The 141,261-nt window shown below is 31.9% G+C and overlaps 17 protein-coding genes and 1 pseudogene across 30 annotated transcripts in view; 5 read left to right on the forward strand and 13 right to left on the reverse strand.

Annotated features, from left to right (window-relative positions):
• The window catches only part of LOC108320118 (two-component response regulator ORR21), a 3,642-nt gene extending 1,415 nt beyond the window's left edge, over window positions 1-2,227 (forward strand). Inside the window, exons 2-4 of the mRNA XM_017551462.2 lie at window positions 1,256-1,401; window positions 1,491-1,646; window positions 1,712-2,227. Coding sequence (XP_017406951.1) covers window positions 1,272-1,401; window positions 1,491-1,646; window positions 1,712-1,989 — 564 coding nt within the window. The 5' untranslated portion in view covers window positions 1,256-1,271 and the 3' untranslated portion in view covers window positions 1,990-2,227. The remainder of the gene's footprint in view (window positions 1-1,255; window positions 1,402-1,490; window positions 1,647-1,711) is intronic.
• Window positions 2,228-5,063: 2,836 nt separating this feature from the next.
• LOC108320113 (general transcription and DNA repair factor IIH subunit TFB5) lies at window positions 5,064-6,342 on the forward strand. Of its 4 annotated transcripts, none has more exons than XM_017551453.2 (3): window positions 5,064-5,209; window positions 5,612-5,662; window positions 5,999-6,342. In XM_017551453.2, the coding sequence occupies exons 2-3, from the start codon at window positions 5,628-5,630 to the stop codon at window positions 6,174-6,176; spliced, it is 213 nt and encodes a 70-aa protein (XP_017406942.1). In that variant the 5' UTR covers window positions 5,064-5,209; window positions 5,612-5,627; the 3' UTR covers window positions 6,177-6,342. The 4 variants fall into 4 exon arrangements, with proteins under 4 accessions (XP_017406942.1, XP_017406943.1, XP_017406944.1 ...); XM_017551454.2 differs by having other exon boundaries at window positions 5,125-5,209; window positions 5,616-5,662; XM_017551455.2 differs by having other exon boundaries at window positions 5,147-5,209; window positions 5,600-5,662.
• Window positions 6,343-8,157: 1,815 nt separating this feature from the next.
• Window positions 8,158-13,203, reverse strand: LOC108320139 (glutamyl-tRNA(Gln) amidotransferase subunit B, chloroplastic/mitochondrial). 2 transcript variants are annotated; one of them, XM_017551486.2, is made up of 8 exons: window positions 12,365-13,198; window positions 11,681-11,890; window positions 10,924-11,064; window positions 10,600-10,803; window positions 9,941-10,138; window positions 9,275-9,343; window positions 8,827-8,943; window positions 8,158-8,743 (listed from the first exon to the last, which is right to left on the reverse strand). In XM_017551486.2, exons 1-8 carry the CDS (start codon window positions 12,989-12,991, stop codon window positions 8,663-8,665), a joined length of 1,647 nt encoding a protein of 548 aa, XP_017406975.1. In that variant the 5' UTR covers window positions 12,992-13,198; the 3' UTR covers window positions 8,158-8,662. The 2 variants fall into 2 exon arrangements, 1 of the variants encoding a protein (XP_017406975.1); XR_008246370.1 differs by having other exon boundaries at window positions 8,726-8,743; window positions 9,162-9,343; window positions 12,365-13,203.
• Window positions 13,204-14,497: 1,294 nt separating this feature from the next.
• Window positions 14,498-18,038, reverse strand: LOC108320102 (probable phospholipid hydroperoxide glutathione peroxidase). The gene is made up of 7 exons (XM_017551439.2): window positions 17,635-18,038; window positions 16,941-17,017; window positions 15,989-16,050; window positions 15,771-15,889; window positions 15,410-15,577; window positions 15,088-15,159; window positions 14,498-14,708 (listed from the first exon to the last, which is right to left on the reverse strand). The coding sequence occupies exons 1-6, from the start codon at window positions 17,773-17,775 to the stop codon at window positions 15,130-15,132; spliced, it is 597 nt and encodes a 198-aa protein (XP_017406928.1). The 5' UTR covers window positions 17,776-18,038; the 3' UTR covers window positions 14,498-14,708; window positions 15,088-15,129.
• Window positions 18,039-18,895: 857 nt separating this feature from the next.
• LOC108320092 (MACPF domain-containing protein At1g14780) lies at window positions 18,896-25,025 on the reverse strand. 3 transcript variants are annotated; one of them, XM_052873840.1, is made up of 9 exons: window positions 24,758-25,024; window positions 24,423-24,664; window positions 22,039-22,231; window positions 21,856-21,930; window positions 21,525-21,708; window positions 20,088-20,257; window positions 19,945-20,009; window positions 19,446-19,703; window positions 19,191-19,329 (listed from the first exon to the last, which is right to left on the reverse strand). In XM_052873840.1, the coding sequence occupies exons 1-9, from the start codon at window positions 24,992-24,994 to the stop codon at window positions 19,326-19,328; spliced, it is 1,428 nt and encodes a 475-aa protein (XP_052729800.1). In that variant the 5' UTR covers window positions 24,995-25,024; the 3' UTR covers window positions 19,191-19,325. The 3 variants fall into 3 exon arrangements, with proteins under 3 accessions (XP_017406918.1, XP_017406919.1, XP_052729800.1); XM_017551429.2 differs by having other exon boundaries at window positions 18,896-19,703; window positions 24,758-25,025; XM_017551430.2 differs by having other exon boundaries at window positions 18,896-19,703; window positions 22,039-22,247; window positions 24,758-25,021.
• Window positions 25,026-32,653: 7,628 nt separating this feature from the next.
• LOC108320112 (putative pentatricopeptide repeat-containing protein At3g23330) lies at window positions 32,654-36,718 on the forward strand. 3 transcript variants are annotated; one of them, XM_017551452.2, is made up of 3 exons: window positions 32,654-35,035; window positions 36,098-36,180; window positions 36,306-36,718. In XM_017551452.2, the coding sequence occupies exon 1, from the start codon at window positions 32,666-32,668 to the stop codon at window positions 34,721-34,723; it is 2,058 nt and encodes a 685-aa protein (XP_017406941.1). In that variant the 5' UTR covers window positions 32,654-32,665; the 3' UTR covers window positions 34,724-35,035; window positions 36,098-36,180; window positions 36,306-36,718. The 3 variants fall into 3 exon arrangements, with proteins under 3 accessions (XP_017406941.1, XP_017406939.1, XP_017406940.1); XM_017551450.2 differs by having other exon boundaries at window positions 36,098-36,718; XM_017551451.2 differs by lacking the exons at window positions 36,098-36,180; window positions 36,306-36,718 and adding an exon at window positions 35,538-35,601.
• A 1,633-nt stretch (window positions 36,719-38,351) lies between these two features.
• Window positions 38,352-41,406, forward strand: LOC108320137 (heat stress transcription factor A-8). Of its 2 annotated transcripts, XR_001831359.2 has the most exons (3): window positions 38,352-38,756; window positions 39,813-40,901; window positions 41,085-41,406. XR_001831359.2 is itself a non-coding variant. In XM_017551484.2 (2 exons), exons 1-2 carry the CDS (start codon window positions 38,532-38,534, stop codon window positions 40,680-40,682), a joined length of 1,095 nt encoding a protein of 364 aa, XP_017406973.1. In that variant the 5' UTR covers window positions 38,372-38,531; the 3' UTR covers window positions 40,683-41,406. The 2 variants fall into 2 exon arrangements, 1 of the variants encoding a protein (XP_017406973.1); XM_017551484.2 differs by having other exon boundaries at window positions 38,372-38,756; window positions 39,813-41,406.
• A 2,109-nt stretch (window positions 41,407-43,515) lies between these two features.
• Window positions 43,516-47,771, forward strand: LOC108320138 (vacuolar iron transporter 1). Its single transcript, XM_017551485.2, has 4 exons — window positions 43,516-43,776; window positions 43,861-43,946; window positions 44,332-44,446; window positions 47,344-47,771. Exons 1-4 carry the CDS (start codon window positions 43,547-43,549, stop codon window positions 47,639-47,641), a joined length of 729 nt encoding a protein of 242 aa, XP_017406974.1. The 5' UTR covers window positions 43,516-43,546; the 3' UTR covers window positions 47,642-47,771.
• A 1,639-nt stretch (window positions 47,772-49,410) lies between these two features.
• LOC108320109 (vacuolar iron transporter 1) lies at window positions 49,411-51,766 on the reverse strand. Its single transcript, XM_017551446.2, has 4 exons — window positions 51,430-51,766; window positions 51,237-51,322; window positions 50,848-50,962; window positions 49,411-49,897 (listed from the first exon to the last, which is right to left on the reverse strand). The coding sequence occupies exons 1-4, from the start codon at window positions 51,672-51,674 to the stop codon at window positions 49,600-49,602; spliced, it is 744 nt and encodes a 247-aa protein (XP_017406935.1). The 5' UTR covers window positions 51,675-51,766; the 3' UTR covers window positions 49,411-49,599.
• A 2,930-nt stretch (window positions 51,767-54,696) lies between these two features.
• Window positions 54,697-57,834, reverse strand: LOC108320101 (disease resistance protein RPV1). Its single transcript, XM_052873085.1, is given in 3 exon segments — window positions 54,697-56,596; window positions 57,067-57,746; window positions 57,748-57,834. Coding segments are annotated over 3 exon segments (2,667 nt in total).
• A 4,585-nt stretch (window positions 57,835-62,419) lies between these two features.
• On the reverse strand, window positions 62,420-69,061 carry LOC108318722 (disease resistance protein RPV1). Its single transcript, XM_052880525.1, has 5 exons — window positions 68,311-69,061; window positions 66,637-67,714; window positions 66,207-66,494; window positions 62,877-64,952; window positions 62,420-62,756 (listed from the first exon to the last, which is right to left on the reverse strand). The coding sequence occupies exons 1-4, from the start codon at window positions 68,799-68,801 to the stop codon at window positions 62,910-62,912; spliced, it is 3,900 nt and encodes a 1,299-aa protein (XP_052736485.1). The 5' UTR covers window positions 68,802-69,061; the 3' UTR covers window positions 62,420-62,756; window positions 62,877-62,909.
• Window positions 69,062-71,914: 2,853 nt separating this feature from the next.
• On the reverse strand, window positions 71,915-78,745 carry LOC128197776 (disease resistance protein RPV1-like). 2 transcript variants are annotated; one of them, XM_052880533.1, is made up of 4 exons: window positions 78,161-78,744; window positions 76,716-77,793; window positions 76,273-76,578; window positions 71,915-72,159 (listed from the first exon to the last, which is right to left on the reverse strand). In XM_052880533.1, exons 1-4 carry the CDS (start codon window positions 78,649-78,651, stop codon window positions 72,121-72,123), a joined length of 1,914 nt encoding a protein of 637 aa, XP_052736493.1. In that variant the 5' UTR covers window positions 78,652-78,744; the 3' UTR covers window positions 71,915-72,120. The 2 variants fall into 2 exon arrangements, with proteins under 2 accessions (XP_052736493.1, XP_052736496.1); XM_052880536.1 differs by lacking the exons at window positions 71,915-72,159; window positions 76,273-76,578 and adding an exon at window positions 72,447-74,021 and having other exon boundaries at window positions 76,717-77,793; window positions 78,161-78,745.
• A 3,035-nt stretch (window positions 78,746-81,780) lies between these two features.
• LOC108318828 (disease resistance protein RPV1) lies at window positions 81,781-89,939 on the reverse strand. The gene is made up of 5 exons (XM_052880532.1): window positions 89,307-89,939; window positions 87,894-88,941; window positions 87,450-87,758; window positions 82,082-84,181; window positions 81,781-81,961 (listed from the first exon to the last, which is right to left on the reverse strand). The coding sequence occupies exons 1-4, from the start codon at window positions 89,795-89,797 to the stop codon at window positions 82,163-82,165; spliced, it is 3,867 nt and encodes a 1,288-aa protein (XP_052736492.1). The 5' UTR covers window positions 89,798-89,939; the 3' UTR covers window positions 81,781-81,961; window positions 82,082-82,162.
• Window positions 89,940-95,367: 5,428 nt separating this feature from the next.
• Window positions 95,368-102,321, reverse strand: LOC108318834 (disease resistance protein RPV1). Of its 4 annotated transcripts, XR_008250604.1 has the most exons (6): window positions 101,671-102,321; window positions 100,231-101,305; window positions 99,783-100,100; window positions 95,990-98,115; window positions 95,845-95,867; window positions 95,368-95,692 (listed from the first exon to the last, which is right to left on the reverse strand). XR_008250604.1 is itself a non-coding variant. In XM_052880517.1 (4 exons), exons 1-4 carry the CDS (start codon window positions 102,159-102,161, stop codon window positions 96,061-96,063), a joined length of 3,939 nt encoding a protein of 1,312 aa, XP_052736477.1. In that variant the 5' UTR covers window positions 102,162-102,321; the 3' UTR covers window positions 95,368-96,060. The 4 variants fall into 4 exon arrangements, 1 of the variants encoding a protein (XP_052736477.1); XR_008250608.1 differs by lacking the exon at window positions 95,845-95,867; XR_008250606.1 differs by having other exon boundaries at window positions 95,368-95,867.
• A 263-nt stretch (window positions 102,322-102,584) lies between these two features.
• LOC128195452 (disease resistance protein RUN1-like) lies at window positions 102,585-106,312 on the reverse strand (annotated as a pseudogene).
• Window positions 106,313-110,885: 4,573 nt separating this feature from the next.
• On the reverse strand, window positions 110,886-117,533 carry LOC108318709 (disease resistance protein RPV1). Its single transcript, XM_052880522.1, has 5 exons — window positions 116,789-117,533; window positions 115,115-116,192; window positions 114,685-114,972; window positions 111,355-113,430; window positions 110,886-111,234 (listed from the first exon to the last, which is right to left on the reverse strand). The coding sequence occupies exons 1-4, from the start codon at window positions 117,277-117,279 to the stop codon at window positions 111,388-111,390; spliced, it is 3,900 nt and encodes a 1,299-aa protein (XP_052736482.1). The 5' UTR covers window positions 117,280-117,533; the 3' UTR covers window positions 110,886-111,234; window positions 111,355-111,387.
• A 2,870-nt stretch (window positions 117,534-120,403) lies between these two features.
• Window positions 120,404-138,426, reverse strand: LOC108318692 (disease resistance protein RPV1). Its single transcript, XM_052873097.1, has 9 exons — window positions 137,794-138,426; window positions 136,381-137,428; window positions 135,937-136,245; window positions 130,654-132,668; window positions 127,234-127,322; window positions 126,647-127,169; window positions 125,201-126,278; window positions 124,758-125,063; window positions 120,404-120,643 (listed from the first exon to the last, which is right to left on the reverse strand). Exons 1-9 carry the CDS (start codon window positions 138,282-138,284, stop codon window positions 120,605-120,607), a joined length of 5,898 nt encoding a protein of 1,965 aa, XP_052729057.1. The 5' UTR covers window positions 138,285-138,426; the 3' UTR covers window positions 120,404-120,604.
• LOC128197778 (protein SUPPRESSOR OF npr1-1, CONSTITUTIVE 1-like) lies at window positions 120,931-123,095 on the reverse strand. Its single transcript, XM_052880546.1, has one exon. The coding sequence runs from the start codon at window positions 122,766-122,768 to the stop codon at window positions 120,975-120,977; it is 1,794 nt and encodes a 597-aa protein (XP_052736506.1). The 5' UTR covers window positions 122,769-123,095; the 3' UTR covers window positions 120,931-120,974.
• Window positions 138,427-141,261: the final 2,835 nt, after the last annotated feature.

Below are 141,261 nucleotides of genomic sequence, written 5' to 3' on the forward strand. Positions count from 1 at the left end.
TTTTAAAGAAAAAAATATGATTTTGTGACAATAATGATAATAAATATTTTGAATATTATTTCTTTCTCTATTTTGTTTTATTGTCAATTAAGGCAAGATTTTCATAATATTACAATGTGTGTACATAAGGGTTCTGAAAGGTAAAAAGGTATATCATCTCTACATCATTCTTTTTCTCTTTTTATTGTACTCTGAAGTTTTTTTTTAAAGATATTTTTTTTCCTACACACAAATAATGTTTTTTTTAAATCATAATTTTTTTTATAAGTATCTGTTTTAAATAATATTTTATAAGTAAATAAAAAATACAAAATCTTCAAAACCAAAATAGACGTCAATATTGTTAAACCAAATCTTTTTTCGGATTCATTATTCAAAAATCTAAATCAATTAATAATAATTTTCAAACAAACTCACAAATATTTTTCTACATAAAGAACTACGTGATCCCTGATTGTGCATTATAAATGAATGTAAGTAGGACCAAGGTCAATTCTTATCGGGTTCATAAAACAAAAAATATTTGTTTGTCTCTTAATAGTTTTTTTATTTATTTATTTTTTAGAGAAATTTAAACATTTCGAAAAACCACGTCAACTTTATACGTTTAATCTAATATATTTTTAAGTTAAAGTTAGAGGTGGATATTATACCTTTAAAATTTTGGACCTTTTGTTGTATATTTCAGAAATTACAATTTAATATAAAATGTACAAGTTTTAAATGAATATTTTATTACTAATTTTTAATATTTAATATTGTAAATTTATTATTTTAATTTTAAAACTATTCATATTTTATATTTTTATCCAATTAGTTGAGAATTTGTTAATGTGTGATGATGTGATCTCTTAGATGCTTTTAATGTGTAAATGGAATACGCATTTTAGTTTATAACATGAATCCAACAAAGCTTGTATTATTAATTAAAATATTATTATATATTAAGTATATATAAAAAATAATATTAATTGTTATATATTATAAATAATTATTTAATATTATAATTAATATGTATTATTTATTGTTAGTTTTAATAATAAATAAATAAAATATTATTGACTCATTATAAAATTATTCTTAATTGATTATATACAAAAAGGAGTTTTAAAAGCATTAATTCTATATATTTATTTGATGGGTTGGGTGAAATCTTTTTAATTATCCATATATTTGGTTTTTGCTGTTTGGATTTTGTTATACCATGCCATATGTATTTATTTCTTTTCCTTGCTTTCTCCATTCCTGATATAAGGTGATAGTGGAGAGTGATGGCCGGAAGTTCTTCTTCTTCAATTGACATGCCTGAATTTCCATCAAATTTTAATGTTCTTGCCATTGATACTGACCTTAGAGTTCTTGAATTCATCGACAAATCATGCAACGAGAATTCTCATAAAGGTTAGATATATACAATATTTTATTCGTTATCATTCTTTAATTAAGAGAAATATTTGTGTTTTTTTCTTATGCTTTTGAGTTTTGTACAGTTAAGATATGCTCTGAATCTTCAAGTGCGGTCGACTTTTTGTTGGAAAAAGAAATAGACTTTCATTTGATTATCATGGAACTCCATATGCCAATGATGGATGGTTATGAATTTCTGCATTTTCTCGATAAAGAAGTAATTGATGTTCCTTTCATCAGTAAGTAACTAATCTTTTACCTTTTTACTTAAGTTTTCAACTTTTGACTGTTTAACCATCTGCAGTGATGTCTGAGGATCGTACTGTGCTTTCCCAAGAGAAGGCTTTTAAACTTGGAGCTTGCGATTATTGGGTTAAACCCTTATTTGAGTATAAGTTTTTGTTCGAGAATAAGCATTTGTGGTCACCTATGTTCCGACATCATTTCCACTACAGGCGCATAAGGAAAAATATTGATAGCTTGGAAGATGATGAAATAAGTGAGACAAGTTATAATAGTTCTGAATTCTCTTCTGATGGAGAAGTCGAAGCCGATGATGATAGTCCCCATAAGAAAGAATAGCCTAGTATGATTAACAGACTACTGCAAAATACATAGTTAAGAAGTCAAAAAGCTGCCGCAGCTGTGAAGAATATAAAATTACTATTACTATTAAAATAGTTCATTTCCTTCATTAATTCATTGCTATTCTTAGTGTGAATAGTTTCTTGAATTTATAGAACGAAGAGTTAAAATATTTTTCTATCGTACATGTTTTAATGGAGATTTAAATCAATAATTCAAATTATTATATTCTCAATGTAGTCCTTATTCTGTTTGTGAATTTGATACATACGAAGATCATGGATCATAATATATTAAACATGAGTTCAAATACACTGACCAATAATTTTGAGTTTCATTAAAATAATAATGTGAATATAGTCAAGAACAAAAAATAAGTGTTTGTCAGTCAAATGTTGAAAAGTACATAAGCAACATTTCCTACTAATAATATTTTACATACTAGTATTAAGTTTGTTTCCTAATATGTAATTTGTTCCTTCTCATTGGTTGACTAAATTGTTGTGTGGATTTCTGAATTGGTTGTGGTGGTCCATGTGATGCTTGAAAGGATTGGTGAGTTGGTTGTGATGACTATGATGATAGAGAAGATTGGAGAGTTAGTTGTTGTGGTTGTGATGGTAATGAGGATAGAGAGTTGGTGGCGGTGATGGTAGAGAATATTGGGGAGTTGGCTGTGGTGACTTTGTTGGTAATGGGAATTAAGGAGTTGAAGTTGTTGGTGGCTGTGATGGTAGAGGGGATTGGGGAGTTGGTTGTGATAGTAATGGAGAGTGGGGATTAGTTGGTGTTGTTGGTGGTTGTGATGATAGAGGGGATTAGAGAGTTGGTTGTGGTGATTGTGATGGTAATGGAGATTGACGAGTTGGTGTTGGTTTTATTACCTGAGGATATAAGGGTTAATTATTTTTGTTGTGTCCAACTATATAATAGATGCTACATTTTTTTTTTATGGCCACCTTTAGTTAATTAGGTCTCATCTCTCCTTAGTTACGCTAACTTCCCATTTTTTTTATGTGAAATAATTCTTTTAACCATCAATCTATCTCACATTCATTTAAGTTACCACGTATATCTCTAGGGGTGGGTAAACTGCACCACAATTCACTGCATTATGGAAGTTTATAGTTAATTATAAACCAGTTTGGAAAAACTACACTGAACTAAAATATGATTTAGAGTAACTAAATTATTACACTGCAGTTCAGTTCAATAAACTGTTTTTTAATTCACAGTTTAGTTAACTATTTATTGTGCAGTTCAGTGAATAAACATTGTTCCAAATGGCACTACTCCAGACCATTTTTGTCCCCTTATTAGAGCATTTAATACAAAGAAAATGGAAATTATTCTAGGGAACATGGCAGAAAATGGCAATAGTGAGTTTCAAGCTCCCTTCATAATACAAAGAAAATGGTAGAAACTATTCCATAAGTATACTGCACTTAAAATTGGTTGAGACATAATATACTAATTGATTTCAAGCTCCCTTCACACTAAAACATACAGTGAAGTACAAATCCTAAAATTCACTAATTGATTTCACAGGAACCTGCAAATGAAAACATGACACAAAATCTCGTATAACTTGTTGAGCACCTTCGGAAGCAATGTTCGAATGGAAAAGGTGTTCCAATTGGAAATCTAGCATTCGCAACAATGCTGAACCTGGTATCGAACACGGTGTTTTCGGAGGATTGGTAGATCCGGAGTTCGAGAGTGCAGGGGAGTTTAAGGAGCTGGTGTGGAGGATCATAGAGGATGCAGGGAGGGTTAACCTCTCAGACTACTTTCCTTTGCTGAAGCCATTTGATTTGCAGGGTGTCAAGGGATATGTGGCGGTTTCATACGTCAGGTTGTATGATATTTTGGACCGCATGATTTGGAAACGTGTCACGAAGGGGGATTTCTTGGATGTGTTGGCAGGGAGGAAGAGGGCAGCGATGGTGGCAGAAAATCTTTGACCTTGAAAGAAAACAAATCTAATGGAGAAAGACATACAGTTCACATAGTTAACCCTAGTTAACTATACTAAAATTATTAAAGTTCAGTTTGTTTAACTTGAACTATAAAAAAAGTTAATTAGTTTTTAGTAAAAACCACTTCAGTTTTATTAAGTATAATATAGTACAATAAACTGTAGTTTAGTTCAGTTTAGTAAATTATGTCTAGCCCTATATATCCCAAATGTATACATCATTTACTAATAGCTAATCTGGACACTTAGCCATTAAAAATTTAAACAGTATCATTGAAAATGATCAAATTAAATAAAATGTATTTGAAACTATTTTGAATACAAAAAAAAAATCAATAATCACTTTAAACAAAACTTACATAAATATGGATCAAAATATATATTAAACTAAATAACATAAGAAGAGTTTGGTAGCGTTTTGTGTTTGTATATTGTTAGTTATAATCAAAGTGTGTGCAATTATATAGAAATTAACTATTTCCAGCATAGGTTGGAAAATTGTATTGAAATAAAAAGGTAAGGTTAAAAATAAGAATTAAATGTAAGCAGAGTAGGTGTCCAAATATATATAAAAGAAAACAGTGTAAATATAAAAAATTATATTTCACATTGGTCAGACGGTAATATCTTAATATTAATCGATAAAATTCTAGTTAATTTAAAACATGAAATAATAACGATTTATAATAATAAAAATTTAAGTATATATATATATATATATATATATTAAAAAAAGGTTCTAGTTGACATTAATTGAAAAATTGTTATCTCCACAGTACTTGTATTTTACTTATGTTGACAAATATGTAATTAAAGTCAAATTAAAAAGAATAGGTAAAAGTATATGAATTTGAATATGTGAAAATTTTCAAACTTTTACTTTTTAGGTGAAATTTAAAATTATCTACTTTTTAAGTAATGTAATTTCTTTCATGAAAATTTTAAATTTTAATTCCTCTTAAAATTATTTATCTAGATAACCTAATTTATTGTAAAACAATTGTATTACTCTCTTAAAGATAAATTCCAGAAATATTATTCTAAAAAAAATGGAGTGATGCAAAGAAATATGTGGAGTGCAAAATGAAACTCCTATTTGTCACGTGGGCCTGGAAGGCCCGATAGCTTGCGTGGTTTTCTTCTCTGAAATTCCCTTTCATGTAAAACCTACCACAATTTTCGCCATTGCAGATTGGAGCTTTAGCTGTTGTGCCAACTCTATAGACAATTATAATTGAGGTAGCGAAGTTCGTGCGATGATGTCAAGCTTTTGCATCCTTTTTCCATTTTTTTCTCGATAAGATCACATCGTTTCATTCCTAATGTTAAGTTACTTAGTTCAATTCATTTAATTCTTTTTTATTTCATCTTAGCAAGATTAGATTAATTTGTGATCATAGTAGTTCATTGGACTTGTGATGTATGGAGGAAAGAATAATTAATGTTCGATTTGATAACCATGAATTTTGTTGTAAGAAAATCACAGGGTGCAGACTATGGCTTGTTTGGATAAGTATGTTTTAAGAGAAGCTTTGTAAAGCATTTTTAGCTCTGTATCAAATAAGCTAGTTATTATTTACTATCTACAATGATGACGAATGTTATGGTGTCTGTTGTAACTTGTCTTAGTTTTCTTTCCAGGAAGGTTATATACACCATGGTCAATGCCACCAAAGGAGTCTTCATTTCCTGGTATCACCTCTTGGAAAGTTGTATAATTATGACTGTTGTTAGCCAAATATTCAAATGATTATATTTACAACTAGCTATTGTTGGAACTTCTACATACTAAAACTATAAGGACTGTTTTTTCCTTCTTACATGGGTAAAAAACCTCTTGCCATAAGTTTTGGTTTATTAATGTTAACAACAGTCATAATTGTGTATTTCTCTTTTCCACATGAAAACAACCAGTCACTAATGGGATATCAAATTACCATAGTTGGAGTAAACATGGTTTACTTTTAATTAATTTTTGCTTTCACTTCTGTAATCTGCATCAATGATTGGCTAAATTGTCTTGTGCAGTGACATTCCCATGGCACAATATATCATCAATATGAATGCTTCATTTCCTGCATCTGATAAGTTCATAATACATGTCTTGGATAGCACCCACATGTTTGTCCAACCTCATGTTGAGGGAATGATACGGAGTCAAATCGCCAAGTTTAGAGAGGACAACACATATGTCAAACCTAATTGATTATGCATAGCTTTTATGGCCTTCTCAATTTCTATCTCCCAGCAACGGTTGCAGTGCTATGTAAGAGCATTTAGTGTTCTTTATATTTTTTTTTATAGTACGCAGGGAAAAACGATATGTAATAAGTATAATTTTCCCTTTCTAAAAGTAATTCTGTTGCTCCCTCTCCCACAACTCCATTTTCCAAACTAGATTAGATTTACCAGTTTTATATTCCATTTTCCAAACTAGATTAGATTTACCAGTTTTATATGCCGTTTGTTTTTCACTTTCTGAAAATTACCTTCTTTTAGTGGCTTGTTTACAGAAATAGGGATTTTACTTAACACATTTTCCCAAATGCTAAACAGTATTTTAAGGACTAAATTCGAACTTTGCATATTAGCATGATATAAAACCATCTATTTCTTTTATAAATTGATATTAAGTTACATTTAACTTCAAGAGAAAATAGATAGGAAATACTATAACATGCATTGATTTTTTTGACTTATTTACTTTCTTCTCCTATTAATGATTGTTGAAAACTTTATGCAAAGTTCCATTTGGAATAAAAAACAGACAAATCAGTTTTGTTTATTCAAATTAGTTATGTGGAAGTAAATACAAATGGCTAAAGAAGCTGGTTAGTGGTTATATCAGAGTATGTTTAAAATGTTGCTAAGAAATAAAATAATATTTGTTTTCAGTTGTTCACCAATCTGAGGGAGAATTTTACTCCATATTGTGTTGTTTTGCTGTTACTTTCTAGTAGATTTTCAGTTTTTAAAATTATGTGGAGTTTCTTGGGGCTGTTATGAAATGTGGTCAGTAATGTAGTGACCTATTTTTGGGACACAGTTAATTCTTTTAAATGATTAGAGGAACACATTTTTCTCTACAACGTTGTATCGCCCCTTTGACATTTATCTGTGGTATTGGAAATTAAAAACCAGTGAAACGTGTGACTCAAAACACAACTACTGAGACCTCATTGCAACTGTTGGATTTTTCTTATGGAGAATTTCTTGCGATTAAAAAATATTGGATAGTTGTTGAATCTTGGATTCAAGAACCATCACCAGATGTTGATAGATGCACGAAAAACAGAATTTGAGAAAAGAAAATCCAGAGACTTGAAAGCAACAGATTATCTTTTCCTAGCTATTGTTTGTCTAATTTTGGAAACCATTCCTTGCAAATATACTTAAGAGGATATTTGGGATTCAATGAAGAAAAATGTCAAGGTTTTGCTAGAGTGAAGCGCGCAACTTTAAACCTTGAGAGATTTTGAAGTTTTACCGATGAAAGATGTAAATAAAACATCCAAAGCTTATAAATTGTTTAATCCTTGCATAAAAATGTTGTCATTGGCAGGGATATTCTCTTTGATAAAGAGAACACTTGGTATTGGAGTTGGTAGCAACTTATCCAAGTGTTACTAGATGAAAATGATGAGAAAGAATACACTACATTCGTTTGTGCATTTGAAAGAATTTCTCCAACATTCACATGCAACATACGATAGTGTTATCAAGGAAGAAAAATGGTGAAAAGCAATGGATAATGAAATTGATGTCATTGAAAGAAATGACACATGTCAACTATGTGATATTCCTAAAGCTCACAACACCATTTATGTAAAATGGGTGTTTAAGATAAAGTTAAAAGAAAACAGTGAAGTAGACATTTACAAGGCACAGTTGGTGATAAAAGGATAAAAGTAACAACATGAAATCAGCTACATTTAAGTTTTTCCCTTAGTTGCAATGCATGACACGATAAGATCAATGGTTGCTTTAGCAGCTATAAATGCTTGGCCTATTTACCAATTAGATATTAAAGCAACATTTTTTTCATATAAATTAAAGACGTTTTGTACATGCTAAAATAATCTCCACGAGCATTAACGTTAACACCATTTACAGAGTTTTCTTTCTTCATCACACAGTCTAACCAAACATACGAACCTGTTTTGCCTTGGGACACACATCTATGGATGTTACAGTATAACAGACATGAAACCAAATACATTTATGCTCTTGATATTGTTTTGACAAGGGAATAATACCAAAATATACTTGTTACATGCCAAATACATGAGATATGCAAAGAGACTTTTAAGCCATAAATTTATTGGAAATGTAAATATAAATCACGTGCTTTTGGAAATATTGTACCTATAAAGCACACCATATAATGCTTGTGTTTGCTGCCGAAGAAATAGATAGGATGGAGCACTTCTATCTCAACAGTTGAAGCAGAAATCCTATACCACTTTTAGAACTCAAAATATACACTGTTTATTTCAAAAATCAGCTGACATATGTATTCAATAGAACCAATTAGTTTGGCAAGAAATGAGCACACAAGAACGTTTCATCATCACTTGTCATTTCCAATTTGTCTATTGGCTGCATAACAGTTTTATCAAGGATCACCACTTAACAAGTTGGAAATAATGCTAAGCACAGAGTAATGAGTGTAGATATAACAATCTATTATCATCAGCTCTTAGAATTCAATTTTTCCAGGAGGATCCTGTTTAGGAGACCTGGATTTGCCTTGCCTTTAGATAATTTCATTACCTGCATTTGGACAAGCAAAAGTTAGTGAGATATGAAAAGGAAAAAAAAACATGAAAAATCTTTCCACTCCTACATGTTCATACCTGGCCGGCAAAAAAACCTTGTAGTTTAGTTTTGCCTCCTTGATATTGTTCCACTTGTTTTGGATTCTCAGCAATCACTTTCTCCACCATTTTTTCAATTTCATTGGGATCTACTATCTGTCATTTCCAAATGCAAAAGCCGGTTACAATATTTTCGTTCTTTCTCAGCATCAACAACCAATGTCAAAGATGCAGCCTCAGAGGAGAGGTTTCCCATGGAATGCTCAAAACAATTCAAGTTTTTCTTTTGAAATAAAAAAATTAAAACTCGATAAACTCCCAAACGCCACGAAATCTAAACCCAGTATAGTTGCTAAATTTGTATTTGAACTCACAAGCTAGCAACTTTGTGCTTCAGTATCAAAGCATTAATGTTGACTCTTGTTGAATTCTGTCAAAAATACAATACACAGTAAAAACTTCAGTAATGGTTAATTTTACAACTTACCTGAACCAAGTCCTTTTTCTCTATGAGGTCCTTAACAGTTCCACCTTTAGCTAATAGCTCAAATAATACCTGCAAACAAATGAACACAATGAAAAAAATACAGAATGCAACATAAGCCCAAATTTAAATAATTCAGCCACAACTGCTCAATTGTCTTTCCTTGTTTTCCACTTCATTGAGATAGTCTTATTCAAAGTCAAACCAGACATGTAGAAATAAGTAGAAAAGGAAGGAACCGCGGCAAGATCAAAGGGAAGCATATACTGAAAACTGTATCATAACTATATTTCAAACTTGATGGTAACAAAATGAGTGTGATAAATCAAAGATCCAAGTTTCCTAATTACCATATTTACATGGCACATTATACATTGGCATAATAATAGGACATGTTTTGTACAGGAACAAAATATTAAAGTTCAGTGATGATTAAGGCTCTAATGATTAAAGCCCAAATTTAGAGATCAACATATTTATAAACGAATTCCCACACTCGGTTTGGTCCATAGTTAGAATACACTAACATGACTGACTTTCACCTGTAGTAAAGCATATGAACAAATCAGTGCAAAAACTATAAAGTAGAGCAACTTAATGTTTTAAAATTGTGTGAGAATCAGGGATGCTTAGGGTACTGCACCCTCATTAGTGCCAAAGCAAACATACCTCCTTCCCAATCTTGCCACTAATGGTTCCACCTTTGATGGAAGCTATCAACTCAGACAACTCTTCAGGTGTAAGCTTTATTTCATTTATGGTTAACTTTTCATTTTTCATGAAAGCAGCAATATCACTCATTATCCAATTGGCGACTAGCTTTGGATCAGCACCTTTTGCAAGAGTTGCATCAAAAAATTCTGCAATCTAATACATCAATTCAGAAGAAAAAAACCATATTAGACCATTTGTGGTAATAACTGGCATCTACTATTTAGCTTCTAACGTGTAATGTACTTGATTGAGGGGGCATTTTATTAGACCATATTAGACCATATAGGACCATTTTATTTAGTAGCAATGGCAGTTTTATATTCTTCATAGTCTCTTAGTAGTTTACATTAGTTGCAGTATTTTAGCTTCCTTACATTAACTAACATTATTTTCCTATTTATATCTACATAACATTATCACTTTTAGATTTTTTTTCTTGGGTATTGTCAAATCTTAAGTACATTTCCTAACAATAATTATACAATACTGGGATGAAGGACATCTAGTAGATAGTTTACTTATTATTTCTTTCAAACATTTATATCTAAATCTTTAGTACATTGTTTTATTAAATTCGCCTATTTTCAGACAGTACATAACCACAGAGAACTCACATTTTTATCATTAGCCAGGAAAAGAACATCTTGCATGCTTAAGCCCATCTGCTCATATCTTCTCCGCTTAATTTCTGGGAGCTCTGGTAAAGATTCTATTATATCATCAACATATTCCTGAGAAAGAATTACTGCTGGAAGGTCTGGTTCTGGAAAATATCGATAATCGGCAAGCCCTTCCTTTTTCCTCATTGTAATTGTTCTCTAAAAGAAAAACAAGTTACTTAAGAATCCTAGTCTGAAGAGAGAAAAATGAAAACACAATCTTGCACTTGCTACACTACACTATAAACAAAAAATATAAGAACACATTGTAGCACTAGCCTGAGAGCCTTCTTCCCATAACCGAGTTTCTTGTACTATCTGATCTTCCTGGCCTTGACTATGAAGTTCCACCTGCCTTGAAATTTCAAAATCAATTGCTCTACTCACTGAAGAAAATGAGTTCAAATTTTTTATTTCAACCTGCCAGTAACAATTGACCATATTAGCTGCTAATCTGTAATATATAGTGTGTTCATACTGCACTGCAACAAAACATAATAGACTTGGTGGCACTTCGTTCCTGTAAGGCAGTGAAAAGTCACTTTTTTAATAGAAATTTGCAATATGACAATACTCTATTTTCTCATCCACAAGAGAACTGCTTGAAGCAATTACTTTTTATTTCATTCTTTGAGGTTAATTTATAGAAACCCAAAATTCTGTGCAAGTAATTGTTTTCTTAGAGAACAGAAAACCACGTTGATAATTTCGGATTATAATCTACTAGCCAAGAATTGACACACAAAAACTCATTCTGAGTTTTTGTTGAAAATAATATTTTCAATGTCTGGTAGTACAAGATTATCTGTAAACTATATTCTTAATATCTTCCATTCTTATGATTGCAGGTAGAAAACTCAACTTGAACGAAGATTCACTGGTAACAATGACTAATTACAGTAGGGATGACATTGACGAGCATAAACAAACTCCATGAGATTTTAACAAGCTTCCTAACAATTTCACAAAGTGCCAATTCCAGAAGTCCAATAATTGGTGTGTAAAACACCTTTAATTATTTATATAGAAGAAATACCTTAGTCCCAAACTTTGATTGCCCGATAGGTCGTATTGATACATTTACATCACAACGAAGAGAACCTTCTTGCATATTGCCATTGCTCACTCCCAAATACCTCACCAACCTCTGTAGTTCTGCAGCATATTCTGCTGCTTCAATACCATTTCTCATATCAGGCTCAGAAACTATCTCAAGCAAAGGTACCCCTGCCCTATTAAGATCAACCTGTCATGAAACACCACTAACTTTAACATGCTTGTATCATAGATAAAAACTTGTTGGGTCTTTGGTATTCACGTCAATGAATGGAACTGACCAATAAATGTGTTCCAAAATAAGAATTATTCATCAAACAAATGTGTGAAAACTGATCCAGTACAAAGATTTGCTCAAATAAACATAAATGCACTATTGAACAAATGCAGTCTGTCAATGGTACACAATGAAGGGTCCATTAAACTTGGATATAAAACAAATAAAAAAAGCATATTAAGGTTATGTTTGAATAAACTTCTCAACAAATGTTTGCAAGAGAAGAAAATAAGAAGTAATATAGCTTAAATTTTTTCTTATGTTAAAATTGATTTATAAAAAGGTTATTATAGAAATACTCTCGTTTGTTTCATCACAAGTTGATTTCAAACAGAAGCTAAATAAGATTGCAACTTGCAAACTGAAGTAATGGTAAAGAAGCAAAACCTGTGAGTAATTTCCATTCTCTGCGTGTAGGAGCTTTCCTGCATCCTCTTCCATGTGAACCCTTGTAATGCCAAACCTCTTGTGGCCCCCGCCAAACTCAACTGGAATATCCACATCAAGAAAACCAGCTGATGCTATTGGCACATCAAACTGAGAAATCTGGTACCCTTTTGGAAGGTCAGGGTAGAAATACTGCTTCCTATCAAACTTGGAGTTGAAAGCCAAGTTGCAGTTAAGAGCAAGGCCCAATTTGACAGCAAACTCAATGATCTTGGAGTTCAAAACAGGTAAAGCACCCGGCAAGCCCATGCAAATGGGGCAAATGCTGCTGTTGGGTGGAGAACCGTAATGGTAAGGGCAACCACAAAAGGCTTTGGTCTGAGTGGAGAGCTGAACATGTGTTTCAATGCCAATGATGGCTTCATAGTTTTTTGGGATTTTGTCAAGCTTTTTGGACTGGGTGCTGCTTGTTGAAACCTTTGTCTGAGGTTGCCGCTGTTGGGTGTCCGTTTGAGATTGTGTGGCTTTCGTCGTCAAATGATAAACCCCATTTCTTTGTCTGAGTAACGTTGTTGGATAAAGCAGAAAAGGGTGAACTTGAAAGCTTCTGAATATTGCAGACGCCATTTTGGGAGTTATTAGAAAAGATGACGTAACAAAATAACCTTAGAAATCAAAATTCGCAGACCCAATTGTTGTCCTGTTCTCAACAACGAAGAAATTTTGTGCCCAAAATTTGCATTTTCTTTTTCCAACTTGCTGCGTTCTTGGCCAACGATGACTGAGGAAGACAACAATGGTGATAACCCACTGACAGCCTTAAACCCTTAAACGCATCGTTTAGAATTAAAGAGTTGATGTAAAAAAAAAGTAAATACTAAAAATAACAAATTTTAAGGAAAAAAAAATAGAATACAAGTATTTTGTAATTAAATATAACCATCCAAAATTAAAATATAAAATAAGATATTAATTTTTCAAAACAATTTTTTTAAATAAATGCTTATGTTCCAAGTTTATATAATTAATTAATTTTTTTAACTTGCTTGCTACTTATAATGAAGGCTTTTTCTAATTAAAATTCATAATTAATAAATATTTATGAATATATAATTCGTATTGCATTTACAGTATGTAACTTAACTTATTATATAAGATAATTTTAAATGTTTCTTAAAATTTGCACATATATAATGAAAGAACTATAATATTAAAAATGTTATCAATAATACAATTATTACTATAGGCTAACATACAATTTTCATAATCATTTTATCATGTAAAACTCTCAATTTCATCCTTTTTTCTAAAAGAATCTTTAAATTAACCAGTTAAATCGTCTTGAATACCATTTCACCAAAAAATATCAATCAAAATAATATATCTGAGCTAAAATTGAAAAATATTAATTTTGTCATCTTCGAAATCTTAACTTCACACATTACAATTTTAAAAATTGCATCAAAGAAGAAAAACTATTCCATCTATTAGTCTAAAAGTGAGTCAGAACTTATGCCCATCGCTAATTCAAATCATGTGGTACACTTGGAACTTTTATCATGAAATATTTCAAAATATTCATAAGTTGCCTGAAACTTTGGTTAACAGATTATTAAATAGTTGTCGTAAATCTCAGTCAGGTTAACAAGAAACATAACACATGAATTTGAAGAATTTCTTACACCATCATAAAAAATTATTAAATAGTTGTGACGTTAGATGTTATAGCACTTAATATAAGTTATAAGTTACATTAAACCAATAAAAAAAACAATAATATAAGATGCTTATGTCATTGGTCTTATACTTCTACGACATCCAATGACTCTACAATCTAATAACGCATGAATTCTGAAAGTGAAAACACCTTCACCAAATAACTCAAATGTTTGAAATAAAAGGGAAAACATTAAATTGAAATATTTGATTTTTTTACAGAAGTTTTAGTCGTTTAACTTCTCCAAAATCCAAGGTATATTACAAATTCATATTGATTCATGAGAAAAGCACAGTACATTTTATCTTCTTATTTCTTTCTTCTATAAATATTATGGAGACTAAACAAAGTCCAAAACTAAGAAGATAATTGCATAATCTGAAGCTATGTAATATATATCAATGGAGTATGGATCATGCAGAATAATAGCATAAACATGCATACAAATATATTATCTCATGGTTTTGATAACAGAGTGATAACTCCAATTCATACTTATTGAATAATCCAAATACACGATATAGATATTTTAAAACTTTTCCAGGATATATAATGATTGATGATATACATATATAGTTGCATAGTTGTTACTTGTCCTTGGAAAGCACCGGACAAATTACCTATTTCCTGCACAAAAAGAACAAAGGACAAACTTGAGGTATTGTAGTTTTCTTATCAGTAGTAATCTGAAATAGATATGATCGTTTCAATCTTACAAGGGGGACAAAAGTTTGAAATACATACACAATTAAAGGGAAGGGTTAAGGGCAAGCATGACCTTCTTAAAAGGTACACTAACTAGGTGAGTAAGCAAATTTTCTACACTAAACCTAATTAGAGAATCCACTTTGAGATGAACATCTGTGGACTATTTAACAAATGAATGTGTTTATAGCATATGCAAGATTGAGAATTTACAAGACAATTTGTATAGGTTAAGCTCCCACAACACAATACTCATCAAGAAGAAATGTAGTGTTGAAAAGTAAATGATAGTAAAACTAACCTGTGCAACATTATATGTTCTATAAAATCAAATCTTTGGCACTCAAGATTGCAAGAGCTTCTCAATGTCTTTCTGCAAGAGGAAAAATATAACTTAACCGGCATACAATCTTAATCTTATTACATGACACTGGACAAATTCGGTTGTAGTTAAATGTGTTGGGTTTCAGTTTAGACTAGCTTAGAGGACAAGTAGCATTTATGCCAGTAACCCAAATATCAATGCAACATTTACTGAAGTTAAAATCGACCCTTTTTGTTTGCATCATTATTATACATAGAAATCAAACTTAAAATATATAAGCACTTATAGCATGTCTAACCTCGATTTTCAAGGGTGAGGTGGTAGGTGCATATCTCTCCACAACCTTCCCTTCTTTGTTTACTAAGAACTTTGTGAAGTTCCACTTGATACCATCTCCAAATATTCCTCCTTTCTGCTCTTTCAAAAACTTGTAAAGGGGAGCTGCATTCTTCCCATTGACTTCAACCTGCAATGAACTATTTTAGGATCATCATGTAAAATAACACATGGAGCAGTATTCAAACAAATATTCCACATGCATAAACAGTGTCAATGCAGGAAAATATATGTCATGTCAGGCCAAGATAGAGTAGTACACATAAAAGGGAACAGAATAGAGCAAATAAAATATAGGTTGGTTGTCACTTATCAGAAATCACCTTATCAAAGATAGGAAATTCAGCTTTGAACCTAGTGCAAACAACTTCCTGAATTTCTTCATTGTTTCCTGGCTCCTGTCCCGCAAACTGGTTGCATGGAAATGCCAAGATTTCAAATCCTGGAGATGGAGACCACTCGGAAGTCTCAGTTTTAGAAATTCACATCATGATAAATATAGTTGAAAATTTTCTTTCTTTTCCTTTTTTATAGTGTTTACCTTGATTCTTGTACTTCTCGTACAATACATTCAACTCTTTGTAATTTGTCTGTGTCAAACCACTACACCAGTGAACTAAATATTATTGGTTACATACGAATAAAATTGGAGGGGGAAGGATAGTATCCAGTAATCAGCTAATTCTAAACAAACAATAACACCAAGCCTTATCCGACTAGGTGGTGTTAGATAAATGGATCCAACCATGCCGGTGAACTCTATCAGAAACCAAAATTTCATGAAAACCATTTAAACCAAATTTTCTTTAAGCAGGTTTTCTAATATTCTCTTTGCTCATCCTCTACCTATTTTAATTGGACAAATTTTTATCATCTTTTCTAAGTGAATCCTTGGTCTTAAAAACCTTAGTCAAATAACCCACCCTGAGTAAGTTGTTCCATTTTCAGGCTAATCAATCCTATTCCAACTTTCTCCTGAACTGGATACAACGGTTGCTGACAATTGAGCTTATATTTTCTAATTTAATAACATTAAAAAAATCATAGCAGATATCATACATGAAGCACATAATACAGATCTTGATAATATCAATGTCATATATTGTATCTTCTTAAGCATGACTGTTACTCAGAAACAAAATGTTGTGTAGTATCATTCAACCTAGAAACCTATGTTTTAGTCCAAAAATCTATGGCTTTTGAATATCTGTATATCCTGTAAGGATTATTTCACATTAAATTCACTAGCAAATGTCTAATCTGTTTATCTCTCACACATATATAACCACATACAATATTTTCCTACCGTTCATATAACACATGTGAATTTTTACAGCTGAAAGAAAGTGAATTTGTGGACACTGAAGAAAGAAGAACAATATAAAGTACGTGGATTAACAGTAACAGATAAATAAGGTCAAACAGAGATGCATAAAAAACTTACATAGGTAAAATTAGTATAATTTATCAGTAAATCAATCAAATTATGTTACCATTGTGAGGCAACATTCACTATCAGTATAACCTTCCCACTGTAATCATTCAGACTCACATCATTTCCACGGATGTCCTGTAAATATAGTTCACACCAGAAACAAAAATAAATTATCAAAAAAAAAACTTCATCCAAGCAGTTAAGTACTATTGGCGGATGAGCAATAACAATAAAATCAGCAACTCAAAAATTAACCAGGCTTGTCCCAAAAATTTTGGTAGGACAGAACAAACACGCTGTACAGAATTGGACACAATACACAAATCAAAAATCTGCATAAAACAATCTGAACTCAAACTCCATTAATTTTCAGTTAATATTATAATAAACATTAAGAAAAACAAATCTAAATTTTACAATCTTGGTGAAACAGATATGCAGCTAGGTCATGAATTGAAAAGAAAATTTGATCAGCAAGCTCCTTTATCATTAAAATACACAAATATATAATCAGAAGCTACAAAATTATAATTAAATCTTCTTAGTGTGCACTTTTATTAATCTATTCCATATTAGTGTGCACTTTTGTTAATTTATTCCATCTTTAACAGGGTACACCCATCCACCAAGCAACTAGAGTGCGAAAGCAATTGGGCAGGAGAAAGGCACAGGCTTTCAAGTAATCAGTGAGAAACAACAAATGGGTATGAGCAGACAACAATTTCTAAGCAGATGCAATAAAAAGAACGAACCTTGACAGTGAAGTCGTAAATGGATTTGGAAGATTGTTCAGCCATGAGAGAAGAAGTTGAAGGATATGTGTGAGAATAGAAGAAGAAAGCAAAAACCAAAAAGAGGATTGATATGCAGTTCCAGAAAGTCAACAAATTCATGCCAACTAATGAATGCAATGTTCTCAAACGATTTTATACCATAAATTGTTAATGTGTCTCAGTTGCTAACCAGAAAAATGCACGTCACCATGTGCACATGTGAACGCAAATTAAATAATCAGAATCAGAATCACGCTGTCACAAAACGGGGTTTGAACAGAATAAAACTCTGCTTTTCTCTTGAAAAAAAAGTAAGATTGTTTTTATTAAAATAATCAATCACTACTCTATTTATTATGAATTTAATTTCCATACACAAGCTTTTATATTGTTTATCTTAATGTTAAAATAATTATTATAAAAGTTATAAACTTTTCATATAAGATATTAGGTGATTAAATGACAATTAAAAATTAAATTATTAATCTATTTTTAGAAAAGTATTTTAATAAATATATTTTTTATAAATGTAAATTTAAATAAAAATAATGTTTTAGAAAAATATCATCAAGTTTAAAAGTCAGGAAAAAGGAAAAATAAGGTTTATATTGATTGATGATGTATATATATTAACAATTAAAGATTAATAGTAAGCATGACCTTCTCAAATAATTCAAGATGATGTACAGACGAGAATTACTTAATAAGAGGTATAAATAAAAGGATTCAGTAAATGTGATTTATATCCAATTGTATTTTATCAAGCAATTTTTCTATAAAAAAATTGCAAATACCTTTTATAACTTTTCAGATAAAATTTATAAACTATTTTATATAATTTTTTTGCCAAAAATTATAAATCTTTCATATAAATTTAAAAAAAAAATGTAAACTTTTTTACACAAAATCACAACTTTTTTCAATTACACAATTACCTTGCAAACTATCATCAACATACTTCTTATAATAAGATCCCCTCATGTCTGATTTCATAAAATATTTAAGCTTTACATCCTGACAGTGAGTAAATACAATACAACAACTAAAAAACATAAAATATTTGAACTGTGACTTTAGATGTTAACAATATTTTTAAGTTATAATATTATTTTTATGAAATAATAAAAGTTACTTTTAAATTCTAAACAAAGTACTGATTCAAAATGTGGAGAAAGTGTGATAGTGAATAAGAAAAAATTGGGAGATTTCATTCACCTAATTAGAATTTAGAAGAACAAAATTGTACTCTCATTCATTTATTTTGTTAGAAGCTACTTACAATACAAATGAAAGAAATCATTGTTCCTATAACTACCTCAGCTAAAAGTATTGACCAAACAAGGACACATCCATACTTTAAGGATATATATGCAGGTCATCATTTACAGGAGAAATATATAACATAAAAAATTTCCTTGCTTTTTCCATTTTTCAATTGGACATGTCATGAACCAATATTCAACAAAGAGAACTTAGCCCATAAGCATATCTTACCCTTGTCCAAGACCAACCTTGCACCTGTGACCAACCAATGGCCAGGACTATCTTGTGGACCTTTACACAATTGTGAGGTGTCTACAAATTTCAACAGCTTTTGCGTTTGCACAGGCACTGGGGGTCCTGTTGGAAACACACTTGAGTCCAAAACCACTACTGGTTTTTTCTCATCTTTACCTGAAATTGAAGTGCTTATTAATGAGAAAATGCCAGACCTCTGTGATAACCCAGAGGAGCCCTGTGTCCAACTTGATTTTACAACTACGCAATTAGACACCTGAGAGAACAACAACCTCAGATGAAGGACACTCCTTGATTCATGTTTCTTCACATGAAGTTGTGCACCTGTGACTATAAAGGCCACATCCTTATCAGAGCTCCATCTAGGATCATACTTTACTGGAGCTGTACATACATGGGAAAATTTCTTCCCATTGATTGCTTCAAAGAAACCGTCATCACTGATTTCTTCTGACCATATTGGGGTGTCCTGTATTTTGTCCTTAAGCATTATTGGAGTGTTCAATAGATGTTGCACGTGTATGGCTAATCTGTGTCACCAAACATCCTTGTGAGCACCACTAATTGACTAAACATTCTTAGCTAGAAATGGTGGTTAGACAGAACTAAGATTTGATTGTACTTTTAGTTTATCATGCATCAATTTTATGACTTTTACCACCTTAATTGCGTCAATTGGTCCTCTAACATATCTGGGTTAAATTAGAAGACAAACTGTGATAGATAAACATGTAAGTAAGCCAAAATAAACAGTAATAGTGTGAAAGCAACCTGTTGCATTTCATTCCCTCAAGAAACAAGCGCATCCCTGTGATTGGCCTTTTACCAACTGTTACCTGTTATGATTAAGATAGTTACTAAGGCAGAAGTTGACAAGAAAGTGTAATTTTTTATAGGGAATCATTTGAATGTACCTTTGAAGTGTTTACATAAAGCTTGGGACCTATCAAGTTGAAACTGAGAGAAGGTGAAGAGGTGGTTCTGTTGGTGGCTGTACACAGTGGAAGATCATTGTGAACAGGAGCCCAAAGCTTGTGTGCTTGATAGTCAAGAAAGTAGGGTAAATCTGACATGGGAGGCTTATCTGCATTCCAAATGAATTTAATTCATTTTATTAGTTCAACAACCAAAAATTGACAGCCATGTGAGGAGTGAATGGCTAAACATTGTCAAAGGGACCTCAAATCTTGTGCCTTTGGAACAAGTCAATAAAATATGGCAAATCTGACATTGTAGGCTTATCTGCATTTTGTATGAACTTACTTCGTTCTCATTTGCCTAAAATTGTTAAAATCAAAAACTGCTGTCCCAATTTTGAAGACAAATAAGCTTTCCCTAAGATTATATATTATTTTATTGTATCCGGTTGAATTGATTGAGTTATATTCTATGAGCGTTGAGTTGAGATATCTTATCGACATGATACATCCTTTACCAAATCTGGTCAATCCGAAGAAAATATCACTTTAATTTATCCACAACTTTTTCTACGCGTTGCGAATTACATGTGATATGGCGGCATTTTGAGAAATAAAAAGATAAGAAAACTCATATCTTGCCAATCACATTTCATAAATACTTTTGTCATTACGTCTCATTCTTTATTCAATTCATCAACCAGAAGTAAGGTATCTTAATACAATAATAAAATATTAATTAATTGTTTATGATATTGACTTTTGGGATCAACCATTTAGGGAACTCCTATACTGAGAGACATGATTTCAAATGGCAACAGATGGAGTTATCAACCCCCAGACAATTGTTTAGTTAAAAGATAAAATCATGCCATTAATACAGAATTGCGAAAAGAAAATTTCCTTATAGTTTAGCATTTATGTTGGTTTGTTGTGTGTGCGTGATGGAGTTTGATGTTAAATCGTGGTGAACGTATTCAAAGTCAAAATATTTACAGAAATACTTTACATTTATGTTTTTCATTGGTTTGGAATTCAAGTGGGGTTCAATTTATTATCATAAGCATGTTTGGTTTAGTTTTAAGGATAAATAGTCAATCTGATCCTTCAACAAAGTATTACTAATTTAATTTTTAAAAAGAGTAAAAATTCTTATTTAACATGAAAAAAAATCAAATTATTCTATAATATCGTCGTTGTATGATAATATTATAGTTTAGTGTCAAATCAGTCTTCAGATTATATTTTAATAATAAAAGAGTTTCATAACAAATATATTATTCTTTTCAAGAACTAAATTGATAATGCCTCACATGTTTATGGATCAAATTTTTCAAAAATTTTCTAAGTTATTTTTTTTATTGTGTATATACTATTTTCTATTATAACAAAAGCTTCAATTTTCAGATGAGGAGAAAATGAAAGAAAACTTACATCGAAGGTAGAGGTTGATGGCATGGGATAGGAAGCCTTTGCCTGGAAGACCTTTAAGAAGAGAAGTGATGGGAATGAAGCTAAAATCAACAGCATCTGGTTTCTTTGGAACTGTGTGAAGCCATTCACTATGGTCGCTCACTTGGGTGTCCCCTCCCCTCTTTGCACATATCACACTAATTCCCTACATGTTCCATTATCTAAAATATTATTCCTGAATAAGAAGCATTTTTTTTTTCAGGGTCTTTCATTTCACAAATTTTCAATCTTACAAATTCTCAGACAGTAAAATATTGAGTTATTCATGAAGAATGGGGTAAGTGGAACCTACATCTTTTGCACAAACTGATGTAGAGCTACTGAAGGCAACGATTTGTGGACCAAAGACATCAAAAGCCTGTGGGACCTGTATGTTCATCATAATACATTGTCATATCAAATCATGGTTGCTTATATTTATGGGTTATTGTTTGAAGAATATGTTGATATTAGTTATTATAAACAGGAAGGAAACCTTGTATTTTTGGTCTTTAGACCTTGGAAGGAAGCTGCATGTCCCAGTGAATAATTGATTTCCAAGCTCATCCAAGTGCCTCTTCAGCTCTGATGGCTCCAAGCTGGAAGACACGTCTTGCTTCACCAACACTAAATCTTTGCCACCAATGCTAAGCCCCACAAGGATGTGTGTCCCGAACTTCTCAATGAATCTGACCAATTTTTCACCTTTAATCAACGTCAATCAAGGAACTGTATAGCTAGTTTAGTATCTATAATTTCAATCCTAATGTTTTCAAATACAATATAGAAAAGGCTGAGTGCCATATCTGGCTTTTCGTAAAACATTAGATGTGAATTCATTAATTTTATTCGGCGACGCGCAATTTCCCCGGTGGGAAATGGAAGGTGAAACAGCTAAACAAAAAGACTTGAGAATTTTCAATTTGAGAAGAGTTAATTGAATTTGGAGCCAACTTTTCATACAAAGCTCTTTCAGAGTCCGCCATTTTATTGGGTACGAAGAACAAAATTTAGTCAAAGCCAACTCAAAATATTTGAAACTTCAATTAATTTTTTAAGCCTACAAATTTGCTAGAATTTTCCAGGCAACTGCCGAATTTTTTTGGCAGATTAAAATAAAACCCAACATTTTTTCTGAGAGGAAAGAGACCTTTTAAATTCTAACAGTTAATATATAGTGCTATCGTAAAGCTTTGAGAAAATAGGAAGATAAGTGAAAATAAAAAGAAGTGGATGATAATCATCAAGTATCCGTGATGATTTATCGTTAGCCTCGATCCTACGTTTTCCATTAGAAAATGTCCAAAATCATTGCTGTGTCGTTATCATAAACATTTTTTAAATATATGGGTAAACGATTGACTTGTACTGAATACTGATCCACTGTATGAAAAGGAAATAACAATACGTGATTAGGCTTTGTTAATAATGGAAGAGATAGAATGAGGATAAAAATAATAATTAAGATTGTCCAGCTGCCCACCTAGCAGCCTCCGAATATCAGTTGACGAATAATGTATATTCTAATTTAGTCAAATCTTAAAATTATGATTGCTTCTAATTTTCTAGTCTTCTAATTTTTATATATATAACAAAAAAGAAAACAGTTTTAATCATCCGAAAAGGATTTGCATTATAAGTTTGATCCAGTAATTTTATGATGCGTAATTTTGAAATGTTCATGGAAGCAAGAGAGAGACTTGAGCAACGAAAGTGGAAAAGGAAATTCAGAGACAACGTTTTGCAATTTTCCTTTTACTTTCCAGCAAGCAGCCTAGAAATTCAGTTCACTTTTGACTATATCAAAGTTATTAGTACACTAATCGTTAATGAAATTTCTAACTTGGTCCCTATAATAAAAAATCCAATTTGGTGAAGACTTTAGATTATTTTTCTGTAGACGCTCTTGATGAGTATCACTGACTTGGGGCATATGTAACTATTTACATTAAATTTTCAGTCTTCTGTACAGTTAAAAAATTCTCAAGTTTCGATCATTGGAAAAGAATAATGAGCATTAGTGATAACTTCGAAGTTCAATGAAATAATGACAAATTCTTACATAGTTGAAATTATAAACCACTTTTGAAAGATGAGTTAATATTTTGATGCAAAAATACTTAAAGTCTTCATATATATATATATATATATATATATACATATACATATATGTAAGTATGTATAGAGGTATCTAATAAAATTATCAAAGGCTCCAAGGCAATGATGACGGAGTTGACTATAAGAATTAAGCAATGAAAAATAGAGCAGGGACCATTTCAACTTAGCTAACGCACAGGTGCAGCAATATAAGCATACGTGTGCCATGGAAGTGTAAAATTACATTAATAAATTAGTGGTTTTGTCTTTTGTACCTAATTTTCTATTTCTCGTGAAAAACTGTATTTCAAAGTAAAACTGTAAAACTTGACTGAATAATAACTTCTGTAATACTGTATTTGAGTGGTCTTGTAGATTTTTTAAACTGTCATCAAACTATAAACTGATGTATATTATAAATTTGAGTAACGTACATTGAATTCTCTTAATTTGTTTATCATACTTTCGAAATCTCGATGATAATCTTTAGCTTCTTTTTTTTTTATGATTTTTACAGCGATATACTATGTAAAAGTAAAACACATGAATTGCCTAATCCACTAGAGGGTGGTAAAAGCAGGTTTACACAAAGTGGTCAACCACTACATGAAAGGCAGTTCTGGATGTGCGATGATGACCACATAAACCAGAGGCCATTTCAAAGTGGGGCAGATTATAATAACATTGCTTTTAATCTTTGTGGATAATTTATTTGCATTAATATGTAAAATAAAAAGTGATTTTTTAAGAAGAAGATGAATAGGTAGAAGAAATTATTATTACCTTGCAAGTGCAGGGGGATCCCAGGAAGAAGGAACAGCTTCAAGGACTTGATGAGACAGAACAAGTGGGTACCGATTAATATGAACACTGAAGAGTTTGATAAAATAACCATCAATACCCAAACACTTGGTGTTAGCAGCATCAGTTGCCCACGAACTTTCATCAAACCCAAACACGGTGTTGAAGTACCCAGATGGGATTCTCCCAGGGATCGCACTCTTCTGGTTGAAGAGCTCTGACATCTACAAACCCAGAAGCCAAATTTCGACATTTTCATTTTCAATTTCGTTTTTCACCGATTGACCACAAAGTGTTTGAAGAAATGAATGTCTTACTTGATTGAAGGTGAGGATGTCGGATTGGTAGCGGGTGCAATCGCCCTTGTCGCATTTGATGTCACCGGAGACATCCCTGATGGGTCCGAAACCCGGCACCGTGAGCTCTCGTTTCTCTGTTTCGTTGAGAAGAACCAAACGTTCATCGCCTTTGCAGAATTTCAGCCTGAAATCTGAGGTCAAGTCGAAGCCTTTTCCTAAACTGTTCAACGCCCTCTCAGCTATGCCTTCGCCCATCTTTTCTATTGTTTTACTCAATCAATTGAAGTGTCGCACATAATATATATACATACCAAGTTTTCTCCACATGGACTAGAATGGAAATTGGAAAAAGGTTAATATAGGAACATAATTTTTTTTTTCATAGGAATAATTATTCTTACGAATTCCACGTTGTTTTAAGAAATGATTAAGTATAATTCGGTGGGTCAAAAATAATATATAAGTTCTCTTAAAAATTAAAGATTAATGTGCTGTTTTTATTAAAAATTTAAATTTATCATTATATTATTAAATTGTTTAATAAGAACGATGTGGTATTTTACTATACATTTTTTTATTTTAAATTGGTAAAAACATTAAAAATAACATGAGAGTAAAAATATTTTTTCTTAAATTATGAATGTGTCGTTAAATATCATCACTTCTTAAATTATTTAATTTTATAGAATAGATGGTATCACGATATTTGTATTGATTAATCAATTATTTGTTTTTAATATAAAACATTATACAGTGAGACATGCCAATTAAAATAGAAAACTATAGTAAGACATAAACTAAGAAAAAAGAAAACTTGAAAGACTTACGAAATTGTTAGTTCTCTCGTGTTCATATCATTGAAGTCATAATTTATTCTAAGTTTTAGGTTTGACTATCATTACTTCAGCCTCTGATTCACGACACGGTCTTGGCTCTGCTGTTTTAATTGCTTCTTTGGGGTTGGATCCTAGACACGGAACAGATCGAATACCATTCACACAACAAGGGCATGTTTTAGAATCTGGTTTTTCGGATTTTGTCTGACAACTTCAGTTTTTTTGTCTTGTTCGCTTCTAAACAGCCAATACAGACTGCAAGATCTTAATTCCTTGTCATGTCACCTTTACATCAGCTGCTATATTCAAATATCAAAGAGTAAATGACTAATTGAGTTCTTAATTAGCTTTTCGATGGAAAACTTTATTTGGTAAAGAAAGATATAATATAAGGTATAAGTGGAGGTTTAGAGTCCAATGTTTTGTAAATTTGTTTAAGGACCTAAATATTGTTTTCAATTCAACGTCTTCTCGTAGTCATTCATTTAAATTGTTAAGAGATATTTATTAAAAGAAATTGATATTAGAATCAGTTCAACATTTAATAATACAGTAAATATAAATTATTTATCTTTTATATCAAATTTATATTTATAGATTTTGAAATGAATTTTTTATTAATAACAATTTAATTACTGGTAATTACTTTAACTTTAAGTTGTTAGACATTAAAATTAATCGTTTTGATAGTTGATCGATTGATCTAACATTTTGATAGTTTCATTTTAATAATAATTTATTTGTGTATTATGATGAATACTAATCGTCCAATTTATAACTGATCCGATGATACAGTATATAATTCAAATATATAATATTGATCTATTAATTATTAAATTGTTAACAAAAGTTTGGTACATCAACGCAGTGACGTGGATGGTTAAATTTCGTTGTCGTTGGAAACCGAATTTGTCAAGTTGATAGCCAAATCGGTGACTTTAAGATTGTGGTATTTCTATGTGTGGTTTGCAGCATCGTAAGCCATTTATATGGCTACCTGATTTCTCAGGCAACTTTTCATCGTCACAAACCATGTGTGTGCACATGAATGCCTCTTACGGTCAAATTTTGGTATTCAATTTTAGTTTTTATGATAGATTCTAGATTATATTATGTTTGATTTTTGTTAGAAGTAAAAGTTGAAACTTATAATATGGAAATTATGTATCAAACGAATGTTAATGACAAACATGTTACCCTATTAAACTCACCATTGACTAATTTAGCAAGGTATGCTAAGGTTTTGAGATTCAAATCTGAATTTTAGACTAAAATGAATCATCTATGGAAAAAAAAATCATATGATATGAAAAATATCACTTATTACATAATCCATACGTTGCATTACATCAATCCAGGCCTTTTGTTAATAATTGATATCTATTTGGTTGTAAGAGAATAAAAGCTTATACCAAACTAATTCTTGGATTATGTATTAACTCAAAAAATCTGTCATTAATAACTTTGAGAAAAATGATAATAAGTAGTATCATGATCATATATTAATTAAGTGCATGTTTTATTTGCTTGTATTCTCGCGAAGACGACGAGAAAATTTTTGCTTTAGAGTTTGATTTTTATGTATTGATTAGATATTTTAAACTCATCATAAATTATATTAAAACTTATATTTAAAATGAAACGTATATAATAATTTATGTTTGATTGGCAACGTCTTCGCATTGTTTGGTATATATGTACTATTTATTTAATTTTTCAAATTATTCAGATTTTTTTAAAATTTTCCTTTTAAATAAATTATTTTTTATTGAGAATTTTATTAAAACTAATTCATTTGAGGAATTACTTAAGTAAACGCTATTTTTTATTTTCATATTGATAATTTTAACATGCATTTTTCTTATTTATAGAGAAAGTAGAAGACAAAAAAGAACAGAGAACAATAAATGAATGTATTATTTCAAAAAAGGATAATATAGTATTATTAGGTGCGAATTGTACCTCAACAGTTAAAATATTATTAAAAGACATTAAATGTTAATAACCAATAATTAAATATTCATAACTTTCTTTCACCTTCCATTATTTAGAGAACACGTGTCATAAATATTAGGCGAGACAGAAACGCAGAGAATTAAAAATATTATCATCTCCGAGTAAAAACACGATAAAAAAATATTATGATAATTAAAACTAACTAATAAATAAAATTTAAACTAAACAACAACAGATAAACAAACTTTCTAAAAGTATTTTCTCTACATTAAATAAAGAATAACTGAAAAAGAAGTATTTAAGAATATAAATTTTTTTAATGATTATAAGACAAATAAAATAATAATAATTGGAACAAATCATAACTAGTCTATGAAAAAATAGATTAAACATAAACAGTGAAAAAAATACGAATTGGGCTGTATATACGAAGTTTGAGTTTATAAATTAAAAAATATATATTTTAACACACATAAATTTTTTATGTTTATTTGATATTATTTTTCTTTCATTTTTTATTTTCTTATTTTTTTTAAAAATACAAAAATTTAATTTTTATGACCAATTTACCTAAATAAATATAAAAGTATATCATTCTATTATTACTCTTACAAATTTACTAGAAGATAATGAAAAAAAAAGAGAAAGAAGAGTAAAAGTAGATAAAGTCATAAAGCCTATATATTGAGTGTGTGTGAACTAGAGAAAAAAATGTTAATATGTTTCATACTGAATATGTATCGGGTCATCCTTAGACTAAAGTTTATTCATAGGGAGAAAATCAGTATTATCGTGTTTAATCAAAATTCCTCGTATATATTTAATTCTTACATATACATAAAATAAACTGAAAGATAGAAAGTATGTCGAAAAAAAAATCAGTTTTTTATCTTGTTTTGTTCTAAAATCTCATTGGTCAGTGATAATAAGCATATTAAATTGTAGAAACCTTATAGCAAAAAGAAACATTCAAAGGATAAAAAATAATAATTATTTTATTATGTTTGTAACTTTGTCAAACTTTTTTCTTTTCACTTTTACATTTTCCCAATTCAAGAGAAGAATGCATTTGACCTCTTATTTTATTTTATTTTTGGGAAAGGTCATACCTTTATTCTACCTTTTTCTTTTTGTCTTTTTGTTATCTGGGATGGAAAAGATCTTACATTTTTCGTCCAAAAAATTTATATTTAAATTATTTTCTTTGACGGAATTTTGTTAAACTTGATTAAATAGATAGTTTAAGACATTGTTTAGTACATTAAAGAATCATAGGTAATTGAATTTTTATATTTATTTAAAAAATAATATTAAATGAATATAAAAAATTTATGTCTCAAAGTATTATTTTTAATGTTCCAAAATTTATAATAATTTTTTTTTTGAATATTTGGATTTGAGACATGTCTGTTACGTTTACGAAGCTTCAGATACACATAAAAAAAATGGTGTTGGAACATTTGAAAAGGAATATATCACAAGCAACAAAAGTTGTGTTGTTTTCATAATATAGTACAAGAAACCAGGGTGGACCACCATGCATGACTTCAGGTTGACCTATTACAGCGTCCCAGAATTAGCAATAAGTTGGACTCCGTAAACTACTAATGTGAATCACAGAAAATTCTAACAAATTCTTTTACCATTGAAATTCTTCCTTTTCTTTTTTTCTTTTTTAGGATTCTTTCTCTTTACTATTGTCTTTTATTTCACACCTCTTGTCCTTTTAAGAAACTTAAGTTAATTTGATGTGCATGCTTTAGGGGTTTAATGACACCAATATTACGTGTTCATACATGAAATATGTAAAATCACATTTTGTCTTCTTATTAATTTTATATTACGTACGCAAGAGAGTCCACTTTTAAGTCAATATTTAAGATCATAATTAATATTAAATAACTAAAAAATATGATTTACTTATTGATTAGAGATCTAATGAAAGTTAAACTCTGGCTTATCTTTTTGCAATGGGGCTGCAGCAGTACAAGTAATGGACATATATATAATATTTTTGTGCATACTATATAAAAGTATATTTAATATTAATGGGACAAATTTTATTAAGGAAGATAATTCTATTCCTTTTTAATTTCTTTCTACATTTAAGGTGGGAAGAAAAACTTTGCCAAGATTAAGAGTGAAGCAAAGTCATTTATATGTGCTTTGATGTCAAGAAGTAGCCCTTGCCATGTTAGAACAATTAGATATTATGTTGATGGTTGGATTGTATAGTATTTGGATTTCTCACAAAACAATTGTTCTTAGATATTATGTTTATGGTTGGATTTTTTTTATTAAGATATTTAGATTATATATTATTTAGATTTCTTGTTAAACTTACATATGAATATTGTAATAACAATTATTTGCTTTAATGATACTTTTAATTATTTATTTTAAATTCTCTGTATTTGTTATTATAATAAGTATTTTAAACTTTTATGATGATTTTCAATGTGTTTCATATTAGATAGGTATGTAAAAAAAACTAATTTTTCCGCACTCCTTCAACAAACTTTATCTTCTTCACTTGTGCATATTTTTCGGTAGAGAACGTCTCTTCGTCTCACTCTCATTCTTCTCACTCTCACTTGAACACAATTGTTTAATTGTTTGTCATCTTTCCGCCAACTAGACACCGCACGTCTCTCTGTCTCACTTGAATACAATTGTTCGCCATGTTTCCGTCAAGGTTGACGATAGTGCTACACTCAACTACACACTCTTTATCAAATTCTAAATATTAATGAAATACTAAATATTAATGAAATATTAATGGAATATTAATAGAAGAAGTCCATGTGATAATACCTCATCAACTAAAAATACACCAACTAAATCAAGATAAAACTAATTTATAATATATAAAACTAATTTATAATATATAATAATTTATAATATATAACATCAACTAAAAATAAGATTAATTTAAATAAGATTAATTTATACTATATAAATAGATCAACTTAATCAACTAAGATAAAATTAATTTATAATATAAAACTAATTTATAATATATAACATCAACTAAAAATAAGATTAATTTAAATAAGATTAATTTATACTATATAAATAGATGGTACTAGAAATAAAACTAATTTATAATATATAATATAAAATCATAACTTTCAATTAAAACTAATTAATAATATATAGTGTAAGATCATGACTTTCAACTAAAAATAAAATTAATTTATAATATATAAGACTAATTTATAATAAATTAATTTATAATATATAATATATAATATATAAGACTAATATAATATATAAGTAAGACTAATATAATATATAGCACTAAAAGTAAGATTAATATAATATATAAGTATCTCTTTAATATAAGAAGATACAAAAAAAAAAATTTGGTAAATTTTACGCCTTCCCTTACATTTATATATATGGAAGGAGGAAGCCTCTGTCCACTTTTAGAAGTGGGACTTCTAACATTTAATTCATAATTCAGATGAAATTATTGTCTGCATTGACTGATCTCTCTGCTTGTTCTGGGTTTGTGGCAACTATTAATCTTGTTTGTTGATCATCCTAGCAGCATGACGAGTGATGAGAATTCGTCTATGAACCAATCTGGTTTGTCTCTGAAAGAAACATGGAGCAGGGACCCCTACTTCACCACATCTTTGGATCAGGAATAAATTGAAGGAAGCAGTTGACAGTATTAGCCTTCTTATGTTTGTTGTCGCTGACGCAGATAGAAAAGAGGTAAATAGTGCATTTTTCTCTTCATTATTTTTTTTGTCATTTATATTCTCTTTTTCTATTATATAACATTAGAATTCTCAAGTGAGAAATGTGTGAAAAATTTTCTTTCATGATGCAAAATAATAATTTTTCTTTCATTTATAACATTAATAATAGTTTTGATGGAACTATTTTTGTTTATTCGAATATCATAGTAATTATTTTATATATTGAACTAAAAGTTTGTCAAATTCAATGATGGAATATTTAGTTTTGATGGAAAATAACTATTATATGTTAAGTGTAAGTAATGCGTCTGGTAATTATTTTAAAGAAGAAATTAAAGTGATAATGTCTTTCTACTTAATATAGGTTAAAGTGTGAAAGATTCATTAACTATTTAGAAAGATTTGAAACTAAGCAATTATGATATATGGAGTGAAGAATATAAAGAGAAAAAAAAAAGAAAATCAAATGTATAAAGTGGAAAGAACAAAAGAATGTCAAAGGATAAAAAGATATTTGCATTATCGGTTCATCACTCAGAAAACTCCATAAAAATAGAACCTTAATACAACATAACCAATTTCTCAAGGTATTCAAAGTTACAATATATCTAGTTTCTTATATTTCAAACATGTAGGATAGAGTGAAGTATTTTTATCTATAAGCAAGGTGATTAAGTTTATTAATTACCTTTATGTCTTGACCATTTCATTCTACAATATGCTCCGTGTTTTAAGTTTTTTAGAATTTTTTCTTTAATAGAATTTTAGGGATATACTAAGAATATTAGGAATATTATGATGGAATGTTTTTTCTTGGATATTCTTACAATATTCTAAAAATTTCTTTTAAATAAAAGTTATATTTTCAGCAAAATTAAAATAAAAAATTTCTTGTTTACAAAAGATATTTTGATTTATATTATGTATTATATAATCAAACTCGTTCTTTACCTTTTTAAGTTTTTGTTTTTGTCATTTTTCTTCCATAAGCTTTCTTAATTTTTCTCTTTTTCCTTGGTCGTTTTCTTCCATGAAATGTTTCTAATTCTTTAAGCGAGAGAGTTCAACATAACATAAGATTTTGTTGAACTTAATAATTTAGGAGAAATTAAACAACTACAATTATTCCTTAATGAACATGTACTCAAGGTTATATAGGATTAATGATTTATAATTTTTCTCTTAAAAAAGATTTAGTGGACAATTTGATCACCAAGGAAAATTGTTTAATGACTTATTTTATTTTAGAATTTATCTATCTCAAAAGTGATTAAGAGTATACACAAGTGATTAAGAATAACATAAAAGTATTAAAATGTATAATGATAATGATTATGTTCTTTCAAATAATTATTAGAATCGTAGTAGACTATAAATAGGTTCTTAGACGTTGAGGAAATTCCCCGGCAAAACCCAACCCTTCAATGAGTTCCACCCAAAGTGCGACAAGAAGAATCCTCCGCAACCCGAACACGGTGGTTTCCGCCTTCCACGCGAAACAGCTCCACGCGCAAATCGTGAAAGCCAGAGCAACTTCGAAGTCTCACTCCCTCGCCTGGGTCTGCATTATAAAATGTTACACCGCTTACGGCCTCCTCCGCCACTCCCTCACCACCTTCAACCTCATGCGCGCTTCCGGCGTCTCCCCCGACCGTCACGTGTTCCCTTCGCTCCTCAAAGCGTCCACGCTTCTCAAACACTTTCCTCTAGCTCAGTCGCTCCACGCCTCCGCCATTCGCCTCGGCTTCCACTTCGATTTGTACACCGCCAACGCGTTGATGAACGTCTACTCCAAATTCCACCCTCACCTTTCCGCCAACCACGTGCTCGACCAATTTCCCCAAACGCACCACTACCGTAATAATTATAATAACAGTAACAATGATAATAATAATTTTACTGTGAAAATAGACTCTGTTAGAAAGGTGTTTGACAGAATGCCTGTTAGGGATGTTGTTTCGTGGAACACTGTTATTGCCGGGAATGCACAGAATGGTATGTATGAAGAGGCGTTGGACTTGGTTAGGGAAATGGGTAGGCAAAACTTGAGGCCTGATTCCTTTACTTTGTCTAGCGTTCTTCCTATTTTTGCGGAGCATGTTGATGTTATCAAAGGAAAGGAAATTCATGGCTATGCCGTTAGACACGGGTTTGACAAGGATGTTTTCATTGGAAGTAGCTTGATTGATATGTATGCGAAGTGTAATCATGTGGAGCTCTCCGTTCGTGCCTTTTACCTCTTGTCTAATCGAGACGCCATTTCGTGGAATTCCATCATTGCTGGCTGTGTGCAGAATGGGAGATTTGATCAGGGGCTCGGGTTCTTTCGTCTAATGCTGAAGGAGAAGGAGAAGCCAATGCAGGTTTCATTCTCGAGTGTTGTACCGGCCTGTGCTCACTTGACAGCCTTGAACTTGGGGAAGCAACTTCATGGATATATAATTAGACTTGGGTTTGATGGTAACAAGTTTATAGCTAGCTCTTTGGTGGACATGTATGCCAAATGTGGTAATATTAAGATGGCTAGGTATATTTTTGACAGAATACGTGAGCGTGACATGGTTTCTTGGACCGCCATCATTATGGGATGTGCGATGCACGGGCATGCCCTTGATGCAGTTTCCTTGTTTGAGATGATGCTACTTGATGGAGTGAAGCCCTGTTACGTGTCATTTATTGGTGTTTTAACTGCCTGTAATCATTCTGGGTTGGTGGATGAAGGATGGAAGTATTTTAACAGTATGCAATCGGATTTTGGTATTGCTCCTGGCCTGGAGCACTATGCTGCTGTTGCGGACCTTCTTGGTAGAGCTGGAAGGTTGGAGGAAGCCTATGACTTTATTTCTAACATGGCTGTGGAACCAACAGGAAGTGTGTGGTCAGCATTGTTAGCTGCTTGTAGGGCTCATAAGAATATTGAATTGGCTGAAAAGGTTGTTGACAAAATCCTTTTGGTTGACCCTGAGAACATGGGGGCGTATGTTATGATGTCCAACATCTATTCAGCCGCCCAAAGATGGAGAGATGCTGCGAAATTGAGAGTCCACGTGAGGAAAAAGGGCTTGAAGAAGACTCCAGGATGCAGCTGGATTGAGGTTGGGAACAAAGTACACACTTTTCTGGCTGGAGACGAATCACATCCATATTATGACAAAATAAACGAGGCATTGAATATTTTGTTAGAACAAATGGAGAAAGAAGGTTACGTCCTTGACACAAAGGAGGTGCTACATGATGTTGATGAGGAGCATAAACGCGACCTGTTGCGCACCCACAGTGAAAGACTTGCGATAGCATTTGGCATCATTAGCACTACTGCTGGTACAACCATCCGTGTAATAAAGAACATCCGGGTGTGCGTGGATTGCCACACCGCAATTAAATTTATGGCAAAGATTGTTGGCAGGGAAATCATTGTAAGAGATAATAGCCGATTTCACCATTTTAGAAATGGATCTTGTTCGTGTGGAGACTACTGGTGAAATAGCAACTATGACTAGAAAGGGGAAACCAAGCATGACATTATAACTGCATAAGCAGTACTAAACTGAGAGGTGGAGTAAAAATGCTACGAAATCAGTGTAAAAAGGACAGACTATAATCAAGGCAAAAAATTGGTTGAGAAGTTGCCATGCCATAGGAAAGTCATGCCCTAAAAAATGTATTTGAGATAAGGCCTGTGTGCTCTCAGCTTTTTGAAGAGATAGCTTCGGAGTGGGGATTGGGATAACACATTGTCCAATTTCTTGGAAGCGTTTTGAATTGAGTACAGATTGCCTACCTTTAGCAGCATTGTGAGTGTTCAATTACTTTTACAAATTTTTGTTGGGGGCAGAAGGTCCTGTTTTTATGTTTTTCATTACCTATTTGACTTCCTACACAATCAATTCAACCAAAAATGTTAATAAACAGATATAAAAGACACGCATTTGAGTTGTGAATGTCATTGATGAGTCTTGACAGCGCCACTTGTCTTTCTCTGTGCTCTTATACTGCCATTTCAGGGAAAGTACTAGGATTCAAGAAAATGAATTTTTTAAGCTAGGGCTTTTTTGAGTTACAATTTAGTAAGGAGTTCTTAGAGATTATGTCTTCTGTTTCTCCTCCATATTTTTCTTCAAAGAGCACTAAGGCTTATGAACAGGGAAAAAATGCATTCAACCTCTTTTGTATCTCATATGGAAGTACATGGGTAGTCTTATTGAGTGTCTGATTTTTATTGACTTCTTAATTATCCTGTCTTGGTGTCTATAAACGTGATCAAGAATTTTCTGGTTTTTCCATTTTTGTTCCCAGACGCAGATTGCTGAACGACACCAATATTTTCTGCCTGACACAAGTTAACATTCTTCAAATATCCTTTTTTATGTATTTTACAATTATTTTTTTATGAATTATTTGTGCTTTTCCTTTATTAGTTTACGTTACATGAATATCACATATTCCATGTATATAACATGAAAATTATGGAAAACAGAATAATTAGATTATGCAATTGCTTGCTAGTTCTTCTGAATTACTTGGCAAAATAAGAATAATGAATTTTCTCTGGAAATCTACAAGAGATAGAAGGATTTTTGCTGGAGGAAATTAGCATTCTACCGATTTGCTAGCTTATGGATTTGGGTTTTTCCAGCTTGAGTTGAGATTAACAAACTTTGAGCATTTACCGGGCTTCCTATCTGTTTATACCTTTCAAGGATTGTTCTGTATTGTCAAAAAAAAAACGAAAAATGAAGGGATTTTAACTCTTTCATCATTGTCTTCAGTTCTTGAGTGCATAATTTAAACATTATCTCATCCTTTTTTGATTCCAGAGCATTTTCCCTAATCTTTAGTCCTTAACGTTAAACCAGATCAGATATCATTGGTAGATAAGAACCCCTCATTTCTCTGGTGAACTTGGAGCTTGCAGATTTAAGGGTCGGCGACTCAGAAGGTAAATCTTGGTGTTTAGATTCCATGAATAGCTTCTCACTCATAGTTCTTGGGTCAATACAATCTTATGAAAAAAATTTCCTAGTCATTTCTAAGAATAAATGGGTTACTCTAATAATGCACAAGGTTGTACCATTTGATGCCCATGGAAGGTCAAATATTTCACTTCATTCCAGCACGCAGAGAGGTTGTTTCTGTAAGATCAAATTCAGTTTAAAGGGAATGTATAGGACATATAATCAGCCAAGATTTGTTATAGGTTGTCAATCCGTTCTATAGAACCACATAAACTTTACGTGCATATAAGGGGGTGTTGAATTTGGATCCTTCCTATTCATGAGAAAATCCAATTTCTCCTTTTACTCTGTCTGAGGGCATCCGTTAATGCTTTTCCAAAACGCTCATGGTTTAGCTAGTTCTTCCATATATTCCGCTGTCAGCATTTTGCTTACTCCTTCTGTATCAAGCTGTTTGTGGAATGGTATCTCGATGGAGATGTATTGGTCGCTCTGGGTAATAATCTAAATCCCTTTTTTTTTACATGTATGGTACCCATTTGTGGTTACAACTGCTACAAATCTTTGCCAGAAGAAACTCTTCGAAGGATGGTTCAATCTCCAAATCTTTACTATTGTTACTAGTGAAACCCAGCTCATCACACAGTAAAACATGTCTACGGTACCTATGTTTTCTTAACTTTTTCCTTGTCTCTGTAGATGTAAAAACAAACATAACAACAAACAGAATAATGTCTGTCAGAAAAATAAAGAAACTTAAATAATGATGGCTTGACTTGCCTGTTGACCTGAATACTTCACAATTTGCCAGATCAATAAAATATTTTTGGCACATTCCTTTTAAAATATTTTTTATCAATAAATTGTGTGTGTTTTTATTAAAATAGCGGAAACTCGAGATTTTTAAAAATATCAGTATGGAACTTAACTTATCTAATATTATAGAAGATGTAATGTGAAATAGTAAGTTGTAAACATTTTTATTTACAAATTAGTACAATTAATTATTTATAGATTCAATCATTCTTAAAAAAGAAAATTATTATGCCTTTGATTATTTCTATTGATTAAACAAATGGTAAGGTATAACAAAATAAATAGTTAAAGTAAACAAAAATAAAATAGGAAATAACATTTCATGATTAAAATGGTTGAACTTTTTATAATGAATTAAATTAAACAGTTCAAGGGTCATCAATGAATTCACCAACAAATGCCATATTTTATGACCTAAAATTAAATTTGATGTTTGGGTGAACAAATTTATTATGTCATTAAGTCGCTCTTGCTCCCACTTCTTTCTTTTAATGTATTTTTTCTCCAATATCAAATAACTGGCTAACTTTTTTCTTAGGAAGCAAAGGAAATTAATTTATTATTCAGCTAAACCATAATTCATTAACAAAATAAGTTAGATTTTTGTTCACAAAATTTACATGCTTCAGTATAATTTAACCAAAAATATAAGTAGAAATCAAAATTGTTGAAATGATAGCTTGAAATACTGTAGGACTGATCAAATTTAACATATCGCACGTTTAGTATTAAATAATTTTGAAGCTAAACATATTAGAAAAATCTTCATTTGTCAGTCATAAAAAAATGAAATCATGCTTGAAGAAAGGCTTGACCTAACATAAAAATTTATAAATAATGTTCCGAACAAACCCTATTGAAAAATAACTTTATTTTGACATAATAACAATACTTACATATTGTATCATAAGTAGGTTTTTAATACAAAATTATTCACACTGGAAGCATGTAGAGTATTTAATAAAATGTAAACTTTAAAACTAAAACTTCAACTAACTATATCTGTAATACAATTATACAATATGTAAATTTTTTTAGCAAGGTTAGTCTGTAATGCATTTCCAAATTCAATTTTAAAATTTCAGTGAATGACACATTAAAATATTTTTATATATTTAAAAAAAATTTAATTTATGTAATTGGACCGTTTCAGTTGGAACGAGAAGGATGACTCCTCCCGCAAGTAATACAGAAACGACATACTTGCATTCCGAGTAGGGAGAGTTGAACCGAACCGCATTAAAATATTGGAATAGTAAATTAAAATATAATAAAAAAAGACCAAACATAGTGAAAAAGATATACCAATATTAATTTTTAATTTATATTTAAATAAAATATCTGAGGTGTGGGTCTGATTCGAAAACCCCCAAAAAAGAAAAAGGTTGGAAAGTGCTGTGACGGTACATAAGGAGCCGCATGGAAATTTCATTTCATTTCGTTTGGAGTTTACAACTTTGAACTCATCTCTTCAGTTCCCTTTTCTCGCTCTTCTCTTCTCTTGTTTGTTGTATTAGCGATGGTGAAATCGAACGAAAATGGTTCTGGTTCAGGTGCGGTGCCTCCGTTCTTGAAAAAGTGTTACGATATGGTGGAAGACCGGAACACGGACTCCGTTATCCGTTGGAGCGACGGCGGCGACAGTTTCGTCATATCTGACACCACGCAATTCTCCGTCACGCTACTTCCTACCTATTTCAAACACAACAACTTCTCCAGTTTTATTAGACAACTCAATATTTATGTTTGTCTCTTTCACTCTTTTCTTCAGCTCAATTCTGTATTAGTTGCTTGTTTCTCTTAGTTATCTGAAGATGAATACATAAATAAAGAAATAAATTATTATTTGGTATGTTTATAATTCGTTTTTGTCTGATTGTGTGATTCGTAAATTGGCTGCAATTTCCATGTTCTTACAGAGTGCCTGAAATTGTTGGTGGTGTTAAAAAAATTAGGTTATGGTTGTGATGCAGAAACTCGCTGTTTGATGTATATAACTCTTGCATGCACTTGAAAACCCTTTCTGTAGGGTGAGCCTTTGAAATTGTGTCGGCAACTAGATGGAAAATAAATTGGTGTTTGTTCGGATGAGTTTTACCCGCTTGACAAATCGTTCTGTGCTCTTAAGATATTATTTGAGTACTGTTCGTTTATTTGATTATTCATTCTTTTTTACCTTACATTTTAGAATAGTGTTCATATTTCTCATACAAGTTACTTTTGTCCAGTTAACACAATTTGGATATGGTTGCCTATTCACACTTAATTTTAACTTGAACCAGTGTTTTTGAAAGCGATATCAAGTTTGCTTATTCGAATTCAAAACCATTTTTGGATATCTATTAGCGAAGACGAGAAACATAAATTTCTATCTTTTAGGTTGAATTTGGATTTAGATCATTGCAGTTGATAGCCAAACACACTATCAATTTGGAGAATTAGATTGCTTTAAACTTAAGTTTACAAACTTTAATTCAATGCACAGTCTTAGAAGAAATGTTCTGATCCATTCCCTTATTACTGGCTTTATAACTAATTAGTTGTTAATTTCTGAATTGGCCTCGATATTTCATAACAACCTAGTCACTGGGGCGGGCTCCTTGTTGACTGATAAATTAAAAGCATTTTAAATAACACCTGACTTTGTGAAATGGTACAACATCTCAAGAGTATCGGCTTGTTTATATTGATGTGCATGTTTGTTGCCTCTATAGGTTTGTTCCTTTATCTCTATGTCATTTGTTATGGTTGAGGAGAGAGTCTTTTACTGTAACTAATTGGTAACTGAAATATCTAACAGGGTTTTAGGAAAATTGATACGGATTGCTGGGAATTTGCCAATGAAAATTTTGTTAGGGGTCAAAAGCAATTGTTGAAAAATATACGCAGAAGAAAACATCCGCACGTTGCAGACCAACAAAAAGCATTGCCGCAGAATGACAATAGTGATGAACCATCCCAAGAGGTACCCCATCATGGCCTCTGGAAAGAAGTTGAGAATCTCAAATCTGATAAAAATTCGCTGACCCAGGAGTTGGTCAAACTCAGGCAACACCAGGAATCTGCTGAGAACAAGTTGCTGCTCCTGAGCGATCGCCTTCAAGGAATGGAAAAGCATCAGCAACAGATGTTATCATTCTTAGTCATGGTCGTGCAAAGCCCTGGGTTCCTGGTTCAATTGCTTCATCCAAAGGAAAATAATTGGCGTTTGTCTGAATCATGGAATGTATTAGATGAAGATAAACAAGATGACAAGCCAATTGCTTCTGATGGGATGATAATAAAGTATAAGCCACCTGTAGGTGAAAAACTCAAGCCTGTAGTTCCCCTACCTCCTGCTTTCGAAAAACAATCAGAACCTGAGCTGGCTGCCGATGGGTTCAAAGACTTGTGCATTAGTTCCGAGTTCATGAAAGTGCTTATGGATGAAAAATTGAGTCCACTAGAAAACCATTCTCCCTTTCTCCTACCAGATTTACCTGATGACGGTTCATGGGAACAGCTTTTCCTAGGCAGTCCTTTCCTGGGAAACATTGAAGATTCTAATAAAGAAAGTGAGGAGCGCACGGATAGTGGAATGGAAATGGAACCGATAATATCAGAGACTCCAAATGAAAATTCTCGAACTTTTGAATCGATGATTGTAGAGATGGAGAAAACTCGAGAATGAGTTGGAATTTGGAGGGGCCAGAGTTTGGAATCTCATACTGAGCTAATGGAGCTTTTGTTTCTGAAACTAACAATATATAGGGAAGGAAGTATTAATGTCCATTATTTTTCAGCTGGGCTGTCTTCACAAATTGCTTGGCGCTATAATTATATTATAGTATTAAGTCGCAATTATTATCTCTCCTATCTTTCATGGTAGAGATCCTCATCTCGAATCCGTGTAAGCCTGCTCTCATTTATCTGTTGAGATGCTAGATATGCATGTTATTTTTGTGTGTGTGTGTGTGTGTTTTTGGATAGATGATTAAACATACTTTAAGAGTTTGAAGGTTCTGTCGATATTGTGCTGTCAGTAAGGTTCAGTTTGTATCTGAAAACTAATCCTGATTTTCCTCGTGGACAGGTTTTACCATCTTGATAGATGTGAGAATGGGAGATGTCTGGTAGTGTGGCTGCCTATTTATGATGGATCGAATGTTTCTTACTTGGAGAATTATAAGGGAGAACGGCACCTTTATTTTTTGCATGTTATTGGACATGCCTTCATATATAAAATTTCATATGATGCATGCATACTACTTTTGCATATTATTGCAGAAGCCAGTGCTTCTGACATGCTGTTTGCTACCTACCTGTATAGTTCTCATGCCTCTGAACCATGTTTGTGTTTGATATGGCGGCCAAGAGATTCTGTTGCCCCCACAAAAAGTGACATCATAGTATGACATCTTTTTTTTTTCTTTGTTAAATTAAGGATCAGGGCTAACTTCAAAACATTTTGGGATGTTTAACGGGTACATGTAAATTCATTAGGAGTCTGGGAACACTGATTAGTGACATGAGAAATTCTCGAGAAGATCATTACTCCATAAGCTATTGCCTCTTATCCAAAATTATTGCTTGATTAAAATAATAAATATATTATTTCCTAAAACAATTTTACTCTATAACCATATTATTTTTATAAGTTTCAATTTTTTTTAATATTAAAACTGTAGTTATTTTTTGACAAGGCGAAAAAATAAATAAGTTGTATATCTTTATTTTTGCATAAATTACTATTTAACACGTTAATTAACATAACGAAAGCAATAATAATTCAAAAAATATTTAATAGTTGGGGACGTAACGCGCATCTATGTAGGAAAACAAATAAATGGATATCTATTTTACAATATTATGTAAAAAACAATAGTTATCTAGTGAGTTCTTAATTTTTTTAATAATTTTACTGTAATATTTTTTTAATAATTTTAATAACTTTTGTTGATGCAGGATGTTATTAGACTTACATATTAACAATTATGCATTTACTTGTTGATAGAAATAGGTATTTTTAAGATAGATAATTTTGAGATAGTAAAACAATATTGTGATTCATTATTTTATTTAAAATCTTAAATTGCATATCATATTAACATATTTTAATAAGGCCTCATAATGCTTAAATCTTAAATTTATAACATGTACTGTAGTTAAAGTACTCTGAATAAAATACGCTTTGAGTGTGAAGTGATTCTTTCTTTATTTATAAATACGAAAGAGGAAGAGGAAGCACATTGTCGAGATATCAAAGTAAATTAGTATTTTGGGTTTGTCATTTTATCCGAGCCAACATTATAACTTTTAAATAAAACAGCAGTACAACTAAAAAAATAAAGTCATCTTAAAAATTTAAATGGATGAATAAATAACATAAAACATATTTTACTAAGTAAACATTACAAAATATAAAGCCAGCATCGTGGACTATGGAGCATTATTAAACCACAACACGATTATTTAAATACGTTCTTCATTTCAAAATTAAGGTCTTATATTAATACATAAGTCTAAGAATTCTACATTAAAGGTCGCTATAATATTAAGATGGCTAAGATCCAAGGACAAAAATATATCTAACTTTAAATTAAATAATATTGCTTAGTAAAATTTACTATTGGAACATAGTGCATAAATTTTTTATATACATACAATTATTACTTTAATTTTTTTTACAGTGTAAAGGAAAAATATTAGTGAAAATAATATTTTAGTTAATTGATAAAACTAAATTAAGTGTCACATTAATAGTTTTTATTAATAAAGTGATTTTGTTTTATAAAATACTTAAATGTATATCACATTATAGGACTTACAAAAGTAAGATAATATTGTGATACTAATGTAATAGTGATTCTTTAAAACGTGATACGAATAACAATTTAATATTTCTCAGTATAAACGTTTAAACATGTTACTAATATATCTTTAATTTCTATAACGTAATTTATAGAAATTTAAAGTAATTTAAACCATTAATTAAACATTTTCCGTTTCATATTTCACAGTAAACTATATAAAAGTTCATTATTATTATTAACTGTAAATAACGTTTGAATTGTTATTATTAACTGTAAATAACGTTTGAATTGACCAAATGATGTATTAAGTTTATATTTTATATGTAAACGTAAATAGGGATAAAATTTAGTTAAATCATGATACAATAAAAATAGCCAAGATTATATAAAAATACTTAAAATTATTAAACATTTAACTTTTATAATTTAAAAAGTACCTTATAAAATTTTGTATAAGACAAAAAAATCAAATTGAACTCAAATTATGTTTTTATGTTTATTTACTTTAGCTGATTCTCTAAATAAATAGAAAAATATATAGTCTCCCCGAATATCAATCCTCACACTAATAATATTATTTTTAAGAAACATAAATATTTGATATGACATTTAATCTGACAGTAAAAAATGTCCAAAAACAGCATGTAAAAAAAATAAAAAATAAGAACATTTTAAAATTTTCGACTAAAAAAGGGGTGGAGGCTATATTTATGAATTTCAATTGCATTTCAGACTCGCACCAATGGCTGTCACCTTGGAAGCTGAGAAACAGGGCCTTCTCAATCTCCACACTGAGAAGCACTTCACCGCCGGCAAAGTCGTCCGCGACATCATCATTGGCGTTTCCGACGGCCTCACTGTTCCATTCGCTCTCGCCGCCGGCCTCTCCGGCACCAATGCCACCTCCGCCATCGTTCTCACTGCCGGCATAGCCGAAGTCGTCGCCGGCGCCATCTCCATGGGTCTCGGCGGGTACGTGTTACGAAACTACTCTTTGCACTCACAACTTAATAGTATCGTTTGAGATTCCGAAAATTTGTTGGTTGCATTGTGCAGTTATTTGGCAGCGAAAAGTGAAGCGGATCACTACGACAGAGAAGTGAAAAGGGAGCAAGAAGAAATAATAGCCGTGCCAGAAACTGGTTTCTTCTGTTATTTAATTATTTATATATAATTTTAATTCATTTTACTGTTGAATTTTATACTCGAAATTTCATAAAATTTGAAAAGTATTTAAAATTTCTCATGACTTTAATGTTATTAACATGGACTAAGAAATCATTCAAAATTTCTTTGTATGTTTTGACGTTTATTCTATTTTAAAAAATAAAATATTTTTTTTATTTTCGTAGAAAGAGTACGTAGAAGCATGATTGGATAAAATTGAGAGTTCAAAATGTTTTAATTTTAGAAATTTCAGAATTTAAGGATTGGAACACAGAATTAGGGATTAAATGGCTATGTAACTTTAAAATGTAAATGGTAATGCACATGCTCATAAATATGGGGGGTTTTGTGAAAAAACAGAAGCAGAAGAGGTAGGAGAAATACTAGCTGAGTATGGAATAGAGGCACACGAATATGCACCTGTGGTCAATGCTCTCAGAAAGAACCCTCAAGCATGGCTTGATTTCATGATGAAGTAAGTTCTTACGTTCTCACTTTTCATAACATAGTTTATTTTTTCTCTCTCTTGGATTTCATGCAAATAGAAAATTTTCAAATTTTTGACGTTATTATATGCAGAATATGGTATGAGTTGAAAGGTGATTATTGACCACGTTCATAAGTGTTAGACACACCATAGATTGAATTAAGTCATGTTTATATTATGTCAATTGGTTGAGTTTCAATCAGACTTGAGTTGAGTGTAGTCAAAATCAAAATGAACTTCGATCAGATTGATAAAATTGATTAGAGTCAGTTGAGTTTGAGCAGGTTTGAGTCGAACACAGTTAAGTCAGATTCATATTGAGTCAAGTTATGTTGATTTGAGTGCGATCAACTCCACATTGAGGTAAAGAGAGTCATATTAAGTTGAGACGTGTCTATGTTAGGTCAAGTAGAGTCTAAGTCAAGTTTAATAGACCTACGTAAGGTTGAGTCAAGTCAAACTCACTTTATACTAAGTCTAGTTACCTCAAGCAGAAGTCAAACCCACCTTGAACAGAGTTAAGTCAGACCCACCTTAGATTGAGTGAAGTTGAATTGACCTCATGTCAATTCAAGTCAATCCCACATTAGATTGAATCAAGTTGGATTTTGGTTGAGATGAGTCAAGTCAAACCCATGTGAGGTTGAATCAAGTCATAATAACATTTAGTCAAGTCATTTCTAGTATACTCCATGTTGAGTATGATGAAAATATGAATCTTATAAAGTCTCACATCTTCTAAGATAAACAAAAAAACGAGTCTTGGTGACTATACAATAGTCTTAAGTCTATGAATTTTTTTTCCTAACTCTAAGATACTTTGAACTAATGTTTGACTTTTCTTATTTTGTTGTATTAGAGTGTTGTGAGTTACACTTAAATTTTTATTATCAAAAATGTCGGTATAGTTTAAAAACTTTGAAAATGATATGTATATTGTGTAAATTTTTACATAATATTATTTTTTAGATTATGTGTATTTTCTAACATTTTGAATGTAGTAGTTAGTTATACATTAAGCTAAGAATAAAACCAATTCAAGTCAAATCCACTAAACCCATAATAAATTTAATTTAAATCAAACCATGCTAATTTATACTTAAATAGAATCAAACAAAAATCATCAACGTGTAACCGTTACATGAATTGAACCAATTGGGCAATCCTAACATTCTAATTATATTGTAAATAAATAAAATTTACTTAAAGATAATTTTATAATTAATTTAAAATATTAAATAATTAATTTACAACTTAAAACATTTTAAGAATTCGTGTAATTTAAAAAAAATATATTTAAAAGTTAGGCAAACCCACCTTCACGTCAACTCTGTCCCAGTTTAAGTCTAGACTCTGAGAATTGAGATTCTTTTAATTACTATTTATGAGCAATATAAATAAAGGTTATTTTCAGGACTTGAATGCAGGAATGTTATTGGGTGAAAAGTTTGTTGAATGCATGTTTTAATAGGATTTGAGGTGAAAACGGGAAAATATCAAATCAGAGGGGACACCGTCACACACTTAGCACATAATAAGTTTCAGTCGAGGTCCAATTGTTTAATAAAATTATATATATATATATATATATTAATGAAAAAAAAATTATGTTTAAAATACAAATTAAATGACAAGTACTTTATGTTATTTTTGTACGAAAAATGAAAATTAACATTGTATTAAATATTTTTGTGACAATTCTTCAATTTTTGTTGGTCTTTTATTTTTTGTTCACTTTTTCAGTTTAGCTCTATGGACTAATTAAATTAGACAACACTCAAGTGACCTGACCAGCTTGATAGATCTCATTTTCAAAATCACTTCTAATGGTACAAGTAGATAATTTCTGTAATGTTAGCCAATATCATGCTACAAATTATTTCTTCGCAAAAATGTTAAAATATATTCTTCCAAAGCAAGTTGCAGTTATTACTTTTTATAGACAAAGACAATATGGCACAATCACCCTTTAAAATCATTAGAAGATAATTAATTTATCACGATTTTGAAGTAAAAAACTTTAGATATCTACATACAAAATTAAAAAACTTGACTCCACATATAATTAAAATTATCCTTTCGGTGCTTAATGGAAGGATGAACACAAAACGTAGAAAAAGTTTAGATTTCTTCTCGGCCTAATGAGGTCCATGAAGTTGAGTTGAGTTTTTGGTTATGAAGTTTAAGCAATAATTGAAGCTTTATTTAAAGATTTTTGAAGCCCAGTTAGTGAAATTTTAGAATAATAGAAAAATTCTCCACACATTCTTTTATTTTATTGTATTGTATATTTACAAGTTTGTGAACCTCTAATAATGAAATTAAATAATAGAATATAAGTACTATTTGCGTTATTAAACTGTCAAATATTACTTAGATTTTGATTCTACATTCAGTACTTAACTCACAGAGTTGTTGGATATTAAACTATTTTAACCGATTTATAAGAATTATAACATATTCCATATTCGAGTATATCAGAAGCAGATCCTTTCACTTAAAAAAAAGTTATGTTTATGTAATTTGCAATTACAAAATATTAGTGTTTTTTCTAATTACAACTTAAAAGAAATCCCATAATAAAAAATAAATAACATATTCATATTCTAATATAAGTACTTAGAAAAAAATAATAATAGAACGATTCATTTGATATTTATTATAAGAGTAAAATAATTATAAAAAAAATTGTAATTTTTAGAAAAAATAAAGTAACAAGTAAAAAAAAAATAGTATTAAATAAATGTAAAAAAAAAATGTGACAAAAGAACAAGTCTCTTAAATATGTATGAGTTCATATGCATCACTTTGTTTTAAAATGTATGATTATAATTAATGGTGAAGCATGAGTTTAGAAATCTTAATGTTGAACAATATAAGTACAGGTTTGAGCTGGGATTAGAGAAGCCAGATCCAATGAGAGCATTGCACAGTGCAATGACAATTGCCGCTGCTTACATAGTTGGTGGTCTTGTTCCTCTTGCTCCTTACATGTTCATTCCAAGGGCTTCAGAGGCCCTTCTGTTCTCAGTCGTAGTTACCTTAGCTGCACTGCTGATTTTTGGATATGCCAAGGGTTACTTCACTGGTAATAAACCATTCAGGAGTGCTTTTGAAACAGCTCTCATCGGTGCCATCGCCTCTGCAGCAGCTTTTGGTATGGCAAAGGCTTTCAATCCATAGATATTTGTTTGAAATAATTTAAATATGAGTTTAAATTTCATATCGCATAAAAATAACAAAACTAAAGGTATCATTGAATACCTGTGATTTTCTCTCTTGGGTGTATCATTGAATAATTCTCTCTCTGTTTAACAAAATATCGATCGTATTTTTAAATTTAATGAGTGAAATATTAGAGGTTGAAGAGGTATAATTAGCTTTTTAGCTATTGGGAAGTGCTGAGAGATTACTTTTAACTTCTGATGAAGCAAATTTGTTAAAATACCTGTGATTTTAAAACGTTGCATCCGGTATTATCAATTAGATTAGAAATATGATGAACTAACTTGAATTTGGTTAAGGTCAATTTATCTCGATAAAAATTTGATTTAGCTTTAAATTATATTCAAGTTTGATGTATATATTCTTTTTTCAAGTATAAATTCGTTTTAAACGTTGCATGTTTTGGTGAACTTTTACCAAAATAAAGTGAAGTTTCATTTTTAAAAAAAAAAAAACTACATCCTGCACCACTCCATATGATAATCTAACCTAGTCATCCTAAACTACTCAATGATGTATTTGATTAAGCATTCCATCCATCAAAACAAGATAAGACGTACCCATCACAACGAAAATTCAACAACCGAGAAATTGCATTTTCATTAAACCGGTTGAGTGTTCCACAGGTCAGTGCTAGTTTAGAATAGGAAAAGGAAAGAGAAATAAGGGATATGAGCTCACCGTTCTTCCCTCGCACAAGCTCGAGAACCTCAATAGTTTGTGCCTTATAACCATGGAGTTAATGGTATATAATAAGAATACATTTAAACAACATTTTATTAAGTGAAAATCCCCTTTGAATGAACCATTAGGGATTTATGTTTTTTATTTGGTGGAGTTAGATTATGGTGTTCTTCTTGAACATGGCTTTGGTGTTTGTAATGGTTGATCAATATATATTGAGTTTTGTTCACTTGAATGGATTTGAAGAGAGTGATTGAGGGAATTTGAGAAGATTTAAAGGTAAATTTTTTTGTTGTTTATTTGTGTAGATTTGGAGGTAAATGAGAGTCAATTTGGAAGTAAATTTTTTTAATTTGTCACATCAATCAAATCATACACTAATTCTTACAAACTTTACTTCCAAATTGACTCTCACTTACCTCCAAATCTACTCAAATAAACAACAACAAAATTTACCTTCAAATTCTCTCAAATCCCCTCAACCACTCTCTCCCAAATCTATTCAAGTGAACAAAGCCAAATATATCTAATATGATATCATTTGCAATCAAACTTTTCAAATTTTGTGTATTTTATCAATTTCTTAAATTCCTAACAAAAATGACGATGAGATATAATAAAAATAAATCAAAACAACGTGTTATTATCAACTTTTGAAAAACAATGTAATGTTAACTGTGTTGTTTGTTTTCTTACAATTTTATGACATACCAGTTTTCTTTCATAAATTTAATGGAGTGATAAAATATATAAAATAATGAAAAGTTTGATGATAAAATGTAAAAAAAAATGGGGCATAAAATTAACAAAATGATAGTAGATTAGTTGTAAAATCTGTAATTAGTTTAAGTTCAGACAACTTCGAAAACAAAATTTCAAATCTTAAGCCATCACCAAAGCAAATAGTTATCAAGTGAAAAACTATTTGTCGCGAGTATGGATTCAATATTGAAGTTACAGAGACTGATCAATTCATGGTGTTTCAAAACATAGAATATTAAATTATTCAATAAGACACATAAAGCAAGAGTGAATTACAAGGGTGACATTGAAGACCATAATATTGAATAAAAGGGGTTGTGCTCGCACGTAATATTACTGTACAAAAAATTAAAATAAGTAATAAGTAATAACTAATAACGGCAAACAATTTGAAAAGGTCTTTTTCTTATGAAGAATAACAAAGTTTTCATAAGAAACTTAGTTGCTATGAAATACAAAGCATGGAGAATCTATGGATTGAAAGCCTTTGCCATACCAAAAGCAGCTGCAGAGGCGATGGCACCTATTAGAGCTGTTTCCAAAGCACTCCTGAATGGTTTATTGCCCGTAAAGTAACCCTTGGCATAACCAAAAACCAGCAATGCAACCAAGGTAACTATAACTGAGAACACAACCGCTTCTGATGCCCTTGCAATGAACATGTAAGGAAGGAGAGGGACAACCCCTCCCAATATGTAAGCGATGGCGATTGTCATTGCACTATACAATGCTCTCTTTGGATCTGGTTTCTCTAGTCCCAGCTCAAATCTGTCATACCAAGATTACAACCAGTTAATTTGTTTAACACTACCTTTGATCATAGCCAATATTCATCAATCCTAGAATGATACAGTCAAAAAAATAAATAAACAGAGGATGTAAACTGCATGCATGTTTCAGAAATTTCTTCATTGATTATTTTGTTCATGTTTTCTTTCACTTTTTCTCCTCAATACTCATGCTGAATGCAAATATGCAGCATATTTCTCTAATTGGGGATAAGGACTTGCTATTTTTTTTAAAAAACCCTACTATTTGTAATTTCAAATGATATAAACAGTAAACAATGTTTCCCAAAGGGCAGCTTTATACAGTCAGGTTTTCTAGTTCTGTGTATAGATAAATGGATTTGTATTTTTCAAAATCATACCAAATTAACTCCTTAAATCGTTTTTTTTAAACACAATGATCATGCCATAATATTTTGTCTATAGAAGTCATAACCAAACACTCAACATTGTATCACTACATTTTGCTCTAAAGGAATATCTTCTAACAAGTATGAAGAAATAGTTTATAAGCACAATTTCATAACCAACAAATAAAAACCAAACCAGAAAAAGATGCCCATGTTGTAGTCAGTAGCGTCCCTACAAGGCCGTCCCCTTTCCTAGTTTCCACATTCTAATCCAACTTCCAAGTACTACATGCCAACTAAATGGAAGTGGGAATTTTGGACCCCATAACCATGCCCACCTTCAAAAAGTGAAAGGTTACTTTGCTTTATATTCCTTTGGGTGGTGCTACTTTTCAACTTGTCCACAAATTCCCATTATTGTGTCCGGTCATCAATTAATCATTTAGTTTGTCCTCATACCACATTCATTATATTATACACCATCATAAACCCCAAAATTTATACACCTTGTATAGGAAGACTTTCAACAAATAAACAACATGTTAAAACTCTGTTATGAAGTGAGCACGAAAGAACTTACCTCATCATGAAATCAAGCCATGCCTGAGGGTTTTTTCTGAGAGCATTCACCACAGGTGCATATTCGTGTGCCTCGATCCCATACTGAGCTAGTATTTCTGCCACCTCTGCCGCTTCTGTTTTTATTTTTACAGAACACATTTATTATTAAAGTGCAACAAAAATTGGTTGTTGATTCTGAGTATGTTACTGTTTCGGTGGAAATGAACAATATTCAGCGATCATTTTAAAAACTAATTAATCACATAGAGATTAACAAGTTATCAAAGTCTAAAGGAATGAAACTGTGTAAGTCACGCGAAATTTCTGACATATTGATAATATGAAATAAAAGAATGTTACATGAACATAAACATAATATACAAAGCATGATAAAATAACAGTGGAAACCAGTTTCCGGCATCGTGATAATTTCTTCTTGCTCTCTTTTCAATTCCCTCTGGTAATTATCGGTTTCACTTTTTGCTGCCAAATAACTGCACAACGAGACATTAGCCCAGATCGTTTCATGAGAAAATTTTCTGATAAAACAGAATCTAAATTAAGTTTTGTGAGTATGAAGTGTTTGGTTGAACGTACGTACCCGCCGAGTCCCATGGAGATGGCGCCAGCGGCGACTTCGGCTATGCCAGCGGTGAGAACGATGGAGGAGGTGGCATTGGCGCCGGAGAGGCCGGCGGCGAGGGCGAAGGGGACGGTGAGGCCGTCGGAAACGCCGATGATGATGTCGCGGACTATTTCGCCGGCGGTGAAGTGCTTCTCGGTGTGTTGGCTGAGAAGGCTCTTTCTCTCAGGTTCGACGCTTATTCCGTGTTCGGCGGCGGCCATTGGTGCAATCTTGTGAATGTGTTTGAGCTGGCGAATGTGCTATTGAATCCAAACAAAGCCTTGCTGCTTTGCACATAGATTGAGCCTCTTCTCTGCTCTACTTGTTTGTGAATAGGACAAAATATCCAACGCGTGGATGATATCCACGTGGAAAATATCAATGGATCATTATTTGTCTTTATTTTTTCAATATTTTTATTTGTTATTCATTTTTATCACTATTATTTTGATATTTTTTTATATATTGTCATAAATTTTGTTTATCTAAATTTAATATATATTAAAATTTAAAAGATGAAAAATGTTTAATTTTTTTTGTGTGATTTCATTTAGGTGATATATTATAATTTTTATTAATTTATTAAAATGAGATTTTATTATAATTTAAAAAATAAAAGTAAATAGACATATAAAATATTTTAAATTTGAATATCTGTTTTCTTTTTGTAATATTTTTAAGTTTTATCAATTTTGTTTGATTAAGTTTTGTAAATATAATAAATGTCTTGGTAAAAATTTAATACTTTAATTTAAATTTGAAATATATATAATTATAATTATTTTATAAATATTTAGTATTGAAGAAATGACAATATATATTTTTTTTTATGTTGAATATTTGATGATGTTGTATTTTTCATAAACTTTTTTATTATTTTATAAAAAATAAATAATTAATATTAAAATAATAAGAAAGCAAACACGAGGAGATGGAAAAAAAATTTCATACCTTGTGTACGAAAATAAAAATAAATTTTTCCAATATATGATATAACGAAACTCATCCCTTTTAGCCGTTAGCATCCTTAAACACTACCACCGTCACATTATTTCTACACTGATCTTTTCATTATTTTAAAATATTATATCCCAATCAATATGTAACATCAAACCTTCCAAAAAAATAAAAGGTAGAATTTATACTATTCTACAAAATTTTACAAGTGGTTAATGTTCTTTACTCCATGATAAAAAAAACTATGTGAATAATGCTTAAGTATTTAATATCGTTATATTTAGTTTTTAATAAAAAAAATATTCATATGTAGTCCCTAAATGAATGGATATATTTTACTAATCTCAATACCAAGAAATTTCCAATACCTACCTAAACTATTTAACATAATTTGTATCACTTAAAAAATTATTTACATAATTTCTTATTTTAGGAACTGTGAGAGAGCATATATTACTTTTAGGATGAAATTGATTGATTAATTATTTATTTAATAATTTTTCATCAATATTTTAAATGGAATAGCTTTATCTCTTCTCCCTCGTTATTTCATCCATAGCAGATTGATTCCAAAAACTTGTTCAAGAATTCGGAGTTTGATTCCATAAAATCAATCACTTGTTGGAAAATTATGGAAGAATGTGTAGAAAGATATAAAATGATTGTTTAAAGAGAAATATTAGCAAATTTTAAATATATTCTAGATTATTAATTGAATTTATGGAAATTAAAAAGAAATTGTAGGTCACCACCCTTCCACTTTTTTTATTTTAATGGTATCAACTCATAACTTTACAATTCTACTCATTCAATTTTAAGCAATAACAAAAAATATGTTAGAAGAAGTGTGTTTATGAATTTTATGTTAACTCTCATTATATTTTAAACTTAAATGTAGTTTTATTCTTCATAATTTTACGTATGAATAATTTTAATTTTTATGTATATTAGATATACATATATAAATTTTAAGTCTCTAAAATCAAACAATTTTAATTCATTAAATAGGCTATGTGAGTGATAAACATGCACCATATTTTAGTAACTAAAGTACTTATGAACATTAAACTAAAAATGCTTAATTTAAAAAAAAAATCAAAACTAAATCTATAATCTAATTTTTTTGAGACTAAAATTTTACATTTGGAATTATAGAAACTAAAAGTGAATTTAAGCCAAAATTTTAATATTTTACTTTGAATAATTTTGTATTTTTTTCACAATTTTTATTACAACATTCTTAATATGTATTAAATATAACACATTCATGAAACTATCAAGACTAAAAAAATTAAGCCTAAATTTTAATATTTTAATTTGAGTCATTTTATATTTTTCTCACATTTTCTTACAATGTTCTTAAAATGTATTAAACATAATAGAAGAAATTAAAAAAAATATGGCAATAAAATTTAAAAGTATTCTTTACTTAACTATTGATTTTATTCGTCACTTAAAATTCTTATTTCCATTGCGTTTTTCTGATATTACCATTGACAACTAATATTTGATTATTTTGTTTTTCATATTTGAATTATGAATGTTGTAAAAAAATTATTTTAATTGTTTTAACTTTTGTTAGCTGAATTGTTTTAACAAGTTTTTTTGGGATATCATGAGGATTTATTACAAGTAGGTAGGTGAATTATTATTTCGATTTACTAGCTATATAAACATTTAAATATGGAAAAGAATATTTTGACAACCAGTTTTTCACATTATTGAAGCTGTTTAACAACTCGAAACATTTTCAGTTTTCTACGTTAACCAAGCAAACAATTATATGGTTTTACAGCTCCATGCACAAACCAAATACAATCATATCATATTCAATTGGCATAAACACCACCTCTCGTAAACTTGGAAAGTTCGGAGTGTCAAACAAACATTTTCCATTTACGAATTACACTTGCAAAAGCAGCTCTTCAAGATTTCATAATGCCTTCGCTGGAAATGAAAGCCAAATATGCTAAAGTTAACGAAGCCGATGAATGAACAGTTTCAAAAAAATGCAACTTTGGGACAACGGAGCAACCCAACTTACGTCCACATCAAACTCTATCTAACAATAACTTACAAATCTTGTCAGCTACGGAACGAACCCACCTTTGAAAATGTAAATAAATAAAATAAAATAAATTAAAAATGAGAAATTCATAATAAAAGTTGAACGTTTTGAAACTTGTAATTAACAAATATTGGTGATAAGCCACACTCACCAACGGAAGACCAATTAGCAAAAGAGCAAGAGACTAGCCCACTAAGTAGCTTTCGGCCTTCCTCTTCTTATCTTCCTTTGTTTCTTTCCCTTGAAGACTCTCCAACTTTGCTTCCGCTTCTATAAAGAGGGCATAGGCCGCATTCTTTCATTGTCACAACTGATTTTAACTCTGTCACCATTGATATGAAATCAAATGGAGAATTCCCAAAATCGTAGCTGCGATAATCCAATGGACTAATCTCAAAAGTGAAGCTGCGAGCATCACGGAGCCTAAGGCTCATCCCGATAGTCCTTAGGTACTTAAAGTTAAATTTCCACATGAATGTGTGATATTGATTTACAACTCTATATTTGCCATTCCATTGGAAATAGTTCTGTAACAGATCATTATGTTTAATAATCTGTGTGCCATAGTCATCAGATTCAAATTTTAGGCAGTAACTAAAAGAACAACGTCCACCATTAATATCATTGGTATCTAACAATCCAAAAACCACACACAAAGCGAAACCAATGAGCCTGTCATCGCTGCAGAAACTTAAATCTTCATTTATAGTTACTGAGCTTCCTTCGCTGCGAAAAGGGAACCAATGAGGAACTGCAGTCCCTGGAAAACAGAAGGACACATACCTATATGCATCATGGGTCATCCTGAGCCTTGCATCCTCCTCAATGTTAGCACGAGCACCTGAATCCAGTTGTTGGGCATTGGTGAAATGAAATTTGAAGACACCCTCCTTTGAATCTGAGAGGTTTCGATTTGACATCACTTGTCTAATGGATGGGCAATCCAATGCCACCAGTTGTTTTAGAAACGGTGGAATCTGTGGGATGCATTCAAGATTTTTGCAGTCACTTAAATCAAGTGATTTCAAGCTTGAAAGATGAGCAATGCTTTCAGGAAGGTTCACGATTCCGCTCTCACTCAGTGACAGTTCCATTAATGACGACAGGCTACCAATGTGTGTTGGGATTTCTGTTAATTTGGCACAACCCGAACAATCAAGTTTACAGAGACGCTTTAGATTAACAATGGAGTTTGGGAGTGATTCGAGATCAGTGCATTTGTTGAGCTGCAGGGATCGAAGATTAACCAAATTGCCAAATGAGGAAGGCAGTTCTTTGATAGCCGTTTCTTTTAAGTTAATGTGAGAAAAAGTTTGTGCCTGCTCCGTGATCTCTGGGAAGGTCCTCAACCTTAAACATCCACACAAATCAAGTATCCTCAACTTCAATTTGAAAATGGTGCTTGGAAAAGTTTGAAGTGATTCACAGTAGGTAATGTCTAACTTGCATAGTCTGATGAGGCTTCCAATGGAAGATGGAATAATCTCAAGTTTCTTGCAACCTCGCAAACTCAGTTGTTGAAGCCCTACCAAACGCCACAAGGATGAAGGTAGTGCCTGTATGGCTGTGCCGTCTAAGATGAGAACCGCTAGACCTTCCACCGTGTCCTCAATTTCGGGGAAATTTTCCAATTTTGAGCAATCACGGAGACAAAGTTGCTTCAGGAATTTCGTCTCAGAAAGGTCACATGGAAAGGTTGTAAGGGAAGAACAGTGAGACACATCTAAGAAACAGAATTTCTTCAGACTTTGAAAGTTTAAGGGTACACCTTCTCTTAGTTTCGTCAGTACTTCATCACATTGTAAGAATATATCATTATTAGTCACTTCTTTTTCTTCCTCCTCGTATCTATCAAAGGTAATTGAGAAGATTTCACTGGGATCGAGTCTTGTGAAAGATCCACCATAATTACTCCCTTTACGGCGGGGTCCTTCCCAGATTGATGATAATAATGGAAAAGGCCATGATTGAGTTTCACAGGTTTGAAACATTTCAAGCCCGTGACAATGGGAAAGTAGAATCAATCCAGGTGATCTGGTTAGAATATTGCTGGGAATTGTTACACTCTTCAGACCATAACAACCATCTAACAATAAACAACTGAGCTTGCTGAGAAATCTGGAAGAGTGAACTTGAATCAACTTTTCACAATGACTCAGAATTATTTCTTTAATATTTGGTGAAAGAGAAAGGTCTGGTATTCTAGTAAGTTTTGGAGAATAACTCAGGTTGAGCCTTTTCAACTTTGGTAAATTCTGCGACGAAAGTAAATGAATAAGGTAATAGAAAAACTAAAATAAAGTTTTAAGCAATTTTATCTATTTTTCTTCGGTATACTCTTAGTTACATTATCTATTGACTCTATATTTTACATAAATACCACTGTTAAAAAGATCACACTGTGAACTAACAAAATTATGTTGGGTATAAGTTTTATAGTTATTATAAAAATTCACAAAATTTAACATGTTTTGTACCTTACCTAAAATTACGTCCTTATAATTTAAACCTGAATTTATTTTGTATCGATAAAACCTACTGTTGTAATTTATAATTGATGACAATACTTTATATCAATTTATCATAACATAAATCCATGTGACTCTTTCAATTGAATAACAATAAAACATACCTTGTTATTTCTTAAAATCTCATGAATTTCGTCAGCCTTGAACAATCGGCTGCGTTTTCCAGGATGTTGAGGACACTCTTTACGAACAATTTCTTGACCCATTTCTTGTATTAGATCGTGCATCACAATTCTACCATCCAAGATAGATATGAGACATTTATCTTTGAGAACATCCATTCCAATCTTAGAAGAGAAATCACAATCGTCTAGTGTTTCTGCTACTACAATCTCCTCGTGTCCTCTGTAAAAGCAAGCAATGTCAAGAAATATATTCTTCTCCTCCTCTCAGAGCCCATCATAACTTAATTTTAATACATTGAAAATATCATGATCTTGGCACTTCTCCAAGTTTTGCAACTGACTTTCCCATGCTTCTCTTTGTCTGCCATATAACAATGAACCCAAAATTTGGAGAACTAACGGAACCCCTTTTGCATATCTCAACACCTTTACTGACAAGTCCATGTAAGTAATTTCTTTCGAAGAATTTTGTTTAAAAGCATGTAAGTTAAAAAGTTTTAAAGAATCATGAAAATTCAACTCTTTAAGTTCGTAGATATCATCAGCTCCAGCATTCTTAAGCACTTGTCTATCTCTACTGGTCATAATGATTCTACTGCCTTGCCCAAAGCTATCTCCACTACAGCTTTCCATTCAGTTCTCTCAAAATATCTGTGGGAGTTGTTTGTTCTGGCCAGACACTAGTCAATCGAATATAAAGCATGAGTCATCCACTACAGCAACTAGACAAAAGAAAAGAAAATATTTGAAGACTCAACGACCTACACAATAATTATAAATTCCAAATTTTGATCACTAATACGCGTGGAAACTTAGGGGGCATGTCTCCCAATGGTATCACTCTTTTTGTTATGATAATTAAAAAATTAGATATTATAATAACTATTAAAAAAAAGTGCTTTTAAAAAGTATATACAACATATGAAAAACAGTTATGAAAGTAAATATTTCTATTAACTTTTATACTATTATAATAATAAAACATTTAAAAATAATTATTATTTATTGTAAATAGATTTTTAATAAATAATAAAATTAATAAAATAGATTGTAGAAAAACTAGTAACGAAATATGCATATTTAAAAAATAGTTAAAAAATATTTATCATTATAAATTATTATTATTATTATTTTTATTTGTATTGTGTAAATGTACATTGATTTGAAATATTGATGAGATCATTTCAAAGAAAAATTCTATGATGTGATAATGGTAGAGTTGTTAAAATGGGTCACAAACTGCGGGCCAATTCGGTCCACCACAGGTTCGGGTCGAGTTAGATTTGAAAAAATTATATTTCTTTTATGCGGGTCAGATTTAAACCCGGCTCATGCGGGTTGAACCCGTGGTGGGCCGGATTAGCCCACCAACTCACATACCTATTTTTATTTTATTAAAATTTAATTTTAGTTTTATAAAAAAATATTTATTAATTTTTTTGTTTGAAAAAATTATTTAACTTCCTTATTTTCAAAATTAATTAAAAGGAGTGAAATTTGTTTAGATTTGAATTATAGAAAGATTGTAATTTTTTTTATTTTAAAAAAATTGTAATTAAGTGAGCCAGAGAACCAACTTCTTTATGCATCTTTTGGTGGAAACCTTTCAAAGTGATAGGACAATTATGCTTTCAAATATTTTAGTTGGACAATCATTTTGCCATTTCGCGATACTTACATAAACTACCTTTGGGCCATAGGTTTTGACAGAATAGACTGACAAAGTAAACCGGTTGTTTTCTGAGAGTAAAGGTTGAACATAGGTATATTGTAGAATCGTTAACTCTTTGTTCCCTTGAATGAATTTGAAAGAGAGTCATTGACTGGATTTGAGAAGATTTGAAGATAAATTTTGTTGTTGTTTATTTAAGTGAATTTGAAAGTAAGTGAGAGTAAATTTGGAAGCAACATTTGTGAGAATTAGGATTTGATTGATGTGATAAATTAAAAAAATTTAATTTTAAATCCTCTCAAATCCATTCAATTACTCTCTTCCAAATCCATTCAAGTGAACAAAAGTGACGCATACAATGCGGAAGTCGATCTTTCCACAATTTATTAAATATATAATTTATTGAATATTTTATTGAAGTTATGTTATAATAAAAAAATTGGTTTAATTAAGTTTAAGTCTTTTATAAATTTGATGATATTTTTAATTGAGTTTTATTAAATTGTTTTAACAAAGTATTCGAAATTTTTATTTATCCTCATAATTTCCTGTCATTTAATTGAGTTAATTGGGTAAGGATGTATTTTAAACGAAAACAATAAAAAAACACTTGTCATAGGAAATTTAAGATGTATTATTCAAAAATGAAATTTCTTATGAGACATGTATAACATGAGTTTTCTGAATATTGTCAAATATGATAAATTATTCTACATAATTGAAATACAATTGGAGGTTTTTGTATTCTGAGATAAAAATGACTAAGTACATTTTATGCTTATGGATTTAGGATTCAGAAACTTACAAAGCCTCCTCAAAACTAAGAAATCATACGAATAAGAAAAGAGAGAATGCAACTGAGAAATCCATAAGATAATAATTTACGAATTATCCATGCAAATGAAATGCAGCTCCTAAAGATTTCATAATGCCTTCGCTGCAAATGAAAACCAAATATGCTAAAGAAGTTAACGAATGAAGAGTTTCAAGAAAATGTAACTTTGGGACAACGGAGCAACCCAACTTACATCAATAACTTAGAAAACTTGTCTGATCGAACCCACCTGTAAAATGCCATTGAAAATGTAAATAAAACAAAATAAAAAAAAAATGAGAAATTCATAATAAAAATTGAACGTTTTGAAACTTGTAATTAACAAGTATTGGTTGTAAGCCACACTAACCAACAACGGAATACCAATTAGCAGAAAAGCAAGAGACTAGCCCACTAAGTAGCTTTCTGCCTTCCTCTTCCTATCCTCCTTTGAAGACTCTGCAACATTGCTTCCGGTGCTATAAAGAGGGCACATTCCGCATTCTTTTATTGTCACATCTGATTTTAACTCATTCACAACTAAGTAGTAATCTGGCCACTGAAAGTTATAATCATATGGACTGATCTCAAAAGTGAAGCTGCGAGCATCACTGAGCCTAAGGTTCATGCCGCTCCTTCTTAGGCTCTCCAAGTTAAATTTCCACATAAATATGTGATCTTTATCAATAACTCTGACGTCATCTTTCCATGTGAAATAGTTATTTAGCACATCATTATTTGGAATAATCTGTGTGCCATAGTCATCAGACTCAAATTTTAGGCGGTAACTAAAAGAACTACGTCTGCGACTAATAATATTGCTATCTAACAATCCAAAAACCACACACAAAGCGAAACCAATGAGCCTATCATCGCTGCAGAAACTTAAATCTTCACTTATAGTTACTGAAGGTCCCTTGCAACGAAAAGGGAACCAATGAGGAACAACACTCGCTGGAAAACATAAGAACACACACCTATATGCATCGTCGGTCATCCTGACCCTTGCATCCTCCTCAATGTTAGCACGAGCACCTGAATCCAGTTGTTGGGCATTGGTGAAATGAAATCTGAAGACACCCTCCTTTGAATCTGAGAGGTTTCGATTTGACATCACTCTTCTAATTGATGGGCAATCCAATGCTACCAGTTGTTTTAGAAACGGTAGCATCTGTGGGATGCATTCAAGATTTTTGCAGTCACTCAAATCAAGTGATTTCAAGCTTGAAATATGAGCAACGCTTTCAGGAAGGTTCACGATTCCGCTCTCACTCAGTAAACCGGTTGTTTTCTGAGAATAAAAGTTGAACATAGCTATATTGTATGTTAAATCGTTAAGTGACGCATACAATGCATAAGTTTATCTTTCCACAATTTATTAAATATATAATTTATTGAATATTATATTGAAGTTATGTTATAATAAAAAAATTGGTTTAATTAAGTTTAAGTCTTTTATAAATTTGGTGATATTTTTAATTGAGTTCTATTAAATTGTTTTAACAACGTATTCGAAATTTTTATATTATCCACATAATTAATTTTCTGTCATTTAATTTTGAGTTAATTGGGTAAGGATGTATTTTAAACGAAAACAATAAAAAAGCACTTGTCATATGAAATTTAAGATGTATTATTCTAAAATGAAATTTCTTATGGGACATGTTTAACATGAGTTTTCTCATGAATGTTGTCAAATATGATAAATTACTTTACATAATTGAAATAAAATTGGAGGTTTTTGTATTCTGAGATAGAACTGACTAAGGTGTAATTTATTGTGGTTTGAGAATATAAAACAAATCTTTCATACATAAAGGAGACTACACAAATATCTTAAAAGTTAAAAAAAGAAAACACTCTACAAAAGAGATCTCAAATATATATATAAAAAAATTGCTAAACCAAAATATCATGTAAATCAGGATAGACACTATGGAGAGATATCTAACTGGACAATACAATCATGGGCCATTAGACGATATGCATAAAATATAACTATTATATTTATAATTATATTTAGAAATGTGCTAAGTATGACGCTTATGATATAGTATAAATGTGTGATTCTAATGAAAGAAATATCAAAACGAATAAGTGGAGAGGGCACAAAGGAATTTCTAATGCAAACATGTAGATGTACAATACATAAAATATGCATGTAGAATTTATTTTTATCTTTAAAAGTCTAAAAGGCAAAGGAACATAGATAACTTGCAAAACCTGATCTCTTTCCCAAAGTTGTTCAAGATGGCAGTTTGGCATTTCAAGTCTCACCAGATTTTGTGGGCAAAGGTTTGATGGCAAAGATCTTTGAGGGAAACCATTCCAACAAAGAATCTTCAAAGTGTCTGGCAGACTTACTAGAGATGATTCAAGAAACACATTTGAACGCCAAGAACTAGAATAAGAATAGAACACAATCATCCTAAGATTGTTCATCTTTTTGAAAGCTTTTGCATGTACTTTGAACCTTTTCATTTCGTCTATATCTTGTAATATACTTTAATTAAGTTTAAGTCTTTTATAAATTTGATGATATTTTTAATCGAGTTCTATTAAATTGTTTTAACAAAGTATTCGAAATTTTTATATTATCCTCATAAATTCCTGTCATTTAATTGAGTTAATTGGGTAAGGATGTATTTTAAACGAAAACAATAAAAAAACACTTGTCATATGACATTTAAGATGTATTATTCTAAAATGAAATTTCTTATGAGACATGTTTAACATGAATTTTCTGAATGTTGTAAATATGATAAACTATTCTACATAATAGAAATACAATTGGAGGTTTTTGTATTCTGAGATAGAAATGACTAAGTACATTTTATGCTTATGGATTTAGGATTCACAAACTTACAAAGCCTCCTCAAAACTAAGAAATCCCAAAAATAAGAAAAGAGAGAATGCAACTGAGAAATCTATAAGATAATAATTACGAATAACCCTTTCAAATGCATCTCCTCAAGATTTCATAATGCCTTCGCTGCAAATGAAAGCCAAATATGCTAAAGAAGTTAACGAATGAAGAGTTTCAAGAAAATGTAACTTTGGGACAACGGAGCAACCCAACTGATGTCCACATCAAACTCTATCTAACAATAACTTAGAAATCTTGTCTGAACGAACCCACCTGTAAAATGCCATTGAAAATGTAAATAAAACAAAATAAATTAAAAATGAGAAAGTCATAATAAAAGTTTAACCTTTTGAAAGTTGTAATTAACAAGTATTGGTGATAAGCCACACTCACCAACGGAAGAGCAATTAGCAGAAGAGCAAGAGACTAGCCCACTAAGTAGCTTTCTGCCTTCCTCTTCCTATCCTCCTTTGAAGACTCTGCAACATTGCTTCCGGTGCTATAAAGAGGGCACATTCCGCATTCTTTTATTGTCACAACTGATTTTAACTCATTCACAACAGAGTCGTAATCTGGCCACTGAAAGTTATAATCATATGGACTGATCTCAAAAGTGAAGCTGCGAGCATCACAGAACCTAAGGTTCATGCCGCTCCTCCTTAGACTCTCCAAGTTAAATTTCCACATAAATGTGTGATCTTTATCAAGGAGTCTGCGACTATAACCCCATTTGAAATAGTTGTTTAGCGCATCATTATTTGGAATTATCTGTGTGCCATCATCATCACATTCAAATTTTAGGCGGTAACCAAAAGAACCGCATCTGCTTTTAATAACATTAGTATCTAACACTCCGAAAACCACACACAAAGCGAAACCAATGAGTCTCTCATCGCTGCAGAAACTTAAATCTTCATTTATATTCACTGAAGGTCCTTCGTTGTGAAAAGGGAACCAATGAGGAACAACACTCCCTGGAAAACAGAAGAACACAGAGCTATATGTATCGTGGGTCATCCTGAGCCTTGCATCCTCCTCAATGTTAGCACGAGCACCTGAATCCAGTTGTTGGGCATTGGTGAAATGAAATTTGAAGACACCCTCCTTCGACTCTGAGAGGTTTCGATTTGACATCACTTGTCTAATGGATGGGCAATCCAATGCCACCAGTTGTTTTAGAAACGGTGGCATCTGTGGGATGCATTCAAGATTTTTGCAGTCACTCAAATCAAGTGATTTCAAGCTTGAAAGATGAGCAACGCTTTCAGGAAGGTTCACGATTCCGCTCTCACTCAGTGACAGTTCCATTAATGACGACAGGCTACCAATGTGTGTTGGGATTTCTGTTAATTTGAAACACCCCGAACAATCAAGTTTACAGAGATGCTTTAGATTAACAATAGAGTTTGGGAGTGATTCGAGATCCCTGCATTTGTTGAGCTGCAGGGATCGAAGATTAACCAAATTGCCAAATGAGGAAGGCAGATCTTTGATAGCCGTTTCTGTTAAGTTTATGTGAGAAAAAGTTTGTGCCTTCTCCGTGATCTCTGGGAAGGTCCTTAACCTTAAGAAACCACTCAAATCAAGTTTCCTCAACTTCAATTTGAAAATGGTGCTTGGAAAAGTTTGAAGTGATTCACAGTAGGTAAGGTCTAACTTGCATAGTCTGGTGAGCCTTCCAATGGAAGATGGAATAATCTCAAGATTCATGCAACTGCGCAAACTCAGTTGTTGAAGCCCTACCAAACGCCACAAGGATGAAGGTAGTGCCTGTATGGCTGTGTGGTCTAAGATTAGAACCGCTAAATTTTCCATCGTGTCCTCAATCTCGGGGAAGTTTTCCAATTTTGAGCAACCACCAAGACAAAGTTTCTTTAGGAATTTCATCTCAGAAAGGTCAAATGGAAATATTGTAAGGGAAGAACAGTTCGAGAGATCTATGAAACAGAGCTTCTTGAGACTTTGAAAGTTTAAGGGTACACTTTCCATGAGTTTAGTCGACACTTTTTCACCTTGTGAGAATATATTATTATTAGCTACATCTTCTTCATCTTCTCCCCAATATCGGTCAAAAGTAATGGAGAAAATTTCACTGGGTCTTGGGCCAGTAGCCCGAGAGTTACGCCCGACACGACGGAATCTTGAACCGATTAATGATGATGATTGTGGAGAATAAGATATTTGGGTTTGAGTGGTTGAAAACATTTCAAGCTTGCGACACCAGGAAAGAAGAATGAATCCTGGTGATCTGGATAGAATATTGCTGGGAACAGTTACACTATTGAGATTATCACATCTATCTAAACTTAAACAACTGAGCTTGCTGAGGAATCTCGAAGAGTGAACTTTAATTAACTTTTCACAACCACTGAGAATTATTTCTTCAATATTTGGTGACAGAGAAAGGTCTGGTATTCTTGTAAGTTTCGGAGAACAACTTAGGTTAAGTCTTTTCAACTTCGGTAAATTCTGCCACAAAAACCAAATGAATCAGGTAACGGAAAAACCAAAATAAAGCTTTAAGCAATTTTTGTCATTTTTTTTCGGTAAACTCCTAGTTACATTTTTAAGTTTATACTTTACATAAATACTACTATTAAACAGATCGGACTTTTAACTAGCAAAATTATGGGGCTATAAATTTGATTATTATTATAAAAATTCACAAAATTTAACATATTTTGTTCCTTACCTAAAATTACACATCTTAATAATTTCAACATAGACTTATTATGTATTGATAAAACTGATGAAAGTAACTTATAATTGATGACAATGTCAAAATACTTTATATTTATATTATGCATGCGTCAACTATTTACCTTTATTATCTTATCTCATCTCTCTCCTTCTTTTTCATAAAAACACACTGTCAAAATTTAAATGAGAATGACGTTACTCTTAACAGAATCAACTGAAAAAGTAAAATAGTTGTTTTCTCATAGTCAAAAAGTGAGCCTTAGTAGATTGTATGTTTATCGTTAAGTGATGCAGACAATTTATAAGTACATATTCCATAATTTATTAAATACTTAATTTATTGTATATTATATTAAACTTATGTCATAATAAAAAAAATCAATATATAGAATTAAATATTCGAACAATTTACAACACAACTTTAATCAGTAACGTTTCCACATAATTTTTTTTCATACATGTGGGAGTTTCTTTTCGCTATCTTATAGCTTTTATTTTTTCTTTAATAAATGTTGTACATCGGTTTAATCATTCTACTTTTATTTTTTGGTTTGAAAATATTATTAAGGAAAAAATATGAAAATAGAGTGTGTACACCAAAGGATGAAATTCCTTTATATATTTTTGTAAAGTATGCTCAAATGATACTATTTTATTAGAATTAAATATAGTTGATATTTTTTACAAACTATGAAAATTATAAAAAATTAAATAAATTATATAAAACTCCATTTTATTTATATAACTATCCTCGTATTACAACACAACAATCACGGACAATTAGACCATATGCATAATGTAAATGCAAACTCTTCTATGTGCTATTAGATTTATAATTATGTTCAGAAACATACTAAGTACCATGCTTATGACATGAATAAAAGAAACATCAAAAGGAATAATGTGAGAAGTCACAAAGGTATTGTCAATGAAAACCTATGTACAACACAGAAAACAAGGTTGTAGAATTTATTTTTGTCTTTAAAAGTTTAAAATGCAAAGGAAAATGATAACTTGAAAAACCTGGTCTCCTTCCCAGAGTTGTTCAAGACTGCAGCTTGGCATTTCAAATCTCACTAGATTTTGTGGGCAAAAATTTGATGGCAAAGATCTTTGAGGAAAACCAGCCCAATAAAGAATCTTTAAAGTCTCTGGTAGACTTACAAGAGATGATACATCAAACACATTATTTGATGAATAATAGAACATAAGCATCCTAAGATTATTCATCATTTCAAAAGCTTGTGCATGTACTTTGAACCTTTTCATTTTGCTCATATCTGCTAATATACATTGTATTGCATCTGATCCCTGAAAGTAAATCAATGTAGTTAGGGAAAAAAAACTAAATAGGAAATGTTGCAATGCAGGATGTCTAATAAAAACTCAATAGTTTGCAATTTATCATAAAGTAAATCTGTGACTCTTTTAGTTGAGTAACAACAGAATATACCTTGTTATTTCTTAAAACCTCACAAATTTCCTCAGTCTTCGATAATCGGCTTCGTTTTTCAGGATGTTGAGGACACTCTTTACGAACAATTTCTTGACCCATTTCTTGTATTAGATCGTGCATCACAATTCTACCATCAACGACAGATATTAGACACTTATCTTTGAGAACATCCATTTCAATCTTAGAAGAGAAATCACAGTCATCTAGTCTTTCTGCCATCACAGTCTCCTCATGTCCTCTATAAAAGCAAGCTATGTCAAGAAATATGTTTTTCTGCTCCTCATCAAGCTCATCATAACTTGATTTTAATACATCGAAAATTTTAAGATCTTGGCACTTTTCCAACTTTTGCAACTGACTTTCCCATGCTTCTTTTGGTCTGTCATAAAGCAATGAGCCCAAAACCTGGAGAGCTAACGGAATCCCTTTTGCATATCTCAACATCTTTATTGACAAGTCCATATAAGTACTTTCTTGTGAATAGTTTTGTTTAAAAGCATGTAAACTAAAAAGTTTTAGAGAATCATGAAAGTTCAACTCCTTAACTTCGAAGATATCATCAACTCTAGCATTTTTAAGAACTTGTCTATCTCTACTGGTCACGATGATTCTACTGCCATGCCCAAAATTATCATGCCCTTCCATTAATCTTCCAAGTTGAGTTGAATCGGTAACGTCATCAAGAATGAGAAAAACCTTTGTCCGTTTGAGCCTTTCGCGATAATAGAATAACTGAGATGAAGGTGCTTCCTTTAGAAGCTCAGAGAGATATTTGATTATGATATATTCTATTCCATCTCTTCTTATTTTTTCATGAATGTCTAAAACAAGGCTGCTGGAATCAAACTTTAATGCCAATGTATGATATATTTGCTTAGAAATTGTAGTTTTTCCAATTCCTCCCATACCACAAATTCCTATGATCCGAATATCAGGTGATTCAAGATGTAATAAGGACTTAATTTCATTCATATATTTTTCAGTGCCGACTATTCCTTGATCATAACTGATGGAATCATGATTCAGTTTTCCTAAAATATCTTCTACAATTTGTTCAACAAGTTTGTTTTCTGGCCTGACATGATTTAGAAAATAAAGTATTAGTATTCAAACACATAAACCAAACTAAAGTAAAGAAAAATTCAAAATGAAGAAGAGTGAACATCATTGAATAAATTCAAATATATAATAAATTAAAAAAGGTTGATATAAGAATACAATTTTATTTTCAGATATTAGAAATTGCAAATCAGGACTCAACTTAATAAGTTCTAAGACGAGTGATGAGTCTATAAGAAAGAACATTGAAAAAAAGTTAGATAAATATGACTTGAATTCATGGCACATAAATATCGACACCACTTTAATACAATTTTAATTTGACGGATTTATGAATATTTTTTATATAATTACAGCATTATCATTTATATATAATATCTAAAGTCATACTAGAATCCTAAACTTTTAATGACTTATGATACGAGGGATCAGGCTAGTAGGTACAAAGTTAAACTCTTACAAGTGATATGGTCAAATCCATAGCCGACTAAGAGAAATGAAAAAAAAGAAAAGCACTTGATCTATGGTGAGATGAGCACAATTACAGTAAATGAAAAGAGATCCTAAATATCTGAAAAAGTTGAAAAAGTGCTTTTAACAAAATATAATGACCTGGTTACTTTTGAATCCCAGCCGGAGAGTTCAGCAGCTTCGGTTAGAGCATCCTTCCATCCTTGCACTTTGTCCATGTCTCCCTTAAACCGCAGTTCATGTTCTTCGAATGCTTCTTTGTATCTCTCTTCCTTCTTCCTGACAGTTGATGGATCCACCTTGTAGAAAACGGGTATCACATCCCTTCCATATTTCTTCTTGCACTCCAGTATTTTAGTCAGTTCATTTAAACACCACGTCGAAGATGCATAGTTTTCAGAGAAAACCAGGACATAGATCTTTGATTCTTCTATTGCAGTTTGTAGTGCAGGTGAAATTTCTTCGCCCCTTTGTAGTCTGTAATCAATATATGCTTCGATGTGCTTCCTCTGCAGCTCTGCATAAAGGTAAGCGATGAAGTTTTCACGGGTGTCTTCTCCTCTAAAGTTGAGAAACACATCGTACTTAGTCAGAGAAGTAGACACGGCGACTGATGAAGGACTTCCTGACATTGGAATCAGTTTTCTCTCCTTTCTCTGTAACTCTCAAGGCTCAGGGATTCTAAAAATTTGTATACTCTCGATTAGAAAAGAACGTATATATTTCTACCCAAAGTCTACTCTGCTGCTCTGACACAATCAAACTAACTTTTGGAGAAGCCATTCAATTTTCTCCAAGAAAAAATATTACTGAGACAACTCAATTTTTTACTGTTCTTTCTTACATTTTAGTATTTTTATTCTGAAAAAAAATACAAAATTTTATATTTTTAGGATGATTTTATTTTGTATTATATGTCAAATAAGGATATTATGTGTTAAATAAATATAAAAGTGTATCACTGTATCACTTTCTCAAAATATATCTCTCCATAGATAAAAAATATATATGTATATATAAAAAGGAAAATGGAACAAATTTTTATAATAGTATCTTTCACTATTTTTCTTCTTTTAAAATACAAAAATTAATCATTTTATTTTTAAAAAGATTGTCAAAATAACAATAAAAAGTGTGAAACAACCTTTTTTTTAAATAAAGCATTAGTTTTAACTCGGTAAAAGAAAAAGATAAATATTGAATCAATTGAAGACTCAACAATTCACACAATAATCATGGATCCTAAATTTATATCACTAACAGGTTCAGAAACTAAGGAACATATCTCCCCATGTGTACCGGTATCCCTCTTTTTCATGATAATAAAAAAATAAAACTAAAAGTTAAATATTATAATAATGAAGCTTATTATAGAATTTTTTTTTCCTTTATTTTCTAAATTTAGTTTAGATATATGAGAATTTTAGGAAGTTTTAGGATTTATTACCGGTTTTTCTCTCCAGCTAGGTGAACCTGCTACTATGCCACGCTGTTAAGTTGTCAAGATTGAACTGTAGGGTTCATATGAAGTTGCTGAAGAAACTCAATCATCATATCATTGGAGTAGCTCAATCAATGAAGGATAAATTCAGCTTAAGAAATATTTTCACAAATATTAAAAGTATCGTATCAACTAAAGATAAAAACAAATTATAATATATAAATGAAGTATAAATTTCACCACAAAAACTTGTTTGTGAGGTGGGATTGAGTTCATGTAAGGCTGATCAAGTTTTCTTAAAGAAATGTAACAATATAGAGAAAATGGTCTTTATTTTATTGTTTTTATATGTGAATTACAGGAAAACATGTTTTAAATATGAACCCACGGGTTTTTCTTTAAATGGGCAACATACTTGAATGATGGAAGAAAGAGGGAATGCCAATAGACCGTGTAAGGTTCTGATATAAAGGTTCTACACTAAATTATTTCTTAATTACATAAATTATATATGATGAAGAATGATTGATGAACATGGGCCACCAAGTTTGTTTGTTACTTTTAATTGTGTTGTACTGCAGCTGGTAATTCCATTTCCAATTCGCTCTGTATGGCAAATATGATATGAGTTGGAGTGGGACAATATGTTTCTGATCTAATGTTATTTCATGCATTTTGGTGAAAGCTTTCAAAGTGACAGGACAATTATGCTTTCAAATATTTTAGTTGGACAATCATTTTGCCATTTCACGGTACTAACACAAACTACCTTTGGACCATAGTTTTTGACAGAATAGACTGACAAAGTAAACCGGTTGTTTTCTGAGAGTAAAAGTTGAACATAGCTATATTGTAGGATCGTTAAGTGACGCATACAATGCGTAAGTCGATCTTTCCACTATTTATTAAATATATAATTTATTGAATATTATATTGAAGTTATGTTATAATAAAAAAATTGGTTTAATTTAGTTTAAGTCTTTTATAAATTTGATCATATTTTTAATTGAGTTTTATTAAATTGTTTTAACAAAGTATTCGAAATTTTTAAATTATCCTCATAATTTCCTGTCATTTAATTGAGTTAATTGGGAAAGGATGTATTTTAAACGAAAACAATAAAAAAACACTTGTCAACATTAGATAGATTAGGTACCTACACAAATATCTCTTGTAAAGTAAAAAAAACAAACACTCTATCCAGATATCTCACACGGTAGACAATAAAATCATGGACCAAAATGTATCAAACAAATGCATGTTCTACATATTTGATTTATAATTATCTTTAGAAGCATGCTAAATATGATTGTAATGATATATGCATATGAGTGGGTCTAATAAAAGAAGTATAACAAAAAATAATGTGGAGTAGGCACAAAGGAATTGCTAATGAAAACATGTAGATATATAGTATAGAAAAATACTTGTAAGTTTAGAACATAAAGGAATATAAATAACTTGAAATACCTTATATTCTTCCCAAAGTTGTTCAAGATGGCCTCTTGGCATCTTGAGTCTCACTAAGTTCGGTGGTAAAGATCTTTGAGGGAAACTACTCCAATAAAGAATCTTTAAAGTGTCTGGTAGACTTACAAGAGATGATGCAAGAGACACTTTAAGCCCATCACCACAATAAAAATCATTGAGCATAAGAATCCTGAGATTATCCATCTTTTTGAAAGTTTGTCCATGTACTATAACTTCTGTTATTTCCCACAACTTTAGGAAGATACACTGAATTGCATCTGACCCCTAAAAGTAAATCAATGTAATTGGAAAATAAATACATTTAAAAATAGTTGTTATTTACTATATAATTTTTCATTAAAAAATAAAATTAATAAAATAGGTTGTAGTAAAATCAGTAACCAAATATGTATACTTAAAAAAAAGATTAAAAAATATTTTCTTTACTAATAATTATACATCACCGTCATTATTATTATTATTATTATTATTATTATTATTAAGATAAAATAAGACTCTCTTTTTTTAAATTGATAATTTTTTAAAATTGTTAAGCAAATTATACATTTTAAAAGACAAGTAAAATTTTAAAAAAATAAAATCTCCAGCAGCTAAAGATATTAATTATCAATAACTTTTTTTCATTTTTATATAATTTATTTTCATAAAGACACGTAATGGAGAATGATTTTTTAATTTACTTTTAAAAGAAAAATGGATTTCATATAACTTTGTATTAAATATTTTGTATAGCGTTTCAAAGAAATCTTATATATCATACGCATGAATGGTTTTATGCTAATGTTTTCAGGAACCAGAAACTTAGAAAATGTAGCCGAGAAATCAATAAGATTATAAATTCAAATAAACTGTCTTCAACTTTACAGTGAAACTATAATTATAAAGAATTAACCATCACAGGCCAAGATCAACAAATAATAACTTGTTATCATCTTCACTCTTCCACATTAACCAAACAGAAATTTCTGGTTTGACAGCTCTATCCTAATACAATGATATACGACGCTCCTATTACCCTTTCAAATGCAGTAGCTCCTCAGGATTTCATAACGCCTTCTCTGCAAATGCAAGCCAAATATGATAAAGAAGTTAATGAAACCAATATATGAAGAGTTTCAAGGGACAACAGAGCAATCCAACTTGTCGAAACAGAAACATCAAACTATATCCAACAACAACTAAAAGATCTTGTTGAATGAACTCACCCGTAAAACACGCCATTGAAAATTTAAATAAACCAAAGCAAATTAAAAATGAGAAATTCATAATAAAATGTTAACGTTTTGAAACTTGAAACTAAGAAGTATTGGGATAAGACACTCAAACAGAAGACCAATTACCAGAAGAACAAGAAACTAGCTGATTAGGTAGCTTTCGGCCTTCCTCTTCCTATCTTCCCTTTTTTTCCCTTGAAGACTCTGCAACATTGCTTCCGCTTCTATACAGAGGGCATACGCCGCATCCTTTTATTGTGACAACTGATTTTAACTCTCTCACAATTGATCTGTAGTCTCGCTGAAAGCTAGAATCCAATGGACTAATCTCAAAAGTGAAGCTGCGAGCATCACGGAGTCTAAGGCTCATGCCGCTCCTCCTCAGAGACTCCAAGTTAAATTTCCACATGAACGCGTGATCTTGATTGGCAACTCTGTCTTTATAATTCCATTTGAAATAGTTGTTTAGAGCATCATTATTTGGAATAATCTGTGTATCATCATCATCAGATTTAAATTTTAGACTGTAACGAAAAGAACCGTATCTACCATTAATATCATTCGTATCTAAGACTCCCAAAACCACACACAAAGCGAATCCAATGAGCCTGTCATCGCTGCAGAAACGTAAATCTTCATTTATAGTCACTGAAGATCCTTCGCTGCGAAAAGGGAACCAATGAGGAACTGCAGTCCCTGGAAAACAGAAGAACACAGACCTATATGCATCCTCGGTCATCCTGAGCCTTGCATCCTCCTCAATGTTAGCACGAGCACCTGAATCCAGTTGTTGGGCATTGGTGAAATGAAATTTGAAGACACCCTCTTTGGAATCTGAGAGGTTTCGATTTGACATCACTCGTCTAATGGATGGGCAATCCAATGCCACCAGTTGTTTTAGAAACGGTGGAATCTGTGGGATGCATTCAAGATTTTTGCAGCCACTTAAATCAAGTGATTTCAAGCTTGAAAGATGAGCAATGCTTTCAGGAAGGTTCACGATTCCGCTCTCACTCAGTGACAGTTCCATTAATGACGACAGGCTACCAATGTGTGTTGGGATTTCTGTTAATTTGGCACACCCCGAACAATCAAGTTTACAGAGATGCTTTAGATTAACAATGGAGTTTGGGAGTGATTCGAGATCAGTGCATTTGTTGAGCTGCAGGGATCGAAGATTAACCAAATTGCCAAATGAGGAAGGCAGTTCTTTGATAGCCGTTTCTTTTAAGTTAATGTGAGAAAAAGTTTGTGTCTGCTCCGTGATCTCTGGGAAGGTCCTCAACCTTAAACATCCACACAAATCAAGTATCCTCAACTTCAATTTGAAAATGGTGCTTGGAAAAGTTTGAAGTGATTCACAGTAGGTAATGTCTAACTTGCATAGTCTGATGAGGCTTCCAATGGAAGATGGAATAATCTCAAGATTCTTGCAACCTCGCAAACTCAGTTGTTGAAGCCCTACCAAACGCCACAAGGATGAAGGTAGTGCCTGTATGGCTGTGTGGTCTAAGATTAGAACCGCTAAATTTTCCATCGTGTCCTCAATCTCGGGGAAATTTTCCAATTTTGAGCAACCACGGAGACAAAGTTTCTTTAGGAATTTCATCTCAGAAAGGTCAAATGGAAATATTGTAAGGGAAGAACAGTTTGAGAGATCTATGAAACAGAACTTCTTGAGACTTTGAAAGTTTAAGGGCACACCTCCAGTGAGTTGTATCCGTATTTCATCATATACGTGTATATTATTATTAGTCACTTCATTTTCTTCATCTGCTCCCCAATATCGGTCAAAAGTAATGGAGAAAATTTCATTGGAATGGGGTCTTGGGGGAAGGCTAGCACGACAAATGGGCGCCCCAAAGAAATTTCGACGTTGACGCCACAGTTTGACATGAGGGAATATTGGACCGATTAATGATGATGATGGTGGAGAATAACATATTTGGGTTTGAGTGGTTGAAAACATTTCAAGCTTGCGACACGAGGAAAAAAGAATCAATCCTGGTGATCTGGATAGAATATTGCTGGGAATATTTACACTCCTCAAATTCGAACAAAAATCTAAACATAAACAACAGAGCTCGCTAAGGAATGTCGAAGAGTAAACTTCTTTCAATTTTACACAGCCGCTGAGAATTATTTCTTCAATATTTGGTGACAGGGAAATGTCTTGTATTCTTTTAAGTTTCTTAGAATAACCCAGGTTGAGCCTTTTCAACTTGGGTAAACTCTGCCACAAAAAGGAAATGAATCAGGTAATAAAGAAAAACTAAAATGAAGCTTATCTACTTTTCTTCAATAAACTCCTATTTACATTATCTGTTGAGTTTACGGTTGAACAAACAAAATTATAGTGGCTATAAATTTGATAGTTATTATAAAAATTACATCGTAATAATTTCAACCTGATGAAAGTAATTTATAATAGATAACAATGTGGAAATACTTTATATTATGCATATATTGTAAAAATTTAAATGAGAACGACTTTACTCTTACAAGAATAAACTGACAAAGTGAATTAAAATTGAACCTTAGATAGGTAGGTTGAATGTTAATGTTAAGTGATACAGACAATATATATAAATCCATCTTTCCGTAATTTATTAAATACATAATTTGTTAACATATTAATAAATAAAATTAATAAAAACTTCACTAAAATATTTAAATTTATAATACCAGTTAAACTTCAAGGATAATTGGCATAAAAGAACAATTAATAAACTCATATTAGATATTAAAACATATTTTTAATCCAAATTTTTGAAAGTTTGTGAGTTCTTATATGTTCTCTATCTTATTCATTTCTACACAATATAATATTTTCAACTTATCTTAAATTTCTAACCAATGAAGCAATGTGTTTTATGCTTCAAGAACTTATTAGATATTTAACAAGTAGCATTACTAAACCGTTCGAAAGAGGAAGAGGTCGAAGTCTCTCTCTTTCAGATATATTTATTCAAGTCACAAAAGGTTTATCGAGCAAGATATCACTCAAGTTATGTGATCATTGAAGTAAAAAAATCTTCCTTTTGAATTAGGAAACGAGGTCATTCTATGAGGCTGATGCTGATGACTATAAGATGCATGAATATGTATACGAAAGTGCGTGATATACATGATGTTATATATTGTATGTGATTCCATTGATGACCATTATGAGTGTGACCTTATGTGCATTTTGCCCTTTTATGGTGTGTTTTGGCTTTTTATGGGTATGTTTTGATCCTTTTGAGAGCATGTCGCGAGGGATATCTAAGGTTGTATTATGACCGAAATATTAAATACAAAACTTATTATGAATAAAGATGTTTTATGCATCAATGGTGATATAATCAGGAATGTTAAGGTATGAAGTGGTGAGAGGTTGAAGAAGGTTTTTGGCTATGAAGTTATCATAAGTGGAAAGAACTATTTTGACATGGAATGAATTTTTCAAAATATATACTTATGATAGGTGATGTACATTTATATATAAATAATTTTAAGATTTTAAAGTTACAATAAGATAATTCTTTTTAGTAATATATCTAGTAGTTATAAGAAAGAATGATTATATTAAATAGGGGTGTTTCGAATAATATAAAAGAAAAAAATAACATTTCGGTATCTTTTATACATTAAAATTACCAACACACAAATATCTCTTATAAAGTAAAAAAACAAGCACTCTATCCAGTACCTCACCCATAATGTGGATAGACAATACAATATGGACCATAAAATGAAATGCATCATACAAATGCATCTTCTACATATTTGATTTATAAATATCTTTAGAAGCATGCTAAGGATATATGCATAATTGAGTGGGTCTAATAAAAGAAGTATCAAAACAAATAATGTGGAGTAGGCACAAAGGAATTGCTAAGGAAAACATGTAGATGTATAGTACAGAAAAATACTTGTAAGTTTAGAACATAAAGGAATATAGATAACTTGAAAAACCTGATCTTCTTCCCAAAGTTGTTCAAGATGGCAGTTTGGCATTTCGAGTCTCACTAGATTTTGTGGGCAAAAGTTCGGTGGTAAAGATCTTTGAGGGAAACCATTCCAACAAAGAATCTTTAAAGTGTTTGGTAGAATTACAAGAGATGATGCAAGAAACACTTTGGATTCGCATAGATGCCCATAACGAAAATCATCGAGCATAAGCATCCTAAGATTATCCATCTTTTGGAAAGTTTGTCCATGTATTATAACTTCTTTTATTTCCCGCAAATCTAGTAAGATACACTGAATTGCATCTGACCCCTAAAAGTAAATCAATGTAACTGGAAAATAAATAAACATGAAATATTCCATAATGTTTAATAACAACTAAGTGTGGTTTGCAATTTAAGAAAAGGTAATCCATGTGACTCTCTCAATTGAGTGATAACAGAACATACCTTGCTCTTTTCTAAAACCTCATGAATTTCGTCAGCCTTGAACAATCGACTGCGTTTTCTTGGATATTGAGAACACTCTTTACGAACAATTTCTTGACCCATTTCTTGTATGAGATCGTGCATTTCAATTCTACCATCCAAGATAGATATTAGACATCTATCTTTTAGAACATCCATTCCAATCTTAGAGGAAAAACCACAGTCGTCTAGTATTTCTACTACCACACTCTCCTTGACTCTCCTATAAAAGCAAGCGATGTCAAGAAATATGTTCTTCTCCTCGTCATCAAGCCCATCATAACTTAATTTTAATACATTAAAAATTTTAAGATGTTGGCATGTTTCCAACTTTTGTAACTGACTTTCCCATGCTTCTCTTGTTCTGCCATAAATTAATGAGCCCAAAATTTGGAGAACTAATGGAATTCCTTTTGCATATCTCAACACCTCTTCTACCAAGTCCATGTACGTTGTTTCTTGTGAAGAGTTTTGTTTGAAAGCATGTAAACTAAAAAGTTTTAGAGAATCAGGAAAATTCAACTCCTTAACTTCGTAGATGTCATATGCTCCAGCATTCTTTAACACTTGTCTGTCTCTGCTGGTTATAATGATTCTACTGCCTTGTCCAAAACTATCATGCCTTCCTAGCAATTGTTTAAGTTGTAGTGAATCGGTAACATCATCAAGAATGATGAGAATCCTTATTCGTTTGAGTCTTTCACTGTAGTATAATAAACTAGGGGATGGTACTTCATTTAGAAGCTCAGACATATATTTTTCTCTAACAGTGTCTATTCCATCTCTTTCTATTTTTTTTTTAGTGTCTAAAACAAGGCTTCTGGAATCAAATTGCTTTGCAAATGTGTGATATATTTGTTGAGAAATTGTAGTTTTTCCTATTCCTCCCATGCCACAAATTCCTATGATCCGGATATCTGATGACTCAAAATGCATCAATAACCGAATGCTTTCAATTTGTTTTTCAACGCCGATGATTCCTCGATCAGAACTAATGGAATAAAGATCCAATTTTTCCAAAATGTCTTCCACAATTTTTTCAACAAGTGAGTTTTCTGACCTGACAGATAATTTGGAAAATAAAGTTTTAGTATTCAAGCACAAAGCTAAACTAAACTAAAGAAAAATTCAGAAGAGTGAACATCATTGAAGAGATGTTCAACGTAAGTATACACATTATCTTCATATATTAGCTTGGTTGGTTTAAAGATTGCAAATCGAGATGACTAAAGTTCTACAGTAACTGTTTGTGACTTTTGATACTGGAGAACAGACTTGTACAAAGTTAAACTATAACAGAGTCATATGATCAAATCCATACAGAGTATAAGACAAAGGAAGAAAAAGAAAAACTTGAACTATGATGAGATCAACAGATTTTAAGAGATTCTGAATATTTGAAAAGTGGATGTAAGAAATATAATGACCTGATAACGTTTGAATCCCATCCTGAGAAGCCAGCAGCTTCGGTTAGAGCATCTTTCCATTCTTGCACTTTGTCCATGTTTTCCTTAAACCGCAGTTCATGCTCTTCGAATGCATCTTTGTATCTCTCTTCGTGCTTCCTGACAGTTGATGGATTCACCTTGTAGAAAATGGGTATCACATCCCTTCCATATCTCTTCTTGCAGTCCAGTATCTTAGTGAGCTCATTCAGGCACCACGTCGAAGATGCATAGTTTTCGGAGAAAACCAGGACATAGATCTTTGATTCTTCTATTGCAGTTTGCAGTGCAGGTGAAATTTCTTCGCCCCTTTGTAGTCTGTAATCAATATATGTTTCAATGTGCTTCCTCTCCAGCGCTGCATAAAGGTGACTAATGAAGTTCTCACGAGTGTCTTCCCCTCTGAAGTTCAGAAACACATCGTACCTGGTGGGAGAAGCGGACCCAGCGAATGATGAAGAACTCTCTGCCATCGAAATCAATTCTCTCTTCTTTCTCTGCAATTCTCAAGGCTCAGGATTCCAAAAATTTGTATACTCTCAGTTAGAAACGAAGGTATATATTTCTACCATTTCTACCCAAAGTCATCTCTGCTGCTCTGTCACATAATAAAAACCAAACCAACTTTTGGAGAAGCCATTCAATTTTCACAAAATATCTGTCCATACATTAAAAAAAACAATGATTATTTGACCAACATAAAACTTTTACATTCATTTTATACTTTTTTTTTTTAAATACAAAAATTTACACTATAACAAATGTAAAAGTGTATGATAGTATCGTTATTAAAAAAAATAACGAAAATGAAACGCTAACCAACATTTTATAATACTATCCTTTCCCTATATTTTACCACCTTTCTTCCTTTAAAATACAAAAATTCTCTTTTTATAGAATCATTTTACTTTTATAAAAAGTTGTCAAAATAATAATAAGAAGTGTGAAATAACCATTTTGAAAAAATATAGCAGTAGTTGTCGAACAACTAACTGATCAAAAGAAAAAGAAAAACATTGAATCCATTGAAGAGTCAACAATTTACACAATAATTATGACTCTAAATTTATATCGCTAATAGCTGCAGAAACTAACTAAGGGACATACACCATATCCTCTTTTCATGATAATAAAAAATAAATAAAACTAAAAATTAAATATTATAATAAGAAATATTATTAAAAGTTATATAAAATTTTAATATAAAAGCGATCATAAAAATTAAATATTTTTTATTAAATTTATACTTTTATAATATTAAAAAGACTAAAATCATATTTAATATTTACAAAAATTATGGGTAGGGTATTAATTATTTAATCATTTATTTTCCAATTTTATGTAATTTATTTTTACTATAAAGACATGTAATTGAGATTGAGTTTTTAATTTACACTTTTTTTCCTTGTAAAGAATAATGGGTTTCGTATAATTTTATTATTAAATATTTTGTATAGCCTTAAAAAAATCGTATATATATTATATAAATTCAAATAAATTGTCTTCAACTTTACTGTCAAACTACACTTAAAAAGATTTAACCATTACTCAAATGAAACAAGGTGTTTCAAAGTGAACAAACCAAGAACAACAAATAACTTCTTATATATCATCTTCACTCTTGCACGTTAACCAAATAAAATTTTCTGGTTTTACAGCTCCATGTAACAAGTTGGTACATTAAAAGGTTAGGAAAAGCTTTTCCAACGTTTACTTTCTCCATTGAGGAGTTGTAAAAGAGCATAACGAATGTGCTGTCTAAGATGAGCACCGCTAGATCTTTCTTCCATATCGTGTCCTTATTTCAGAGGGAAATTTTGCAATTTTGAGCAACCACTGAGACAAAGTTTCTTTAGGAATTTAATCTCAGAAAGGTCAAATGGAAATATTTTGAGGGAAGAACACTTCGAGAGATCTATGAAACAGAGCTTCTTGAGACTTTGAAAGTTTAAGGACACACCTCCAATGAGTTGTATATGCAATTCATCATATTCTTCTTAGCTATTATTAGCCACTTCGTTTTCTCTATCATATCTCTCAATTATCACATCTAAGTCTTACGTCATAAGATCAAATTATAATATATAAATAAATTACAAAACTCACGCTACAAATCGATTTTATCGATTAAGTTAGTCTCAAAAGTCCACCTTCTAATACATCGAAACTTCATTTGCCTAAAACGGGGTATTAAGAAAGTGCCTGGTCGATTCTCTAGTTTCACATAAGGAATCCTGGTTGAAAACATTTCAAGATTCCAACACGAGAAAAGAAGAATGAAACCTGGTGACATGGATACAATATTGTTGGGAACAATTACACTTTTGCGATTATAACATCTATCTAAACGTAAACAACTAAGCTTGCTGAGTAATATGGAAGAGTGAACTTTATATTATATGCATGTATCAACGGTTTACCTTTATTTATCTTTATCTCGTCTCTCTTCTTCTTTCTAATAAAAGTATATTGTAAAAATTTAAATGAGAATGACATCACTCTTATAAGAACAAACTGACAAAGTGAGTTAAAATTGAACCTTATTGTATGTTAATGTTAAGTGATGCAGATACATAATTTATTATAGGTTATATTGAAGTTATATGATAATAAAAAAAGTTAGATTAATTACGTTTAAGTCTTTAATAAATTTAAATTTATTTAATTATGTGAGTATTCAAATTTTTTTTATATTTTCTAATTAAGATATTAAATTTATATATTTTACTTGTTTAATTTTTCAATTAATTATATGATATGAATGTTATTTTGCTTATATGTCAACATATTAATAAATAAAATTAATAAAAACTTCACTAAAATATTTAAATTTATAATACCACTTAAATTCAAGTATAATTGACATAAATGAACAATAAATAAACTTATATAAGACATTAAAATAAATTTTTTAATCAAAATTTTGAGGTAATAGATTTGAGTTCTTATATGTTTTCTATCTTATTTATTTCTATACAATATAAATTTTAATGATATTCAAAGTGTGTTTATGAATTTCATGTTAACTCTCATTATATTTTAAACTTAAATATAGTTTTATTCTTCATGATTTTACGTATGTATAATTTTAATTTTTATGTATATTTAATATACATATATAGATTTTAAGTCTCTAAAATCAAACAATTTTAATTCATTAAATAGGCAATGTGAGTGATAAACATGTAGCATATTTTAGTAATTAAATTGCTTATGAACATTAAACTAAAAATGCTTAATTTTAAAAAATTCAAAATTAAATTTATAATCAATTTTTAGACTAAAATTTTACATTTAGAATTATAGAAACTAAAAATAAATTTAAGCCAAAATTTTAATATTTCACTTTGAATAATTTATGTATTTTTCACAATTTTTATTACGACATTCTTAATGTTATTAAATATAACACATTCATGAAACTATCAAGACTAAAATATTAAACCTAAATTTTTAATATTTTATTTTGAGTCATTTTATATATTTCTCAAATTTTCTAACAATGTTCTTAAAATGTATTAAACATAATAGGTACTTGTCGTAGAATTGGAAATTCGGAGTGTCAAAACAAACATTTTCCATTTACGAATTACCCTTTCAACTGCAGCTCTTAAAGATTTCATAATGTATGAAAGCCAAATATGCTAAAGAAGTTAATGAAGCCCATACATTAAGGTTTCAACAAAATGCAAATTTGGGACAACGAAGCAACTCAACTTACAACGACATCAAACTATATCTAATAATAACTTAGAAATCTTGTCAGCTACGGAACGAACCCACCTGTAAAATGCCATTGAAAATGTAATAAAAAACAAATAAATTAAAAATGAAAAATTCATAATAAAAGTTGAACGTTTTGAAAGTTGTAATTAACAAGTATTGGTTATAAGCCACACTCACCAACGGAATACCAATTAGCAGAAGAGCAAGAGACTAGCCCACTAAGTAGTTTTCTGCCTTCCTCTTCCTATCTTCCTTTGTTTACCTTGAAGATTCTGCAACATTGCTTTCGCTGCTATAAAGAGGGCACATTCCGCATTCTTTTATTGTCACAAAGGAGACGTAATCTGACCACTCAAACTCAAAGTTATAATCGATCTCAAAAGTGAAGCTGCGAGCATCACAGAGCCTAAGGTTCATGCTGCTCCCCCTTAGGCTCTCCAAGTTAAATTTCCACATAAATATGTGATCTTTATCAAGGACTCTGTGACTATAACGCCCTGGGAAATAGTTATCTAACACATTACTATTTGGAATTATCTGTGTGCCATCATCATCACATTCAAATGTTAGGCTGTAAACAAAAGAACTGTATCTGCTATTAATATCATTCGTATCTAACACTCCAAAAACCACACACAAAGCGAAACCAATGAGCCTGCCATCGCTGCAGAAACTTAAATCTTCATTTATAGTCACTGAAGGTCCTTCGCTGCGAAAAGGAAACCAATGAGGAATTGCACTCGCTGGAAAACAGAAGAACACAGACGTATATGCATCGTGGGTCATCCTGAGCCTTGCATCCTCCTCAATGTTAGCACGAGCACCTAAATCCAGTTGTTGGGCATTGGTCAAATGAAATATGAAGACATCCTCCTTTGAATCTGAGAGGTTTCGATTTGACATCACTCTTCTAATTGATGTGCAATCCAATGCCACCAGTTGTTTTAGAAACAGTGGAATCTGTGGGATGCATTCAAGATTTTTGCAGTCGCTTAAATCAAGTAATATCATGCTTGAAAGATGAGCAATGCTTTCAGGAAGGTTCACGATTCCGCTCTCACTCAGTGACAGTTCCATTAATGACCAGAGGCTACCAATGTGCGTTGGGATTTCTGTTAATTTGGCACACCCCGAACAATCAAGTTTACAGAGATGTTTTAGATTAACAATGGAGTTTGGGAGTGATTCGAGATCCCTGCATTTGTTGAGCTGCAGGGATCGAAGATTAACCAAATTGTCAAATGAGGAAGGCAGATATTTGATAGCCGTTTCTGTTAAATTTATATGAGTAAAAGTTTGTGTCGGCTCCGTGATCTCTGGGAAGGTCCTCAACTTAAAGCAACCACACAAATCAAGGTTCCTCAACTTCAATTTGAAAATGGTGTTTGGAAAACTTTGAAGTAATTCACAGTAGGTAAGGTCTAACTTGCATAGTCTGGTGAGGCTTCCAATGGAAGATGGAATAATCTCAAGATTCCTGCAATCCCGCAAACTCAGTTGTTGAAGCCCTACCAAACGCCACAAGGATGAAGGTAGTGCCTGTATGGCTGTGTCGTCTAAGATTAGAACCGCCAAATTTTCCATCGTATCCTCAATCTCTGGGAAATATTCCAATTTTGAGCAACCACTGAGATAAAGTTCCTTTAGGAATTTCATCTCAGAAAGGTCAAATGGAAATATTGTAAGGGAAGAACAGTTCGAGAGATCTAAGAAACAGAGCTCCTTGGGACTTCGAAAATTTAAGGACACACCTTCAAAGAGTTGTTCCGACATTTCATCATATAGGTATATATTATTATTAGTCACTTCTTTTTCTTCATCCGCTTCCCAATAAGTAATGGAGAAAATTCTACTGTAATACGATCTTGAGGGATTTTCACTTGTAGCCGAGTGCGCCTCTATGGAATGCCCACGTTGCAATTGACGCCCCAGTTTCACATGAGGGAATATTGGACCAATTAATGATGACGATGGTGGAGAATAAGATATTGGGGTTTGACTGGTTGAAAACATTTCAAGATTCGAACAACATGAAAGATTAATGGATCCTGGTGATCTAGATAGAATATTGCTGGGAACAGTTACACTATTGAGATTATAACATCTATCTAAACGTAAAGAAGTGAGCTTGGTGAGTAATATGGAAGAGTGAACTTTAATCAACTTTGGACAATGACTGAGAATTATTTCTTCAATATTTGGTGACTGGGAAAGGTCTGGTATTCTAGTAAGTTTCTCAGAATAACTCAGGTCGAGCCTTTTCAACTTCGGTAAACTCTGCCACAAAAAGAAAATGAATCAGGTAATAAAGAAAAACTAAAATGAAGCTTATCTATTTTTCTTCAATTATAAACTCCTACTTACATTATGTGTTGAGTTTACGTTGAACAAATAAAATTATAGTGGCTATAAATTTGACATTTATTATAAAAATTCACAAAATTCAACATGTTTTCTTTCCTATCTAAAATTACATTCTAATTATTTCAACCTGATTAAAGTAATTTATAATAGATGACAATGTGGAAATACTTTATATCATGCATGTGTTAGAATAATTACCCTGTGTATCATCATTAAACCTACTTAAGGTAGTGTGTCTAGTATTTATAATAATAATACCTAGGTATGCACCTAAGTGTCTAAGGGCAAACTTATAATCTTTTCATGTACTTTTGTATTAGATTTTTTTATAGATAGAACGAGAGTGAGAGGGATCTTTCAATCAGAGCAAGTTGATCCCGCTCTGATTTCTGTCTTGTTGCATTTGTCTGATGTCGCTCGTCGTTGTCCGTATCTGTCCGGTGACATTTTTCATTGTCTGGGGTTGTCCAGTCCCTATTTGCAGTTGTCAATTGCAGTTTGAAGCTCTTCAACACTGTTGGCCACTGTTCTCCACTGTTTTCTCGTTGTTTGCCACTGTCGGTTGCCGTTTGTCGTCACAGTTTCGTCCAGCGACCATTAGATCTGGTTCGCCTCTCCACACGACGGCAAACCCTGCCGGTGCCAGAGTCCTGTTCTCCTCCACCTGCCATGAGCAACATCTTTCGTCGCAAACAAGCGTGTGTTGCTCACGCGCCGCCATTTGCTTGCCGGAACACCACCGAGCCACCTCCATAGTTGTTGCCAATCTCTCTTCTCTCCAGTGTGCCCCTCAGAACCTCGTTCTGTTAGCATCCAGAAGCAACCCTTGCGATAGTTACCTAGGGTTTTGTGGCTTCTTCTTTTGCTTCTTTAACCCTTGATCAGAAATGGCGTATGGAAGTGCCCTTTCATTTTTCGAAAGTGCCTCCATCACTTCCTGGTCAAGGTCATTACGATCACCTTGAGCAAGATGGCAGCCATGTACCTGGTGACAAGCATATTTTCAATTGTGTGCTTTGCTATGACAATCAATGGAAGCCAAACTTCTGATATCTCTTAGAGCTTTCAAAACTTGTCACTCTTTATGGAAGAAAGCTCAAAATATCTATGCTAATGATATTCAATGTCTCTATGATATGACAAACAAGCTTGCATGTCTCAAAATGGTAGACCATGATGGTTTCCTTCATGATTGAAGCTCAAGCAGCTGTGGAAGAGCTGAGAATGTTCTTGGAAGTCAAATATTTATAAGACATCAAGAAGAAGCTTAACAAATATTACATGGTGATGATCCTCTGTGCTTTACAAGCAAACTTTGATCATATCAAAGATAAACTACTGATCAGTCATGAGTTCCCATCCATGGAAACCCTGACCACACGTCTTTTTCGTGTCTCGGTGCCTTAATCACAGGAAGCTCATGAACCAATTGAACCATTATTCATGGTTGCCACGTGGAAGAGGAGGACGTGGAGGTCGGAGGCGTCTGCAGTGCATATACAGTAAAAGGATGGGTCATACCCAAGAAAACTGTTACTCCTTGCATGGTTTTTTCTCAAAAACAACTAAAATCTCTAAGGCTGCAACTGTCTCTACCAATTCCAAGTTCATTGAGGAAGAGTATCAAGAGTATTTGTGATTAAATTCTAATAGCTTGACATACACATTACATTCTCCAAGTACATCCACAACTTGCATTTCTATATCCATGGAATGTCAAAATTCATGGATAATTGACTCAAGTGCTTCTGATCACATCTTTGGCAATACCCCTTGTTCTCAACCCTTTCCTTTAAATAAAAATCTCATTTCATCACCCTTACAAATGGCTCCAAAACTTTCTCAAAGGGAGTTGGTCAAGTCTCCCTATCTCCTTCTCTATATTTGAAATATGTCCTTTTTGTCCCTAATTGTCCCTTCAATTTAATTTTCTTAAGACAACTAACCAAAATGATGAATTGTTTAATAACTTTCGATTCAAAATCTTTTGTTATACAAGAGTGCAGCTCAGAGAGACAAATTTGAGAAGGATATGAAGCCGGAGGATTATACCTTTTTGGATCTCGTCCACAGGTGACGCGTGAGGAACATGTGCCGAAGACTAGTCGGAGAGAAGTGGCGCATGAAGGAGCGTGCAGAGGTTTCTAAGGAGGCGACCACTAGGGTTGGGTCATGCTTCTCAAGGCGAACCTAACCCTTAACTTTGCCTGACAAATGGAGACAACAGATGGCGGCGACGGCGGCGGAAAGTGACAGCGACACACTAGGTCTGGCTCTTGATACCATGTTAGAAAACTAACTGATACATTTTATTCATTTATATCTCTTACAAGGTTTTGGTATATATTGTATGTGATTCCATTGATGACCGTTATGAGTGTGACTTTATGTGCATTTGGTCCTTTTATGGGTGTGTTTTGTCCTTTTATGGGTGTGTTTTGACCCTTTTATGAGCATGGGGAGAGAGATATCTAAGGTTGTATTATGACCGAAATATTAGATACAAAACTCATTGTAGAAAAAAGATGTATTATGCATCAATGGTGATATAATCACAAAAATTAAAGTAGAAGTGGTGAGAGGTTGAAGAAGGTTTGGTTATGAAGTTATCATAGGTGGAAAAAACTATTTTGACATAAAAAATTGGGAATGAATTTTCCAAAATATATACTTATGATAGGTGATGTACATTTATATTTAAATAATTTTAAGAATTTAAATTTACAATAAGATAATTCTTTTTAGTAATTTATCTAGTAGTTATAAGCAAGAATGATTATATTAAATAAGGGCGTTTCAAATAATACAAAAAGAAAAAAAAATAACATTTCGATATCTTTTATACATTAGAATAGATTACCCACACACAAATATCTCTTATAAAGTAAAAAAACAAGCACTCTGTCCAGATACCTCACACATAATATGGATAGACAATACAATCATGGACCATAAAATGAAATGCATCAAATAAATGCATGTTCTACATATTTGATTTATAATTATCTTTAGCATTCTAAATATGATTGTAATGATATATGCATATTGAGTGGGTCTAATAAAAGAAGTATAAAAACAAAATAATGTGAAGTAAAGGAATTGCTAATGAAAACATGTAGATATATAGTATAGAAAAATACTTAAGTTTAGAACATAAAGGAATATAGATAACTTTAAAAACCTGATCTTCTTCCCAAAGTTGTTCAAGATGGCAGTATGGCATTACGAGTCTCACTAGATTTTTTGGGCAAAAGTCTGGTGGTAAAGATCTTTGAGGGAAACTTTTCCAAGAAAGAATCTTTAAAGAGTCTGGTAGACTTACAAGAGATGATGCAAGAGACACTTTGGATTCCCGTAGAATTCCAATACGAAAATAATCATCGAGTATAAGCATCCTAAGATTATCCATCTTTTGGAAAGTTTGTCCATGTACTATAACTTCTTTTATTTCTGCCAAATCTAGTAAGATACACTGAATTGCATCTGACCCCTAAAAGTAAATCAATGTAATTAGAAAATAAATAAACATGAAATATTCTATAATGTTTAGTAACAACTAAGTTGTTTGCAATTTAAGAAAAGTAAATCGATGTAACTCTTTTAATTGAGTGACAATGGAACATACCTTGTTCTTTTTTAAAACCTCAAGAATCTCGTCAGCCTTAAACAATCGACTGCATTTTTCAGGATATTGAGGGCACTGACGAACAATTTCTTGACCCATTTCTTGTATTAGATCATGCATTTCAATTCTACCATTAACGATAGATATTAGACATCTATCTTTGAGAACATCCATTCCAATTTTAGAAGAAAAACCACAGTCGTCTAATCTTTCTATTACCAGGCTCTCTTCGTATCCCCTATTAAAGCAAGCGATGTCAAGAAATATATTCTTTTCCTCGTCATCAAGCCCATCATAACTTAATTTTAATACATTAAAAATTTTAAGATGTTGGCTTTTTTTCAACTTTTGCAACTGACTTTCCCATGCTTCTCTTGTTCTTCCGTAAAGTAATGAGCCCAAAATTTGGAGAACTAATGGAATTCCTTTTGCATATCTCAACACCTCTTCTGCCAAGTCCATGTACGTTGTTTCTTGTGAAGAGTTTTGTTTAAAAGCATGTAAACTAAAAAGTTTCAGAGAATCAGGAAAATTCAACTCCTTAACTTCGTAGATGTCATCAGCTCCAGCATTCTTTAACACTTGTTTGTCTCTACTGGTTATAATGATTCTACTGCCTTGTCCAAAACTATCACACCTTCCTAGCAATTGTTTAAGTTGAACCGAATCAGTAACATCATCAAGAATGATGAGAATCCTCATTCCTTTGAGGGATGGTACTTCATTTAGAAGCTCGGGCATATATTTTTTTCTGACAGCGTCTATTCCATCTCTTTTTATTTTTTCTTGAGTGTCTAAAACAAGGCTTCTGGAATCAAATTGCATTGTAAATGTGTGATATATTTGTTCAGAAATTGTAGTTTTTCCTATTCCTCCCATGCCCCAAATTCCTATGATCCGAATATCTGATGACTCAAAATGCATCAATAACTGAATGCTTTCAATATGTTTTTCAATGCCGATAGTTCCTGGATTATAACTAATGGAATAAAGATTCAATTTTCTCATAATATCTTCCACAATTCCTTCAACAAGTGTGTTTTCTGACCTGACAGATAATTTGAAAAATAAAGTTTTAGTAAAGACAAAGCTAAACTAAACTAAAGAAAAATTCAGAAGAGTGAACATCATTGAAGAGATGTTCAAAGTAGACATATTTTCATATATTAGCTTGGTTGGTTTAAAAATTGCAAATCAAGATCGCAAAAGTTCTACAGTAACTGTTTATGACTTTTGTTACTGCAAAAGAGACTTGTACAAAGTTAAACTATAACAAAGTGATATGATCAAATGCATGACCGATTAAGAGAAACGAAAAAAAAGAAACACTTGAACTATGACGAGATCAACAGATTTTAGTAAATGAAAAGAGATTCTGAATATCTGAAAAGTGGACGTAAGAAATATAATGACCTGATAACGTTTGAATCCCAACCGGAGAGTCCAGCAGCTTCGGTTAGAGCATCCTTCCATCCTTGCACTTTCTCCATGTCGTCCTTAAACAGCTGTTCATGCTCTTCGAATGCTTCTTTGTATCTTTCTTCCTGCTTCCTGACAGTTGATGGATCCACTTTGTAGAAAACCGGTATCACGTCCCTTCCATATCTCTTCTTGCAGTTCAGTATCATAGTCAGTTCCTTCAAGCACCACGTGGAAGATGCATAGTTTTCGGAGAAAACCAGGACATAGATCTTTGATTCTTCTATCGCAGTTTGGAGTGCAAGCGAAATTTCTTCGCCCTTTTGTGCTCTCTCATCAATATATGCTTTGATGCGTTTCCTTTGCAGTGCTGCATAAAGGTGACTGATGAAGTTTTTACGCGTGTCTTCTCCTCTGAAGCTGAGAAACACATGATAGCTGGTGGTAGAAGTAGAGACTGGAAATGATGAAGAACTTCCTAACATTGGAATGAATTAGAAAGATGATGAAGATCTAGTGGGAATGATGAAGATCTATGAAGAACTCTGTTTTCTCTGCAACTATCCTCTCTGAAAGTATCTGTCGCGTGTTGTTTGTTCTGGTCAGCCACGTCAATACGGCAATAACTTAAGCTATTAAGTCAATTAAGGCTCAACAATTTACAGAATATTTATGGATTCTAAATTTAGATAACTTTAGGGACATATGTCTACTAAAAATTATTATAAAAAAATTGCGTAATATGATAATTATTAAGATAAAAATACTATTAAAATGACATATTATTATAATTATTAAAATAAAAAATATTACTAAAAATTATATAAAAGTTGTCGAAAAAATTAATATAAAAAACAGTCCTAAAGTAAATATTTTTATTAAATTTATACTATTATAATGGTAAAAACATTTAACATAATAGTTTTTTTTTTAAATAGTTTTTCATCAAAAATAATAATAAAATAGATTGTAGTAAAATCGATAACCAAATATGCATATTTAAAAAATAGTTAAAAATATTCTTTGCTAATAATTGTAAATCATCGTCGTTATTATTATTATAATAATAATAATACTACTAATAATAATTATAATAATAATTATTATATTATTATAATAATAATTATTATTATTATTATTTACTTTCACAAATATTCAACATCAAACATCCCAAAAATACATCCACACCATTAATCACACCCAGCATGTTTATATAATTAACTTAAAATATAGTGTAACCCACGTACCAAACTAAACATTCTGACGACATTGGAGACCGGACGATTTCTCACTACCCAAAGAACAGGACCGAACGTTACATAATAAGTATGACTGAAAAAGGTGATCGAACACTTATACGAACCGACCACTAAAAGATACCGAGTACAACATAACTGAGTCCTAGTAGAAAGTCAATTACTAACACAATACTGAACTCTTAAAACAAAGCACCACCTCAGACCGGACACTCTGGACTTAAGTAGAACACTCAAATATAACTAATCATTAAATTATCCGAACACTAGAATGATATCTAATACTAGAACTAGACCGATTACTAGAGTAATACCGAGCACTATGACTAGATTGAAAACTATATATAAACCAAATTCTAAATAATATTGAATACCAGTGTAATAAGGAACACAAATATAAGACTGAATGCTAGTGTACTACGGAATACTAGTGTAAGACCGAACACTAGTGTACTACAGAATACTAGTGTAAGACCGAACACTAGTGTACTACAGAACACTAGTGTAAAACCGAACACAAGAAAAGACCGAGCGGTCAAAACAGAACCCTCAATAAAACTACGTAATTCTGTAGAATGACTGCAAACTATGATAAAACTTAAGTTTACCTAAAATCTACTCATTCTTCCTAATTTCTGATACTCCAATCTTGTATCCTATAACTTACCCAGATTCTTCATACCAATCATACTCATACCAAATCCAGATTACCCAGATTCACCAACCCAATTCCTCTCAATCCACTCGACCACTTACTCATAATATGCAGAAACATATTCATCACAATCATAACACTTAATTATTCAAACCAATATACAAAATACATAATCATTCAATTATACATACATGTAAAATCAGCAAACACTATTTGATAACGTCCTCCTCGAGCTAGGTTGGGCCAAAGCGCGAAGATGAAGCTATGGAGATGGAATTTGTGCGGAAGTTATGGATATGGTGGTGGACTCACAATATTGGTGAGGTTTTGGTGAGTATTTGTGGTAAGATGGAGGTGTTTGATGGATCTTCGGAGAGGTTGGGCCAACTCTAGAGAAGGGTGGTTAACGGGACCTCATGGGATGCTCTAGCCTTGACTTGAGACAAGATATGTTTGCACACATTTTGGCATAATAACATTCAAATTCATCAAGTGATTTTACAAGGAATGAGACCCTTCTATTTACAGAGAAAGGTGTCTCCAAAGTAGATAATAAACCCTAAAACTACCCACTCTTAAAGAGACATGTGGGAATCCACTCTTACAAAGTTTCTCCACTCTTAGAGTGTCATGTGGCAATCCACTTTTGTAAAGTCTTCTCCACTCTTGAAGTAGCATGTGGCAATCCACTTTTGCAAAGTTCTCCACTCTTAAAGTAGCATGTGGCAATCCACTTTTGCAAAGTTCCTCCACTCTTAAAGTGCCATGTGACAATCCACTTTTGCAAAGTTTCTCCACTCTTAGAGTGACATATGGCAATCCACTTTAGTAAGAGTTTCTCCACTTAGAAAATGACACATGACCACTTTCTTCTTAAGAAAAACTCTTCACTTAAGAGCTTGCCATGTGGCCATCATGTCCCATGGTGGGACACACTCTTTAAAAATAAGATTACAAACCATACAATACTTAGCCCTTAATACAAGGCCTAAAATTAAATACTATACTATTTGACCATTAATACAAGGTCTAAAATACACACAATTTTACTAAGAACATGTTGATGGCTCATGATGATTAGAGCTCGGACCCACCTTTCATAGATGAATCCAACTCTTCTTAAGTATGATTAACCATGGCTAGGGCATATGTCATTACTATTTTCATACATCATTCACAAATTAGTTAAATTAACTAGCTTCCCTTACCTTTTTGACGGAACAGAACAACGTTTAACTTTTCCAAAAATTACTTTCCCACCAGAAAATCCTATAAACACCCATACTTCACCGATTTGTGAGGAAAGACCACCCAACAGACCATAAATGAAGTTAGAAAGAAGAAAATAGGATTGAAGTATACATGCAACCAATAGAATTGTCTTGCATGTGACAGAATTTTCCAGAATTCACAAAAACTTAAGAAACGAAACTTATCCATTTAAAACACAAACTTGATCGATGAAAGAAGAAGTCCTTTACACCAAGATCATTTAGACACAATCTGATTGTAGATCAGATGAAGTGAGATGAAGAAAATTTAGAGAGAAATTGTAGAGAGAAGAAGGAGAAAAGGAAACTTAAAAATTTTTGGAAAGAAGAAATGCATGCAGAAAGTGACACGAAATTTCAAAACTTTTGTTTATATACTACCATCAAAATGGATTGGCCCAATTGGATAAATACACCGGTCCTCCTAGTCCTTACACAATCTATGTCATTTTGTTCAAATTAGCATCTTTAAGTTGTTATTAACCACTATACCAACATAACTAAATTCATACTACTAAATTTATGATAATGGTATGGTGTAAGATAAAATAAGACTCTTTTATTAAATTTGTAATTTTTTAAAATTATTAAGTACATTATACTCTCCTTGTAAAACACAAGTAAAATTAAAAAAAAAAATCTCAAGCAGATAAGGGTGTTATTTATTAATAATTTATTTACCATTTTTATATAATTTATTTTCTTATAAAGAAATTTAATTGAGATTCTACTTTTAATTCACTGTTTTTTTTGTAAAGAATAATGGATTCATATAGCAGTATTATTGTAGCGTGCCAAAACAATCTTATATATATATATATATATATATATATATATATATATATATATATATATATATATATGTGTGTGTGTGTGTGTGTGAACGGTTTTATGCTTTCAGAAATCAGAAAGTTACGAAGCCTCTTCCAAACGAATGAAATCCCACGAATAAAGAAGGAGAGATAAAAGAAAGAGAACATTTTAACTTTAAAATCCATAAGATAATAATTTTTAATAACAAAATATATATAATTTCTGGTGTAGTTTTCATGACAAGGGAGCGAGTAACTTCTCTAGCAGCATCTTGCTTCGCAGGACTCACAAGGACCACTAATTAGAAATGTAGAAGATGCTCCAATGCTTTGAAATGGATACTTCTCAGAACAAAAGTACCTTTGCATTAACTTTAGTAAAGTGGACGAAGTGGGAAATGAAGTGTTGCCTACAAATTAACTTCAAGAGTTTCCACCTATAAATTAAAGTAAAAGGCAATGCAACTCATCCAATTGGAAGTAAAACTAAAATATATTTTAAAGGAAAAGCACAATATATTTTTGAAAAGGAAGGGACTAAGCAAAACTTGATCTGAACACATATAAATATAAAGGCCAACACGATGCTATGTAATAGGCAAAAAATGGAAGATTGACATTAAGGTGAATGAAGGACAGGAGATAAAAATTTCAGACGTAAATAAATTGTATAAAAACAATATATAATAATAAATTTAATCTAACCAAACATTTCAACTTCTTATACTTAAACATTAATCTAACCAAACCTAGTTTGTAGTTGAGAAATTGACTTTTTATTCGTATTGATATTTATGAAAATGAATTTTATAATTCAGAGTCAGCTGTTTAATTATATACTTTTCTACTATTCTAACAATCTAAAACCAATTACTAATGTGAATTATTTGACTGTTTAACATCTTGTAGTATTTGAAATTATCAAAGAGATAAAAAAAATGAGCCAATTTGGTGTTGTTAATTAATTATTGTGACTGAGATTATTTTGTTAATTTGGTGTTGTTAAAAAAAACTGAGATCATTTTGTTTTTCATATTTGAATTATGAATGTTTTAAAAAAATTATTGTAATTGTTTTAACTATTTGTTAGCTGAATTGTTTTAACATGTTTTCGTGGGCTATGATATCGTGAGGTTTTATTACGTTAATTATTATTTCGATTTATTAGCTATATAAACATTTAAATATGGAAAGGAATATTTTGACAACCAGTTTTTCACATTATTGTAGCAGTTTAACAAATAATAATAAAACATTAAAATATATTATTTAATTAAATATAAATTAAATTATTAAATAAAAAAATTAGTAAAATTTATTGTAATAATAAACAAGTTTTGACGTAGGTAGTTTTGGCAATTACTTTAATAGCTGAAAATAATATCTGTAACAATTTTTAACAACCACAAATTACATCTTAAATAGTAAAAAATTAGCATTTTTTAGTTTATGTATAATAGAATTTCAACAAATAAAATTAAAAAATCTCCCGCATTAATAATTTATTTACCATTTTTATATAATTTATTTTGACAATAAAGACATATAATTGATATTGAGTTTTTAATTTAAAAAATCTGAAGACCTTATATATTATATGTATGAATGGTTTTGTGCTTGACTCAGAAAAAATATGTGTATCAGATAAGACACGTCCGATATATCAGTATTTTTATTTGGAAAATAATAGTATACCATAATTATATACATATCGAAAAATATATAATTCTTAAAAAGATATTAAATATATATGATTATTATTGTATCAATTTAAATTTAAACTGAATATGTTAAAATTATTAATATAAAAAATTATTAGATATTGTAATAATAAAAATATTATTATTTTACAAATCAGATATTTTATTGATAAAAAGATAAAATATTTTTAAATAGTAGATATCAATACGTGTTTGATAAATTTATTTTTATGCTTATGGAATAAGGAATCAGAAACTTACAAAGCCTCTCAAAACTAAGACACGAATAAGACGAGAGAATGCAACTGAGAAATCATAAGATAATTAATGAAGACCTTCTTAATAGGAGTCTTTAAACCTATATCCAAATAATTATAAATTCAAATAAACTGTCTTCGACTTTACTGTCTAACTACAATTATAAAGAATTAACCATCACACTCTAGTAGCTTTTATAAGTCACTGCTCAAATGAAACAAGGTGTCTCAAAGTGAATAAACGAAGAACAACAACAAATAACTTCTTATCATCTTCAGTCATCCAAGTTAACCAATAAACAATTTTATGGTTTTACAGCTCCATGCACAATCCAAATACAATGATATGATATTCAATTGGCAGAAACATTTTCCCATTTACGAATTACCCTTGCAAATGCAGCTCCTCAAGATTTCATAATGCCTTCGCTGCAAATGAAAGCCAAAATATGCTAAAGAAATTAAAATGAAGAGTTTCAAGAAAATGTAACTTTGGGACAACGGAGCAACTCAACTTACGTCCAAATCAAACTATATCTAACAATAACTTACAAATCAAACTATATCTAACAATAACTTACAAATCTTGTCTGAACGAACCCACCTGTAAAATGCCATTAAAAATGTAAATAAAAACAAAATAAATTAAAAATGAGAAATTCATAATAAAAGTTTAACGTTTTGAAATTTTGTAATTAATAAGTATTGGTTATAAGCCACACTCACCAACGGAAGATCAATTAGCAGAACACTAAGTAGCTTTCTGCCTTCCTCTTCCTATCTTCCTTTGTTTCCCTTCAAGACTCTGTAACATTGCTTCCGCTTCTATAAAGAGGGCATATGCCGCATTCTTTTATTGTGACAACTGATTTGAACTCTCCCACAACTGAGTCGTAATTTGGCCACCGAAAGTCAAAATCAAGCGGATTGATCTCAAAAGTGAAGCTGCTAGCATCACAGAGTCTAAGGCTCATGCTGCTCGTCTTTAGGGACTCCAAGTTAAATTTCCACATGAATGTGTGATCTTGATCAATAGGTCTCTCTTCACCATTCCATTTGAAATAGCTTTTTAACAAATCATTATTTGGAATAATGTGTGTGCCACCGTCATCAGATTCAAATTTTAGGCTGTAACTAAAATAACCACGTCTAGCTTCAATATCATTCGTATCTAACAGTCCAAAAACAACACACAAAGCGAAACCAATGACCCTATCATCGTTGCAGAAGCTTAAATCTTCATTTATAGTCACTGAACGTCCCTTGCCACGAAAACGAAACCAATGAGGAATTGCACTCCCTGAAAAACAGAAAAACACAGACCTATATGCATCGTTGCTCATCCTAAGCCTTGCATCCTCCTCAATGTTAGCACGAGCACCCGAATCCAGTTGTTGAGCATTGGTCAAATGAAAATTGAAGAAACTCTCTTTGGAATTTGAGAGGTTTTGAACAAGAGAATTTGACCTCACTTGTCTAATGGATGGGCAATCCAATGCCACCAGTTGTTTTAGAAACGTTGGAATCTTTGGGATGCATTCAAGATTTTTGCAGCTACTCAAATCAAGTGATTTCAAGCTTGTAAGATTAGCAATGCTTTCCGGAAGGTTCACGATTCCACTCTCACTCAGTGACAGTTCCATTAATGACGACAGGCTACCAATGTGTGTTGGGATTTCTGTTAATTTGGCACATCCCGAACAATCAAGTTTACAGAGATGCTTTAGATTAACAATAGAGTTTGGGAGTGATTCGAGATCCCTGCATTTGTTGAGCTGCAGGGATCGAAGATTAATCAAATTGCCAAATGAGGAAGGCAGATCTTTGATAGCCGTTTCTGTTAAGTTTATGTGAGCAAAAGTTTGTGCCTGCTCCGTGATCTCTGGGAAGGTCTTCAACTTTAAGCAACCACACAAATCAAGTTTCCTCAACTTCAAATTGAAAATGGTACTTGGAAAAGTTTGAAGTGATTTACAGTAGGTAAGGTCTAATTTGCATAGTCTGGTGAGGCTTCCAATGGAAGATGGAATAATCTCAAGATTCTTGCAATCTCGCAAACTCAGTTGTTCAAGCCCTACCAAACGCCACAAGGATGAAGGCAGTGCCTGTATGGCTGTGTCGTCTAAGATTAGAACCGCCAAATTTTCCATCGTGTCCTCAATCTCGGGGAAATTTTGCAATTTTGAGCAACCACGGAGACAAAGTTTCTTTAGGAATTTCATCTCAGAAAGGTCAGATAGAAATATTGTAAGGTCAGAACAGTTTGTGAGATCTATGAAACAGAGCTTCTTCAAAATTCCAAAGTTTAAGGGCTCATATCCAGTGAGTGGTATCGGCATTTCCTCATATGCGTATATATTATTATTAGTCACTTGTTTTTCTTCATCTGCTTCCCAATATCGGTCAAAAGTAATGGAGAAAATGCTTCCGTAATAGGATCTTATGATATTTTCAGGTCCAGGCAAGCAATCCAGTAAGGAAAATCCAGTTTGCAATTGACGCGCCAGTTTGACGCGAGGGAATATTGGAGCGATTAATGATGACGATGGTGGAGAATAAGATGTTTGGGTTTGACTGGTTGAAAATATTTCAAGATTCGAACACCTGGAAAGATTAATGGATCCTGGTGATCTGGATAGAATATTGCTAGGAACAGTTACACTATTGAGATCATGACATCTATCTAAACCTAAATAACTGAGCTTGGTGAGTAATATGGAAGAGTGAACTTTAATCAACTTTGGACAATTATTGAGAATTATTTCTTCAATATTTGGTGACAGGGAAAGGTCTGGTATTCTTGTAAGTTTCTTAGAATGATCCAGGTTGAGCCTTTTCAACTTCGGTAAACTCTGCCAGAAAAAGGAAATTATCAGGTAATAAAGAAAAACTACAATGAAGCTTATTTATTTTTCTTCAATAAACTCCTACTTACGTTATCTGTTTAGTTTACGTTGAACAAACAAAATTATAGTGGCTATAAATTTGATAGTTATTACAAAAAATTAAACAAAATTTGATAGTTTTGTTTCCTATCTAATATTACATCCTAATAATTTCAACCTGATGAAAATAATTTATAATAGATGACAACTACTTACCTTTATTTATCTTTTCTCGTCTCTCTTCTTCGTTCTAATAAAAATATATTGTAAAAATTTAAATAAACGACATTACTCTTATAAGAATAAACTGACAAAGGGAGTTACAATTGAACCTTAGGTAGGTTGTATGTTAATGTTGAATGATGCAGACAATGTATAAATCCATCTTTCCGTGATTTATTGAATACATAATTTATTACAGGTTATATTGAAGTTATATGATAATAAAAAAAAAATAGATTAATTAAGTTCAAGTCTTTAATAAATTTAAATTTATTTAGTTAAGTGAGTATTCAATTTTTTTTATATTTTCTAATTAAGATATTAAATTTATATATTTCACTTGTTTAATTTTTCAATTAATTATAAGATATGAATGTTATATTTTGCTTATTTGTCAATATATTAATAAATAAAATTAATAAAAACTTCACTAAAATATCTAAAATTAATAAAAACTTCACTAAAATATCTAAAAACTTCACTAAATGATCAAGATGTCAGTCAAGTTATGTGATCATTGAAGTAAAAGAATCTTCCTTTTCGATTAGGAAACGAGGTCATGCTATGAGATTGATGATGATGACTATAAGATGCATGAATATGTATACATAAATATATGATATACATGATGTTATATATTATGTGATTCCATTTATGACCATTATGAGTATGACCTTATGTGCATTTTGTCCTTTTATGGGTGTGTTTTGGCCTTTTATGGGTATGTTTTGACCCTTTCATGAGCATGTGTGAGGGATATCTAAGATTATATTGTGATCGAAATATTAAATACAAAACTTATTATAGAAAAAAAGATGTTGAAGACGGTTTGACTATGAAGTTATCATGAGTGGAAAGAACTATTTTGACATAAAAAAATTGGGAATGAATTTTCCAAAATATATACTTATGATAGGTGATGTACATTTATATATGAATAATTTTGAGAATTTAAAGTTATAGTAAGATAATTCTTTTTAGTAATGTATCTAGTAGTTATAAGCAAGAATGATTATATTAAATAGGGGTGTTTGAAATAATACAAAAGGAAAAGATAACATTTCGATATCTTTTATACATTAGAATAGATTACCCACACACAAATAAGTAAAAAAACAAGCACTCTATCCAGATACCTCACACATAATATGGGTAGACAATACAATCATGGACCAAAATGCATCAAACAAATGCATGTTCTACATATTTGATTTATAATTATCTTTAGAAGCATGCTAAATATGATTGTAATGATATATGCATAATTTAGTGGGTCTAATAAAAGAAGTATCAAAAACAAATAATGTGGAGTAGGCACAAAGGAATTGCTAATGAAAACATGTAGATAGATATATAGTACAGAAAAATACTTGTAAGTTTAGAGCGTAAAGGATATAGAGAACTTGAAAAACCTGATCTTCTTCCCAAAGTTGTTCAAGATGGCAGTCTGGCATTTCGAGTCTCACTAGATTTTCTGGGCAAAAGTTGGGTGGTAAAGATCGTTGAGGGAAACCTTTCCAATAAAGAATCTTTAAAGTGTCTGGTAGAATTACAAGAGATGAAGCAGGGGACACTTTGAATTTGAGTGGAAGCACATAATCAAAACAATCATAACAATCATAGAGTATAAGCATCCTTAGATTATCCATCTTTCGTAAAGCTTGTCCATGTACTATAACTTCTTTTATTTTCGTCAAATCTAGTAAGATACCTTGAATTGCATCTGACCCCTAAAAGTAAATCAATGTAATTGGAAAATAAATAAACATGAAATATTCCATATGTTTAATAACAACTTAGTGGTTTGCAATTTAAGAAAAGTAAATCCATGTCTTTCAATTGAGTGACAATAGAACATACCTTGTTCTTTTTCAAAACCTCGTTAATTTCGTCAGCCTTCCACAATCGACTACGTTTTCCAGGATATTGAGGACACTCTTTACGAACAATTTCTTGACCCATTTCTTGTATTAGATCGTGCATTTCAATTCTACCATCAACGATAGATATTAGACCTCTGTCTTTGAGAATATCCATTTCAATCTTAGAAGAAAAACCACAGTCATCTAGTCTTTCTACTACCACACTCTCCTCGTGTCCCCTATAAAAGCAAGCGATGTCAAGAAATATATTCTTTTGCTCCTCATCAAGCCCATCATAACTTAATTTTAACACAATAAAAATATTAAGATCTTGGCATTTTTTCAACTTTTGTAACTGACTTTCCCATGCTTCTCTTGTTCTGCCATAAAGTAATGAGCCCAAAATTTGGAGAACTAATGGAATTCCTTTTGCATATCTCAACACCTCTTCTGTCAAGTCCTTGTACGTTGCTTCGTGTGAAGAGTTTTGTTTAAAAGCATGTAAAATAAAAAGTTTTAGAGAATCAAGATCATTCAACTCCTTAACTTCGTAGATGTCATCAGCTCCAGCATTCTTTAACACTTGTTTGTCTCTACTGGTTATAATGATTCTACTGCCTTGTCCAAAACTATCACGCCTTCTTAACAATTGTTTAAGTTGAACCGAATCAGTAACATCATCAAGAATTATGAGATTCCTCATTCGTTTGAGTCTTTCACTGTAGTATAAACTAGGGGATGGTACTTCATTTAGAAGCTCAGACATATATTTTTCTCTGACAGTGTCTATTCCATCTCTTTCTATTTTTTTTTGAGTGTCTAAAACAAGGCTTCTGGAATCAAATTGCATTGCCAATATGTGATGTATTTGTTGAGAAATTGTAGTTTTTCCTATTCCTCCCATGCCACAAATTCCTATGATCCGAATATCTGATGACTCAAAATGCATCAAGAATCGAATTCTTTCAATATGTTTTTCAATGCCAATAATTCCTTCATCATAACTAATGGAATAAAGATTCAATTTTTTCAAAATATCTTCCACAATTCCTTCAACAAGTGTGTTTTCTGACCTGACAGATAATTTAAAAAATAAAGTTTTAGTATTCAAGCACTAAGCTAAACTAAGCTAAAGAAAAATTCAGAAGAGTGAACATCATTGAAGAGATGTTTAACGTAAGTATACGACATTATCTTCATATATTAGCTTGGTTAATTGGTTTAAAAATTGCAAATCAAGATCGCAAAAGTTCTTCAGTAACTGTTTGTGACTTTTGATACTGGAGAACAGTCCTGTACAAAGTTAAACTGTAACAAAGTGATATGATCAAATCCATGACCCATTAAGAGAAAGGGAAAAAAAGAAACACTTGAACTATGATGAGATCAACAGATTTTAGTAAATGAAAAGAGATACTGAATATCTGAATATAGTGACCTGATAACGTTTGAATCCCGGCCGGCGAGTCCAGCAGCTTCAGTTAGAGCATTCTTCCATCCTTGCACTTTGTCCATGTCTTCCTTAAACCGCTGTTCATGCTCTTCGAATGCTTCTTTGTATCTCTTTTCCTGTTTCCTGACAGTTGCTGGATCCACCTTGTAGAAAACGGGTATCACATCCCTTCCATATCTCTTCTTGCAATCCAGTATCTTAGTCAGTTCATTCAAACACCACGTCGAAGATGCATAGTTTTCGGAGAAGATCAGAACATATATCTTTGATTCTTCTATTGCAGTATTTAGTGCAGGTGAAATTTCTTCGCCCCTTTGTAGTCTGTCATCAATATATGCTTGGATGTGATTTTTCTGCAGCGCTGCAAAAAGGTGACTAATGAAGTTGTAACGTGTGTCTTCCCCTCTGAAGCTGAGAAACACATCATACCTAGTGGGAGAAGTAGACACCGGGAATGATGAAGAACTTCCTGACATTGGAATCAATTAGAAAGATGATGAAGATGTAGTGGGAATGATGAAGATCTATGAAGAACTCTCCTTTGTGAAAGTATCTGTCGGTGTTGTTTGTTCTGGTCAGCCACGTATAATAACTAAGCTATTGAGTCAATTAAGGCTCAACAATTTACAGAATAATTATGGACTCTAAATTTAGATCATTTTATAAAAGATTGTTTTTGTTAAGTAAACTTTAAGTGTGGACCCCACGTGTTTTTCTTTAAATGGACAAGATAATTGAATCACGGAAAAAAGAAGAAAACTTTGTAAGTGGAAAGTGAGCTCCACCGAAAGTGTAACCATGTTTTGGATTCTTGTTCCTTTTGTAAATGATAAATTGGAAGCCAAAGTAGCAAATTGATACGGTGCAGTAGAAATCAAAATCTGTGTGAAAGAGAGAAAAGCACTTTGTGCACCGTGCAGAGAAGAAAAATCAGGGTGAGTTGTAAGTGAGAGTGAGTGTGAGTGAGGGGAAGCCACGGAAGTTGGCAGTATACACCAAGTGAGGAGGGTTCAATTTTATAGTGTTGTGAGTTTTAAGAATTAAGAAGGTTGTATTCCAAAAAATTGCTAGTTTATCAACAAAGAAAATATTTCCAGATTCTATAGTTTAAACCTTTATTCAAATAATTATAAATTCAATGGAAGTTTATGAAAAGGGAAGAATATGTTTTTTCAATGTTTACTTTCTTCACTGAGGAGCTGTAAAAGAGTACAATAAAGAAGCAGGAAGAGAAGAGCATAGAAAAAACTGTCTAGAAGACAATAAAGAAAGGATTCTGATACATTGAAACTTGTAATTAAAGAGTATTGGTGATAAACCAGTTTAGATCCTCACCAAAAGACTAATTACCAGAAGAGCAAGAGACTAGCTGGCAAGCTAGCTTTCGGCCTTCCTCTTCTTATCTTGTTTTGTTTCCATCGAAAATTGTGCAACATTGCTTCCGGTGCTATAAAGAGGACACATTCCGCATTCTTTTATTGTGACAACTGATTTTAACTCATTCACAACTGAGTCGTAATCTGGCCACTGAAAGTCATAATCATACGGACTGATCTCAAAAGTGAAGCTGCGAGCATCACGGAGCCTAAGGCTCATGCCGCTAGTCCTCAGGGACTCCAAGTTAAATTTCCACATGAATGCGTGATCTTGATTGGCAACTCTGTCTTTATAATTCCATTTGAAATAGTTGTTTAGCACATCATTATTTGGAATAATCTGTGTACCATCATCATCAGATTCAAATTTTAGGCTGTAACTAAAAGAACCGTATCTACCTTCAATATCATTCATGTCTAACAGTTCAAAAACAACACACAAAGCGAAACCAATGAGCCTGTCATCGCTGCAGAAACTTAAATCTTCATTTATACTCACTGAAGGTCCATTACCACGAAAAGGGAACCAATGAGGAACTGCACTCCCTGGAAAACAGAAGAACACAGACCTATATGCATCGTCGGTCATTCTGAGCCTTGCATCCTCCTCAATGTTAGCACGAGCACCTGAATCCAGTTGTTGGGCATTGGTGAAATGAAATTTGAAGACACCCTCCTTCGACTCTGAGAGGTTTCGAACAAGAGAATTTGGCATCACTCTTCTAATGGATGGGCAATCCAATGCTACGAGTTGTTTTAGAAACGGTGGAATAGGTGGGATGCATTCAAGCTTTTTGCAATCGCTTAAATCAAGCGATTTCAAGCTTGAAAGATGAGCCATGCTCTCGGGAAGGTTCATGATTCCACTCTTTCTCAGTGACATTTCCATTAATGAAGACAAGCGACCAATGTGTGTTGGGATTTCTGTTAATTTGGCACAACCCGAACAATCAAGTTTACAGAGACGCTTTAGATTAACAATGGAGTTTGGGAGTGATTCGAGATCAGTGCATTTGTTGAGCTGCAGGGATCGAAGATTAACCAAATTGCCAAATGAGGAAGGCAGTTCTTTGATAGCCGTTTCTTTTAAGTTAATGTGAGAAAAAGTTTGTGCCTGCTCCGTGATCTCTGGGAAGGTCCTCAACCTTAAACATCCACACAAATCAAGTATCCTCAACTTCAATTTGAAAATGGTGCTTGGAAAAGTTTGAAGTGATTCACAGTAGGTAATGTCTAACTTGCATAGTCTGATGAGGCTTCCAATGGAAGATGGAATAATCTCAAGATTCTTGCAACCTCGCATACTCAGTTGTTCAAGCCCTACCAAACGCCACAAGGATGAAGGTAGTGCCTGTATGGCTGTGCCGTCTAAGATGAGAACCGCTAGACCTTCCACCGTGTCCTCAATTTCGGGGAAATTTTCCAATTTTGAGCAATCACGGAGACAAAGTTGCTTCAGGAATTTCGTCTCAGAAAGGTCACATGGAAAGGTTGTAAGGGAAGAACAGTGAGACACATCTAAGAAACAGAATTTCTTCAGACTTTGAAAGTTTAAGGGTACACCTTCTCTTAGTTTCGTCAGTACTTCATCACATTGTAAGTATATATCATTATTAGTCACTTCTTTTTCTTCCTCCTCGTATCTATCAAAGGTAATTGAGAAGATTTCACTGGGATCTAGTCTTATGAAAGGCATAGATTTACCCCTTCTATAGTGGGGTCTTTCCCAGATTGATGATAATAATGGAAAAGGCCATGATTGAGTTTCACAGGTTTGAAACATTTCAAGCTCGTGACAATCGGAAAGTAGAATCAATCCAGGTGATCTGGTTAGAATATTGCTGGGAATTGTTACACTCTTCAGACCATAACAACCATTTAACAATAAACAACTGAGCTTGCTGAGAAATCTGGAAGAGTGAACTTGAATCAACTTTTCACAATGACTCAGAATTATTTCTTTAATATTTGGTAAAAGAGAAAGATCTGGTATTCTAGTAAGTTTTGGAGAATAACTCAGGTTGAGCCTTTTCAACTTTGGTAAATTCTGCTACGAAAGTAAATGAATCAGGTAACAGAAAAACTAAAATAAAGTTTTAAGCAATTTTATCTATTTTTCTTCGGTATACTCTTAGTTACATTATCTATTGACTCTATATTTTACATAAATACCACTATTAAAAAGATCACACTGTGAACTAACAAAATTATGTTGAGTATAAGTTTTATAGTTATTATAAAAATTCACAAAATTTAACATGTTTTGTTCCTTACCTAAGAATAGAACACAATCATCCTAAGATTGTTCATCTTTTTGAAAGCTTTTGCATGTACTTTAACTTCTTCCATTTCGTCTATATCTTGTAATATACATTGTATTGCATCTGATCCCTGAAAGTATCAAAGCAATTAGAAAAAAAAAACATAAATGTTGCATTGCAAGCTATTTAATAACATCTCAATGGTTATCAATTTATCATAACATAAATCCATGTGACTCTTTCAATTGAATAACAATAAAACATACCTTGTTATTTCTTAAAATCTCATGAATTTCGTCAGCCTTGAACAATCGGCTGCGTTTTCCAGGATGTTGAGGACACTCTTTACGAACAATTTCTTGACCCATTTCTTGTATTAGATCGTGCATCACAATTCTACCATCCAAGATAGATATGAGACATTTATCTTTGAGAACATCCATTCCAATCTTAGAAGAGAAATCACAATCGTCTAGTGTTTCTGCTACTACAATCTCCTCGTGTCCTCTGTAAAAGCAAGCAATGTCAAGAAATATATTCTTCTCCTCCTCTCAGAGCCCATCATAACTTAATTTTAATACATTGAAAATATCATGATCTTGGCACTTCTCCAAGTTTTGCAACTGACTTTCCCATGCTTCTCTTTGTCTGCCATATAACAATGAACCCAAAATTTGGAGAACTAACGGAACCCCTTTTGCATATCTCAACACCTTTACTGACAAGTCCATGTAAGTAATTTCTTTCGAAGAATTTTGTTTAAAAGCATGTAAGTTAAAAAGTTTTAAAGAATCATGAAAATTCAACTCTTTAAGTTCGTAGATATCATCAGCTCCAGCATTCTTAAGCACTTGTCTATCTCTACTGGTCATAATGATTCTACTGCCTTGCCCAAAGCTATCTCCACTACAGCTTTCCATTCAGTTCTCTCAAAATATCTGTGGGAGTTGTTTGTTCTGGCCAGACACTAGTCAATCGAATATAAAGCATGAGTCATCCACTACAGCAACTAGACAAAAGAAAAGAAAATATTTGAAGACTCAACGACCTACACAATAATTATAAATTCCAAATTTTGATCACTAATACGCGTGGAAACTTAGGGGGCATGTCTCCCAATGGTATCACTCTTTTTGTTATGATAATTAAAAAATTAGATATTATAATAACTATTAAAAAAAAGTGCTTTTAAAAAGTATATACAACATATGAAAAACAGTTATGAAAGTAAATATTTCTATTAACTTTTATACTATTATAATAATAAAACATTTAAAAATAATTATTATTTATTGTAAATAGATTTTTAATAAATAATAAAATTAATAAAATAGATTGTAGAAAAACTAGTAACGAAATATGCATATTTAAAAAATAGTTAAAAAATATTTATCATTATAAATTATTATTATTATTATTTTTATTTGTATTGTGTAAATGTACATTGATTTGAAATATTGATGAGATCATTTCAAAGAAAAATTCTATGATGTGATAATGGTAGAGTTGTTAAAATGGGTCACAAACTGCGGGCCAATTCGGTCCACCACAGGTTCGGGTCGAGTTAGGTTTGAAAAAATTATATTTCTTTTATGCGGGTCAGATTTAAACCCGGCTCATGCGGGTTGAACCCGTGGTGGGCCGGATTAGCCCACCAACTCACATACCTATTTTTATTTTATTAAAATTTAATTTTAGTTTTATAAAAAAATATTTATTAATTTTTTTGTTTGAAAAAATTATTTAACTTCCTTATTTTCAAAATTAATTAAAAGGAGTGAAATTTGTTTAGATTTGAATTATAGAAAGATTGTAATTTTTTTTATTTTAAAAAAATTGTAATTAAGTGAGCCAGAGAACCAACTTCTTTATGCATCTTTTGGTGGAAACCTTTCAAAGTGATAGGACAATTATGCTTTCAAATATTTTAGTTGGACAATCATTTTGCCATTTCGCGATACTTACATAAACTACCTTTGGGCCATAGGTTTTGACAGAATAGACTGACAAAGTAAACCGGTTGTTTTCTGAGAGTAAAGGTTGAACATAGGTATATTGTAGAATCGTTAACTCTTTGTTCACTTGAATGAATTTGAAAGAGAGTCATTGACTGGATTTGAGAAGATTTGAAGATAAATTTTGTTGTTGTTTATTTAAGTGAATTTGAAAGTAAGTGAGAGTAAATTTGGAAGCAACGTTTGTGAGAATTAGGATTTGATTGATGTGATAAATTAAAAAAATTTAATTTTAAATCCTCTCAAATCCATTCAATTACTCTCTTCCAAATCCATTCAAGTGAACAAAAGTGACGCATACAATGCGGAAGTCGATCTTTCCACAATTTATTAAATATATAATTTATTGAATATTTTATTGAAGTTATGTTATAATAAAAAAATTGGTTTAATTAAGTTTAAGTCTTTTATAAATTTGATGATATTTTTAATTGAGTTTTATTAAATTGTTTTAACAAAGTATTCGAAATTTTTATTTATCCTCATAATTTCCTGTCATTTAATTGAGTTAATTGGGTAAGGATGTATTTTAAACGAAAACAATAAAAAAACACTTGTCATAGGAAATTTAAGATGTATTATTCAAAAATGAAATTTCTTATGAGACATGTATAACATGAGTTTTCTGAATATTGTCAAATATGATAAATTATTCTACATAATTGAAATACAATTGGAGGTTTTTGTATTCTGAGATAAAAATGACTAAGTACATTTTATGCTTATGGATTTAGGATTCAGAAACTTACAAAGCCTCCTCAAAACTAAGAAATCATACGAATAAGAAAAGAGAGAATGCAACTGAGAAATCCATAAGATAATAATTTACGAATTATCCATGCAAATGAAATGCAGCTCCTAAAGATTTCATAATGCCTTCGCTGCAAATGAAAACCAAATATGCTAAAGAAGTTAACGAATGAAGAGTTTCAAGAAAATGTAACTTTGGGACAACGGAGCAACCCAACTTACATCAATAACTTAGAAATCTTGTCTGATCGAACCCACCTGTAAAATGCCATTGAAAATGTAAATAAAACAAAATAAAAAAAAAATGAGAAATTCATAATAAAAATTGAACGTTTTGAAACTTGTAATTAACAAGTATTGGTTGTAAGCCACACTAACCAACAACGGAATACCAATTAGCAGAAAAGCAAGAGACTAGCCCACTAAGTAGCTTTCTGCCTTCCTCTTCCTATCCTCCTTTGAAGACTCTGCAACATTGCTTCCGGTGCTATAAAGAGGGCACATTCCGCATTCTTTTATTGTCACATCTGATTTTAACTCATTCACAACTAAGTAGTAATCTGGCCACTGAAAGTTATAATCATATGGACTGATCTCAAAAGTGAAGCTGCGAGCATCACTGAGCCTAAGGTTCATGCCGCTCCTTCTTAGGCTCTCCAAGTTAAATTTCCACATAAATATGTGATCTTTATCAATAACTCTGACGTCATCTTTCCATGTGAAATAGTTATTTAGCACATCATTATTTGGAATAATCTGTGTGCCATAGTCATCAGACTCAAATTTTAGGCGGTAACTAAAAGAACTACGTCTGCGACTAATAATATTGCTATCTAACAATCCAAAAACCACACACAAAGCGAAACCAATGAGCCTATCATCGCTGCAGAAACTTAAATCTTCACTTATAGTTACTGAAGGTCCCTTGCAACGAAAAGGGAACCAATGAGGAACAACACTCGCTGGAAAACATAAGAACACACACCTATATGCATCGTCGGTCATCCTGACCCTTGCATCCTCCTCAATGTTAGCACGAGCACCTGAATCCAGTTGTTGGGCATTGGTGAAATGAAATCTGAAGACACCCTCCTTTGAATCTGAGAGGTTTCGATTTGACATCACTCTTCTAATTGATGGGCAATCCAATGCTACCAGTTGTTTTAGAAACGGTAGCATCTGTGGGATGCATTCAAGATTTTTGCAGTCACTCAAATCAAGTGATTTCAAGCTTGAAATATGAGCAACGCTTTCAGGAAGGTTCACGATTCCGCTCTCACTCAGTAAACCGGTTGTTTTCTGAGAATAAAAGTTGAACATAGCTATATTGTATGTTAAATCGTTAAGTGACGCATACAATGCATAAGTTTATCTTTCCACAATTTATTAAATATATAATTTATTGAATATTATATTGAAGTTATGTTATAATAAAAAAATTGGTTTAATTAAGTTTAAGTCTTTTATAAATTTGGTGATATTTTTAATTGAGTTCTATTAAATTGTTTTAACAACGTATTCGAAATTTTTATATTATCCACATAATTAATTTTCTGTCATTTAATTTTGAGTTAATTGGGTAAGGATGTATTTTAAACGAAAACAATAAAAAAGCACTTGTCATATGAAATTTAAGATGTATTATTCTAAAATGAAATTTCTTATGGGACATGTTTAACATGAGTTTTCTCATGAATGTTGTCAAATATGATAAATTACTTTACATAATTGAAATAAAATTGGAGGTTTTTGTATTCTGAGATAGAACTGACTAAGGTGTAATTTATTGTGGTTTGAGAATATAAAACAAATCTTTCATACATAAAGGAGACTACACAAATATCTTAAAAGTTAAAAAAAGAAAACACTCTACAAAAGAGATCTCAAATATATATATAAAAAAATTGCTAAACCAAAATATCATGTAAATCAGGATAGACACTATGGAGAGATATCTAACTGGACAATACAATCATGGGCCATTAGACGATATGCATAAAATATAACTATTATATTTATAATTATATTTAGAAATGTGCTAAGTATGACGCTTATGATATAGTATAAATGTGTGATTCTAATGAAAGAAATATCAAAACGAATAAGTGGAGAGGGCACAAAGGAATTTCTAATGCAAACATGTAGATGTACAATACATAAAATATGCATGTAGAATTTATTTTTATCTTTAAAAGTCTAAAAGGCAAAGGAACATAGATAACTTGCAAAACCTGATCTCTTTCCCAAAGTTGTTCAAGATGGCAGTTTGGCATTTCAAGTCTCACCAGATTTTGTGGGCAAAGGTTTGATGGCAAAGATCTTTGAGGGAAACCATTCCAACAAAGAATCTTCAAAGTGTCTGGCAGACTTACTAGAGATGATTCAAGAAACACATTTGAACGCCAAGAACTAGAATAAGAATAGAACACAATCATCCTAAGATTGTTCATCTTTTTGAAAGCTTTTGCATGTACTTTGAACCTTTTCATTTCGTCTATATCTTGTAATATACTTTAATTAAGTTTAAGTCTTTTATAAATTTGATGATATTTTTAATCGAGTTCTATTAAATTGTTTTAACAAAGTATTCGAAATTTTTATATTATCCTCATAAATTCCTGTCATTTAATTGAGTTAATTGGGTAAGGATGTATTTTAAACGAAAACAATAAAAAAACACTTGTCATATGACATTTAAGATGTATTATTCTAAAATGAAATTTCTTATGAGACATGTTTAACATGAATTTTCTGAATGTTGTAAATATGATAAACTATTCTACATAATTGAAATACAATTGGAGGTTTTTGTATTCTGAGATAGAAATGACTAAGTACATTTTATGCTTATGGATTTAGGATTCACAAACTTACAAAGCCTCCTCAAAACTAAGAAATCCCAAAAATAAGAAAAGAGAGAATGCAACTGAGAAATCTATAAGATAATAATTACGAATAACCCTTTCAAATGCATCTCCTCAAGATTTCATAATGCCTTCGCTGCAAATGAAAGCCAAATATGCTAAAGAAGTTAACGAATGAAGAGTTTCAAGAAAATGTAACTTTGGGACAACGGAGCAACCCAACTGATGTCCACATCAAACTCTATCTAACAATAACTTAGAAATCTTGTCTGAACGAACCCACCTGTAAAATGCCATTGAAAATGTAAATAAAACAAAATAAATTAAAAATGAGAAAGTCATAATAAAAGTTTAACCTTTTGAAAGTTGTAATTAACAAGTATTGGTGATAAGCCACACTCACCAACGGAAGAGCAATTAGCAGAAGAGCAAGAGACTAGCCCACTAAGTAGCTTTCTGCCTTCCTCTTCCTATCCTCCTTTGAAGACTCTGCAACATTGCTTCCGGTGCTATAAAGAGGGCACATTCCGCATTCTTTTATTGTCACAACTGATTTTAACTCATTCACAACTGAGTCGTAATCTGGCCACTGAAAGTTATAATCATATGGACTGATCTCAAAAGTGAAGCTGCGAGCATCACAGAACCTAAGGTTCATGCCGCTCCTCCTTAGACTCTCCAAGTTAAATTTCCACATAAATGTGTGATCTTTATCAAGGAGTCTGCGACTATAACCCCATTTGAAATAGTTGTTTAGCGCATCATTATTTGGAATTATCTGTGTGCCATCATCATCACATTCAAATTTTAGGCGGTAACCAAAAGAACCGCATCTGCTTTTAATAACATTAGTATCTAACACTCCGAAAACCACACACAAAGCGAAACCAATGAGTCTCTCATCGCTGCAGAAACTTAAATCTTCATTTATATTCACTGAAGGTCCTTCGTTGTGAAAAGGGAACCAATGAGGAACAACACTCCCTGGAAAACAGAAGAACACAGAGCTATATGTATCGTGGGTCATCCTGAGCCTTGCATCCTCCTCAATGTTAGCACGAGCACCTGAATCCAGTTGTTGGGCATTGGTGAAATGAAATTTGAAGACACCCTCCTTCGACTCTGAGAGGTTTCGATTTGACATCACTTGTCTAATGGATGGGCAATCCAATGCCACCAGTTGTTTTAGAAACGGTGGCATCTGTGGGATGCATTCAAGATTTTTGCAGTCACTCAAATCAAGTGATTTCAAGCTTGAAAGATGAGCAACGCTTTCAGGAAGGTTCACGATTCCGCTCTCACTCAGTGACAGTTCCATTAATGACGACAGGCTACCAATGTGTGTTGGGATTTCTGTTAATTTGAAACACCCCGAACAATCAAGTTTACAGAGATGCTTTAGATTAACAATAGAGTTTGGGAGTGATTCGAGATCCCTGCATTTGTTGAGCTGTAGGGATCGAAGATTAACCAAATTGCCAAATGAGGAAGGCAGATCTTTGATAGCCGTTTCTGTTAAGTTTATGTGAGAAAAAGTTTGTGCCTTCTCCGTGATCTCTGGGAAGGTCCTTAACCTTAAGAAACCACTCAAATCAAGTTTCCTCAACTTCAATTTGAAAATGGTGCTTGGAAAAGTTTGAAGTGATTCACAGTAGGTAAGGTCTAACTTGCATAGTCTGGTGAGCCTTCCAATGGAAGATGGAATAATCTCAAGATTCATGCAACTGCGCAAACTCAGTTGTTGAAGCCCTACCAAACGCCACAAGGATGAAGGTAGTGCCTGTATGGCTGTGTGGTCTAAGATTAGAACCGCTAAATTTTCCATCGTGTCCTCAATCTCGGGGAAGTTTTCCAATTTTGAGCAACCACCAAGACAAAGTTTCTTTAGGAATTTCATCTCAGAAAGGTCAAATGGAAATATTGTAAGGGAAGAACAGTTCGAGAGATCTATGAAACAGAGCTTCTTGAGACTTTGAAAGTTTAAGGGTACACTTTCCATGAGTTTAGTCGACACTTTTTCACCTTGTGAGAATATATTATTATTAGCTACATCTTCTTCATCTTCTCCCCAATATCGGTCAAAAGTAATGGAGAAAATTTCACTGGGTCTTGGGCCAGTAGCCCGAGAGTTACGCCCGACACGACGGAATCTTGAACCGATTAATGATGATGATTGTGGAGAATAAGATATTTGGGTTTGAGTGGTTGAAAACATTTCAAGCTTGCGACACCAGGAAAGAAGAATGAATCCTGGTGATCTGGATAGAATATTGCTGGGAACAGTTACACTATTGAGATTATCACATCTATCTAAACTTAAACAACTGAGCTTGCTGAGGAATCTCGAAGAGTGAACTTTAATTAACTTTTCACAACCACTGAGAATTATTTCTTCAATATTTGGTGACAGAGAAAGGTCTGGTATTCTTGTAAGTTTCGGAGAACAACTTAGGTTAAGTCTTTTCAACTTCGGTAAATTCTGCCACAAAAACCAAATGAATCAGGTAACGGAAAAACCAAAATAAAGCTTTAAGCAATTTTTGTCATTTTTTTTCGGTAAACTCCTAGTTACATTTTTAAGTTTATACTTTACATAAATACTACTATTAAACAGATCGGACTTTTAACTAGCAAAATTATGGGGCTATAAATTTGATTATTATTATAAAAATTCACAAAATTTAACATATTTTGTTCCTTACCTAAAATTACACATCTTAATAATTTCAACATAGACTTATTATGTATTGATAAAACTGATGAAAGTAACTTATAATTGATGACAATGTCAAAATACTTTATATTTATATTATGCATGCGTCAACTATTTACCTTTATTATCTTATCTCATCTCTCTCCTTCTTTTTCATAAAAACACACTGTCAAAATTTAAATGAGAATGACGTTACTCTTAACAGAATCAACTGAAAAAGTAAAATAGTTGTTTTCTCATAGTCAAAAAGTGAGCCTTAGTAGATTGTATGTTTATCGTTAAGTGATGCAGACAATTTATAAGTACATATTCCATAATTTATTAAATACTTAATTTATTGTATATTATATTAAACTTATGTCATAATAAAAAAAATCAATATATAGAATTAAATATTCGAACAATTTACAACACAACTTTAATCAGTAACGTTTCCACATAATTTTTTTTCATACATGTGGGAGTTTCTTTTCGCTATCTTATAGCTTTTATTTTTTCTTTAATAAATGTTGTACATCGGTTTAATCATTCTACTTTTATTTTTTGGTTTGAAAATATTATTAAGGAAAAAATATGAAAATAGAGTGTGTACACCAAAGGATGAAATTCCTTTATATATTTTTGTAAAGTATGCTCAAATGATACTATTTTATTAGAATTAAATATAGTTGATATTTTTTACAAACTATGAAAATTATAAAAAATTAAATAAATTATATAAAACTCCATTTTATTTATATAACTATCCTCGTATTACAACACAACAATCACGGACAATTAGACCATATGCATAATGTAAATGCAAACTCTTCTATGTGCTATTAGATTTATAATTATGTTCAGAAACATACTAAGTACCATGCTTATGACATGAATAAAAGAAACATCAAAAGGAATAATGTGAGAAGTCACAAAGGTATTGTCAATGAAAACCTATGTACAACACAGAAAACAAGGTTGTAGAATTTATTTTTGTCTTTAAAAGTTTAAAATGCAAAGGAAAATGATAACTTGAAAAACCTGGTCTCCTTCCCAGAGTTGTTCAAGACTGCAGCTTGGCATTTCAAATCTCACTAGATTTTGTGGGCAAAAATTTGATGGCAAAGATCTTTGAGGAAAACCAGCCCAATAAAGAATCTTTAAAGTCTCTGGTAGACTTACAAGAGATGATACATCAAACACATTATTTGATGAATAATAGAACATAAGCATCCTAAGATTATTCATCATTTCAAAAGCTTGTGCATGTACTTTGAACCTTTTCATTTTGCTCATATCTGCTAATATACATTGTATTGCATCTGATCCCTGAAAGTAAATCAATGTAGTTAGGGAAAAAAAACTAAATAGGAAATGTTGCAATGCAGGATGTCTAATAAAAACTCAATAGTTTGCAATTTATCATAAAGTAAATCTGTGACTCTTTTAGTTGAGTAACAACAGAATATACCTTGTTATTTCTTAAAACCTCACAAATTTCCTCAGTCTTCGATAATCGGCTTCGTTTTCCAGGATGTTGAGGACACTCTTTACGAACAATTTCTTGACCCATTTCTTGTATTAGATCGTGCATCACAATTCTACCATCAACGACAGATATTAGACACTTATCTTTGAGAACATCCATTTCAATCTTAGAAGAGAAATCACAGTCATCTAGTCTTTCTGCCATCACAGTCTCCTCATGTCCTCTATAAAAGCAAGCTATGTCAAGAAATATGTTTTTCTGCTCCTCATCAAGCTCATCATAACTTGATTTTAATACATCGAAAATTTTAAGATCTTGGCACTTTTCCAACTTTTGCAACTGACTTTCCCATGCTTCTTTTGGTCTGTCATAAAGCAATGAGCCCAAAACCTGGAGAGCTAACGGAATCCCTTTTGCATATCTCAACATCTTTATTGACAAGTCCATATAAGTACTTTCTTGTGAATAGTTTTGTTTAAAAGCATGTAAACTAAAAAGTTTTAGAGAATCATGAAAGTTCAACTCCTTAACTTCGAAGATATCATCAACTCTAGCATTTTTAAGAACTTGTCTATCTCTACTGGTCACGATGATTCTACTGCCATGCCCAAAATTATCATGCCCTTCCATTAATCTTCCAAGTTGAGTTGAATCGGTAACGTCATCAAGAATGAGAAAAACCTTTGTCCGTTTGAGCCTTTCGCGATAATAGAATAACTGAGATGAAGGTGCTTCCTTTAGAAGCTCAGAGAGATATTTGATTATGATATATTCTATTCCATCTCTTCTTATTTTTTCATGAATGTCTAAAACAAGGCTGCTGGAATCAAACTTTAATGCCAATGTATGATATATTTGCTTAGAAATTGTAGTTTTTCCAATTCCTCCCATACCACAAATTCCTATGATCCGAATATCAGGTGATTCAAGATGTAATAAGGACTTAATTTCATTCATATATTTTTCAGTGCCGACTATTCCTTGATCATAACTGATGGAATCATGATTCAGTTTTCCTAAAATATCTTCTACAATTTGTTCAACAAGTTTGTTTTCTGGCCTGACATGATTTAGAAAATAAAGTATTAGTATTCAAACACATAAACCAAACTAAAGTAAAGAAAAATTCAAAATGAAGAAGAGTGAACATCATTGAATAAATTCAAATATATAATAAATTAAAAAAGGTTGATATAAGAATACAATTTTATTTTCAGATATTAGAAATTGCAAATCAGGACTCAACTTAATAAGTTCTAAGACGAGTGATGAGTCTATAAGAAAGAACATTGAAAAAAAGTTAGATAAATATGACTTGAATTCATGGCACATAAATATCGACACCACTTTAATACAATTTTAATTTGACGGATTTATGAATATTTTTTATATAATTACAGCATTATCATTTATATATAATATCTAAAGTCATACTAGAATCCTAAACTTTTAATGACTTATGATACGAGGGATCAGGCTAGTAGGTACAAAGTTAAACTCTTACAAGTGATATGGTCAAATCCATAGCCGACTAAGAGAAATGAAAAAAAAGAAAAGCACTTGATCTATGGTGAGATGAGCACAATTACAGTAAATGAAAAGAGATCCTAAATATCTGAAAAAGTTGAAAAAGTGCTTTTAACAAAATATAATGACCTGGTTACTTTTGAATCCCAGCCGGAGAGTTCAGCAGCTTCGGTTAGAGCATCCTTCCATCCTTGCACTTTGTCCATGTCTCCCTTAAACCGCAGTTCATGTTCTTCGAATGCTTCTTTGTATCTCTCTTCCTTCTTCCTGACAGTTGATGGATCCACCTTGTAGAAAACGGGTATCACATCCCTTCCATATTTCTTCTTGCACTCCAGTATTTTAGTCAGTTCATTTAAACACCACGTCGAAGATGCATAGTTTTCAGAGAAAACCAGGACATAGATCTTTGATTCTTCTATTGCAGTTTGTAGTGCAGGTGAAATTTCTTCGCCCCTTTGTAGTCTGTAATCAATATATGCTTCGATGTGCTTCCTCTGCAGCTCTGCATAAAGGTAAGCGATGAAGTTTTCACGGGTGTCTTCTCCTCTAAAGTTGAGAAACACATCGTACTTAGTCAGAGAAGTAGACACGGCGACTGATGAAGGACTTCCTGACATTGGAATCAGTTTTCTCTCCTTTCTCTGTAACTCTCAAGGCTCAGGGATTCTAAAAATTTGTATACTCTCGATTAGAAAAGAACGTATATATTTCTACCCAAAGTCTACTCTGCTGCTCTGACACAATCAAACTAACTTTTGGAGAAGCCATTCAATTTTCTCCAAGAAAAAATATTACTGAGACAACTCAATTTTTTACTGTTCTTTCTTACATTTTAGTATTTTTATTCTGAAAAAAAATACAAAATTTTATATTTTTAGGATGATTTTATTTTGTATTATATGTCAAATAAGGATATTATGTGTTAAATAAATATAAAAGTGTATCACTGTATCACTTTCTCAAAATATATCTCTCCATAGATAAAAAATATATATGTATATATAAAAAGGAAAATGGAACAAATTTTTATAATAGTATCTTTCACTATTTTTCTTCTTTTAAAATACAAAAATTAATCATTTTATTTTTAAAAAGATTGTCAAAATAACAATAAAAAGTGTGAAACAACCTTTTTTTTAAATAAAGCATTAGTTTTAACTCGGTAAAAGAAAAAGATAAATATTGAATCAATTGAAGACTCAACAATTCACACAATAATCATGGATCCTAAATTTATATCACTAACAGGTTCAGAAACTAAGGAACATATCTCCCCATGTGTACCGGTATCCCTCTTTTTCATGATAATAAAAAAATAAAACTAAAAGTTAAATATTATAATAATGAAGCTTATTATAGAATTTTTTTTTCCTTTATTTTCTAAATTTAGTTTAGATATATGAGAATTTTAGGAAGTTTTAGGATTTATTACCGGTTTTTCTCTCCAGCTAGGTGAACCTGCTACTATGCCACGCTGTTAAGTTGTCAAGATTGAACTGTAGGGTTCATATGAAGTTGCTGAAGAAACTCAATCATCATATCATTGGAGTAGCTCAATCAATGAAGGATAAATTCAGCTTAAGAAATATTTTCACAAATATTAAAAGTATCGTATCAACTAAAGATAAAAACAAATTATAATATATAAATGAAGTATAAATTTCACCACAAAAACTTGTTTGTGAGGTGGGATTGAGTTCATGTAAGGCTGATCAAGTTTTCTTAAAGAAATGTAACAATATAGAGAAAATGGTCTTTATTTTATTGTTTTTATATGTGAATTACAGGAAAACATGTTTTAAATATGAACCCACGGGTTTTTCTTTAAATGGGCAACATACTTGAATGATGGAAGAAAGAGGGAATGCCAATAGACCGTGTAAGGTTCTGATATAAAGGTTCTACACTAAATTATTTCTTAATTACATAAATTATATATGATGAAGAATGATTGATGAACATGGGCCACCAAGTTTGTTTGTTACTTTTAATTGTGTTGTACTGCAGCTGGTAATTCCATTTCCAATTCGCTCTGTATGGCAAATATGATATGAGTTGGAGTGGGACAATATGTTTCTGATCTAATGTTATTTCATGCATTTTGGTGAAAGCTTTCAAAGTGACAGGACAATTATGCTTTCAAATATTTTAGTTGGACAATCATTTTGCCATTTCACGGTACTAACACAAACTACCTTTGGACCATAGTTTTTGACAGAATAGACTGACAAAGTAAACCGGTTGTTTTCTGAGAGTAAAAGTTGAACATAGCTATATTGTAGGATCGTTAAGTGACGCATACAATGCGTAAGTCGATCTTTCCACTATTTATTAAATATATAATTTATTGAATATTATATTGAAGTTATGTTATAATAAAAAAATTGGTTTAATTTAGTTTAAGTCTTTTATAAATTTGATCATATTTTTAATTGAGTTTTATTAAATTGTTTTAACAAAGTATTCGAAATTTTTAAATTATCCTCATAATTTCCTGTCATTTAATTGAGTTAATTGGGAAAGGATGTATTTTAAACGAAAACAATAAAAAAACACTTGTCAACATTAGATAGATTAGGTACCTACACAAATATCTCTTGTAAAGTAAAAAAAACAAACACTCTATCCAGATATCTCACACGGTAGACAATAAAATCATGGACCAAAATGTATCAAACAAATGCATGTTCTACATATTTGATTTATAATTATCTTTAGAAGCATGCTAAATATGATTGTAATGATATATGCATATGAGTGGGTCTAATAAAAGAAGTATAACAAAAAATAATGTGGAGTAGGCACAAAGGAATTGCTAATGAAAACATGTAGATATATAGTATAGAAAAATACTTGTAAGTTTAGAACATAAAGGAATATAAATAACTTGAAATACCTTATATTCTTCCCAAAGTTGTTCAAGATGGCCTCTTGGCATCTTGAGTCTCACTAAGTTCGGTGGTAAAGATCTTTGAGGGAAACTACTCCAATAAAGAATCTTTAAAGTGTCTGGTAGACTTACAAGAGATGATGCAAGAGACACTTTAAGCCCATCACCACAATAAAAATCATTGAGCATAAGAATCCTGAGATTATCCATCTTTTTGAAAGTTTGTCCATGTACTATAACTTCTGTTATTTCCCACAACTTTAGGAAGATACACTGAATTGCATCTGACCCCTAAAAGTAAATCAATGTAATTGGAAAATAAATACATTTAAAAATAGTTGTTATTTACTATATAATTTTTCATTAAAAAATAAAATTAATAAAATAGGTTGTAGTAAAATCAGTAACCAAATATGTATACTTAAAAAAAAGATTAAAAAATATTTTCTTTACTAATAATTATACATCACCGTCATTATTATTATTATTATTATTATTATTATTATTATTATTAAGATAAAATAAGACTCTCTTTTTTTAAATTGATAATTTTTTAAAATTGTTAAGCAAATTATACATTTTAAAAGACAAGTAAAATTTTAAAAAAATAAAATCTCCAGCAGCTAAAGATATTAATTATCAATAACTTTTTTTCATTTTTATATAATTTATTTTCATAAAGACACGTAATGGAGAATGATTTTTTAATTTACTTTTAAAAGAAAAATGGATTTCATATAACTTTGTATTAAATATTTTGTATAGCGTTTCAAAGAAATCTTATATATCATACGCATGAATGGTTTTATGCTAATGTTTTCAGGAACCAGAAACTTAGAAAATGTAGCCGAGAAATCAATAAGATTATAAATTCAAATAAACTGTCTTCAACTTTACAGTGAAACTATAATTATAAAGAATTAACCATCACAGGCCAAGATCAACAAATAATAACTTGTTATCATCTTCACTCTTCCACATTAACCAAACAGAAATTTCTGGTTTGACAGCTCTATCCTAATACAATGATATACGACGCTCCTATTACCCTTTCAAATGCAGTAGCTCCTCAGGATTTCATAACGCCTTCTCTGCAAATGCAAGCCAAATATGATAAAGAAGTTAATGAAACCAATATATGAAGAGTTTCAAGGGACAACAGAGCAATCCAACTTGTCGAAACAGAAACATCAAACTATATCCAACAACAACTAAAAGATCTTGTTGAATGAACTCACCCGTAAAACACGCCATTGAAAATTTAAATAAACCAAAGCAAATTAAAAATGAGAAATTCATAATAAAATGTTAACGTTTTGAAACTTGAAACTAAGAAGTATTGGGATAAGACACTCAAACAGAAGACCAATTACCAGAAGAACAAGAAACTAGCTGATTAGGTAGCTTTCGGCCTTCCTCTTCCTATCTTCCCTTTTTTTCCCTTGAAGACTCTGCAACATTGCTTCCGCTTCTATACAGAGGGCATACGCCGCATCCTTTTATTGTGACAACTGATTTTAACTCTCTCACAATTGATCTGTAGTCTCGCTGAAAGCTAGAATCCAATGGACTAATCTCAAAAGTGAAGCTGCGAGCATCACGGAGTCTAAGGCTCATGCCGCTCCTCCTCAGAGACTCCAAGTTAAATTTCCACATGAACGCGTGATCTTGATTGGCAACTCTGTCTTTATAATTCCATTTGAAATAGTTGTTTAGAGCATCATTATTTGGAATAATCTGTGTATCATCATCATCAGATTTAAATTTTAGACTGTAACGAAAAGAACCGTATCTACCATTAATATCATTCGTATCTAAGACTCCCAAAACCACACACAAAGCGAATCCAATGAGCCTGTCATCGCTGCAGAAACGTAAATCTTCATTTATAGTCACTGAAGATCCTTCGCTGCGAAAAGGGAACCAATGAGGAACTGCAGTCCCTGGAAAACAGAAGAACACAGACCTATATGCATCCTCGGTCATCCTGAGCCTTGCATCCTCCTCAATGTTAGCACGAGCACCTGAATCCAGTTGTTGGGCATTGGTGAAATGAAATTTGAAGACACCCTCTTTGGAATCTGAGAGGTTTCGATTTGACATCACTCGTCTAATGGATGGGCAATCCAATGCCACCAGTTGTTTTAGAAACGGTGGAATCTGTGGGATGCATTCAAGATTTTTGCAGCCACTTAAATCAAGTGATTTCAAGCTTGAAAGATGAGCAATGCTTTCAGGAAGGTTCACGATTCCGCTCTCACTCAGTGACAGTTCCATTAATGACGACAGGCTACCAATGTGTGTTGGGATTTCTGTTAATTTGGCACACCCCGAACAATCAAGTTTACAGAGATGCTTTAGATTAACAATGGAGTTTGGGAGTGATTCGAGATCAGTGCATTTGTTGAGCTGCAGGGATCGAAGATTAACCAAATTGCCAAATGAGGAAGGCAGTTCTTTGATAGCCGTTTCTTTTAAGTTAATGTGAGAAAAAGTTTGTGTCTGCTCCGTGATCTCTGGGAAGGTCCTCAACCTTAAACATCCACACAAATCAAGTATCCTCAACTTCAATTTGAAAATGGTGCTTGGAAAAGTTTGAAGTGATTCACAGTAGGTAATGTCTAACTTGCATAGTCTGATGAGGCTTCCAATGGAAGATGGAATAATCTCAAGATTCTTGCAACCTCGCAAACTCAGTTGTTGAAGCCCTACCAAACGCCACAAGGATGAAGGTAGTGCCTGTATGGCTGTGTGGTCTAAGATTAGAACCGCTAAATTTTCCATCGTGTCCTCAATCTCGGGGAAATTTTCCAATTTTGAGCAACCACGGAGACAAAGTTTCTTTAGGAATTTCATCTCAGAAAGGTCAAATGGAAATATTGTAAGGGAAGAACAGTTTGAGAGATCTATGAAACAGAACTTCTTGAGACTTTGAAAGTTTAAGGGCACACCTCCAGTGAGTTGTATCCGTATTTCATCATATACGTGTATATTATTATTAGTCACTTCATTTTCTTCATCTGCTCCCCAATATCGGTCAAAAGTAATGGAGAAAATTTCATTGGAATGGGGTCTTGGGGGAAGGCTAGCACGACAAATGGGCGCCCCAAAGAAATTTCGACGTTGACGCCACAGTTTGACATGAGGGAATATTGGACCGATTAATGATGATGATGGTGGAGAATAACATATTTGGGTTTGAGTGGTTGAAAACATTTCAAGCTTGCGACACGAGGAAAAAAGAATCAATCCTGGTGATCTGGATAGAATATTGCTGGGAATATTTACACTCCTCAAATTCGAACAAAAATCTAAACATAAACAACAGAGCTCGCTAAGGAATGTCGAAGAGTAAACTTCTTTCAATTTTACACAGCCGCTGAGAATTATTTCTTCAATATTTGGTGACAGGGAAATGTCTTGTATTCTTTTAAGTTTCTTAGAATAACCCAGGTTGAGCCTTTTCAACTTGGGTAAACTCTGCCACAAAAAGGAAATGAATCAGGTAATAAAGAAAAACTAAAATGAAGCTTATCTACTTTTCTTCAATAAACTCCTATTTACATTATCTGTTGAGTTTACGGTTGAACAAACAAAATTATAGTGGCTATAAATTTGATAGTTATTATAAAAATTACATCGTAATAATTTCAACCTGATGAAAGTAATTTATAATAGATAACAATGTGGAAATACTTTATATTATGCATATATTGTAAAAATTTAAATGAGAACGACTTTACTCTTACAAGAATAAACTGACAAAGTGAATTAAAATTGAACCTTAGATAGGTAGGTTGAATGTTAATGTTAAGTGATACAGACAATATATATAAATCCATCTTTCCGTAATTTATTAAATACATAATTTGTTAACATATTAATAAATAAAATTAATAAAAACTTCACTAAAATATTTAAATTTATAATACCAGTTAAACTTCAAGGATAATTGGCATAAAAGAACAATTAATAAACTCATATTAGATATTAAAACATATTTTTAATCCAAATTTTTGAAAGTTTGTGAGTTCTTATATGTTCTCTATCTTATTCATTTCTACACAATATAATATTTTCAACTTATCTTAAATTTCTAACCAATGAAGCAATGTGTTTTATGCTTCAAGAACTTATTAGATATTTAACAAGTAGCATTACTAAACCGTTCGAAAGAGGAAGAGGTCGAAGTCTCTCTCTTTCAGATATATTTATTCAAGTCACAAAAGGTTTATCGAGCAAGATGTCACTCAAGTTATGTGATCATTGAAGTAAAAAAATCTTCCTTTTGAATTAGGAAACGAGGTCATTCTATGAGGCTGATGCTGATGACTATAAGATGCATGAATATGTATACGAAAGTGCGTGATATACATGATGTTATATATTGTATGTGATTCCATTGATGACCATTATGAGTGTGACCTTATGTGCATTTTGCCCTTTTATGGGTGTGTTTTGGCTTTTTATGGGTATGTTTTGATCCTTTTGAGAGCATGTCGCGAGGGATATCTAAGGTTGTATTATGACCGAAATATTAAATACAAAACTTATTATGAATAAAGATGTTTTATGCATCAATGGTGATATAATCAGGAATGTTAAGGTATGAAGTGGTGAGAGGTTGAAGAAGGTTTTTGGCTATGAAGTTATCATAAGTGGAAAGAACTATTTTGACATGGAATGAATTTTTCAAAATATATACTTATGATAGGTGATGTACATTTATATATAAATAATTTTAAGATTTTAAAGTTACAATAAGATAATTCTTTTTAGTAATATATCTAGTAGTTATAAGAAAGAATGATTATATTAAATAGGGGTGTTTCGAATAATATAAAAGAAAAAAATAACATTTCGGTATCTTTTATACATTAAAATTACCAACACACAAATATCTCTTATAAAGTAAAAAAACAAGCACTCTATCCAGTACCTCACCCATAATGTGGATAGACAATACAATATGGACCATAAAATGAAATGCATCATACAAATGCATCTTCTACATATTTGATTTATAAATATCTTTAGAAGCATGCTAAGGATATATGCATAATTGAGTGGGTCTAATAAAAGAAGTATCAAAACAAATAATGTGGAGTAGGCACAAAGGAATTGCTAAGGAAAACATGTAGATGTATAGTACAGAAAAATACTTGTAAGTTTAGAACATAAAGGAATATAGATAACTTGAAAAACCTGATCTTCTTCCCAAAGTTGTTCAAGATGGCAGTTTGGCATTTCGAGTCTCACTAGATTTTGTGGGCAAAAGTTCGGTGGTAAAGATCTTTGAGGGAAACCATTCCAACAAAGAATCTTTAAAGTGTTTGGTAGAATTACAAGAGATGATGCAAGAAACACTTTGGATTCGCATAGATGCCCATAACGAAAATCATCGAGCATAAGCATCCTAAGATTATCCATCTTTTGGAAAGTTTGTCCATGTATTATAACTTCTTTTATTTCCCGCAAATCTAGTAAGATACACTGAATTGCATCTGACCCCTAAAAGTAAATCAATGTAACTGGAAAATAAATAAACATGAAATATTCCATAATGTTTAATAACAACTAAGTGTGGTTTGCAATTTAAGAAAAGGTAATCCATGTGACTCTCTCAATTGAGTGATAACAGAACATACCTTGCTCTTTTCTAAAACCTCATGAATTTCGTCAGCCTTGAACAATCGACTGCGTTTTCTTGGATATTGAGAACACTCTTTACGAACAATTTCTTGACCCATTTCTTGTATGAGATCGTGCATTTCAATTCTACCATCCAAGATAGATATTAGACATCTATCTTTTAGAACATCCATTCCAATCTTAGAGGAAAAACCACAGTCGTCTAGTATTTCTACTACCACACTCTCCTTGACTCTCCTATAAAAGCAAGCGATGTCAAGAAATATGTTCTTCTCCTCGTCATCAAGCCCATCATAACTTAATTTTAATACATTAAAAATTTTAAGATGTTGGCATGTTTCCAACTTTTGTAACTGACTTTCCCATGCTTCTCTTGTTCTGCCATAAATTAATGAGCCCAAAATTTGGAGAACTAATGGAATTCCTTTTGCATATCTCAACACCTCTTCTACCAAGTCCATGTACGTTGTTTCTTGTGAAGAGTTTTGTTTGAAAGCATGTAAACTAAAAAGTTTTAGAGAATCAGGAAAATTCAACTCCTTAACTTCGTAGATGTCATATGCTCCAGCATTCTTTAACACTTGTCTGTCTCTGCTGGTTATAATGATTCTACTGCCTTGTCCAAAACTATCATGCCTTCCTAGCAATTGTTTAAGTTGTAGTGAATCGGTAACATCATCAAGAATGATGAGAATCCTTATTCGTTTGAGTCTTTCACTGTAGTATAATAAACTAGGGGATGGTACTTCATTTAGAAGCTCAGACATATATTTTTCTCTAACAGTGTCTATTCCATCTCTTTCTATTTTTTTTTTAGTGTCTAAAACAAGGCTTCTGGAATCAAATTGCTTTGCAAATGTGTGATATATTTGTTGAGAAATTGTAGTTTTTCCTATTCCTCCCATGCCACAAATTCCTATGATCCGGATATCTGATGACTCAAAATGCATCAATAACCGAATGCTTTCAATTTGTTTTTCAACGCCGATGATTCCTCGATCAGAACTAATGGAATAAAGATCCAATTTTTCCAAAATGTCTTCCACAATTTTTTCAACAAGTGAGTTTTCTGACCTGACAGATAATTTGGAAAATAAAGTTTTAGTATTCAAGCACAAAGCTAAACTAAACTAAAGAAAAATTCAGAAGAGTGAACATCATTGAAGAGATGTTCAACGTAAGTATACACATTATCTTCATATATTAGCTTGGTTGGTTTAAAGATTGCAAATCGAGATGACTAAAGTTCTACAGTAACTGTTTGTGACTTTTGATACTGGAGAACAGACTTGTACAAAGTTAAACTATAACAGAGTCATATGATCAAATCCATAACAGAGTATAAGACAAAGGAAGAAAAAGAAAAACTTGAACTATGATGAGATCAACAGATTTTAAGAGATTCTGAATATTTGAAAAGTGGATGTAAGAAATATAATGACCTGATAACGTTTGAATCCCATCCTGAGAAGCCAGCAGCTTCGGTTAGAGCATCTTTCCATTCTTGCACTTTGTCCATGTTTTCCTTAAACCGCAGTTCATGCTCTTCGAATGCATCTTTGTATCTCTCTTCGTGCTTCCTGACAGTTGATGGATTCACCTTGTAGAAAATGGGTATCACATCCCTTCCATATCTCTTCTTGCAGTCCAGTATCTTAGTGAGCTCATTCAGGCACCACGTCGAAGATGCATAGTTTTCGGAGAAAACCAGGACATAGATCTTTGATTCTTCTATTGCAGTTTGCAGTGCAGGTGAAATTTCTTCGCCCCTTTGTAGTCTGTAATCAATATATGTTTCAATGTGCTTCCTCTCCAGCGCTGCATAAAGGTGACTAATGAAGTTCTCACGAGTGTCTTCCCCTCTGAAGTTCAGAAACACATCGTACCTGGTGGGAGAAGCGGACCCAGCGAATGATGAAGAACTCTCTGCCATCGAAATCAATTCTCTCTTCTTTCTCTGCAATTCTCAAGGCTCAGGATTCCAAAAATTTGTATACTCTCAGTTAGAAACGAAGGTATATATTTCTACCATTTCTACCCAAAGTCATCTCTGCTGCTCTGTCACATAATAAAAACCAAACCAACTTTTGGAGAAGCCATTCAATTTTCACAAAATATCTGTCCATACATTAAAAAAAACAATGATTATTTGACCAACATAAAACTTTTACATTCATTTTATACTTTTTTTTTTTTAAATACAAAAATTTACACTATAACAAATGTAAAAGTGTATGATAGTATCGTTATTAAAAAAAATAACGAAAATGAAACGCTAACCAACATTTTATAATACTATCCTTTCCCTATATTTTACCACCTTTCTTCCTTTAAAATACAAAAATTCTCTTTTTATAGAATCATTTTACTTTTATAAAAAGTTGTCAAAATAATAATAAGAAGTGTGAAATAACCATTTTGAAAAAATATAGCAGTAGTTGTCGAACAACTAACTGATCAAAAGAAAAAGAAAAACATTGAATCCATTGAAGAGTCAACAATTTACACAATAATTATGACTCTAAATTTATATCGCTAATAGCTGCAGAAACTAACTAAGGGACATACACCATATCCTCTTTTCATGATAATAAAAAATAAATAAAACTAAAAATTAAATATTATAATAAGAAATATTATTAAAAGTTATATAAAATTTTAATATAAAAGCGATCATAAAAATTAAATATTTTTTATTAAATTTATACTTTTATAATATTAAAAAGACTAAAATCATATTTAATATTTACAAAAATTATGGGTAGGGTATTAATTATTTAATCATTTATTTTCCAATTTTATGTAATTTATTTTTACTATAAAGACATGTAATTGAGATTGAGTTTTTAATTTACACTTTTTTTCCTTGTAAAGAATAATGGGTTTCGTATAATTTTATTATTAAATATTTTGTATAGCCTTAAAAAAATCGTATATATATTATATAAATTCAAATAAATTGTCTTCAACTTTACTGTCAAACTACACTTAAAAAGATTTAACCATTACTCAAATGAAACAAGGTGTTTCAAAGTGAACAAACCAAGAACAACAAATAACTTCTTATATATCATCTTCACTCTTGCACGTTAACCAAATAAAATTTTCTGGTTTTACAGCTCCATGTAACAAGTTGGTACATTAAAAGGTTAGGAAAAGCTTTTCCAACGTTTACTTTCTCCATTGAGGAGTTGTAAAAGAGCATAACGAATGTGCTGTCTAAGATGAGCACCGCTAGATCTTTCTTCCATATCGTGTCCTTATTTCAGAGGGAAATTTTGCAATTTTGAGCAACCACTGAGACAAAGTTTCTTTAGGAATTTAATCTCAGAAAGGTCAAATGGAAATATTTTGAGGGAAGAACACTTCGAGAGATCTATGAAACAGAGCTTCTTGAGACTTTGAAAGTTTAAGGACACACCTCCAATGAGTTGTATATGCAATTCATCATATTCTTCTTAGCTATTATTAGCCACTTCGTTTTCTCTATCATATCTCTCAATTATCACATCTAAGTCTTACGTCATAAGATCAAATTATAATATATAAATAAATTACAAAACTCACGCTACAAATCGATTTTATCGATTAAGTTAGTCTCAAAAGTCCACCTTCTAATACATCGAAACTTCATTTGCCTAAAACGGGGTATTAAGAAAGTGCCTGGTCGATTCTCTAGTTTCACATAAGGAATCCTGGTTGAAAACATTTCAAGATTCCAACACGAGAAAAGAAGAATGAAACCTGGTGACATGGATACAATATTGTTGGGAACAATTACACTTTTGCGATTATAACATCTATCTAAACGTAAACAACTAAGCTTGCTGAGTAATATGGAAGAGTGAACTTTATATTATATGCATGTATCAACGGTTTACCTTTATTTATCTTTATCTCGTCTCTCTTCTTCTTTCTAATAAAAGTATATTGTAAAAATTTAAATGAGAATGACATCACTCTTATAAGAACAAACTGACAAAGTGAGTTAAAATTGAACCTTATTGTATGTTAATGTTAAGTGATGCAGATACATAATTTATTATAGGTTATATTGAAGTTATATGATAATAAAAAAAGTTAGATTAATTACGTTTAAGTCTTTAATAAATTTAAATTTATTTAATTATGTGAGTATTCAAATTTTTTTTATATTTTCTAATTAAGATATTAAATTTATATATTTTACTTGTTTAATTTTTCAATTAATTATATGATATGAATGTTATTTTGCTTATATGTCAACATATTAATAAATAAAATTAATAAAAACTTCACTAAAATATTTAAATTTATAATACCACTTAAATTCAAGTATAATTGACATAAATGAACAATAAATAAACTTATATAAGACATTAAAATAAATTTTTTAATCAAAATTTTGAGGTAATAGATTTGAGTTCTTATATGTTTTCTATCTTATTTATTTCTATACAATATAAATTTTAATGATATTCAAAGTGTGTTTATGAATTTCATGTTAACTCTCATTATATTTTAAACTTAAATATAGTTTTATTCTTCATGATTTTACGTATGTATAATTTTAATTTTTATGTATATTTAATATACATATATAGATTTTAAGTCTCTAAAATCAAACAATTTTAATTCATTAAATAGGCAATGTGAGTGATAAACATGTAGCATATTTTAGTAATTAAATTGCTTATGAACATTAAACTAAAAATGCTTAATTTTAAAAAATTCAAAATTAAATTTATAATCAATTTTTAGACTAAAATTTTACATTTAGAATTATAGAAACTAAAAATAAATTTAAGCCAAAATTTTAATATTTCACTTTGAATAATTTATGTATTTTTCACAATTTTTATTACGACATTCTTAATGTTATTAAATATAACACATTCATGAAACTATCAAGACTAAAATATTAAACCTAAATTTTTAATATTTTATTTTGAGTCATTTTATATATTTCTCAAATTTTCTAACAATGTTCTTAAAATGTATTAAACATAATAGGTACTTGTCGTAGAATTGGAAATTCGGAGTGTCAAAACAAACATTTTCCATTTACGAATTACCCTTTCAACTGCAGCTCTTAAAGATTTCATAATGTATGAAAGCCAAATATGCTAAAGAAGTTAATGAAGCCCATACATTAAGGTTTCAACAAAATGCAAATTTGGGACAACGAAGCAACTCAACTTACAACGACATCAAACTATATCTAATAATAACTTAGAAATCTTGTCAGCTACGGAACGAACCCACCTGTAAAATGCCATTGAAAATGTAATAAAAAACAAATAAATTAAAAATGAAAAATTCATAATAAAAGTTGAACGTTTTGAAAGTTGTAATTAACAAGTATTGGTTATAAGCCACACTCACCAACGGAATACCAATTAGCAGAAGAGCAAGAGACTAGCCCACTAAGTAGTTTTCTGCCTTCCTCTTCCTATCTTCCTTTGTTTACCTTGAAGATTCTGCAACATTGCTTTCGCTGCTATAAAGAGGGCACATTCCGCATTCTTTTATTGTCACAAAGGAGACGTAATCTGACCACTCAAACTCAAAGTTATAATCGATCTCAAAAGTGAAGCTGCGAGCATCACAGAGCCTAAGGTTCATGCTGCTCCCCCTTAGGCTCTCCAAGTTAAATTTCCACATAAATATGTGATCTTTATCAAGGACTCTGTGACTATAACGCCCTGGGAAATAGTTATCTAACACATTACTATTTGGAATTATCTGTGTGCCATCATCATCACATTCAAATGTTAGGCTGTAAACAAAAGAACTGTATCTGCTATTAATATCATTCGTATCTAACACTCCAAAAACCACACACAAAGCGAAACCAATGAGCCTGCCATCGCTGCAGAAACTTAAATCTTCATTTATAGTCACTGAAGGTCCTTCGCTGCGAAAAGGAAACCAATGAGGAATTGCACTCGCTGGAAAACAGAAGAACACAGACGTATATGCATCGTGGGTCATCCTGAGCCTTGCATCCTCCTCAATGTTAGCACGAGCACCTAAATCCAGTTGTTGGGCATTGGTCAAATGAAATATGAAGACATCCTCCTTTGAATCTGAGAGGTTTCGATTTGACATCACTCTTCTAATTGATGTGCAATCCAATGCCACCAGTTGTTTTAGAAACAGTGGAATCTGTGGGATGCATTCAAGATTTTTGCAGTCGCTTAAATCAAGTAATATCATGCTTGAAAGATGAGCAATGCTTTCAGGAAGGTTCACGATTCCGCTCTCACTCAGTGACAGTTCCATTAATGACCAGAGGCTACCAATGTGCGTTGGGATTTCTGTTAATTTGGCACACCCCGAACAATCAAGTTTACAGAGATGTTTTAGATTAACAATGGAGTTTGGGAGTGATTCGAGATCCCTGCATTTGTTGAGCTGCAGGGATCGAAGATTAACCAAATTGTCAAATGAGGAAGGCAGATATTTGATAGCCGTTTCTGTTAAATTTATATGAGTAAAAGTTTGTGTCGGCTCCGTGATCTCTGGGAAGGTCCTCAACTTAAAGCAACCACACAAATCAAGGTTCCTCAACTTCAATTTGAAAATGGTGTTTGGAAAACTTTGAAGTAATTCACAGTAGGTAAGGTCTAACTTGCATAGTCTGGTGAGGCTTCCAATGGAAGATGGAATAATCTCAAGATTCCTGCAATCCCGCAAACTCAGTTGTTGAAGCCCTACCAAACGCCACAAGGATGAAGGTAGTGCCTGTATGGCTGTGTCGTCTAAGATTAGAACCGCCAAATTTTCCATCGTATCCTCAATCTCTGGGAAATATTCCAATTTTGAGCAACCACTGAGATAAAGTTCCTTTAGGAATTTCATCTCAGAAAGGTCAAATGGAAATATTGTAAGGGAAGAACAGTTCGAGAGATCTAAGAAACAGAGCTCCTTGGGACTTCGAAAATTTAAGGACACACCTTCAAAGAGTTGTTCCGACATTTCATCATATAGGTATATATTATTATTAGTCACTTCTTTTTCTTCATCCGCTTCCCAATAAGTAATGGAGAAAATTCTACTGTAATACGATCTTGAGGGATTTTCACTTGTAGCCGAGTGCGCCTCTATGGAATGCCCACGTTGCAATTGACGCCCCAGTTTCACATGAGGGAATATTGGACCAATTAATGATGACGATGGTGGAGAATAAGATATTGGGGTTTGACTGGTTGAAAACATTTCAAGATTCGAACAACATGAAAGATTAATGGATCCTGGTGATCTAGATAGAATATTGCTGGGAACAGTTACACTATTGAGATTATAACATCTATCTAAACGTAAAGAAGTGAGCTTGGTGAGTAATATGGAAGAGTGAACTTTAATCAACTTTGGACAATGACTGAGAATTATTTCTTCAATATTTGGTGACTGGGAAAGGTCTGGTATTCTAGTAAGTTTCTCAGAATAACTCAGGTCGAGCCTTTTCAACTTCGGTAAACTCTGCCACAAAAAGAAAATGAATCAGGTAATAAAGAAAAACTAAAATGAAGCTTATCTATTTTTCTTCAATTATAAACTCCTACTTACATTATGTGTTGAGTTTACGTTGAACAAATAAAATTATAGTGGCTATAAATTTGACATTTATTATAAAAATTCACAAAATTCAACATGTTTTCTTTCCTATCTAAAATTACATTCTAATTATTTCAACCTGATTAAAGTAATTTATAATAGATGACAATGTGGAAATACTTTATATCATGCATGTGTTAGAATAATTACCCTGTGTATCATCATTAAACCTACTTAAGGTAGTGTGTCTAGTATTTATAATAATAATACCTAGGTATGCACCTAAGTGTCTAAGGGCAAACTTATAATCTTTTCATGTACTTTTGTATTAGATTTTTTTATAGATAGAACGAGAGTGAGAGGGATCTTTCAATCAGAGCAAGTTGATCCCGCTCTGATTTCTGTCTTGTTGCATTTGTCTGATGTCGCTCGTCGTTGTCCGTATCTGTCCGGTGACATTTTTCATTGTCTGGGGTTGTCCAGTCCCTATTTGCAGTTGTCAATTGCAGTTTGAAGCTCTTCAACACTGTTGGCCACTGTTCTCCACTGTTTTCTCGTTGTTTGCCACTGTCGGTTGCCGTTTGTCGTCACAGTTTCGTCCAGCGACCATTAGATCTGGTTCGCCTCTCCACACGACGGCAAACCCTGCCGGTGCCAGAGTCCTGTTCTCCTCCACCTGCCATGAGCAACATCTTTCGTCGCAAACAAGCGTGTGTTGCTCACGCGCCGCCATTTGCTTGCCGGAACACCACCGAGCCACCTCCATAGTTGTTGCCAATCTCTCTTCTCTCCAGTGTGCCCCTCAGAACCTCGTTCTGTTAGCATCCAGAAGCAACCCTTGCGATAGTTACCTAGGGTTTTGTGGCTTCTTCTTTTGCTTCTTTAACCCTTGATCAGAAATGGCGTATGGAAGTGCCCTTTCATTTTTCGAAAGTGCCTCCATCACTTCCTGGTCAAGGTCATTACGATCACCTTGAGCAAGATGGCAGCCATGTACCTGGTGACAAGCATATTTTCAATTGTGTGCTTTGCTATGACAATCAATGGAAGCCAAACTTCTGATATCTCTTAGAGCTTTCAAAACTTGTCACTCTTTATGGAAGAAAGCTCAAAATATCTATGCTAATGATATTCAATGTCTCTATGATATGACAAACAAGCTTGCATGTCTCAAAATGGTAGACCATGATGGTTTCCTTCATGATTGAAGCTCAAGCAGCTGTGGAAGAGCTGAGAATGTTCTTGGAAGTCAAATATTTATAAGACATCAAGAAGAAGCTTAACAAATATTACATGGTGATGATCCTCTGTGCTTTACAAGCAAACTTTGATCATATCAAAGATAAACTACTGATCAGTCATGAGTTCCCATCCATGGAAACCCTGACCACACGTCTTTTTCGTGTCTCGGTGCCTTAATCACAGGAAGCTCATGAACCAATTGAACCATTATTCATGGTTGCCACGTGGAAGAGGAGGACGTGGAGGTCGGAGGCGTCTGCAGTGCATATACAGTAAAAGGATGGGTCATACCCAAGAAAACTGTTACTCCTTGCATGGTTTTTTCTCAAAAACAACTAAAATCTCTAAGGCTGCAACTGTCTCTACCAATTCCAAGTTCATTGAGGAAGAGTATCAAGAGTATTTGTGATTAAATTCTAATAGCTTGACATACACATTACATTCTCCAAGTACATCCACAACTTGCATTTCTATATCCATGGAATGTCAAAATTCATGGATAATTGACTCAAGTGCTTCTGATCACATCTTTGGCAATACCCCTTGTTCTCAACCCTTTCCTTTAAATAAAAATCTCATTTCATCACCCTTACAAATGGCTCCAAAACTTTCTCAAAGGGAGTTGGTCAAGTCTCCCTATCTCCTTCTCTATATTTGAAATATGTCCTTTTTGTCCCTAATTGTCCCTTCAATTTAATTTTCTTAAGACAACTAACCAAAATGATGAATTGTTTAATAACTTTCGATTCAAAATCTTTTGTTATACAAGAGTGCAGCTCAGAGAGACAAATTTGAGAAGGATATGAAGCCGGAGGATTATACCTTTTTGGATCTCGTCCACAGGTGACGCGTGAGGAACATGTGCCGAAGACTAGTCGGAGAGAAGTGGCGCATGAAGGAGCGTGCAGAGGTTTCTAAGGAGGCGACCACTAGGGTTGGGTCATGCTTCTCAAGGCGAACCTAACCCTTAACTTTGCCTGACAAATGGAGACAACAGATGGCGGCGACGGCGGCGGAAAGTGACAGCGACACACTAGGTCTGGCTCTTGATACCATGTTAGAAAACTAACTGATACATTTTATTCATTTATATCTCTTACAAGGTTTTGGTATATATTGTATGTGATTCCATTGATGACCGTTATGAGTGTGACTTTATGTGCATTTGGTCCTTTTATGGGTGTGTTTTGTCCTTTTATGGGTGTGTTTTGACCCTTTTATGAGCATGGGGAGAGAGATATCTAAGGTTGTATTATGACCGAAATATTAGATACAAAACTCATTGTAGAAAAAAGATGTATTATGCATCAATGGTGATATAATCACAAAAATTAAAGTAGAAGTGGTGAGAGGTTGAAGAAGGTTTGGTTATGAAGTTATCATAGGTGGAAAAAACTATTTTGACATAAAAAATTGGGAATGAATTTTCCAAAATATATACTTATGATAGGTGATGTACATTTATATTTAAATAATTTTAAGAATTTAAATTTACAATAAGATAATTCTTTTTAGTAATTTATCTAGTAGTTATAAGCAAGAATGATTATATTAAATAAGGGCGTTTCAAATAATACAAAAAGAAAAAAAAATAACATTTCGATATCTTTTATACATTAGAATAGATTACCCACACACAAATATCTCTTATAAAGTAAAAAAACAAGCACTCTGTCCAGATACCTCACACATAATATGGATAGACAATACAATCATGGACCATAAAATGAAATGCATCAAATAAATGCATGTTCTACATATTTGATTTATAATTATCTTTAGCATTCTAAATATGATTGTAATGATATATGCATATTGAGTGGGTCTAATAAAAGAAGTATAAAAACAAAATAATGTGAAGTAAAGGAATTGCTAATGAAAACATGTAGATATATAGTATAGAAAAATACTTAAGTTTAGAACATAAAGGAATATAGATAACTTTAAAAACCTGATCTTCTTCCCAAAGTTGTTCAAGATGGCAGTATGGCATTACGAGTCTCACTAGATTTTTTGGGCAAAAGTCTGGTGGTAAAGATCTTTGAGGGAAACTTTTCCAAGAAAGAATCTTTAAAGAGTCTGGTAGACTTACAAGAGATGATGCAAGAGACACTTTGGATTCCCGTAGAATTCCAATACGAAAATAATCATCGAGTATAAGCATCCTAAGATTATCCATCTTTTGGAAAGTTTGTCCATGTACTATAACTTCTTTTATTTCTGCCAAATCTAGTAAGATACACTGAATTGCATCTGACCCCTAAAAGTAAATCAATGTAATTAGAAAATAAATAAACATGAAATATTCTATAATGTTTAGTAACAACTAAGTTGTTTGCAATTTAAGAAAAGTAAATCGATGTAACTCTTTTAATTGAGTGACAATGGAACATACCTTGTTCTTTTTTAAAACCTCAAGAATCTCGTCAGCCTTAAACAATCGACTGCATTTTTCAGGATATTGAGGGCACTGACGAACAATTTCTTGACCCATTTCTTGTATTAGATCATGCATTTCAATTCTACCATTAACGATAGATATTAGACATCTATCTTTGAGAACATCCATTCCAATTTTAGAAGAAAAACCACAGTCGTCTAATCTTTCTATTACCAGGCTCTCTTCGTATCCCCTATTAAAGCAAGCGATGTCAAGAAATATATTCTTTTCCTCGTCATCAAGCCCATCATAACTTAATTTTAATACATTAAAAATTTTAAGATGTTGGCTTTTTTTCAACTTTTGCAACTGACTTTCCCATGCTTCTCTTGTTCTTCCGTAAAGTAATGAGCCCAAAATTTGGAGAACTAATGGAATTCCTTTTGCATATCTCAACACCTCTTCTGCCAAGTCCATGTACGTTGTTTCTTGTGAAGAGTTTTGTTTAAAAGCATGTAAACTAAAAAGTTTCAGAGAATCAGGAAAATTCAACTCCTTAACTTCGTAGATGTCATCAGCTCCAGCATTCTTTAACACTTGTTTGTCTCTACTGGTTATAATGATTCTACTGCCTTGTCCAAAACTATCACACCTTCCTAGCAATTGTTTAAGTTGAACCGAATCAGTAACATCATCAAGAATGATGAGAATCCTCATTCCTTTGAGGGATGGTACTTCATTTAGAAGCTCGGGCATATATTTTTTTCTGACAGCGTCTATTCCATCTCTTTTTATTTTTTCTTGAGTGTCTAAAACAAGGCTTCTGGAATCAAATTGCATTGTAAATGTGTGATATATTTGTTCAGAAATTGTAGTTTTTCCTATTCCTCCCATGCCCCAAATTCCTATGATCCGAATATCTGATGACTCAAAATGCATCAATAACTGAATGCTTTCAATATGTTTTTCAATGCCGATAGTTCCTGGATTATAACTAATGGAATAAAGATTCAATTTTCTCATAATATCTTCCACAATTCCTTCAACAAGTGTGTTTTCTGACCTGACAGATAATTTGAAAAATAAAGTTTTAGTAAAGACAAAGCTAAACTAAACTAAAGAAAAATTCAGAAGAGTGAACATCATTGAAGAGATGTTCAAAGTAGACATATTTTCATATATTAGCTTGGTTGGTTTAAAAATTGCAAATCAAGATCGCAAAAGTTCTACAGTAACTGTTTATGACTTTTGTTACTGCAAAAGAGACTTGTACAAAGTTAAACTATAACAAAGTGATATGATCAAATGCATGACCGATTAAGAGAAACGAAAAAAAAGAAACACTTGAACTATGACGAGATCAACAGATTTTAGTAAATGAAAAGAGATTCTGAATATCTGAAAAGTGGACGTAAGAAATATAATGACCTGATAACGTTTGAATCCCAACCGGAGAGTCCAGCAGCTTCGGTTAGAGCATCCTTCCATCCTTGCACTTTCTCCATGTCGTCCTTAAACAGCTGTTCATGCTCTTCGAATGCTTCTTTGTATCTTTCTTCCTGCTTCCTGACAGTTGATGGATCCACTTTGTAGAAAACCGGTATCACGTCCCTTCCATATCTCTTCTTGCAGTTCAGTATCATAGTCAGTTCCTTCAAGCACCACGTGGAAGATGCATAGTTTTCGGAGAAAACCAGGACATAGATCTTTGATTCTTCTATCGCAGTTTGGAGTGCAAGCGAAATTTCTTCGCCCTTTTGTGCTCTCTCATCAATATATGCTTTGATGCGTTTCCTTTGCAGTGCTGCATAAAGGTGACTGATGAAGTTTTTACGCGTGTCTTCTCCTCTGAAGCTGAGAAACACATGATAGCTGGTGGTAGAAGTAGAGACTGGAAATGATGAAGAACTTCCTAACATTGGAATGAATTAGAAAGATGATGAAGATCTAGTGGGAATGATGAAGATCTATGAAGAACTCTGTTTTCTCTGCAACTATCCTCTCTGAAAGTATCTGTCGCGTGTTGTTTGTTCTGGTCAGCCACGTCAATACGGCAATAACTTAAGCTATTAAGTCAATTAAGGCTCAACAATTTACAGAATATTTATGGATTCTAAATTTAGATAACTTTAGGGACATATGTCTACTAAAAATTATTATAAAAAAATTGCGTAATATGATAATTATTAAGATAAAAATACTATTAAAATGACATATTATTATAATTATTAAAATAAAAAATATTACTAAAAATTATATAAAAGTTGTCGAAAAAATTAATATAAAAAACAGTCCTAAAGTAAATATTTTTATTAAATTTATACTATTATAATGGTAAAAACATTTAACATAATAGTTTTTTTTTTAAATAGTTTTTCATCAAAAATAATAATAAAATAGATTGTAGTAAAATCGATAACCAAATATGCATATTTAAAAAATAGTTAAAAATATTCTTTGCTAATAATTGTAAATCATCGTCGTTATTATTATTATAATAATAATAATACTACTAATAATAATTATAATAATAATTATTATATTATTATAATAATAATTATTATTATTATTATTTACTTTCACAAATATTCAACATCAAACATCCCAAAAATACATCCACACCATTAATCACACCCAGCATGTTTATATAATTAACTTAAAATATAGTGTAACCCACGTACCAAACTAAACATTCTGACGACATTGGAGACCGGACGATTTCTCACTACCCAAAGAACAGGACCGAACGTTACATAATAAGTATGACTGAAAAAGGTGATCGAACACTTATACGAACCGACCACTAAAAGATACCGAGTACAACATAACTGAGTCCTAGTAGAAAGTCAATTACTAACACAATACTGAACTCTTAAAACAAAGCACCACCTCAGACCGGACACTCTGGACTTAAGTAGAACACTCAAATATAACTAATCATTAAATTATCCGAACACTAGAATGATATCTAATACTAGAACTAGACCGATTACTAGAGTAATACCGAGCACTATGACTAGATTGAAAACTATATATAAACCAAATTCTAAATAATATTGAATACCAGTGTAATAAGGAACACAAATATAAGACTGAATGCTAGTGTACTACGGAATACTAGTGTAAGACCGAACACTAGTGTACTACAGAATACTAGTGTAAGACCGAACACTAGTGTACTACAGAACACTAGTGTAAAACCGAACACAAGAAAAGACCGAGCGGTCAAAACAGAACCCTCAATAAAACTACGTAATTCTGTAGAATGACTGCAAACTATGATAAAACTTAAGTTTACCTAAAATCTACTCATTCTTCCTAATTTCTGATACTCCAATCTTGTATCCTATAACTTACCCAGATTCTTCATACCAATCATACTCATACCAAATCCAGATTACCCAGATTCACCAACCCAATTCCTCTCAATCCACTCGACCACTTACTCATAATATGCAGAAACATATTCATCACAATCATAACACTTAATTATTCAAACCAATATACAAAATACATAATCATTCAATTATACATACATGTAAAATCAGCAAACACTATTTGATAACGTCCTCCTCGAGCTAGGTTGGGCCAAAGCGCGAAGATGAAGCTATGGAGATGGAATTTGTGCGGAAGTTATGGATATGGTGGTGGACTCACAATATTGGTGAGGTTTTGGTGAGTATTTGTGGTAAGATGGAGGTGTTTGATGGATCTTCGGAGAGGTTGGGCCAACTCTAGAGAAGGGTGGTTAACGGGACCTCATGGGATGCTCTAGCCTTGACTTGAGACAAGATATGTTTGCACACATTTTGGCATAATAACATTCAAATTCATCAAGTGATTTTACAAGGAATGAGACCCTTCTATTTACAGAGAAAGGTGTCTCCAAAGTAGATAATAAACCCTAAAACTACCCACTCTTAAAGAGACATGTGGGAATCCACTCTTACAAAGTTTCTCCACTCTTAGAGTGTCATGTGGCAATCCACTTTTGTAAAGTCTTCTCCACTCTTGAAGTAGCATGTGGCAATCCACTTTTGCAAAGTTCTCCACTCTTAAAGTAGCATGTGGCAATCCACTTTTGCAAAGTTCCTCCACTCTTAAAGTGCCATGTGACAATCCACTTTTGCAAAGTTTCTCCACTCTTAGAGTGACATATGGCAATCCACTTTAGTAAGAGTTTCTCCACTTAGAAAATGACACATGACCACTTTCTTCTTAAGAAAAACTCTTCACTTAAGAGCTTGCCATGTGGCCATCATGTCCCATGGTGGGACACACTCTTTAAAAATAAGATTACAAACCATACAATACTTAGCCCTTAATACAAGGCCTAAAATTAAATACTATACTATTTGACCATTAATACAAGGTCTAAAATACACACAATTTTACTAAGAACATGTTGATGGCTCATGATGATTAGAGCTCGGACCCACCTTTCATAGATGAATCCAACTCTTCTTAAGTATGATTAACCATGGCTAGGGCATATGTCATTACTATTTTCATACATCATTCACAAATTAGTTAAATTAACTAGCTTCCCTTACCTTTTTGACGGAACAGAACAACGTTTAACTTTTCCAAAAATTACTTTCCCACCAGAAAATCCTATAAACACCCATACTTCACCGATTTGTGAGGAAAGACCACCCAACAGACCATAAATGAAGTTAGAAAGAAGAAAATAGGATTGAAGTATACATGCAACCAATAGAATTGTCTTGCATGTGACAGAATTTTCCAGAATTCACAAAAACTTAAGAAACGAAACTTATCCATTTAAAACACAAACTTGATCGATGAAAGAAGAAGTCCTTTACACCAAGATCATTTAGACACAATCTGATTGTAGATCAGATGAAGTGAGATGAAGAAAATTTAGAGAGAAAT

This window comes from Vigna angularis, chromosome 1 (genome assembly GCF_016808095.1).
Source record: "Vigna angularis cultivar LongXiaoDou No.4 chromosome 1, ASM1680809v1, whole genome shotgun sequence".
Taxonomy (NCBI): Eukaryota; Viridiplantae; Streptophyta; class Magnoliopsida; order Fabales; family Fabaceae; genus Vigna; species Vigna angularis.

What these genes read in the sequence shown, in the direction of transcription:
- LOC108320113 (XM_052871640.1), top strand. An exon ending in AAAGGAGTCTTCATTTCCTG is followed by an intron (nt 5,663 to 5,998) that starts GTATCACCTCTT and finishes TGTCTTGTGCAG; the next exon opens with TGACATTCCCATGGCACAAT.
- LOC108320139 (XM_017551486.2), bottom strand. Translation starts at nt 12,991, where the DNA reads ATGGCGTCTGCAATATTCAGAAGCTTTCAAGTTCACCCTTTTCTGCTT. An exon ending in AGAATGGAAATTACTCACAG is followed by an intron (nt 11,891 to 12,364) that starts GTTTTGCTTCTT and finishes GTTTCATGACAG; the next exon opens with GTTGATCTTAATAGGGCAGG. An exon ending in AAGGTTTTTTTGCCGGCCAG is followed by an intron (nt 8,744 to 8,826) that starts GTATGAACATGT and finishes GTCCAAATGCAG; the next exon opens with GTAATGAAATTATCTAAAGG.
- LOC108320102 (XM_017551439.2), bottom strand. Translation starts at nt 17,775, where the DNA reads ATGAATTTGTTGACTTTCTGGAACTGCATATCAATCCTCTTTTTGGTT. An exon ending in GTGAATGTTGCCTCACAATG is followed by an intron (nt 16,051 to 16,940) that starts GTAACATAATTT and finishes TCACTGGTGTAG; the next exon opens with TGGTTTGACACAGACAAATT. An exon ending in AATTTCCTATCTTTGATAAG is followed by an intron (nt 15,578 to 15,770) that starts GTGATTTCTGAT and finishes AGTTCATTGCAG; the next exon opens with GTTGAAGTCAATGGGAAGAA.
- LOC108320092 (XM_017551429.2), bottom strand. Translation starts at nt 24,994, where the DNA reads ATGGGCGAAGGCATAGCTGAGAGGGCGTTGAACAGTTTAGGAAAAGGC. An exon ending in CATCAGTTTGTGCAAAAGAT is followed by an intron (nt 21,709 to 21,855) that starts GTAGGTTCCACT and finishes TGGAACATGTAG; the next exon opens with GGAATTAGTGTGATATGTGC. An exon ending in CATCAACCTCTACCTTCGAT is followed by an intron (nt 20,258 to 21,524) that starts GTAAGTTTTCTT and finishes TTTGGAATGCAG; the next exon opens with ATAAGCCTCCCATGTCAGAT.
- LOC108320112 (XM_017551450.2), top strand. Translation starts at nt 32,666, where the DNA reads ATGAGTTCCACCCAAAGTGCGACAAGAAGAATCCTCCGCAACCCGAAC.
- LOC108320137 (XM_017551484.2), top strand. Translation starts at nt 38,532, where the DNA reads ATGGTGAAATCGAACGAAAATGGTTCTGGTTCAGGTGCGGTGCCTCCG. An exon ending in TTAGACAACTCAATATTTAT is followed by an intron (nt 38,757 to 39,812) that starts GTTTGTCTCTTT and finishes AATATCTAACAG; the next exon opens with GGTTTTAGGAAAATTGATAC.
- LOC108320138 (XM_017551485.2), top strand. Translation starts at nt 43,547, where the DNA reads ATGGCTGTCACCTTGGAAGCTGAGAAACAGGGCCTTCTCAATCTCCAC. An exon ending in ATCTCCATGGGTCTCGGCGG is followed by an intron (nt 43,777 to 43,860) that starts GTACGTGTTACG and finishes TGCATTGTGCAG; the next exon opens with TTATTTGGCAGCGAAAAGTG. An exon ending in AATAGCCGTGCCAGAAACTG is followed by an intron (nt 43,947 to 44,331) that starts GTTTCTTCTGTT and finishes GTGAAAAAACAG; the next exon opens with AAGCAGAAGAGGTAGGAGAA.
- LOC108320109 (XM_017551446.2), bottom strand. Translation starts at nt 51,674, where the DNA reads ATGGCCGCCGCCGAACACGGAATAAGCGTCGAACCTGAGAGAAAGAGC. An exon ending in ATCTCCATGGGACTCGGCGG is followed by an intron (nt 51,323 to 51,429) that starts GTACGTACGTTC and finishes CTCGTTGTGCAG; the next exon opens with TTATTTGGCAGCAAAAAGTG. An exon ending in TATCACGATGCCGGAAACTG is followed by an intron (nt 50,963 to 51,236) that starts GTTTCCACTGTT and finishes AAATAAAAACAG; the next exon opens with AAGCGGCAGAGGTGGCAGAA.
- LOC108318722 (XM_052880525.1), bottom strand. Translation starts at nt 68,801, where the DNA reads ATGTCAGGAAGTCCTTCATCAGTCGCCGTGTCTACTTCTCTGACTAAG. An exon ending in TGGGATTCAAAAGTAACCAG is followed by an intron (nt 67,715 to 68,310) that starts GTCATTATATTT and finishes AAATCATGTCAG; the next exon opens with GCCAGAAAACAAACTTGTTG. An exon ending in AGGTTTTAAGAAATAACAAG is followed by an intron (nt 66,495 to 66,636) that starts GTATATTCTGTT and finishes ATTTACTTTCAG; the next exon opens with GGATCAGATGCAATACAATG.
- LOC128197776 (XM_052880536.1), bottom strand. Translation starts at nt 78,651, where the DNA reads ATGGCAGAGAGTTCTTCATCATTCGCTGGGTCCGCTTCTCCCACCAGG. An exon ending in TGGGATTCAAACGTTATCAG is followed by an intron (nt 77,794 to 78,160) that starts GTCATTATATTT and finishes ATTATCTGTCAG; the next exon opens with GTCAGAAAACTCACTTGTTG. An exon ending in GAGGTTTTAGAAAAGAGCAA is followed by an intron (nt 74,022 to 76,716) that starts GGTATGTTCTGT and finishes ACAACTCACTGG; the next exon opens with AGGTGTGCCCTTAAACTTTC.
- LOC108318828 (XM_052880532.1), bottom strand. Translation starts at nt 89,797, where the DNA reads ATGTTAGGAAGTTCTTCATCATTTCCAGTCTCTACTTCTACCACCAGC. An exon ending in TGGGATTCAAACGTTATCAG is followed by an intron (nt 88,942 to 89,306) that starts GTCATTATATTT and finishes ATTATCTGTCAG; the next exon opens with GTCAGAAAACACACTTGTTG. An exon ending in AACTTTGGGAAGAAGATCAG is followed by an intron (nt 84,182 to 87,449) that starts GTTTTTAAAGTT and finishes TTTTTGTGGCAG; the next exon opens with AGTTTACCGAAGTTGAAAAG.
- LOC108318834 (XM_052880517.1), bottom strand. Translation starts at nt 102,161, where the DNA reads ATGTCAGGAAGTTCTTCATCATTCCCGGTGTCTACTTCTCCCACTAGG. An exon ending in AGGTTTTGAAAAAGAACAAG is followed by an intron (nt 100,101 to 100,230) that starts GTATGTTCTATT and finishes ATTTACTTTTAG; the next exon opens with GGGTCAGATGCAATTCAAGG. An exon ending in AACTTTGGGAAGAAGATCAG is followed by an intron (nt 98,116 to 99,782) that starts GTTTTTCAAGTT and finishes TTTTTCTGGCAG; the next exon opens with AGTTTACCGAAGTTGAAAAG.
- LOC108318709 (XM_052880522.1), bottom strand. Translation starts at nt 117,279, where the DNA reads ATGTCAGGAAGTCCTTCATCAGTCGCCGTGTCTACTTCTCTGACTAAG. An exon ending in TGGGATTCAAAAGTAACCAG is followed by an intron (nt 116,193 to 116,788) that starts GTCATTATATTT and finishes AAATCATGTCAG; the next exon opens with GCCAGAAAACAAACTTGTTG. An exon ending in AGGTTTTAAGAAATAACAAG is followed by an intron (nt 114,973 to 115,114) that starts GTATATTCTGTT and finishes ATTTACTTTCAG; the next exon opens with GGATCAGATGCAATACAATG.
- LOC128197778 (XM_052880546.1), bottom strand. Translation starts at nt 122,768, where the DNA reads ATGTTTTCAACCACTCAAACCCAAATATGTTATTCTCCACCATCATCA.
- LOC108318692 (XM_052873097.1), bottom strand. Translation starts at nt 138,284, where the DNA reads ATGTTAGGAAGTTCTTCATCATTTCCAGTCTCTACTTCTACCACCAGC. An exon ending in TGGGATTCAAACGTTATCAG is followed by an intron (nt 126,279 to 126,646) that starts GTCATTATATTT and finishes ATTATCTGTCAG; the next exon opens with GTCAGAAAACTCACTTGTTG. An exon ending in AACTTTGGGAAGAAGATCAG is followed by an intron (nt 120,644 to 124,757) that starts GTTTTTCAAGTT and finishes TTGCATTTGCAG; the next exon opens with AGAAGGCGTTATGAAATCCT.